We start from the raw sequence: 144179 nt of genomic DNA on the forward strand, positions 1-144179 counted from the left end.
ATGTATGTGTATATGTGTATATATTAAGAAAATTTTCTGATAACTTTAAAAGTACATTTTTATTAATATGTAAATATGTTCTTTCTGAAAATATACATTTAAGGGACAGAGAGAAATGGAAGAGTTCTTAATAGGCTTTTATGCTGACAAACTGAAAAGCCGTAAAATAAAATTTTACAAAAGCATTCAAATGGAGGTCAACTTCCCCAACTGGTATGGATTTAAAGAATTTATTTATTTTTTGTAAGTTTAGTGGGGAGAAAAAGGAACTTGTCTTCAACAAATTAACTTTCAGTGAATTTGCTCACTGTGAGTAGACGTTTCGAGACTGACCTGATAAGCTTTGCATCCAGAGTTAAAAATTCAATATTATTAATATTAGGGATCAAAACTCATAGGAATGCAAATTGGAATTTGAATCCTATATAGTCATTATGCATATTAGGAAAAGGACCAAATTTCTATGTAAAATGCTTAAGTCACATTATCATTTTTACCAGTGGATACTCTAGTGAAAGTCCTGCTGGGCAATGGATTAGCCAAAATGTAGGTGGGAAGAGGGAGGTAGGAAGTGAGTGTGGAGAAAAAAGTGGGTGGAAGATACTAAAATTGGGATGAAATTCTGTGCAAGAAGAGAATAATCAGGCCTGTTGCAGAGTTAGAGTTGTCTTCTATGTTTTTAATTTAAGTGGTTTAAATATTTCCGATTATGGAAATGTTTTCTTAGCATAAAACACAGGTGTAGTCACTGGGCAGCCAAAGAAAAGTATTAGTGAACATTTGAACCTTCTTCCAGTGGAATATCCAGGCCAAAATTTCAATCTGCCTCAGTGGTTTAAATTTTTCACCACACCAAAGATTCTGTTCTCCATATAATAAAAGGATGATAGCTAATTGATATGAGGTGTCTTAGGCAAAAGTCTTCACCCAACCCCCAAAGAAATAGATATGCTTGTTATTTAGCAGCAGGACATTTTTAAATGGAACGTGTCCTTAAGCTGTTTTTGCTGGACATTAAGTGTGATGTTCCAGCCATCTCACTTTTTTCTCTGTACACTGTAGCACTGCAGCGCTTTTCTCCCATTGTTCATTGATTTGCCCGAGCAGGCACCAGTAATGTCTCCATTGTGAGACTTGTTGTTACTGTTTTTGGCATATCGAATATACCAAGGGGAGCTTGCCAGGCTCTGCCATGCAGGCAGGATACTCTCCGTAGCTTGCTGGGCTCTCCGAGAGGGACAGAGGAATCAAATCCGGGTCGACTGCATGCAAGGCAAATGCCCTACCCACTGTGCTATTGTGCCAGCCCCTCTGTACACTAGAGTCTCCCTTTTCTGTAAAGAGGTAGTTGGCAGAGTGTCCCTCCACCCCAAAGCCCTGCTTCTCCCGGCAGAGAGGTGAGATGTTTTCTTTCCACGCTTTTCAAACCCCTGTGTGGGTACCAGATCACGACAAGAAAAGCTGGACAGAGTAAAATAGTCAAGTACTTCACTTTTGCTAGAGATAAGGATCATTTTCATCATTATTGGCTTGATAATCAATTGGGGATTTTTCCCCCTTCCTATGTTCTCTCCTGGTCAGAAATTCTTGCTATCAGATCATGAGCACTATTTTCCCTTCATCATGTGTGCACCCCTTTCTTTCAATGAGAAGCATATATTTCATGTTCAGATACCTTTCTCAGTTTTTTTTTTGTAATTTCCAAATCTTCCTATCTCTCCTTTAGAACATATGTTCCCAAGAATTAACTGCTTATAAGAATTCCTTTTTTTCTTCCTTCAGTGAGAAAACATTCTAGAACAACCAAAGTCTAGCTTGTTGACTCTTCTCTTCCAATTATATATCTTTGTTGCCCTTACTGACAAATGTATTAAAGCTTATTTTCATAAATATCTTGCCTTGTTTTATACCTTCTGTCCTCAGTTTCTGACATTTCCCCCTCAAATTTTCTTCTTGGGAATGTAATGAGGCTATCCATATACTTTAATGAGAAGGTAGGAAGAAAAAGAAAGCTCAGAATGGTTTAGAAATCAAATCAAACTCAAGTGGACTTTTTCCTAAAATAATTAAGAAAGCATGCATGTATGATTCTATGCAATATGTAATAATATTTAAACACTGATGTTTAAAGGGTAATTATGTGAAAAAAATCCACATCTAAGGTAAAGATAGTTATTTAGGGGCCATGGCAGATTCAGTTTTTTGAGTAAGAAGGTTTTATGTCAATTCTGATTCACATTTGTAGTGTATTTCCCAAGATTCCATATGTTTAATCATATGACCACTTATTAGTCCAAGTTTAAGATTTAAAAATCTTCAACATTTTTAAAGAATAACTATATTAAGTTGTTTTTATACAAAAGTCACTTTCCCGAATTAGCCAATGAAAAATGTTAAGACTGGTATGAGTTGGCCTGGTTCTCTTCAGCAAATTATGATTTCAGAGTGTAAACTGAAAAATAGCCATCTATTCTTGTCAAATTTAAAATCTGTGATGAAGTTTTACCGGAAACACATCTTGGGGGAACAAACAATTGTTGTGGACATGTAGCATGGCAAAGGAAATCAGAATTTGGCCAACTCACAAATCACACAAAGCACAAATCATCCTGTTATTCGTCGATTGCCTCGAGCAGGCCCCAGTAACGTCTCCTTCATCCTAGCCCTGAGATTACATTCAAGGCTCTTTAGGAGAATGAGACCCATCATTGTTACTGGTATTTGGCATATTGGGTACGCCACGGGGAGTTTGCCAGACTCTGCCGTGTGGGCAGGCTACATTCGGTAGCCTGCCAGTTTGTCAAAGTAGGAATGAGATAATAAGATGTCATAATAAGAAGTTTGTGGCTGCGCGGTTCCAGGAGCTGGTTTTTATAGTCTCTGAGCCTTGGCCGCTGATGGGATTACACGGCGCCAGGGGACCAGTTGGTGGGTGTGACCTCCGCCTACTGGAATTTGGAGGATCTGGTTGGAGGATGCTCGGCCCCGATCCGAGTAGGCTTGGAGATCTCGGCCCCGGAACCCGTGTGGATTTGTCCCTCTGCCAGTACCTTCATGTGTGCGGAGAGTGGTCTCAGCATGGGGGTGGCTGGTCCTGGAGGTCTTCGGCTGCCGGAGCCCTGGTCAAAGCGGGGAGGAAAGCTCAACCCGCTCCCCTCCAAGGGGCCCCGGCGAGGACAGCCAGGCGCGGGGGCACTACACTGTTCTCTTCCGGGAGCTTTGGCCAGCTCAATTACAAGAATTTTTATCTATGCATAAAATATGTTATTTTTCTCATTGCCTGCAATAAGTTATGAGTCATTCATATAACTCATTATAATCTGCTTCTAAATTTCTAAATGCATATTGTCTTGACCTCTGCCTTTATCTTCATAAATCTTTTTAATAAGAAACATGACAAGCTCTTTTATTGTTCCTAGAATTTCTTTTTCTTTTCTTTCTTCCTTCTTCTTCTTCCTCCTCCTCCTCCTTATTATTCTCCTCCTTCTCCTTCTCCTCCTCCTCCTTTTCCCTTTCCTCCTTCTCCTCCTGCTCCTCCTCTTCTTTTAATTCCTCCCCATCCTCTTCCTCCTCCTCCTCCTCTTCCTCCTTCTTTGTCTTCTTCATCTTCTTATTCTTTCTTTTCTTCCTCTTTCTCCACTTCCTCCTATTCGTCCTCCTCTCCTTCTTTCTCCTTCTTGTTCTCCTCCTTCTCTTTCAACACCTTCTCCTTCACTCCCTCCATTTCCTCCTTCTCATCCTCCTCCTCATCTCTTCTTCCTCGTTCTCTTCCTCCTCCTCCATCTCCTTCTCCACTTCCTCCTTCTATTTTTTCCTTCCGCCTCCTACATTTTGGGTCTCACCCTGTGTTTTATACCAGCTCTTGCCTCAGAGTTTGCTCCTACTCTGCTCAAAGGAACATGCAATAGTAAAAATCATTCTCCATCTTCCCACAGGGAAAGTAATTGCATGACCTTGAAATTCTTGAACTGAATAAGAGCTGATTATATTTAATCTCAAGTTTTTAATTATCTTATATTTTTCAATATTTATAATAAATTTACATTATCCTATATATGTAAATATATGAACATAACTTATGTTAATTTGGTTATATAAAGCATTGCTTTTTGATAATTTTGATTGTTTCTTTCCAATTTGTTGTCAAATGAGAACTATACTGATTTATAATATGGACTCACCCAATACTAAATATTTACCTGTGTTTGCCAAGTATTCAGAAAAATATTGGATAATCAGCTATGAGTTGAAGTAGAATAGAACTTTATTTCCTTTTTCTACTTAATCCCAAGGATTAAACTCAAGTATTCACACGTGCACAAGTATCCCATCACTAGGTCACATCCCCATTGAACAATAAAAATGCTTTGAAATAAAAATTATGCTAATTCAAAAGGTTAAAAAATAATTTTGTTTTAAAATCTCAAAATGTCTTCATAATTTGAAACATTGCATCCTTACTATACATATAACCCCATTTCAGCAGATGTCTCAGCCTTTTAATAAGAAATTCTTTGCTAAGTTTTCAAAATTATAGCAGCTCAGCTCCTTTTCTTCCAATCATGCTTAATGTAATTAATGCTAATTTTTAAATTGAGCATTTTGAAAATGAAGAACAAAGGTCAACCTGGACTTAAACTGAATTGGTAAACAATTGACATTAAGCCATTGAACTAAACAGAAAGATATAGTGCTCTATTGTTGTAAATGCAGTAAATTGTATAATGGAATAAAATAAATATTTGGAAAATGTATTTAAATTTGCATACTTTGGATACAAAGCATGGACTATCAAACTGAATTTACCGTTTTACCTGTTTTCAACTAACAATGAAGTGAAATTCAAAAAATCTGCACATATTTTATGTCTTGTCCCGTAAATACACTAGACATATGTGAAATCTCAAAATTAAAGCTTTTTTCTACACACACACACACACACACACACACACACACACACATCCCAAACAACAGGACACTGAACCCACAAATGCCTTGAAATATTGACTGTATCTCCCCACTTCCCGAAATTGTCCATCTGTCTTTGAGAGTAGTTTTGATCTGGAAGTTCAAGTTGACTTATTCACTGAGCTGCCTGCCAGCATAGATGCACTTTGTAGGTGGAAAATTGTTGGTCTTTGTCCCTCCCAGCTTGCAAGTGAAGTGAAGCTGCCAAGAGATAAACACATTCTAAGTTTATCATGCTATTCTTGGCCTCAAACTATAAGCCATAAGGCAACTATTGCTCAAGGTACCGTGTTTACAAGTGTTCAGTCCTCCGCTGTTTCAGAGACCAAACAAGATGAAATTTCTCTCTGCCAGCCTATATTTTGTTCTAAATTTTCACATTTTCAATTCCTTTTTTAAAAATGAGGAAAGGGAGTAGCTTCATTGATAATATATTGAAGATCTTAAGTCTCATCAGAAGTTTTATGATGTTTGGGGGTCTTCTCCCTCAAAATGCCATAAGTTCCTAAAAAGACAAGAAAGTAGAAACTTTTTTCTGTCATTACCAGTATATTGTAATGAATACTTTGCTTAACATTAAATAATATGTATATTATAGCATCTACATATAGCCATTTCATTTTTTGTTAACCTTTTAATTACACATATATACTTCATTGGTCTTGATTAGACACATTTACTGTTTCCTTTTTTTTTCATTTTGAAGATACAAAGACTCGAATTCTCAGTCTGACCTCTGCTGTGTCCACTCTTTTCCATTGATCCATATCCCTGATCATTGACACGTTATTAAAAATTCCAGTTTCTTTGGGTATAATTTTACCATTAAAGTTGCTATAATGAAAATAATTTAATCAGTTTGATAATGTTCTGAACGCCCAAAGAGACTGATTTATTTATTTATTTATTTTTAGATAAAGAGTACTGAGTTAACTTTCTTCTCAAATATCTTTCTGGCTGCTTTGGATAACAGGATGTATTGAGTTCATACATCTTAAATATAAAAGAGGAGTAGAGCTATATCACATCCTATATTGGCACAGTATATTGACATGTATAATGTATGATGTTACACTGTTTAAATTATTAGAAATCACATTAAAAGATATTATAATAAGATAGGGCTTTTTACCAAATCTAGAATTGTTGGCAAAGATATGATAATCAAGTTCAAGCCTTGATTTACAAATAAAACTTCAAGCTCTCACAATTTTATAACCACATTCTATATCATGAATTTTTGCATTTCATTTAAAGTAAATTAGTTTTCAGAGTTTAGATAAGTACATGTGTAATTTACCTATAGAACCAGAGCTTATTTTTTTTCTTGGATATGTTAACACACATCTCAGTAAAAAAAATGTTGAATATCCATTAATATATGATACTTCAGTGGCTTAATGTCACAAATTAAATTTATTGCATACATAACAAATAAAAAGAACATAGAAAAAAATTACTTATTCTTTTTTACATTCTGGGGACAAGAAGAAATATTTGCCACAATTAACCAAAGATTGCAAGAAAATGTATTAATTTGGACCTTTTGAAGATGATCATTTTGTCCTTACATAAATAGAACATTAAATTCTTAATCATTTTTAGGTCTTATCATGGACTATATCATATAGGCCTTTCTCCAAGATCACAACTTAGAACATGGAATACATGGATGATATTTGAAAATCAATTATGTGTTGTAACACTTTTCCTACAATAATATTCAAAACAGGTCCAGTGATCGGAATGTGTAAAATCCTTAATGACCTTTCACCTATACATAATCAGAGTGACAATTCTCATATGTATTTTGAGGACCTTTGGACAGGAGCTTTAAAATATATTAGTTTTACATATCTTTTGCTTTTGATTTATTATTCTAATTGTGTTTTTTTTAACATTTTAACACAGTAGCTAAGTAGTTGATAAAATTTGCTATTATAATATTTTAGAACACATATTGTTAAAAGGTATCAAAGACCTAGATTTAAAATGGCCTAGATTCTTAGTGAGTAAGGAAATAATTATCATTAGTGCTGATCAGCACTAACAACCACGGTCATTTGATTGGATTAATATGTACTTTTTATAGCTGGCAGAGGAGACTCAGCCAAAGAATAATAATTTTGGCATTGTAAAAGATAGGAGGTAAGTTAATAGATAAATAATACAATACGAGTCACCATGTAGAGATACTCTGAATAATATATAAATTGGGGGGCTAAATACTTATTTATTACATTTTTAAGAAATCTGGTTCTTGCTTTAAGCTAAATGTCAGTAGGTCCTAGGATTAGAGTTATAAAGTATATATAACTTTTAATATTCAGTGTTGCTAGAAAGAAATTAAGATTTTAAGTGCCAGAGCCTTATAAATAATAAATCAGTGTTTTGAAGACCTACAACCTTTGTCTGAAATATTGAGAACTTTTTGTTTTTCATTTATGAAATAGAATCTTTTTGTTATTCATTTCTGAAATACCTTTGTGTAACCTACTAAGCCAGGATAGTATCTTATTTTTATTTTATTCCTCATTATAGCTTTTATTTTTGATAAAAATTATTCCCATTTTGTTTGGTGGTTGTCCTGGGGTTATTCTGCATGTATTTATCATTAACACAGATGATACTGTGATAACAGAATATTTTAAATCTCAGTTTCAGAGACTTAAACTAAACAAGAGCTTATTTTTCTCTCATCCCGCATGTTCAAAAGTTTAAAGTAATAGACTTCAAGTTAGCTGAAGACTATGTTTGTTATAGTAACTCCCAAGCAAGGTTGATGGAGGTTTTATCTCAGCACATACTTTTATGATTATTAGGGTAGGAAAAGGGGTCATGGCTATTAAGGCTTCCGTCTGGAAGTGGTAAGTACCTCTGCTTTTCACATTTCTTTAGTAAAAGTGAATTAACCTGTCTAATCCAGAACACACTAAAGAAATGTTCTTACAAATTTTCTTGAAGGGGAAAAAGTGAAAAATCCCTTAATATGGTTCATAACCTGATTGTCACAAGGGTAATACTTGTAACTTTTAGATTTTGTTAAGTCACCAGGAATAGAAGGTATTTAATAGAGATCTGTGTTCCTATTAAATACAAATTAAACATGCGGGTTCTATTTTGATAGATTTGAGATCTGTTACCACCCAAGTCTTATTTTATTATGTCTTCCATAGTTTTGACATGAGAACTATGTTGGAAAAATTTAAATGGTTCAATGTTCTTGCTTAGGAAATCAACAAGAAAGTATAAACGATAGTTAATTAGCCATAGCAGCTTAAACCTGGTTGGAGACTAGTTGTATCCTTTGACATGCATAGCTGAAGTAGTATTTTACTAATAGTTTAAAATTATCGTTGGAGCGATAGCACAGTGGTAGGGCGTTTGCCTTGCACACAGCCAACATGGCCGACCCGAGTTCGATTCCTCTGCCCCTCTTGGAGAGCCCGGCAAGCTACCGAGAGTATCTCGCCCGCACGGCAGAGCCTGGCAAGCTCCCCGTGACGTATTCGATATGCCAAACACAGTAACAACAAAGTCTCCAATGGAGATGTTACTGGGCCCGCTCGAGCAAATCAATGATCAACGGGAGGGCCTTTACTTTACTTTTACTAGTTTAAAACAGTCACCCAAAGATAAGTAACACGTATAACCCTTTAAAAAACAAGCTTTTTAGTGTTTTCAGATCAAATTGAATTGGACTTTATGTTCATTCATGTGTAATATTCAATATTTCAGACTTAAATTCTTTAATTAAAAACATGTTGGAGACATTATTAAGTATTGAACAACAATTTGTCAGAATCCATACATTTACACACAATAAACAATCATGAAACTTAAACATTCCATGAAGGACTTTTAAGAAAATTTTGATGCTTTGTACATATTTATTGTCTTCAGTTATTTTGGTCTACCACTTTACTAGTGGTTGTCACAATTTTCCCAAATAGTTTACATTTTTTCCAACTAATATAGATACTGCATATTCAGAGACTTAGAAAATCTCCTTCAACACATGTACTTTTGCTCCTACTTATGTTTTCATACTATCTTCTAATAATTTATCCCATTAAAGACATTACTAAGTACAAAATATTGGTGTGTATGTAAGAAAAGGAGATCATTTAGATGATAAGGTACTTGCCCTGTACACAGCTGTCCAGGGTTTGATCCTGGCATGGAATACCATTTCCTGAGCATTGCAGGAAGTGTTCCCTGAGTCTAGAGACAGGAATAAAACCCAAGCACACCAGCAAATACATTCCAAAGATACAAAACAATCAAACAAAGGATACTGATATGAAAGAAGCTCTAGGTTGTTGTGCTTAGAAAATTTCATGAGAGAATCTTTAAAATAAAGAGCAAAGATAGTGAAGAAAAAGGTCTGAGTAAAAAGAGGGAGGGCAATTGACGTTCTCTAGAGATAGAACCAAGAAAGTATGAATGAGAATATACGAAAAAATGAGAGAGAAAGATGGCAAATAGGCTAAGTAGATTTCTTCTCATCACAGTCAACAGATTTATCTAGAACAGTCTTTATTTTAGATAACAGATTTTAGCTCCTTCAAAAAGACCTTTAACTTAAATTTTTTCTGGCGTCCATGCTTAGTAGCTTTAGAGATGTTTTACTCATGAGTTTTTACCATGTTGTCTTAATAGTTATTCATTTATGCTGACTTTTTTTTATATGATGAGCTTTAAAAAAGCCCTAAAGGCTTCCTAGAGTGAAGCTATACTGGTTGGTCACACAATTTAAAAAGATGTAAAATTTAAATAAACATTATGAAATATTAAAGATTTTTATTTAAAATATATGCTTTTCATGAAGTATTTCATGACAGAGTGAGGCTGCCAAAACAAAGTTTCCTTATATCTTTGTGACTAAAAAAATTTAAAAAATATTAGTATGTGGGTGCAGTTGAACTCTTCCTGTGTTTAGGGAGTTTAGACAATGATGTATCATTAAGCTTGAGAACTTTGCCCCCTATGATATTAATCATGGCAGGGTAATGTTCCAGGTAATTTGTCACTCACTTACTTCTTTGTGTCACCTTAAATGATTATGTGATTCTCTTTTTATGGACATAGAATGTTTGTCCATTTTGCCTGTTTTTGTTTTGGTACTACACTCAGGGATGGTCAGGGGTTACCTCAGGCTATGAATTTAGTAATTAGTCCTGGGCGTGCTCATGTAAGTATATGGAGTGCTGGGTATAGAATCATTGGGTCATGTGCAAGGCACGCACCCTAACCACTGTACTATCATTCCAATCCAGGAAAGATTGTCCTTCTTAAAAAACTTATGCAGAAAGAAAATATATTTCTCATAAAATACATCATTAAATCAAGAAAGCATATGGTTTTGATTTAATTATCTAAGTTGTATACCCCAATATGAGTAATGAAACTATTCATATCAGGTCAGGTCAAGATGAAGAGTACTAGAAGTTTGTTTATTCATTTGCTATATGTTTTATTTCATAAATTTGGTGAATTGTGCCAAAACCTAAACAAATAGTGCCGGTGCTAAGATTGGTATGGGAACCTTTTGATTGCATTTGTTTCCTTAAACATAATAACATAACACATGCAGCAAGTAGAAAAAGCTATGTACAGGAGTTGAAAGACCAATTCAAATCTGTCCTGTCTCTTAGGTATTTTTGCTTGGAAGATCTTATGTCTTTTGGAATATGGTTTCTGTCTCTTAAAAAAAAATAAAAATACCCTATTTCTCTAACCTGTAAGAATGTTGCAAGACTTAGGGCTGGAGCAGTAGCACAGAGGGTAGGGTGTTTGCCTTGCATGTGGCCGACCCGGGTTCCCAGCATCCCATATGGTCCCCCAAGCACTGCCAGGAGTAATTCCTCAGTGCATGAGCCAGAAGTAACCCCTGAGCATTGCTGGGTGTGATCCAAAGAGAAAAAAAGAGATTTGAATTCTAAAAAAAAATTTTTAAATGTTACAAGATTTAATTAAACCAGATGAAATGCTAGTTTATTTGGTATATGAAATATCATGTACATTGTAATATATCAAATCAATATTGTTACCAATAAGTCATTCCATTTAAATTATCCTTTTTGAAAATATATATTAATGAGTGATTAAATCAGAACTACGTCTGCAGTCAGAATGCAAGAATATTGTAAAGTTCTTTACAGGCTTTTGAGAGAAAGTGGTAGGTATTTTACCTAATAGACCTAAGGAACTGCTTCTTTTCCTAGGGAAGACATTTTGACTTCTCCTCTATTTTACAAAACAGCATTAATGATTGAAAATCGAGTTTTTTCCTTTAGAGAAATTTACCTTACATATATTTTTATATACATTTACGAATGTACTTGAATATCTCATCAAAGACAATATACCAATGATGGAATAGTGTAGTCAACATAAATTTGTTCCTTGAATTTAAAAACTCAGACAAATTTTATGAAACAGTGCATAATATGATAAACAATGAGTATCAAACAATAATCAATGTATGGTAGTGATCTAAGTAAAGTGCTATTAATTATTCAAATTTTCTGATTAACTCATTTTGTTGCTGGAAAGACACTTCAGCAGCCATGCTTGAAACTAAGCAAGAGCCCGGTGGATGCCCTGCACTGATAAGCCAGGAGATACCATAATGGAAAGAATTTGCTGGTCTTAAAGTTCCAGAAAGATCTAGAAAGGATAAATTTATGAAGAAGAATGTACCTTAATACCAGAAGGAGCTCTGGATATCTGCACAGGATTCTCCTCATATCTTCAACTGTGTACCTATTTCAAAGAAAACTCTAGGCCAATTGTCAAAGTAATCCCTGATGATCACACAGGAATGAAAACAGCTTGTGTTCCCAAAATATAGAGTCAAAACCACAATAATAAAGAAGCCACATAGTACAAAATAATAGGTATTGCCTCAAGAGGTGGTCAAAATTTATCCTAGACTAGTTATTTGCCCTAAAATTTCCCTATGAAGATTAAAGCAGACATTGAAAGAATCAAATGATTTTCAATAAACTTACTTCCTAAGTCAAAACACAAGAAAATCTAAAGAATCTCACAAGATAGGTACTCTGGCATCAAAAGAAAATTAATATTCACACTACAGAAACTATTGTAGGAAAAACTATTAATAGAATTCCAAAGAAACACGGCATAATAGAAAAACACATTAAAAATATTGATGCAATAGTCATATGCTTAAGAAAAATTAAGAATGTCATGATCATGGTGTGTATACAAATTATGAAATTAAGTCATATATTTAATATTAACATATTACCAAGGTTCTTCCAGAAAAATTGATGAAGGAAGAAATATAAAAATATTTAGCTGCTTCTTCACATCATACATAACAAGCTTATAGAACTCAGTCGTGAAAGAACTAAAACTTTTATGAGAAAAATAAGAGTAAAACTTCAAGACTTGATTCAAACAAGTATCTTTTTCATTATTTTCTTTTGTTGATTTGGACCACATCAACTGGTGTTCAGAGGTTCCTCCAAGATGGTGTTTTGGGGAGCTTCTTGTGGTGTTCAGAGAATTAGGAGGGACTGAGGATAGAGCTAAGACTCCTTCAGGAAAAGCATGCACTCCAGCCTTTGAATCATGTCATGTGACACACACCTCCACACGCATACACACATATTTATGTATCTATTGTTGTGCATTTGGTGCTGGGTATGGTGCAATCCCTTGCAAAATATATGGCACCAGGAACATTGAAGACAGGAGGTTATGGCCCCCCAAACCAAAGCACGTTATTAGAGTTGCTTGGATAAACAGTTTTAAACCTAAATTAGTTCAATATATTCTAACACTTACCCAAGAGAAAATTAAGTACAAAATTATTTGCAAAGGCATTTACATAGTATGGTTATTTGTAATAGCCAAAAACATCCCCACAATCTAGAAAATACACATGACTCTCAACAGGTGAATATATAGGAAAATTATGGCGTATACATAAATGCATAGTTATTGAGTAATATAAAGAATCATAACAAAATTAATAAATTCCAAAATATGTGAGTGAAAAATAGCAGATGATTCTATTTATATAAAATTTCATGTAATACCTCCCCTTTAAAAGATGGTGATAAAAAGCAGATAAGAGGATTGCTGGGGATGGTAGCTAGAGGGAACAAAACAGAGAGCTGAGTTATATTGGGCAAAAACAAATTCTGAGGAGAAATATGTAGAAGTTCACGTCACTATATTGATGATAATTTCAGGGGCACTTCCCAGGTCAAAACTCATAAATTTCTATGTCAATCTATATATGAAGTTTCTTGTACAACAATTTTACCTTTATAAAGCTCTTAATTCAAGGATAATATATTTGTACTAAAACAGCAAAGACAACGTGTGTCTAAATTTGCATGTTATCATTAATAAAAGCGTTTATCAGAAGTGAGAATTTACCAGAATTTAAAAAATTAAACATATATGAATTTTGGCTATCAAACTTTTTGGCACCTCACCTGCTGAGATGTGAAACTAAAGTAATATCTATATAATATAAATATTTGAAGGATGTTAAATGCTCTGCTCTTAATATAAATGAAATAATCAATTTGGCTTTGATAACTAAATATTAAAGACTGCTAAAAGTTACAAATCAGTGATGTGCATACCTTAGCTCTCTGTGCTCCACTGTGATCTTAATAACATTACTAAAAGAAAAGTGTCATTATCCAATGTGATCTTATAACTTGACACAATTGGTAGCCACCCCTGCTTATTTTCTATTTTAAAGATTAACTTTGTAGCTTCATTTAAAGAAAGTAGTCTTTTGTTTCTCCCTGAGGTTGTCATACCAACAACAATTATTTAGCTCTAATTGGTCTGTAGGAGGTCAGGATCAGAAGCCGAAAAATGCATTTTAAGGATTTCAGATTTCAGCTCAGTAGTTAAATAACAGCAATCTCTCTTTTTATAGTGATATTCTGAAAATATCTATTTTAGACCTCTTATTTGAACCCCATTTTTCCCTAGAAGTTTCCATCCATTAGTAATAAATATACTCAGGATTCCTATGGCTTTGAAATGTGATTTCCACCACCTCTCCAACCCCCCACTTCTGAAATTTATCCTGCTCTATTTCTTTGGAACTGTATATGAAACAATGCTTCTGTATTTTCAAAAATATGCCACACATCTTGAAGCATATTTAACTGCTTCTGTGACATGGGAACACAAAAAATTAAGACAACCTAAATTTGATGTTTTAATTGTATATGATTTTTATATTTTTATTATATGTTGCATTACAACAATATGTGATAGATCTATATTACAGCCACCTATTTTCTACACACTTTTCTCCATTCTCACATGAAAATGATCTTTCAGATGTCAGTATTTGATTCATAATCTTTAACAATGTATCTGTCAGAGTTAATCGTCACAATTATATATTTAGCAAGGTAAATAAGTTAATCACGCCACAATATGATCCTTTAATACCCATATCATCCATGTTAATCACCTTTTGGGTTGAATTTATTTTTATTGTCTTCTAGTTTGAATTTTGCAATTATATCACAGTTTACAAAAATCTAGTATTTTATTAAAAGCCTTAATATTTTACTATGTTGATAAGTTCTCACGAAGAATGTTTATGAGAAAAGGACTTGTTCTGACATTTCATTCACTGTCAATGGAATGAACATCTACAAATGCAGCAGTTATACGTACCTAGGTCGAGAACTCAACATGATGAACGATCTCGCACCTGAGTTGCGCAGGAGGAAGAGAGGAGCTTGGAATGCCTTCAAGAGCATGAAAGAAATACCTAAGAGGATGAAGAACCTCTTAGAACATCTCTTCGGGGGGAGGAGGGTGGCAGAGGGAAACTGGGGTCATTGGTGATGGGAAATGGACATGAGTGGAGGAATGGGTGTTGGATTATTGTGAGTAAAACCTGGTCTTGAACAAATTTTGTAACAAATGATATCTCATGATGACTCAATTAAAAAAAAACTTAATAATAACACAAAACTTTGCTTCACTTCTTTCATAGTGATTTTGGTCTCTAGCATTGTTTAATTATTTTTTTATTTCATAACGTGGTTTACAATATTTGATTAGAGTTAATATTCAAACCAGTCCCACCACCATTAAACCTTCCCACCACCAAATTTGGGATGTTTCCATGTCAAGCCTCAAACCCTGTCCCAAAGCACAACCAAAATAATACATTTTGTATTGTCTGTTATGGAAAACCATCTTATGATGTGCCTCGCAGCCTTGAATGTGGCCACACGGTTTAGAAATACGTTCATTTGTTTGTGAGTCTCTACCCGAGCCTGTGGGGAATAGCCTTGATCATGGCGGTGGTTGGATTCTAGAGGTTTTTGGCTGCCGGGGTTGGATCCCTTGGGCCAGGGAGGGCTCTCACCCACCCCACTCTGTGGCACACTTAGTGAAACAGCCTGGTACAGAGTCCAGTGGCATGGTTATGGCGGGAGTCATGTTGCTCCCTCCTGGAGAAAAAGTCATGCAATCTAGAAGGTGGCTGATGACGAGATTATCTGGACCTGGCAGGATGTGGCTTCTGGGGGTGACCCCTGAGTTGGCAGAGACTGGGGGAAAATGGGCAGAAGATCTCCAATCCCAGTCCTGTTGAGCCCAGAGTCTAGGGTCATAGAGTCACAAAGTTCTGGATTACCTGGGTTTTGTCAAACTTGTAGCACTTCTTTTGTTTCATTCTTAAATTTCCATATTTTTGTGAACATCGTTTACCTGTTCCTACAAGACACTTTATTCTTCAGTATGTAACTTTAATTGCTTACATTTTAATGCATAGTTGAAAATTCCACCATTCTAATCATATCTAAATTTGGCTTTCATATACCTTAAAATATTTTCCTAACAACTGACATTATGTGCCAGATAAAATGGGCTAATATATATTAAAAAAAAAAAGCCTTTAGCGGTTCTGAGTTGTGTGTAGAAAGAAAATGCTCCACCTAATTTTATGATTAAGTCTTGGTCACTTAGCGAGCTTATGTCTTTGATCTGTGAAATTTTTAAAGTTATTTCTCCATTTTTTCCTGTTCCTTCCTGCCATAGATAAAATGTCTTGAGTGACTAGAGTTTTGGGGGGGTTGGGGATGGGGGTTCCCTTCTGCAATGTGGTTGGTGGGAGTGGACTATAGTTATGTTTCGCACATGAAAATCGATAGCTAATTAGAAGTCAATATTTGCCTTCCCCCAGGTCTGTTGATCTCTGATAAAAACTTAGCAGGTGATATTTTGGTTATGTAGCTTTTCACAAAGACTGACATGATTAAGAAGCAAAGAATTCTATTAATTATTTCAAAATTATACTCTTTTTCCCCCTCTCCCTGCTGGATAAAACACAAAATTTTTCTCCATTATTCACTATGAGAATAAGGTTGAGATCTTGGAGGGAAAGCTCACAGAAATTCAAGCGTTTCCCATGGAGTTTTTAACTCTCCATGCTGTCTACATTGAGCTTCCATTTGTCAATTATAATTCAGATTCCTTTACTCTTTTCTCCTTTTTGCCATTCCCTGGCCACCTTAAACATTTTCAGTCTCAGAAGTTTTCTTTCTCTACATTTTCCCATTGGTTTCCCCAATTTTTAGGCAAACTCTCCCTGTGACTTCATTTCTTTAACGACTATAAGATGTTTTCTTCGGTTTTTATTTTTACTGTTTAAAAATCGAGTGGTAATTTCCAAACTTTTTCCATGTCAGATTGTGATGCATAGGCCCTATATCAGATTTGATAAGTACTTGAGATATTTCAGTACAGAGTTTAAAATAAAATGGAAATAAAACTTTTATAGGTAGTCTTCCAAATAGTTTATCACAAAGTTGATATACTATCTATAAATATGTAACTATGCCACTGATGTGTTTCTTTTTCATTAGAGCATAACAAGTGTTAAGATGAAAAAATATAGTTTAATTATTTTAAGTAAAATATATATCTTATTTTATAAATAATTTTTGTGAAATATTCCAGTGTATTATCAGGTACTGTGTTAAATATGATTTTTATGAATAGCTGTGCATGTTTCTCTTCTAGTCTCCTCTATTTTTGTTTATTTTACCTGTCTTAAAATTGGCTAAAATTTATAGAAGCATTCATGTGATTAAGTAGGTATAAAATGAGAAAATTTTGCAATCAGGACCTTGGTAAAAAAGATAATACATATGCTATTACTATAACTTAAGAGCAAAACACAATTTTCTCCATAGAATGCCATAAACACCTAATATGGTCCGTGTTGCTATCACTAAAGTATGTGTTTGAAGGAAAAATGTTTAATGTGAATCCTATAACGCTAAAGTCATATAAGATGTGAAATGTAGGGAGTATTGGTGTTTGGAGCTCATACGCATAAAAAAAAATAATGGAAGCAAGCCAAAACACTGGCACTAACACTCTGCTCTTGTTAAGAAAATGCCAAGGGATCTTTTCGCAACAGTAACTCGCAGATTGCAACACAGTTACCTTAGCTGGCTCCTGATGTGCAGTATCACACCATATTTAAATTTCCATCTGTGGTGTCTGGGACTATTGTTCTCACTGAAAACTTTTTTTTTTTCAAAGTAAATATACAGTATTGGAGCGACCACAGGACATGCTTTGGTGGGACAGCTGAATAGACTTAAAATATTTCAAAGGAAATTTGTCGTCTTCCTAATAACCCAGAAATAGTGTCCTATTTTAAAATAAGTATTGTCACTAAAATTATATTTTGGAAATTTCCCCATCTTCATTTCAAATTAGCATGTTCAAAACACTTAATAAAGTTATACATTTATAAATATTAAATATTATAACAGTATTAGTGTCGAGTCACAGACAGTGTTTAGTATTTGAGTATCAACAGGATTACTTTGATCTAGGCAGTATTTATAGAAAATCACTGAGTTTAGAGGTTGCATGCAATGCAAAGACCTTCTTCAGCCCAAGAAGCAGCATTAAAGCAAATTCTACCTCTTTGCTCAGCAATCCTGTTGCTAAGCAACTAAGTTTATGTATCCTCTCTGTTTGGGTCAGGACCGGGGGTAATGAGCTGATGTTGCAAGTCAGAGAAAGGAGTTAGTGGCTGACTATGAACTTTAAACTTCTTGGCTTTGCTTTATTTTCCCACTTAGAGACCTCCTGGGTAATTCTGAGCACATTAGTCTACTTCTTTAGGGCTGTTTCTTTTAGATCACTAAATTAATAATTATATATAGCGGCCTTTAGCACAGTGCCTACTTGATAGAAAGATAGTCTAAGTAATACTACAAAGAATTTTAGACAGATATTTTGGATATGTTAAATTTACTAAAATATTAAAAAATTGTTTCTGGTGAAATGAACTTTTTTTTTGTGATTTGTTCTTTAGTTCCTCAAGAGATGAATGGCAGAAGTGATTGACAAGGCACTATCCAAAATTCCAAAGCCAATTCCTATGACATAATTTACTGCTACAAATAAATATGTCTATAAAGATGCATAAGTTATTTCTGTAAGAATAGAAGGGATGAGTTACATGCCATTCCATTTTGATGAACTTGAATCCCATTTCTAATCAACAAGATTGCCCTATACAATAAACTACTGATTGTGACTGCTGGCGTTAACACTAATAGGACAAGATGTGTGGCACAATTTTCTCCATTCAGCTATTCATTTTCCTACTGCTCTGAAGGAGGCTTTATTTCCTTATGATCCTTCTCAAAGTTTGCTTGATCAATTGTGCTAAATGTGCCTAATAGAGCTGATGAATACAAGGACAACTCTTGTTAATTGCTGAGTAGTGTCAGTTTGGCCTCCGTTCCTCGTTCCTGATAGAGTTCTCAAAATATGAATTTAGTTGTGGGGTGCTTTTGCACCATTTTAAGATAATGTTCTTTACTCAAAGCCCACTTCACTTTACTCACACTCCTAAATGTGTTAGATAGAGAGAAGCTGATATCCTTAGACCAAATTGTCTCTATCTCTTAACTCTCTTAATTCTGAAAATTCATTTTTTTTCTTTGCCAATGTTAACTAGAGACCATATGATGTGTTGTATTCAGTTGGAACAAAAACCTCCATAAAAACAGTAATGGGATTGAAAACATCAACAAAACCTCTCCTTTTTTCAGTCTTTTAGTCTTTAGCTCTGACATTTGGACTTGGAGTTTGGAAAGAACCTACAAAACTGCAGTGAAAATTATTTATTAAGTTAAAGAGGCTTTCATTTGGAGAATCCAAGTTACCATTTTCATAGCAAGTTTATTACTCAATATAAATGTCAAGGTTTAAAGAACATTGGAACACAGCAGGGATATTTATTTTTAAAAAATTGAAAAAACTCAATAAATTTCAGAACACACTGTTTTGTTTATTTTTAAAGAAACTGTCAAACTATCTTGTTGGATTAACTAAATAATATAGTTTTCCTGTTGTAGATTGCTATATTCACCACAGTTATAATGTGCCTTTCGTCCCACTTTTATATTATATGTAGGGGCAGATGATCGTGTGACTGATGTTTGTTAAAAATTATTTTTTACTGATGTACTATTAAGAATGTATTGAGAGAGGATGCTTGGAGAACGAATGCCCTCAGACCTAATTTATTTTTCATTGCCAATTTCAAAAATTTAAGATGCTTCTCCTTGAAACTACCTCACAATTTCAGATGTTCTTTCTTCCATGGAACATAGTAGTTTGGATCAGAAGTTATCCTATTGCTAACCATCTTTCATGCCAGTTGTAGCAAAGGAAGATTATTGTCATTTGGTGTCACATAGATAACTCAATGGGCTGATTATGTATTCTGCTTGCCAGAGGCCCAGGTTTGATTTCCAGAACTACTTTTTCTTCAGAACAGATTCTGGAATGGTCCTAGACCACTAAACCAGTAGTAATATTTAGGGAGAAAAAATGCTTATTATATTTGATGTGAATTTACATTTATCCTCTAAAATTCTGCTTAAATTGAGTTATCATACATTTATCTCTCATTGTTTTCTCTAATTTCTAAGAGTGTTAAAAATTATCGAATTCTTGACCTATTAAAACTGTACCAAAAGTCTTTGGCACTTAATCTTCATAGAAATCCTACAAAGAGGATTTTTTTAATAAAGATTTCTTTTCAATGCTCAGGGGTTACTCCTGTCTCTTCATTCAGGAATTACTCCTGGCAGTGCCTGTTGAACCATATGGGATACCAGGGACAATCCTGGGTCAACTGCATGCAACACAAATGCTCCACATGCTGCTCCTGTCCCAAATAGGATTTTTTTTTAAAAAATCTGTAAATTAAAGGAAACGTTTTAACTTCAGATGTGTCAGCAGAACAAAATTGGTACAAAAAACAAACAAACAAAAAACAACTGTAAATTTTAACAGTTAAGTTTTGCAAAGTTTACTACTATGACATTTAATTAATATTAAAATATATTATTTTGGAAAAATTTTATATTCATATTTATTATAATCAGAACCAAATAATGTTAGACATCTAAATAAAATCTTTTAGTAAATTTAATCTTGTGATGACACCTTTTTCTGTTTTGCTAATTTGCGTAGCACAGTAGTTAGGAGGACAAGACATGTAGTACAGATGCATGGCTTGGAGTCCCAGTTCTTCTGTCACTCTCTCAAAGAGTTGCTAGCATTCTTTTTACCTTTGATTTATTAATAGTAATGTGGACATTAAATAGCACCACTGATTTGCTCTTCAAATTCATGTTGTCTCTTAAACACATACCTAGCTTGCTTGTCTGTATATTTCTTTGCTTGCTATTCCCACTTTGGAGAAGACCGTGTTCTCTCCTGAACAAGTGCTTCTCTCTTTATTCCCCTTCAGATTTTTCCACATTTCTAAATAAGTCTCAATAAAAACTACCTTGCTTAAAATTGGTAATTGGATGAAACACCGTGAAGCATAATTACTTTTTCTAAACTATAAATCTAGTTAGAATTAGATACTGGGTGAGGATTTAGGCTGCATTCTGACTCCCAGTATGATGGCAAATATTTTTTATTAGCACTGTAGCACTGTCCTCCCATTGTTTATTGATTTTCTCGAGCGGGCACCAGTAATGTCTCACAACAAATTGTGAGAGTTGTTGTTACTGGTTTTTTTTTTTGGCATATTGAATATCATATAAAAAAAAGTTTCTAGAAAAATTATCTTTTTTATTTTGAATACATAATTGTGCCTAATCACATTGTGTTGAACTAGTGTGTGCTATTAATATGGAACTTGGGGAGAATATGCACAAACATGCATGAACTGGTCTTTAGTTGAACTCCAGAATAATCAGCTGAAGCAGATAGATTGCAGTCATGGGTTTATGAGAAAAGATTTACTGGTAGCAAGTCTAAATAAGTAGCTACTAGCTGAAATATAATTTTGATGAGCAGAGTTTCTGTCATTGATTCATATTTGATAATACAAATGAGAGAATTTTTAAAAGACATTTTGAAGAAACTATTATGGAAAATGAGTCTGGATTTGAAAGAGTATATGGCCTATGGGCAGAATTTTTAACACTCTCAAGTAGTTCATGCTGTCATTTATCAAGAAAGTCTACTTTTAGTAGTTGGCACCAGATATGATTAAGAAAAAAGAAATAAAACTTCTCAGGTATTCACCTTGGTTTATAGGATCTTCAGATTTGAAGAAGGAGCGGGAGCAGAAAATTTGGGGGAGGGGACAAGTCACATCGCTGGCTGTATGGCAGGGTGTTACTCCCTTATCAGGACCAAACTGAGGTTGACCACATGAAAGTTAAGCATGATAATCCATGTACTAGCTCACTGGCAGCTGACTTCAGAGATTTTAAACAAACTAGTGCAATTTCCTTGAACTCGTTATCAGAGAAAAGACAGAAAATGCCTTCGCAAACTTTCCCAACACCTTCCTCTGCTAGGAAATTACAGAATACTTTTAATTGCTCTATTTATTCCTTTACTTTGTGAAAGCAGGTGATAACGTTAAAAGAACTTTTAATGTAGACTTTTATAAATTATTTTTCTCTTTTTACTAAGAGAGTTTGCATTTTATTTATCAATTATTTGGAAGAATTTTGAGAAACATTTTTATGTTTCTGTTAGCACACACTTTTCCATATGTAATTTATGTTACTCATCAATTATGTAATTTTTCCTCATAACAATGGTCAAATCAATTTATATCATTTTACAAAGAATAGGTACTATTAAATTATCGAATTTCGAGTTTTCCCATCTTGGAATATTTTTCTTCCATTTTTTTAGTTTATGTTTTTATCATACTTGTTAAGTCCTTGAATAATGCCTATCTCTTGACAATTTTTTTCCGATAAAATGGGTCAACTTTATTGAATTCTTTTCATCTAGTTGTTTTGTTTGGGGGAGGGGTGAATCAGAGCAATTTGACCACACCAATGAAATCTATATCAACCATGGAGCAGTTAGTCCTGTGGATAAAAATAGAATTGTCTGTATTGCAATGCCAATTTTAATACTCTCAACTATCATTAAAAAATTATTGTCAGAGGAATTTCACCAGCATTATTTAGAGATGTACACTAGAGGGTGGTGTTTTACCCGGACACTAGACCTACCAAAGATTGACTTGGAGGAAGAATGAAATTTGTTTTCCCAGGAAATGGTCCCCATGTTTAACGTTACATAATTCTCAGCACATATGCCCCATTAACAAAGTTGATAGACCCTAGGGAATGGAATCAGATACTTAATCACTTGGTGGCCTTGCTATCTCATTTCTTCAACACATTCCTGTAGGTGTTTGCATTTCCAGAACTCCACATGCAGGGTGTCGTTTGAAAACCAGCACTGATCACTGGGTGAGAATATATTTGACTCTTTCTAACAATATGGAGTTAGAAAGCAAGCAAGACAGTAAGTACTGTGGAATAATGTTATTTAACTCATGATTTTAATCCTTAAATTGTCTGACTTTAATGTGCGTTTCCATGACTAACAAAGAAGAAACATCAACATTTAAGGAAAAAGTTATCTCTGGTAGTAGAACTCATGTTTTCTCTCTGTGCCCAATATATATCTGGTTCTTACTCTTAAAAATATTTTCAATCTAATGCAGCCCAAGTTTCATTATATCTTTCATGGGATAATCACAATATTACTATACTTATTCCTCAATTAACATTTTAATGTTAATAACAGGCTATGGTTTCTAGCTGTTGTTTTAATTTCTGTGTTTTTTCTAAAAATGATACGATATATGTTTGAATCATGAATTCCATTGTGTTTTCTCATGATCACTTAATCACTTAACTTCCCATTAGTCGTTGATTTGCTCAAGCGGGCGCCAGTAACGTCTCCATTTGTCCCTGTCACGTGCTAGTGTAGCCCAATGGCATCTGTTCGCTCTGGGATCATGAAGAGCCTCAAACCGATCATTCATGATCTTCACTAAGAAGTCTGACCATCTGGTAAGTGGGCAGCCATGTGGTCTTTTGACATCCCGTGGAATCCACTCAGTAACAGCTCTAGTCCAGCGGTCGTCTTTAAATCTCATTAGGTGTCCAGCCCATCTGATTTTTGACACCTTGGCAAATGAAACAGCGTCCCTGATTCTTGATCATCGACGGATGTCGGAACTCCGGATTCTTTCTCTCATTTGAGTGAACCGTGATATTCCAAGCATAGCTCTTTCTATTCTTCTTTGGGAGACCTGAATGGCGTTCTCATCCTGTTTGCGTAGGGCCCAGGTCTCTGAGGCATATGTTAATGCAGGAAGAACAGTGGAATCAAAGAGATGTGCCCGGAGCCAGAAGTTCTTCGTTCTCTTAGCTATTTCTTCGACGTTCTTGAAGGCATTCCAAGCCGCTCTCTTCCTCCTGCGCAGCTCGGGTGCCAGGTCATTTGTCATGTTGACTTCTCGACCTAGGTACACATAGCTGTTGCATTCGGAGATGGTCGTTCCGTTGAGAGCGAATGGGGCGTCAGGAACGAGGCTGTTTCTCAAACATTGTCTTTGTAAGATTCAGCTGTAGTCCTACCTTTCCACACTCACGGTCAAAGTCGGCAAGCGTTTCTCATGATACACGTTCGAATTTCAATTGATTTTCATCTGGTTATATTAATAAATACATAAAAGTTGAAAAAATCATCAAATTTATTGCCTCATATTTCCATTCAAAAGAAAATTATTCTCCCTTCTGGTCTGGCCAGTGGAAGTTTCCTCATAATGCAAGCAAATCTTCATCTGATGTTGCAAATTTTCAGACCTATATTCTATTTTATTCTTTACCATTATCGATTCAGAAAGACTGCTGGAATAAAGATCTCTTGGGATACATTTTAAAAGCAAGTTCCTTTATCAAATTAAAGTTGAATTTTCAGGTTACTACTGATGTTAAGCTTTGTCCAGTGTGACCAAATTCTCTGTAGATGTTAGGTACCAGCTTTCCCTCAAGTGTTCTCTTGCATTTGACTCTTCTTTTTTTTTTTTGTATCCCTTTCTTCATTGATATGATAAAGTTTCAGTAATACTTAAATGCTGACACAACAGAATACCTTGCCAGTTTACTCTCAACCTTGGCAAGCATTTTGGTAGAGCTGCAACCCCAGCTTCCTCCTTGAGTTGCACAAAACTACTAGAACTTCTCCAAAGCACTTCTTTAAAAGGAACCTAAAAGGAAAAGTAAGAACGATACTAATTTTAGACAGAGAATAGTAAATAGGACAATAAATAAAAGCTCTGTTTTGGCACATTGGAACTTTCTTTTCTCTTTTAAATGTGTGATTCCTTTTTCCAAATGTTGCACTAGGTTTATTTTTAAAGGTGTCATCTATTTCCATTCCAGTGCTATGTCATCTATAATTTAAATTTATGAGATGAATCCGAGGTTCACCAGTGGAGCAGCTGGAGAATTCCAGCCACTTTGCCATTGAAAATGCAGATTTGCTGAAGGTTTTTGTGTCTGACAAGCCCCACTGAAAGCACCTCACTCTCTTTCCTGACAAGCATCCATCAACATGTAATATTTATTCTTCTGTTTTAGTTTCACTACAAATAATTGGCGGTCCCTCAGCAAGAAGACAGTTTCCTGCTGAGGCAGCACCACCTGTATAGCGTCACTGAGCTGAGAACAAATGCTTAGAAAAGGAAGTTTTCCTCGAACTGGTGCATAGAATGAATGAAAGAAATTTATTTACTAAAATGAGGGAAAAAACACATTTTTACTAGAGTTGTATCATAATAGTTCTCTAATATTTATTGTATAGCCATAAGAATAGCCATCAAAAATTCATAAATTTTTGACCTGCAAAAACAAGTACTTCTGTTGACTGGCCAACCATCCACTCCCTTCTTCCCCTTCCCACTATCTAGCGAAATAGACTGGTGCACAGTTTTGGAGGTGTAGTGCCACATGTAACAGTTTTCAGGATTTATTACTGACCTTGTGCTAGGGGTCATCTCCTGCAAGCTCAGGGCACTCAGGTACACTGTCATAATCAAACAGTTCGGACCCCTACAACACAGGTGACTTACAATCTGTATTATCTCTCTTGCCCTGGTATCTGCATTTTTAATTTAGGGTTTATTATCTTCTCTGAACTTAATCTCTGAACTCAATCTATGGTCATATGGTCATTGAATTTTTTTTGTAACAAAATCTATAAATAATTTGAACCAGCCATTTATGTTGTAAGCAAATGAAACTGTCAATAGTTTCCATATGTAGTGACCTTCAGATTCCATGTAAGCATAGAACTGTATCCTTCATGTTAAGAGAAGTTCTTGTTATCTTCCTCTAAATGTGCACTGTTGGGGCTGGGGCAATAGCACAGCGGGTAGGGCATTTGCCTTGCACGCGGTCGACCAGGATTCGATTCCCAGCATCCCATATGATCCCCTGAGCACCGCCAGGAGTAACTCCTGAGTGCAGAGCCAGGAGTAATCCCTGTGCATCGCCAGGTGTGACCCAAAAAGCAAAAAAAAAAATAAAAAAATAAATGTGCACTGTTTACATCCCTAGTTAAAGACAAGAAATAGGTTCATACACTGAATTAGGTATATAGGACCTCGTCAGATTTATATCTCTTTGTAATGCAAGAATTTCAAATTCTGAGCATTAAAATTGGTATATTATAGGATGCTTGTTGTGTTTCATTACCAAAATTAAGAATTACTCATTTTCTCCCAATTTTCAAGAAAACAATGAAAGTGTTCTCTAAAATCACCTCCATTTTTATGGTAAGTTCATGATAATTTTTCAACATCACTGTCAAGCATTACCAATAGTTTAGTGAGCAAAATGAATTAACAAGAGAGGATTACTAAATGAAAAGTATTAAATATGCAAACAGTCAAGTGCCTGCCATGAGTATCAGCTTTTGATGAATGGACAACAGTATATTTAGTTTTTACTTTGCACTTTATGCATTAATTTAAACTTAGTATTAATTAAATAAAATTTTAAATGCTACAGAGCAATTCTTTGTCCTAAATTGCTGTGAATCAGATGAAATATTAATATTTTCAGCACAGCAGGTAGGGCGTTCGCCTTACAAGCGGCCAACATGGCCGACCTGAGTTCAATTCCTCCGCCCCTCTCGGAGAGCCCGGCAAGCTACCGAGAGTATTCGATATGCCAGACACAGTAACAACAAAGTCTCCAATGGGGACGTTACTGGGCCCGCTCGAGCAAATCGACGATCAACGGGAGGGCCTTTACCTTTTACCATATAACAACATGATTTCCAAGGATGGTGCTGTCAGAGAAAGTTAGAACTACCATCTAGTATGCTTTTTCCATATTCAAAATAATTCTCAACCTTAGATAATAGGCTTATTTTAACAAATTTAATACAAGCCCCCAATACTGTGTATTTTAGTTTAGCATCTTGTCAGCAACTACTTCTGTCACACATTTATATAATGTGTTCCAATAAGAATTTGCTGATTATCTTAGTGACCACATAGTTGATAGTTAATTGAGATTAGAGTCTTACGTATTATGAGTTTTTAAAAATCTCAATTTACTATTAAAAGGCAACCAAGTGTTAGAAAAAGGGGTTAGGGAAAAAGTTAAAGATGCTTTGTGGAGCAAGGCAATAATAATTTACGAAGAAGATATACAATAAGATACATAATATGAAGTATACCAATTTAAATATAATGAGGTTTGTATGACGTAGAAAAGAAAAATGGTCATATTAGGCATTATATTAAAGAGAACAACTGACTCAGTCTCCATTTGCCATCACTGATGAATTCTTTCAGAATGTTATTAGAATTAGAGTCTTTGAGTTTCTGTTGGTTCACATCCTAACCCATTTTTCTAGTTTGATTTGCTGGCGTAATCTTAGCCTTAACTGCTTTACCAATCAGAAGTGACTACTATTTTTTACTTTTAATATTTTTAAGGATTAAGGGTTTAACCAAAACTTGTTATTATAAGCATGTAAAATATTTTTATAATTGTTTCTTTGCTAGGCACAGTAGGAAAGAAATCTAATTAAGGAACAATATATTGAAAATATAAAATAATTATGTTTCTTGAGGATTTTTAAAGATGGGCCACATATAGATCTCAGTTCAGTGTGTATTTGATAATTTAATAGTATCCTTGACACTTAGGAGTACATGGTCTAAAAGGATAACAACATATTGCTAAAGAGAGAGATTCAAAATAAGAACTGTCTGTCATCTATCAATGCCAAACTCAATGCTCAGAAGATGAAACTTGTAAACTTTTTAAAAATCACTACAAACTGTGAAGGTCAGGAGTACCTCCATGGAAGAAGTCTTCATGAGGGGATTTGTTTGTTTTGTACCCAATTAAAGCAAACATTTAATGGAGTCCAGAGCCAAAGGGTGTAAATAAAATTTCTTGTCTGGATGCATTTCCTGGGAAGTTTTGCTTGGTCCCTGCTATTAATTCTCTCTTTATCATTTTTAAAACATTGGCAATGGAATATATTGAAATGTATAAATAATTTGAAAAATTACAACTTCCAGAATCCAAATGCTGTTAATCTGCTGACAAACTAGTCATGCTATAAGGATATTGCTGCTATGCTCTATATTATCGAATTCACACAAAATGGCAGTCATCACAATGTCTGAATAGCATGCCCTTATAGAGTGGTTTAAAATGTTCAGTGAATATTTTTTAAAGTCATAGAGCATTTAAAATAAGAGAAACTTGGGCTGGAGTAATAGCACAGCGGGTAGGGCATTCGCCTTGCACGCGGCCGACCCGGGTTCAATTCCCAGCATCCCATATGGTCCCCTGAGCACCGCCAGGAGTAATTCTTGAGTGCAGAGCCAGGAGTAACCCCTGAGCATCGCCGGGTGTGACCCAAAAAGCAATAAAAAAAAAGAGAGAAACTTTTGTAATTTTGAATAAAGAACTAGCTTTGCTCTCAGCAAACTCTGGTTTGAATCTGCCTTATCACATGTGGTCTCCAAATACCTCCAGAAATGATCCGTGCACAAAGAGTCAGGGCTGAGCCCTGACCACCTCTGCATGTGGGCCCAAAACAAACAAGAATAAAAAAAAGAGCATCCTAATTTTTGGTTTCCTTTGGTGTCATACTCAGCAGTAATCAGGGCTTACTCCTAAGGTGAAGTATCATACTTGGGGATGCTCAGGGGACAATTTGCAGTGCAGAAGATCAAACTGGGTCCTAGATTGCAAGGAAAGTAGCCTACTTGTATTACCTCTCTGACACAAAGTATTCTAATTTAAGGGAGCAAAAATTATAGCATGCAAGAATACTATGCAGAGAAGAAAATAGCTTTCACAGTCCCCAAACTATACCTGTGCCTAGATGTATGTTACAATGTTAAGAGAAATAAGAGTAAGAAGGACAAATACCTGGTGATCTCGTTCACCTATAGTACATAGAGGAGCAATGCCAGGTAATGGATGTTACTGAATGAGAACAAATACTTGGCCTTAGATTATAAAATTATTAAGAGATCATTAATCAATGTGTTTAGGAGGTACCAGGTTTTGGTTGGGAAGGTGACGAGAAAACCTTGAAGTGACATAAGAGTAGTGGTGGATGCAGAAGACTTTCCATCCTCCCCAGCCTGAAGTCCAACCCCCCCCACAAAAAGGGAAAGTTGGATCCTCAACATTTTCCCCCAGGAAGAACATATCATGGCATCCCTTTAAAATATCTAACCCCCAAAACACGCAAAGTTACTTTATCTATATCCTCTATTAGAGGTCAGTGAACCCAGGTTTCACATTTATTTATCTCTCCATAATTCACTGTAACATACAAATACTGCCTAACTGCAGGTTCCTAACCATACAAAAACACGTAAGAAACAACTCCAAATTGCAAAGGTCACAACTGTAAAACAAAAAAACTAACCAAACTTAGTGAAGTTGTTAGCCCAGATGAACCAAAAAATGTAATAATGAACTATATAACCTATTGGATAAAGAATTTAGAATGGAGCTGTTAAGGATGTATAAGGAGCTCAAAGAATCAATAAACACGCTGCTAATAAAATCCAAGATGATAAGAAGGCAGATATGAGGACAATGAAAATGAAAATACAAGCAGATATGACAGACCTGAAAAACTTGGAGGTGAAATGAAAATCTAACTGGAAGGCCTCAACAACAGAGTAACAGCTGCTGAGGACAGAACTAGTGAACTCCAAGACAAGGTGCAGGGAATCTCAGACAACTGAAGAAGGTGGAAAAGAGCCTCAAATAAACCAATAGATATCAAGAGAAAATTGGAATGAAGCCAAGAGAATAGCATGAAAATCAGTGAAGTCCCAGAGGGACAGGAAGAAAACCCTGATGAAGAAACAACTGTCAAAGCCGTCATTACTGAGATGTACACACATGCACCCAGATTCAGAATTAAAAAATGAAAGCATGAAATTCACTTATAGATGGATGGTCATGGAGGGTATAATGCTGAATGAAATAGGACAGAAGGAGGACAGATATAGAATGTGTGCAACTCATTTCTGGGATGAAAAAAAAAACAACAAATAACATAGTATGAGACTAACACCCAAGTGCAGTTAGAAATACAGGCTAGGCCAAATGGTCCACAGTTGAAAGCCTTCCTCAAGGGCTAGGGGAGAGGGGTGTTGGGATAGAGAAGGGACCATTATGGCAATGTAATTGGAGGATCACTTTGGATGGGAGATGCATGCTCAAAGTGGGTAAAGGACCAAGCATGATGGCCTCTCTGTATCTGTATTGCAAACCATAATGCCCAAAAGGAGAAAGAGAGAGAGAGAGAGAGAGAGAGAGGAGAGAGAGAGAGAGAGAGAAAGTGCCTGTCAGAGAGGCCGTGGAGCAAGGAGGTGACAGGAGAGATACAGGGAATAATCATAGTGGGAAATGTACACCCGTGGAGGGATGGTTGTTGGAACATTGTATAACTAAAACCTATCAAAAAAGTTTTGTGACTGTGTCTCAAGGTCAATCAATTCAAAACTATAAAGAAAGAATAATGGTGGAGAGTTTTCAACACTATAATGTTGGTGATGGTGCAATAACTGTGTATATTAATATCATAAGATTTAACACCTAAACAGTGCTGGGAAATTTACACAGTCACATACAAAAAGGAGAGGAAAGAGAGAAAGAGAAAGAATGAAAGAGAGAAAGGATGAAAGAGAGGAAGAGAGAAGGGACGGAATGTGGGAGAGGCAAGGAAGGAGGTGACAAGGCATAGAAGGAGACAAGGAAAGTAGATCATTGTATAGCATCAATTAAAAATTAACATGAAATCAAAGATGTACCATAGTGAAGCTTGGACAGGATCTCGGCTTTGTCAGTTCTGCCCAGGAAACCACTGCAGTCTTTGCTTTATGATAATCATGTGCCACCAAAAGCAGGAATACAAAAGATGGTTATCTTAGAGGAATTGCAGCAGATTTGATGGACTGTGCTACTCTGTCTTGGGAGAAATAAAACATAGAAAAAGATATTGTGATTCCATTAAAGAGGAGTTTGACAAGATGTACAATGACACATGGCACTGTATTGTGGAGAGAAATTTTATAATAATTTGACACATAAAGCCACCTGGTACTACCTGGCCCCGGTGAAAATTCTGCTCAAATCTAGTTAAAAGTGTGGACTGTGCCACAGATCTAGTGATATATCCAAAAACAAGGACTATAGCCTAAGTTCCAAAAATCCAACGACTGAGATCTTCAGCTTTGCCTATGGGAAAACCTCAATCTTTGGATATTTACTTTGATGTTTATAGGTATTTTCTCTGAAATAATTAGTTGTGATTATAAAGTGATTAGTAAAACAAGGAATGATTTAAAATCAATTAAAGATTTGGTTATCAGATCTAAAACAGAAAACACATAGAAGAAAATATTGGTAATATTGTACAGAAATCACCACAAAAATTAAAAAAACAATTTTTGAGTTGGGAAAAGATATTATTGCACCCATATCCAACAGTTTATAGCTAAAATACATAAGAATTCATACCTCAACAAAAATCAGTCTCATTTTAAAATTATCAAAAGATCTTAGTAAAAGCTTTTCCAAGGAAGAGATATATATATATATATATATATATATGAGACCCAGATGCATGAAAACAATGATAGACTTCACTTCTTATTCAGCAAATTAAATTAAGGTAAAAGTAAAGGTAAAGGCCCTCCCGTTGATCATCGATTTGCTCGAGCGGGCCCAGTAACGTCTCCATTGGAGACTTTGTTGTTACTGTGTCTGGCATATCGAATACTCTCGGTAGCTTGCCGGGCTTTCCGAGAGGGGCGTAGGAATCGAACTCAAGTCAGCCATGTTGGCCACGTGCAAGTCAAACGCCCTACCCGCTGTGCTATCACTCCAGCAAATTAAATTAAGCAAATTAAATCTGAATAAAGGATTACCTCACACCAATGGAATAGCCAATATCAAAATGAATGGAGAAAACTGCTGGTGAATATATGGAGAAAAAAACAACTCTAGTACATTGTTAAAGGTAATGTAAATTTTGTACAATGTTAAGGAAAAAGAAATGGAGAGTCATTAAAGAATTATGAAAGTTCTATCTGATCCAATGTTCTAACATTAGGTATTAATACAAAGATTTGGAATTGCTAATCAGAAGGATTTGCGGCCACACGACATCTTATTATGACCTCTTATTATCTCATTCCTACTTTGGACAAACTGGCAGGATACCAAATATAACCTGCCTACACGGCAGAGTCTGGCAAACTTCCCGTGGCATATCCAATATGCCAAATACCAGTAACAATGATGGGTCTCATTCTCCTAACTCTGAAAGAGCCTTGAATATGGCACTTTTTAAAAAAAATCTCAGGGCTAGGACGAAGGAGACGTTACTGGGGCCTGTTCGAGGCAATCGACGAACAACAGGATGGTCGTGATGTCGTCATCGTCGTCGTCGTGAATCAGAAGGATAATAACACCTCTTTGTTCATGTACCATTATTTATAATAGTCCCAGCTAGCCTTGTAAAAGAAGCGATGGTGTGTGTATCCATTGGAAAATTACTCACCTTTTAGGAAAGATGAACATGTTCCTTTTGTAATAAGAAATTTTCAAAACCTTGAGGTGATTATTCTAAGAGCAATAAGTACATGAGAGAAAAATCACTGTATCATTTCAAGTAATATGTGGGATTTTTATAATTATGACAAATTAACTGGAAAAAACCCAAATTAGCTGCGCGAAAGGGGCAGGTCAATGGGAGGAATGGTTAAGGTGATCATTTTGTTAATGTTCTCTGGACTTTTGGTGTTAGACATGATGTGGTTCATACACTTAACAGAGCTATGAAACTACAGTGATATATTATTAACAAATGGCAGATCATTAAAATTTGTTGAATATACTACTTGATTGCATATTTTGCTTCAGATATTGAGCATCTCCTATTATGTTTTCTTCTCAAGTGCTCATAAATTTGAAGGTATTAATACTCCCCTTTTTGCTAATTTTATTTTTAACTACATAATTCAATTGTGACTGAGACTGGATATAATCGTGTACTCCAGTAATCTCAGTATCAGACCCCCATGGCAGGCTCTTTGGTCCTCTGAGTAGGTAGCATCAAAGCTTCTGAATTTAACCAATTCTGTGTCACAAGAAGCCTCTTTGGACCTCCATTCTAATGTTGGTTATTAATACCCACTTAGAACCATTAAACTGAAGAAATCCAATTGTGAACAACCCAGATACAGAAGAAGGTAAGAGAAAAATTCAGACTTCTTTAGACCCATACTTTTGTTCAAGAATTTAAGGAATATTCTTGAAAATTGTACGGAGTCAAATTGCCTGCTCTAAGGAAGAGAAGTGGGCGAAGACTGTAATTCTATACCTACTTCTGACCAGCCATGACCTTTTGGGCTTTTGAAAAATGACTCAACTTTTCTCAGATCTATTTTGAATCCCTGGAGCATAAACCTTCTGAATGGAACATGTCTTGTGGTTGATATCCTGCTTCAAATCTACGTGGTACTTCAGACAGCAGGGTGTCTAGAAATACTAGTCGCTGCTACTAGAGCAGAAATCTTAAAGAGCCATGCAAATTGGATCCACCCGGTCTTTAACTTGGGCCAATTCTTCCACAGTATGTGCAGACACATTCTTCGTTGACTTGACTGCATAATAGAGATAATTATAAGCACTTACTTATCTCACAGGGGTCTACTGAAGATTAATTAGTTAATGTTGGCAGACCAAAGGTGCAATATATGTGCTAAGTATTATTATTATTACTGTGCCACTTATCTTTAAAGAATGTTGTTTCTGAAGTCATAGTGCCTGTGTGCCATCTGCTCACAGCAGCCTTTACCATCTCTCTACTCAGAGAGTGAATCCGGTATCTGAATAAATAGATGTGCTCAAAAAAAAAATCTATCACACCTCCATCTGTGCTTATGGAATATGAATTCAGACATAGGCAGAAATGCAAATCAATCACAAGTGGAGAGACTTCTCCAGTGCCCAGAGTCACATTTGGAGATGTTGCTCTAATATTCTTGCTTTTCATTTTAGAATCAGCTAACTCACGATGCAATGCTTCTGTGAAATTCTCTCTTCTGCATCTGAAATAGGGTGTCACGTTAGAGCCCTGAACTGCCTTCTCTTTTGTTCCCAGTAAGTTGAAAGAGAAAATTTCCCCAGAACATGTTCACTGCTGATCTTTTGCAGAAATTAGCTCCATGATTTTAATGCTTTAGATATGAGTATAATTATCAAAAGCTAATGAGTTTTTAAAGGATCCTCAATGAAATCATGATTTCAAAACTTTGCTCCTGTCAGATTTATAACTAGGTTACAGGCAACATGACATGATCTATGACCCATTTTCACTAATGACTAAAGAGAGAAAATACAGCTTCTTATGAATAAGCACTCCTTCCTGACCATGACGGGGCACAACTATTAAAGCTCTGGAAATCAGAAAGATTAAAACCTTGAACTAAAATTATCTAAATGTTTCACAGATACCAGTATAGTAATAAAAATATCATTTCTTGACTTTGAAATAGTTACTGGTATCACAATTATAACATATATTTAATATTCTTCCACAGTAGGTGGCTCAATGGAATTATTTTTCTTCTCATCATGCTCCTAACTCTCTAATCAGCTGCAGAAAGGAAAGTTATCTTCTATCTGAAACTAATCTTACATGATCTATATATCTAGGATAATTCCAGTAATCATTTTGTATAGCCTTATTTTTTTGTATTTTTTGTTTTTTCATTTATATTTCTTGTATCTAAAATGTGTTTGCAAATTTCTTATTTAACCCAAAGATATGCTAAAACGTCTTTTATGGTGGTCATGGAATTAACCAAGTTAACAAAAAATGGCTCATTGAGGCATTTGTGACCTGTTGTATACAAATCCGATGTCAGGTAAGATGCAAGTAATATGTGATTTAAAGTCACCTACCCTAAATTATGCAGCTTCCTTATGAATTGCAAAGGTTTTAGGGTAAGATGAAGAATAAGATACTGCTCCTAGCCTCAGCCCAAGGAGATAAATCTATCATTATCTGTATTAAAGTGATCAGTTCTGAATGAGGCAATTTGAGCGAGTCTTAAGAGAACTCTGGGGAGAGAATGATTCATCTGTTGAGAGTCAGGAGAGAGAGCTTCTGAAGGCATCAGATGGATGATTTTTGAGCTAAGCTGTGAAGGATGAAAACAGCACCGGTAGATGGAAAGGGGAGAGAAGACACACATGTCTGTCCTCACTCTAAACTTTTCAGGCAGATTGATGGCTCATTGGACTATGTTGTCCTATCTTGTTAAAAATAAGCCTTGGACACCCTTCAGATGCTTGAAATGTTCTTTTTAGTCTGCTGGATTTTACCCCTTTCAAAAAATCCCAGCTCTTTTGATCATATTTCTGTTGCTCGTGCCAACATTTGAAACCAGATGTTTTTCCCAATTTTAAGCTTCCCCTTGGGACTACTTTATTTATTCTTTTAAATTTTCCAAAACTAAATAATCCAGATATTACCCACCTGATGTTCCTGCAAAGTTTACAATATCAGGAGACAATTGGGTATTTTCAGTAGAGGAAGCTGTAGGGGAAAACATAACAAAGATCAGGACACTTATGACAAAAGGCAAGCTATGTGGTGGGACAAAGCTCCTTGCTCCCTCATGCTTCAAAGTATTTGACAGACTGATGTAATGAACCCCACAATAGCACTAAAACTATGAAATGGCCAAGGTTATCCTACCCCAGCAATGCTTTAGCCCTCAGAAAATGCTAATTATAGACAGGGTATGTGCACAAATAGTCTTAACTTCATAAACAATCATGACATCATTTCTTTTTTAGAGAAGATGGTTAATCTGCCATTCTTTAAATCTGGTTCTGCATATTTAGGGGTCCAACTGGGGAATTTAACCATTTATAAATTTTCTGATTACCAAATTGTGATCCTAGAATGATCCTAAATTAATACTGTAGCTTTGATCTTGGGTATTTTAGAGTTTGGTTGTCTTTGCCAACTCATATCTGTTAGTGGTATGATAATATCCCATAGGATGAGGATTCAAAATTTCAACCTGATTTGCTGATGTTTATAATGATGCTTATATTATTGGATAGACTAAGAGTCTGAAACCGCCATGTCCCCCCAGGAATAGGATGTGATGGAACGGGGTTATCTCAGAAGGCTTGCAGCATGACAACTTATGCAATGCTTGCTTGGTGAACTAAAAAAGGGAGTCTGGACTCAAGGCTGCAAATTTGGCACTGTCCATGAGTTCTAAATTGACTTTAAAATGAGTGAGGTAATGGAATACTCAGACAGAAGGCTCATCCATTATAGAAATACACCTCAAATAGGTCCTTCTTTTGGTAAAGGCTAAGGAGCACTTCTAGTTAAAACTTGGCAAGTTATTTGCTTACCAGGTCTTGCTGGGATTTGAATTAACTGTCACAGTGATAAAATTTTCCTCGAAACTAAATGAAAAAGCCAATGTAAATAAGTGTTACAAAAAAACCTTCAAAATTTTTAGAATTAACTGTTGATCTAGCTAGCACCTCTAGTTGTGTTGGTATAGTCCATTTAAAACAGCTTTCTATAAGAGGATAAAGAGTGAAATTGAAGCAAGTCACACATATGGCATGGGTCTATCTATTTATATAATGAAAAAAGAGACAGAAAACAGACATGAAACTTGGAAGAAAAGAAATAGTGCTAGGAACAAATAAAATGCTCCTTTAGTTGATCCTAAAAATTGTCAATCAGGTCACTTAAAAACAAGTTAAATAGGATTTTAAAAAAAACCAACATTTTTTAACAGATCCAGCTGAACATAAGGAACATCTTTTTGTCTATGATGTTTCTACATGGTCAGGAGTTGTTAGTGACTTGAAATTCTATTAAATAGTTGCATAAATGGAAATTCCTTTATTTTTGTTTCTTTTCAGTTCACTCTGGATCTTCTGGTATATCTAACCATTTTCTGATCTCAAGATATATGAACAACAATGCAAAAGTATTCTCTGCATAGCTATTCCCCAAATCCTAAAATATTTATTCGAGTACGGTACTATGTCATAATTTAACCCTTACAACTATACTGCCTTACTTACCCATATTTCCATTTTGTCTTTTAGTAAACTGAGACTTTTGAAAATAGAATAATGTGCTCAAGTTATCAATACGGCTAGCTTCAAACCCAAATTATCTGAAAACCATTCTTTCACTCTCTCATCTAAATAAGCTATTTAATAATTATTCCCTGTGACATTATACCTTTTATAGATTCATTACTAAGATTTTAAAATAATATATATAGATCATGGATCATGAAATATCCCTTTACCTTACCTAATAATTAGGATTATTTTTGTCCTGAGAAAATAAGCACTTTGGTAAGAAAATATGGCACAAAGTTTCTTAATGAAACACTATTTTGATTCTAGTTGTGGAATTTATTATTCATTCTCTAATTATAAAAATAAGTTTATAAAAAGATAAAAAATACGCATTTACTTCCAAGTTTTAAATTTTACTTTTTATTTTTTTGAATTTAGGAGAGTGATATTTGTACGTGCAAAAATATTACAAGCAATAAAAGTTAATTGCAATTATGAAAACAACAGTTTCATTCTTGCTCTCCAGTAATTTTTTAGATAAAATTGTTTAGTGTGTACTTTTCCTCTAAATTGTACATACGTGCAGACAAAATATTCTCAAAGTATAATATGACATTCTTCGTTGATGACATTCTCATTATCCAATCTATAGTTTCCCTATTTTTCACCTTTACAGAATATTTAATTTTATAGTGGAATAAAATAGATATAACTTACTTGTTATATCTATTTAATATCTATATGTCTGTTTATTTTCTCCTTAACTGTTCACATTTAGAGATTTTTATATACTTTGCATATTAAATCTGTGGCAGTGACGTTTTTCATTGTTTCTATGCCTACAGAGAACAAGTAAAAATGAGTACCTCAAAGAAAGTACCTCAAAGTGAGATTAATGAATCAATCCCACAATTTTCTTTCTGCATATGCTAAAATTTCTGTTCAGTCATAATTTTTAAGATTGCATATATAACTATTTTAAGTAAATTAAGATATCTGATTCAGTAAGCCTTATGACATATTAAAAATGTTTATATTTAGAAATTTGTGTCATAGAATATATTAATTTCTCTATACTGAAATTAATCTATTGATGGTTCCCTTATTTTAAAAGGCTATTTCCATGTCAAAACTACTTTATATATAAATTTTCAATGTTTAAAGTTTTATTTTAGTATTTAAACCTTTAATAAGAATGGATTTTATTTACTGTTAAACTAGTTACCACTTTTTTATTTTTAGCTGGTTGTTGCAACATAATTTATTGATCAAGCTATTTTCCCCAGTAGTTTGAAATGATACATTTATTATGCAGTTAATTTTCGTACACATTTCTATTTATTGGCTTTTTCTTTAATTCAATGCATCAATTTATTAAGTAGCTCTCAGAAACATTGCATAATAAAAATATTTTTTACTATCTTACTGATGTGTTCTCCTAGACTACTTTTTATTTTTAAGAAACTTGAGTCAATTTTCTCTTTATTTCTACATATGCCTTTTTTGCAAACCACAGCACCAAAAAGGAGAGGGAAAACTAAAAGGAATGCCCCACCACAGAGGCGGGATGGGATGGGGGGTAGGGGGGTGGGAGGGATACTGGGATCATTGGTGGTGGAGAATGGGCACTGGTGGAGGGACGAGTACTCGATCATTGCATAACTGAAACCCAAGCACAAAAAATTCTAAGTCTACAACTGTACTTCATTGTGTTTCACTAATAAAAATTTTTTAAAAAAGAAAACAAACAAAAAATATGGGATCAGCTCAAATTCCATAAATAAGGCTGCTCATATTTTAGTTAAATAATGTAAAATCTGTAGATTAACTTAGCTTAAATTTACATTTTCACAATACTGGATCTAAGCATTTTTTCTTTTAAGCATTAAAAATATCTTCTAGTACAGTTTAGAAATTTGCTCATAGAGATCTTTAACATTTGTGATTAAAGCTATACCTCGAAATTTTTCATCTAAAAGTTAACATTTTTAGTTCTTCATATATAATTGCTGTATACTTAGGTCTAAAATAGCAATTAATTTTTCCTAGTCATGTTTAATTTTTTTTGCCTTGTCAGTACATATTTCTATTGTTAGTGATTTTAATTATTTTGAGTGTTTCAGGTATAAGATCATCTGAAAAAAATTGTTGCACTTTCAGTATTTATTACATTTATTTGAAAATTATTATGAAGTACATAATCTGATATTTCTAGAATGGTATGAATATTTCAATAGCTGTTATAATAAGAATCCTGTTTTATTTTTACTGAATTTATGTGAATGCTCATAAGTTTTCGTTATGAAGTATTTTGCTTTAAGATATAGATAAGATTATAGAGTGGTATATATATATCTTTTATCATTCATTAAGCATTACATAATTATATATGTTAAGTTTCACCAATGATTTAGTAGTCATCTAAAGTACTGATAGATTTTAATATAAAGCTGTATTTATATTCCTGCAATAAACCTTGATTTTGTCCATCCTTTTAATATTTTGAACGTATCTTCTTTTTATGTTTCTTTATGTTGAAAAATAGTTTAGATCTGTATTTCTGTCTCTTCTCCTTTATTTTTTAATCTGGAGAGATAAATTTCTAGATTTAGAACACTAATTTTATTTTGGCTTCATAAATGTATAAATTTGGAAGCTATCATTCTAGGCTTTAAACATTTTAAATAGCTTTTTAATTATCTATTCCTTGGGAGTTGATTAGGATTTAGCACTGAAACTAGTTTAGGAAGAGTTTGGCTTACTTATGAATAGGAATAAAAAATATATTTTTTAATTTTTGCTCAAGAAAATGGAAATAGTACGTGTAATTTTATTTGACTTCTGTTTTACCTGAGGAACACTTTTTTTTTTTATCATAATAAACATTTAATTTATACTTTTAAATTTTTCTTTCATGTACACTAAGTACTTTTTCATAATTACCTTCATTTTTACAGCACTAAATTTGTATTTAATAATTCTGATTTTTCCTGTTTTATTTGCTGTATGTGTCTTCTCTTTTTCTTATTTTTCTCAGATTAATTATATAAAATATATACACACATGCATATATTTAGTTTTATGCATGGATGGATATTTTATAACATGCATAATATGTAATATACAATGTACTAGTAACTTGCAGATTTAATTGTATTTTATTATTAAAATAAGATATTTATAGATATTAATACATGTCATATACATTCTGCTGCATCAACCAATTAGTAAACTTTCACTTTCACCATTTAAAAAATTTTTCTGGTTCATCATGTTTGCTTTTATTATTATCATCATAGATATGCTTTTCTTAATTTAATTCTTTTATTCTGTATAATATTTAATTGATTCCATATTTTGCTCTATTAAGTCTTATGTTTTTTATTCTGATCCTGTTCTATTTTTAAAGGTTTTGGTAACACACTTTCATTTGACCTTAACTCTTCAGTTGCTGAGTGTATAACTTCTAAACCTTTAAATAGTTAAATTTAAGTTTTATCTGTAAAACTGTTCATTTTAGAAGTTCACTGTAATTCATTGTGGAATTAGACTTTCTGTCTTATTAATTAGAGAACTGCTATTCTCTGTTAGAGAATAACAATTAGAAGATTGTGATTATGGAATATAGAATTTTTATATTGTTCTGTTTACATTCATTTACATGAAAAATATGATTGATATTAGTTCTAAAATCTTAGATTACGTGTTTGCATGTTTTCAGACAGTTACTGGAATCTATTTTACTTTTTTGTGCTTTTGTCTCTTGTGATTAGTTACACTGTCTATGACTTAAACTCTTTATTAAGTTTTAAAATAATAAAAACTATTTTGGGGGTAGCAGAGATAGTATAGGAGTTAAGATGCTTCCCTGAAACTATGTAGGGTTCCCTGAGCATCAGGAGTTTTCCCTGAGCACAGAGCCAGAAAGAAGTAAGCCCTTAGCACTGTTGGGTGTGGCCCTGAAACAAAAGAAAAATGAAAATACCCTTCCCCTCCACAAAGACAACACTTAATTTATTAACCTGAAAAAATTTGTTTGTTCCATACAAAAAGATAAAGTAGATCATTTAGAAGTTTGTCACTTTTTTCCAATATATAAAACAGTAAATTTTGTTGGTTTTATGATTGCTTTTAATTTTTCTCTCTTAATATTTATTTAATAGTGGACAGCTTCTGAATTTTCCACCTGGAAAATGGTGATCCCAATCACTGCATCACTGTCATCCTGTTGTTCATCAATTTCCTTGAGCAGGCACCAGAAGCGTCTCCTTCATCCTAGCCCTGAGATTTTAGAAAGTGCCACATTCGAGGCTCTTTCAGGATCAGGAGGATGAGACCCATCATTGTTACTGGTTTTTGGCATATTGAATATGCCACGGGGAGTGTGCCAGACTCTGCCGTGTGGGTAGGATACTTTCAGTAGCCTGCCAAGTTCCCTAGAGTAAGAACTAGATAATAAGATGTCGTGCAACAGGAGCTGGGTTTTATAGTCTCTTGGTCTTGGCCATTGATGGGATTACACAGTTCCAGGGGCAGTTGGTGGGTTTAACGCCAATAAAGCTGTTAATTGGTAATTAACTAAAATGTAATAATAATAATAATAATAATAATAAATCTAACATTTCTTCATCACTGCTTCATTTATGGGCTGGAGCAGAGCAATAGCTCAGCAGGTAGGACATTTGCCTTACACGCAGGGGACCAGGGTTTGATTTCTTGGCCCCTGTCTGAGAGCCCGGCAACCCAAGGAGAGTATCTCTCCCTCACGGCAAAACCGGGCAAGCTACCAGTGACGTATTCAATATGCCAAAAACAGTAACAACAAGTCTCACAATTTGTTGTGATACGTTACTGGTGCCCACCCGAGCAAATCAATGAACAACGGGAGGACAGTGCTACAGTGTTACAGTGCCACTTCATTTATAAAAATGGAATCAATGCCCAACATCATTCTGTTCTTCTAGGATAATATTTCTGATGTTTATGATTTACCTCAAAAGTGCTTCTTAAAAGAGCTTGTGATTGCTGGAGAGGTACCTCGGCTAGCTGAGTTCGTGCTTTATATACGGGAGGCATCGGTCCCCAGGCACCACCAGCAAAAATCCCAAGAACATAAATGGAAATAGACCCTGAGCATCTCCAGTTGTTTCTCCCTCCAATCACCACAGCCCCTTGAAAAGAAAAGAAAGGAAAGCCCCTCATGGGATTGAATAACCACGGTACTTCAAACTCTCTCTCTCTGTGACTTTTTATTTTTGTTTTGTATTTTGATTGTTTGTGGGTCACACCTGATGATGCTCAGGGCTTCCTTCGTGCTCTATATTCAGGGTTCAGGATCAGGATCACTATGTTCAGGGGGCCATATGGGGTACCGGGGATTGAACCCAGGCAGTCATCCTATCCATGACACTATCTCTCTGATGTCTAAAGTTTTAAATTCACAATTTGTTGGAAATCGTATATTTAGGCTATCTTTGGTTTTCCCCTCAGAAATATACTCTATATATTTTCTCTAAATGGTTATTTATTTTGCTTGTATGTTGTTCTAGGATCAGTTCTTTATATTAGTGTAATGTCTGTTCCATGTTAGGACCTACTATGGGTAAATGTGTAATTAATACTTTTCATGAATATTAAATTTATAATTTTAACATTGATTGTGTTTATTAGGGTATTTTGGTGGGAACGTGGAGGGTGGTGTATATCCAGCAGTGATCAGGTCTTACTCCTGGATGTAGTGTGAGAGATCCAACCCAGGTTGGTTCAGTCACAGGTATGAACCTTACCTCTCCAGCCCCAACATAATAATTCCTGTTTATTTCCGTTGCAAAGATTTTTTTAAATCCTCTTCTTCAAAAATATAAATGTATAGGTATATGCACATGTGAACATTCATACATATGTACGTGTGTGTATATATCTATGTATATATACACATACATATATATATATCTGGGGGGGAGAGAGAGAGAGAGAGAGAGAGAGAGAGAGAGAGAGAGAGAGAACCCAGAATGATGTGATATCAGTGTCATTACCCCTTTTGTGTAATTGTGGAAAAATATTGAGTCTAATTTTTTATGTTTTATTTGTCTCAGTAACTTTATTTCTTTTCTGGTTCAGTTGGAATAGTACCAAGTTGAATATCAATAGCATCCATGATATAGTTCAATTGAAATGTATCATGAATGATAGAATCTGAGGACTATTTTTTTTTTGTTTTGGGGCCACAGCCTGCTATGCTTAAGGAGCACAGCCTGGCTGTGCATTCAGCAATTACTCCTGGAAGTGCTCAGGGGATCACACGGAATGCTGGGGATCGAACCCAGGTTTGCTGCATGCAAAGCAAATGCCCTGCCTGCTGTACTATCACTCCAGCCCCAGGATTTGAAGACTTTTGAGTTGTAAAGTTCATTGTTATGTCCTACAATCAAGCCTCTAACTCAGCTATAATAGTGCTATGGATGATCTTAGTTATAGACATATACATGATCTAGGTGGTTCATAGTATTTATTGAAAACCTTAGCCTGAAGTGTGAATTTTAACTTCAAGTTTCCACTTAATTTATCTGGCTCATCTTTATTTTCTTGCAGCCATTGGTAGATCCTTGATTTAATAGAAAAAGTGACTTTCTTTTTACAAACAGCGGTCATGCTTCATTTCTTCAAAATAGACTGGCCAGTCTCTGTGCTTGATTCTTGCTTAAACAGTTTACTGCAGTTACTATTGTTATTATTATAGCCATTACTATTCACAGAGTGCTTGAGACTCATTCAATACTTTTAAATACATGAATCATATGTAGTTTTTTTTGTCCTTGATGCTCCTGTTTTTGATACGACAATAAATATGGCACAAGAAGAAGTAAGTTGTATGAGACTATAACAGACTTAAGTAATCCAAATAAGCACCATTTTATACTATATGAAATCATTAACATTACTTCTGCACACCTCTCATATCTCTTGTCTGTGTTTAATTCTTCCATGAGTTTTTTTTAACAAGAAAAGCAAAACCTTCAATGTGAAAACACTGTTTGGTTTGGAAGGTCAAAAACTATGCATGTAATATGACTAGGCAATAATTATAGTTATCCCATGTAAGTAATTAAACATGGATTGAGTCTCTAATCTTGTTATGAGAAGATAACAAAGATGCAAAAATGATTGAGACATGGTCTCTTTCACTTTATAGAACTTAAACTTTGATGAGAAGTATAATATCACTCATTACTACAACTACTCAAACTTGTTTATCACATAGTTACTATATCTAACTTTCACACATTAATTGCATAATTCTTTCTTTTTTAATGACATAATTCTTATGATAACCTAAGGAGTACAAATGATTATCACTCCTATTTTGCAGATGAAGAAACCAAGAAAGTCAAATCAAGTTGATCTAGATCTTTTGTATAGTAAAACTATATCTACATACATATATAGTATACATAGTATGTTTATAATAGATATAGGTAGAGAGACATTGAGAATGGGAAAGTTAATGAAACCAGAGTAAAGGAGAATTCTATAGGTATCTATATTTATATATTAAAGATGTTATGTAAATAAGATCTACATAATGTACATTATATCTACATAATATAGGTATTTGGAAATAGATACAGGCTGATTGAATTTGCATCAGGGACCACACATTTGTATTTGCACCTATGCTCACTAGAGTCGTACATTGAGTTTTGCAGCATTTGCTGCAGTACATTCCAGTTGTAGGTATCAATGAGTCTTGCTCTTCTGGCCACAATGCACACAGACATTTAGTTTCAGTGCTCTTACTCACATATTTTGTGGTAGTATCACATCCAGACCACAGCGTTGACATTATCACAGTTGTCACATGTGAGTAACACTAGGAATAAAACTCACTACCATACGCTTATAAGGCAATTGTTTTGTGCCATTGAGTCATGCTCAAGGTCCCTGGCTTGCTCTGTTTAGTTATCTGTGTGTCCCTAAATACAGTGTACTAGAGAGTCTATGGTTTATAAGCTTAAGGAATGAGCAGTGTTGAGGAAGGAGCAAAGATGATTAGCAGCACAGTGAGAGATCAGAAGATGACTCTAAAAGTTAAAACTTTCAGGAATATTATTGATTATGTGTTTTATAAAACCATAGTGAAGGAGGCCATCTAGACTACGTTTTCTTTCTAAGTGGCTACTTTTCTAACTCTCTACTTTGATCATCATGTGTCCAACTCTTGTTCCTTCTTTATGCTTTTGTTTAATGTTTTGAAATTGTTACAGGATAAAAATTGTTAGACGAGAAGCAAAGGTCTAAAAAAGGCTTCTGAAAAGGAAAAAGTCAAAACAGTTGGGGAAAACGTGGTAGGAAAAATAGTACAGCAACACCTTCAGACATAGGATTAGTGAAGAGCTTTGAAATTTTCAACTTGAGAGGAATAAAGCCACTGGAACAGATGGGGCAAAGTGAAAATTAGATGAAACTATAAAATATTCATTACTAAACTGAAGAGACCATTAGTGGAGCTCTTTCTTTCATTTAAACAGCATGAATAAGGCTCATTCAACAATAAATTCTTATCCTGCAAGCTGTTTGTAGAAGAAGAAACTCTCTCATGCAGGTGTTGCATGTGTGAAATGCCAAAACGAATAATAGAAACCCCAAACAGCCCATATTGCAGTTAGAGGGAATTGAAATCCAAAAACACAATAAGAGGAGCAAGGGGTTTTCAGGAAAAAAAGTATGTTTGTGCTGTAATGCTTCTTGAAAGTGATTCAGTTTGTTTTAATCAGCTACACTTATTGTATCATAAATTCCATATGTATACTAATTATACGGGAAAAGTTTGAGATTAACATTATGAGGAGAGAGGAAGCTTGTAGGTCTCGGTGAGAAGATAGATTTTTTTTTTCTAAAGCAAAGAAATGCAACTTCAGGTCATTACAAATGAAATTTACTGTAGAAATTATTTGCAGAATAGCTTACGGGCTTGATTTGGCACGCTCATGCACGCACAGCTCCTGGAGAAACTATGGAAACTTATAGCTCTATAAATGCCAGCTGTTGAAGGCAGACTGCTCAAGAGTTGAGTGGAGGAGGAAAGAAAATATAGATATAAAAGAAGAAAATTAATGTTGGCAAAGAGAAACATCCAGCTATGTACTTCGTTTATGCAAGAGATACTGCAGAGCAAAACCAGGTTGGATATTGCTTAAGAGGTATGAGAAAAGGGGAAAAAAAAGAAATTTAAACTATCACTACAGCCAGAGTGGGGCTAAAGTCACCCAAATTTTATTTGATTATACATCAAATTTTTTTCTCTGATTCTTTTGCAGACAATATTAGGTATATAGGATGAAAAATGTTTGTATTTTGATGTGCATAAAGATACACAATATATATACATGTATATGGGCATGCATATAAATACATGTGTATACATCTATGCACATATGCACACATATAAAATGGGGCATAAATTACAGAAAAAGGAAATGTAAGACGTGCTTTCTAGATACAGTTTAAATAAGACTATAAATTATGACATGCAGAGACTAGTTATACTATAGGGCTTTTAACTCTTATTTATTATCCAATTCTATTTAATTTGGGTCTTGCCTTGCCTATCATTGAAACCATTCTACCTGTGTTCACAACCAAAGATAATATACTTTTATCGTTATCTATAAAACTTTCAGCATTGCAATTCTTAACTGAACTATAACACTTGACTTCTCTCCACAACTTAAAATTTTCATTTCTCAACATTAATTTAACCAAGCTCTCTGGATTTCTTTCATCTCTCTGGACAATCTCAGATTTCTTCATGACTTTTCTCCTTGCCTGGAATATGGTAAGATGTTGCTTCCCAAAAGTCTATTCCTGTTACTTTTCTTCCTCTGTGCAATATCACCTGTACTCAACGCCATCATCATTTACCTATAGATGATTGTGAAATCTAATGAAAAGTTAATTCTTAACTCAGGTATTTTTATATGACCCCCTACAATAAATATCTATTTTTCTATCTAAAGTCACTTCCAGATCATCAGGCCCAAATTGAATGAATGATTTCCTTACAACTATTGTAAATCTTCTTCTCCTGTTTTTCCTCTCTTAGGTAAAGGTAAAGGCCCTCCTGTTGATCGTCGATTTGCTCGAGCGGGCCCAGTAACGTCTCCATTGGAGACTTTGTTGTTACTGTGTCTGGCATATCGAATACTCTCGGTAGCTTGCCGGGCTCTCCGAGAGGGGCGGAGGAATCGAACTCGGGTCGGCCATGTTGGCCGCGTGTAAGGCGAATGCCCTACCCCTGTACTATCGCTCCAGCAATTTGGAAACATTCCCATTCTCTCAGAAATCAGAAACCTGACTACTTGAATCATATCTGAACACTTATTAAGAATTCCCATGAAATACTTTCAACTGTAACTCCTAAATAACTCCAATAAAGCCACCTTTTCTTGATCAGGATCTCTTATTTTCTAGATTACTTTCTCTGATTATCTTCTCAGTGATATTACCATTTCAAAGATCTTCTCCATTGGGCCAGAGGGAAGGTAGCACAGGAGGTGACCACTGGCATGGAATCAAACCCAATTTGATCCCCAGCAACACATATAGCTCTCTCCTACCTCCCATCCCACATACCTGCACCACCAAAACTGACTCCTGAGCACAGAGTCCTAAATATCATTAAGTGTGGCCCCAAAACTGAAAATTGAAAAAAAATGTTTCTGAACAATTTCTACATGGTTGTGTTACAAAGTATGTGTGTTTCTGTTACTTCCTTGGAAAAAATCCTTCAATCCATTCTAATTGCTTCTAGAAGAAAAACAAAATGAACCAAAAAACCCCACCTAACTACCCGAACACAGCAGAAATAGCATTTTAAAATCTACACTTTACCTGGTTTTCTAACCTGAAATTGCTACATTCCCTTTTGTGACTTTTGCTATTTAATTTGGATGCCTTTAGCACTTGACTCTGTATCCTTGCCTTGAGGGCAGTTGCCTTTGAAGTTATTCAGAAAGGTTCTAAAACACTTGAATTTTGCCTCTACTTCATTGCTTAAGCCCATTGCATTTTTTTTTGCATTTTTACTCATTGTATTTTTACTCATTTCATCTTTTTTTCTTATCTTTCCCACTACACTTGAGAACTCTTGGAAGACAAATACCACATCACTTTTGTATTTTTGTATCACCAAGGACTAAATGTAACAAAGATTTGATGAGCAACAAAGGCTTTGTTAATGTCTAAGTAACTAGGTAACTAGTGTGAAATCAGTAAGAAATTGTTTTGGATAATGTACATAAAAATGTCTTTTCTTTCACTCAAGAACCCAACAATAGCCCTGTGGACTAGACTGTCACTGTCACTGTCCTCCCTTTGTTCATTGATTTGCTCAAGCGAGTCCAGGAACATTTCCATTGTGACAATTGTTACTGTGTTTGGCATATCGAATACGTCACGGGTAGCCTGCCAGGCTTTGCCTTGCGGGCAAGATACTCTTGATAGCTTGTCGAGCTCTCCGAGAGGGGCGAAGGAATCGAACTCCGGTCGGCCGTGTTGGCCACTTGCAAGGCCTTACCCGCTGTGCTATTGCTCCAGCCCATGGACTAGACTAATGAAATTTTATTTCTTTGGAATAAAAGAAGTTCATATCATTTCATTAAGTGTTGGTATGAAAGTCCACAAGATCAGATCTAGGTTCTTCATTCTTTTCTCTTCTATGATTAGTATATCGCTTTTATGCTCATCACCATTTTTTGATCTTGAATGACTAATAGATGTCCAGGCTTTCTGTCTATGTTCTTGACCAGAAGAAAATAGGAAGTAGGAGAAGGCAAAAGAGATCAGTATTCACTGAATCAAAACCTTTTGAAATATTTCCCTGGAAGTCTCACTTTATTTTTTTATTTATTCTTTTTATAATTTTATTTATTGAATCACCGTGAGGACAGTTACAAAGCTTTTGGGTCCAAGTCTCGGTCATACAATGAAACACCTGTACCTTCACCAGTGCCCATTCTCCACCAACAAAAACCCCAGTATACCCCCATCCCACACCCTCCACCTACCTGTGGGGCAGATGATTTCCACATTACTCTCTCTCTACTCTGATCACATTCAATATTTCGATACCAGACCCACCATTATTATTTGAGATTTTACCCCAACACTCAGATATGCTGAAAAGGCAACAATAGACAATTTGTGTTCTATTGCTGGTTATGAATAACCTATGATGTTGTGTAGCTGCAATAGGGCCATGTGACTTTGAAATTCTGAAATTTTAACACTTAAATCTGGAGGGATTACTGCCAAAAGCCACTGGGTTTCGAGATTTGCTCCTGAGTCTCTGGGATCATGGCTGTTGAGCTGCTTGATCAGGAATCAGAGAGGCCGTTCGTGGGCAATGACTTGTGGTCTCGTTGAGGTGTTGAGGACAGGCCTGTCTCCACCCCATCCCATGAAGCCCAACAAGTTTTGTCATTGCGGGCTCAAGCTTGACTGTCCAATGGCCTCTGGAGGATGGTGGCCACCGAGCCGTCAGGGGGAAACAGGCGGAGGGACAGCACCCTTTCTCCCCTGGGGAGGCCTGGCGACAGTAACCTACTCCAGGGTGTGGACACATTTCTGCCAAAAGCCGCTGGGTTTGGAGATTTGTTTCTGAGTCTCTGGGATCATGGCCGTTAAGCAGCTGGATCAGGAGCCAGAGAGGCCATTCGTGAGCGATGGGAAGTCTCACTTTAGACCTTATGGATCTGCAGGGCAGGTTGGGAACTATAATTTATTAATTGGATATATTTCCCCTCAGAATAACATTGGTATTGCTGGGGGCAGGAAGATGGAATGGTGTGTGTGTGTGTGTGAGTGTGGGGTGGGGAGGGTTGCTGGTTACTTAAATGGGGTGAGAGTGGCAAGAAAACGTGGTTTGAAACCTAAGCCTGCTTAAAGGCACGGAAGCTACTAAAAATAAGAAACCCTTCCCAGGACTGGAGAAAATTATTGAGGTGAAAAATTCCAGGCAGAGTACAAGGATGCTAGGTTATACCTCTGAACAAAAGCCACAAAGAGAATATCAAAGGACTATCAACTGCTTCAAGCTCTCCCCTTGGCAATACTTAACTCCTTGAAGTAGACACTGATTGTGATTTTGTGTTTATCTAGCACAATGGAAAAGCAGAAACGCTGGTGCACAGTTTTATTTTAGAATTAATGTTGTGAGTGGCTTGGATAACAAGTTTACAAAAAAATATATATTTTGCTCTTAGGGACACATTAGGCAGTGCTCAGGGGCTTCCCTCAGTAGTACTTAGTCACATAAGTCCTTTGAACTTTCTTCACAGTCCTAGAGAAAAATATTAAAACAAAATAAACTGAACTTCATTTCATATATGACTGCAGGAATTATAGAATTCTGAGCATGGCATGGAAAATACAATATTTTCAAATAATATAATGTGATGTGGAACAGGTTCATAGGGTATAGTTCAGAAGTTCAATTTGAAGAAGAGATTTCAGTGGAAAAAGGCAAAACCACAAAATGATAAGAAATGTTTTTTATTGTTTTTGGTTTTGGGGCCATGCCTGGGGTGCTCAGGTTTTACTCCTGGCTCTTCACTCATGAATCACTCCTGGCAGTGGTTGGGGTGCCATGTGTGATGCCAGATTAATACCCAGTTTGGCCACTTGTAAGAGAATCACCCTATCCTCTATGCTATTGTTCTGTCAAAATAAATGTACATTTTTTTTATCTCTGTCTATGTAATGTTTTTCCATTTCAAATAAGTAAAGTAAAGGCCCTCCCATTGATCATCAATTTGCTCGAGCGGGCCCAGTAACGTCTCCATTGGAGACTTTGTTGTTACTGTGTCTGGCATATCGAATACATCACGGGGAGCTTGCTAGGCTCTGCCGTGCGGGCGAGATACTCTCGGTAGCTTGCCAGGCTCTCCGAGAGGGGCGGAGGAATTGAACTCGGGTCAGCCATATTGGCTGCGTGCAAGGCAAACGCCCTACCGCTGTGCTATCGCTCCATTTCAAATATCAAGTTTTAATTCACTATATGATTTTTTAAATAGTAAGAATTATGTTCGTTGTATTTATATTGTCAATGCCATATCCATGTTAGAGTGATAAACCTGAGATGGAGAATTAAATTCCAAATTGCCCATAAAGCCTTAAGAATTATCAGTGTGAAATTGCATATTAAACCTAGGAGCAATTTTATGAAGAGAAAATGTGCAGTGATTAAAAGTGGAAGACCAAAAATTGTATAAAAATTTTGTTTCCAGATAAGTATGATCAAAGATATTTTAACCATGAAGCTTTTTTTTTCAGGAAGAAATGTATCCTGAGGCAAAGCCAATTATGAAATTATCTTCTCTTTTGTCTTTCAGCCAAGGGGTATAGATTTGTTTATGCTAAGAAAGAATCTAGGTCAGAGTGAGAATGGGTTGAAGATTTTATTTCTAATTTCATGATTTGGATATTAGTTCCTTTGGGGAACCAGCATAGACCACACCCAACAATAATCTTTGGGTGATTTTGTTCTAGTGGTGGAATGCTTGCTTCAGTCATGTGGCACTGATCAGGCTTACCAGAGCTTGTGAGATATATGGTGCTATGGATAGAACTTGAGCTTGAAAGCGTGATAGTAAAGCACTCACACTTATGAGCTATCTTCTCTATTCCACAAGATACATTTTATATGGAGATGCTGTATTAAGATGAACCAAAGTATAGAATGAGTATGATTCCACAAATGAGTGCAGTCAATCTATGTCTGTCCCTCTCTTTCTGACTCATTTCACTTAGCATAAAGTAACAGAATTGGAGACGAACACCCAAGGATAGTAGAGATAAGGGCCAAGAGGATCACGTCAATGCTTGGAAGTTGGCCTCACATGCTGGGGGAAAAGGCAGCTGGGATAGAGAAGGGATAACTAAGTGAATGATATTTGGAGAACTCACTTGGGATGGGAGTGCTGAAAGTAGACTATAGCCCAAACATGATGGCCATGGCAATGTAGGTGCTACCTATATTGCAAACCATAGCACCCAAAAGGAGAAACAGAATAAAAGGGAATGTGCCTGCCACAGAGGCAGGGGTTGGGAGGGGGCGGTGGAGGGTGAGGGTGGGGGAATAATGGGAACTTTGGTGGTAGAGAATGGGCACTGGTGGAGGGATAAGTACTCATTCATTGTATGATTGAAATGTTATCACGAAAGTTGTAAGTCTGTAAATGTATCTCACAGTGATTCATTAAAATATATATTTAAAATAAGTATAAGGTGATTACTTAATAGCTCTGAATGTTTATTTAAGAAATTATTTAAATGCCCCAAAGAGTAACATGTTAAAAATTTCTTAAGCTGAAATTTTCAGATTTCTGAAAAGGATCTGGTCTGAGTGAGATATTATGACTTTGTAAAGTTTGTTTCTCTTTATTTTCTCATTCCCTTATGTGATTCAGTTGATTCTATCTACCCTAAATCTTCCAACCAATTATGTCTTTATAAAGAAGGCCAATGTAAAGATTAGTTTCCTGAGCTGTTTCACTCTGGTGGAAGGTTTACATGTTGCACCTTGAATTGGTTTCTTCCATATCTAATGATTTATAAAGTAACCTAATAGTTCAATCCTCTTAACTTTTCAATTGATCAAACTGGTATTTATGTGTGTATATGAGTGTTTGTCTGTATATTGTGTATGTATATTTATTTATCTATATATGCATGCCACCTATCATGTAATTCATATTCTAAATGACAAAAAAGATGATTTTTTAAATTCAGTTGAATATTCTAGATAGGGCTGGAGCGATAGCACAGCGGGTAGGGCGTTTGCCTAACAAGCGGCCAACATGGCCGACCCAAGTTCGATTCCTCCGCCCCTCTCGGAGAGCCCGGCAAGCTACCGAGAGTATTGGATATGCCAGACACAGTAACAACAAGGTCTCCAATGGAGACGTTACTGGGCCTGCTCGAGCAAATCGACGATCAACGGGAGGGCCTTTACCTTATTCTAGATGACAGAGGTTACTAGTTCATAAACTAGTTTCAAATCTTCTAAAAGGTAAATTTATCATGTGGGTTTAATTTGCCTGAGAAAAAGATATAACAATTCTGTGGAAAGAAAGCCATTTTAGGAGGAATGAAAATCAGATGAGCACCATAGTTGTGACTATACAGGTAATGCTTCTACGATAGTAGATAATTTTTTTCCCCAAGGAAAGGGCAATTGTGAAAAGTGACCTTTTATAACTGTCTGATTGAGAGACACATTTACTAAGTATTGACATAAGGAGATAAGGAGCAAAATATAATACTTAGAAAAGATTTAAATATATGATGGATAGAACTCAACAACTTCTTTTTGAAAACTTAATTTTATTTTCATCTTGTGAGCAAAACTGACATTTCTTTAGGAGAAACTGTCATAGTAAAAGCTTTTATACAGTTTTTAGGACTGTTTTGTTAGGGTTTCTATTATCTTTAGATGATTTCCCCTTGTGAGAGAAACCAAAGTACGGAGTTGATGGTATGATGAGCTGGTAGAACATTTGTTTTTCAAAAGTAACTTTTCTAATCACTCATTGAATGTAGTCATAAATCTCATAAGGTGTGCTCATCCCCAGAATTTTATCCCATTAGTACTTTGTTTCCCAATTAAAAGGAAGCTTTAGTTAAAAATTAGAGTGTACTGGGTATCGCTATGGAAGTTTGCCTATAAACATTATTGATTTTATCTAACAGATGAAATAACTTATCATTTATAAATTATCTATACTTAATTTAAAGTAAATTTGTGAATATTTTTGGAATTAAAATTTAGTCGTGTAAAAAAATCTTTAAACAAGAATCTGTTAAGCGGGGCTTAGGAAATTATTTTACTTTAAGGTGGGTTTACTATTCAAATTTTCATGATATTTCACAAAATAGGTTTCTAAAAAGATAGAGGGAGTAATAATTACCTATGGACATTGCCATATATTCCCCTTCTATATTTATTTCATTTAACAATAATATTTAATAAAATAGCATTTGCTCGTGATTGGCCTGGCCCAGAGATTTTAAGAACAAGTTCCGGGTAAATTGACTTCCTACATCTGTTTACTTCTGGCCCCAGCTTATTTGCAGAAATTATTTATGAAGCTCTTTTTTTCCCTTTCTAACTTGTGAAGCAGCTCTTGGGTCTGTAAGTCATGGAGTAGTGTTCTCATCACGCATATATTTAGCACCCTAATCTCTGCAACCAGTTTTAGCTGCTTGTTATACTTTTCTTGACATTTTCTTGTATGCTTTTTGACATCTGCTTGCAAACTCCTGCAGCCTTTTCAATCCTGATATTCACTTGTTTCATCTGATGTTATCATTCCCCTTAGATATGCTGATGTGTAGAAATTCTTCATGTCCTGTCCTTTCAGAGTTGCTAGAGAAATTGTTGGAGACCCAGCCCACTGCATGTTTATTTGTTTCTTCTCTTGCTTACTCTTTTACTTGTTTTTACTTCAGAGTACCAGCATCATACTCTTCACTGAAAACTTAATACATTCCATCAACTTTTACATTCTAAACAATCACTTGCACACATACAGACATTGTGTAATGAACAGCATTTCCATAACATACTATCTAATATTGCTCAGTGGTTTCAGAAGTTTTCATTGCAAGAATTTATGTACCACGAGTATTAAAATCATCATGAAATGAACACTTGGCAGAAATGATTTTATGACCTTAAGTAATCAGCAACGTAAGGTGCTGTCTCATCACAGAACATCATTTTATGTCAACAAGAATCCTTTCTGATCATCAAAGCTGGAATCATAGTTTGTTTCTAATATGATGAAATAAACCTTGAGTTCATTATCTGAATGTTTGGTAATAAGCCCTGAGGATAGTGTAGTGCTTTCTTCAGATGTATTTCAAAAGTCAGGATCTTTTGTGTCCCTGGAAATATGCGCCACTCACTCACTGTAAGGCAATCTATGCATTGGAAAAGATGCTTGTAGAGATGCAAGCACAGGGTATCTATGATGACAGGGACCCATGAAAGCTTCTGTGACCCGAATAGTGACTCGACACTGGAATATTGAGATATAGTGCTGCATCTTGATTTTTGAAACACAACTTCGCTTGCATTTATGTTCCAATTATCAGAAGACATTTCGGTAGTAGTTAATTGGTGAAAAATCTGTCAGTGCTGAAGGTGAAACACTAAGGAGTTCAGTTTTCATCAGTGCTGAATGGTGTGATGTCTCACACATAATATTTAAGTCAGTAGCTTAACCTCCCTTGTATATTGAATGCAAAGTAAATTACCAACACAGCATTTTGAAGTATTTGGATAACTCTATATTTGGATAAAGTTTGAATAAGTAGCAACATATTTATTTTAGTGCCATTAATATTAAAATATTTGCTTTGTACCTACTGTTGGCCTTATGCAAGTCTCTAATAAAAACTGACACATGTGATATTTGAATTTTTATTTGAAAGCAGACAGTAGACTATGGGAGAATATAGTCTAAATTCATGAAGTATTCAAGAAATTGTAAATATTCAGCTTTAAGAAATACCTGAAATGTTGATATAGTCTTTATTAAGGAGAATTAAGACCATTTTTTATATTTATTGTATTTAGCTGATGTTCTTTAATATTCTGAAGAAACCAAGAAAACAAACAAACAAAAGCATAGTTTTCTGGGGTGGAAAAATAATGCCTCCTTTGCTCCTTAAACATTCAGCTTAAATACATGAGTTATTGAAGTGAAATAAGTCGCTTTCAACAGTTGTTAATATATCATTAATAATCATGCATGCAATAAATAACAACACATGAGTTATTTCCTAAGAGATATATGGCTGCAAATTGCAGTAACAAATCACAGCGTGTGTAAAAAATGCTCATTACTCTAGTGTGTACAGAAGCTGTTTTAACAACTGTATTCTTTATGGTGAAGCTCACCCTAATTAGCCTTGCAGATTCCTTAGGGAATGTGTGTAGACTGTTTGACATTGTGATGCTCCAGCTAAAGTGGGGGAGGAGGATATCATTTCTACATCAAGAAAGCACCAGGCCACAAGCCTAGCTCTCTCTTCAGTCATTTGTTTTAATATATGCATTGTGGTGAAAGTAAATAGCCTTTTCAAACAAGTAGATAATAAGGGTATTTGGAATTAAATGACTAATTAAATCAATATTAAACATGTAAGCTAGACGGCAATGTGGACTAACATTTCTTTCTTTATGGTGCCCATTCAATATACAAGGTGCATAAACCCACTGCATGTCTGAACAGGCTCTTACACCAAGACTTGTAGCCACAAATGCAAGAGGAACGCACTTCCTCTTCTCTATTGTATTTAAAAGCTAAGTGGACTACATTTTTTTTACATTAAAAAAAAAGGAAGAGGAAAAACAAGGTTGAAGCACACAAAAAAGCAGCATGTTTTTTTGTTCCATTCAATGAAACATTATATGCGGATTCTGCTGCTCTGTTAGCTTATAGCTTGTTACTAAATCAGACCTTTCCTGCAGTGAAAAAAATTGCATCTTTTCCTTGTAATCCTTGACAGCTTAAAGTTTAATGGAGGCAGTTTTTTTTTTAAAGGTATATAATGGGTTGACACCGTGGAAGGCTGCTGAGAGCTCACCAACTCAGAAATAGCATGGAATGCAGTCAGAACAAGCTCTTGCTGCTTTAAAATATATATATATATATATACATATATATATATATATATGATTTCCTATTCTTGATAGAGAAAGCAAGAGAAGGAAAGCAGCTTTTTGTTTTCTTGAAGTAAGTTGTTTGTCTCATCCCAGTCAAATGATTCTTGTCTGCCCAGCAAGTGTTTTAAAGTGGGGGTTTGTTCCAAAGGTAAAAGTAAGGTTATACAGACACCGATATTAAATAGATACTTGCTTGAAAGTAAAATGAATATGAATTGTTAAGATTAGAACTCAGGGAAAAGTATATTTTGCCTCTTTGGAGACAAGTAGACAAGACTAGACATCACACCCCTACAGCATCGTATTACCCTGTTTGACACCCAAAGGTTATGCTTGGCTATATCTCAATTTAAAGATTCCAGAATACCATTTTTAGATAGCAAATGTTCAGCGTGTGGCTGAGGAGAGTTCAGGTATTGTACCCGTAGAGGGCTTTAAAACACTTTGACCAAGATTTCTCTTGAGGAGAGATAATATTTGTGTTTATATGAGTTTAAGCTTCTCTTGATTTAGGACAATTCTTTGACAAAGACAGAGAATGACAAAGTGGACAATAAACCAAACTATGGAATGGTGATGTCTGAAAATCAGAATGGAAGGATAGCTATTTTATGTATTACTGACTAAAGACAGGAGGGACCCAAAAAATGAGAATGTTGTGAAAGAATAATTCAAAAATATAACATGATGGTATTTTTCATCCTAGACACACACAGTTGTCTACTACTAAATTCTAATTTATTTGGATATTGCAATATCAAGTCTGGTTCTCTACAACATTTTAGTTAAGTGCATGACACACACAAAAGACTTTGCATAGACAGTATGTTTTGGAAAATAAATAAAGAAGAATGTAATGTTCTTGTAATAACTGATATGGAGGAAAGAGAAGACAACAATCTTAGCGGTGATGGGCAGTAGTGGAGTATTCGACAAGCAAAAGCAAGAATGTAGAGAAGGAAGTAGCTCTAGAAAGAAGACCTCAGAAGGCAGAAACCCACCTAGAGATGAGGAAGAATGGACTTTGTTTCAGATATGTGAACTTTACACTTGTTTTGGCAAAAGAAATTTACTTTGAACTGTAATTCAACTTTGTCTTTTCCCTTTACTCAGAGCACTAAGTATTCTATTGATTTCAGTGCAAGTGTGACACCCATGTGTTCATAAAATTGATTATGAAAACTGATAATGCTAAATAGTTTTTATGTTCAGTTTTGAAAATGCAAAGATAGTTCCTGGATTTAGGGCTTGCTCTAAGGGTTTGCATTAAGGACTTGCAGTAAGGATTGTAGGCAAGAAATAAGATTTAAAATACTGTTTGTCATAGAATTTTAAAAACATGGACAGAAAGGGCTAGAGAGATAATACAGATATTAAAGCATGCCTTGCTTGTAGCCCAACCTGGGTCAATCCCCAAATCATGTGATGCCCTGAATATCCCCAGGTGTAGCCTAGAGATCCACTGGGTGTCGCATTGGAAGTCTATGAGCAACATCTGGGGACCCAGATAATTCCTGCACTGCAAGGCAGAGCAGCACTGCAGCCTTGAATCCTTACATTCAACCTTGGCCCAGTTGGCTGAGAGTCACCAGGGAACCCCAAGCTTTCTAAGTACTGTGTAGGAACCTATACCACCTACACACTAAATATATGTAGGCTGGAAAATGTAAATGGAAAAACTAATAGTAGCAATAGATATTAATTGTAAAAGGTAAAGGTAAAGGTAAAGGCCCTCCCGTTGATCGTTGATTTGCTCGAGCAGGCCCAGTAACGTCTCCATTGGAGACTTTGTTGTTACTGTGTTTGGCATATCGATATTAATTGTAATATAAGAAATTAATTTGGTACTGGAGACATAGTAGGTGGGTAGGTATCTGTTTTGATGTGACTAACCCACATTTGATTTCCAGCACTACATATGATACTCCCTTGAACAATTCCAGGAATCATCCCTGAGTCCACAGCCAAGAGAAACCCTGACCACAATCAGGTGTGGCCCCAAAACAACAATTAAAAGATAAATTTGTGGTCACAATCCAATATTTTGATGATTTTTGTCTTAACTTATTTTATAAGCCTTTACTGGGAACTTCCTGCGAACCAAACAGTATTTTAAATTACATAATGCTTCTAGACTTTCATTGTCCACATTAGAATTTTATAATTCAAGCCATTGTCTCCTTTTAATTACCTTTGATCAAGTTTGGTTTGTATTAAAGTTTGGATGCAAATTCCCATGTAACAGTGTAAGAAAATCAAGTACTAAGCTACATCTTTATTTGGAATTTATGTTGATCAATATTTATTGGTTTCTCTATTTAATGCTGCAGTTTTTCAGTTAAAAATATGGTACATGGTCCAGAGTGATAGTTCAGCAGGTAGGGCGCTTGCCTTGTACTCAGCTGACCTAGGTTTGATCCCAGCATTCCATATGGTCCCCTGAACATAGCCAGGAGTATTTCCTGAGCATAGAGTTAGGAGTAACCATCAGCATCACTGAATATGGTCCCCCAAATTAAAAAAAAATTACACATACGCATGTATTTATGTAAGCAATATATTTTAAAAAGATCATAGCATTGTAATACTGTCCTCCCATTGTTTATTGATTTGCTTGAGCGGACACTAGTAACGTCTCCATTCTGAGACTTGTTGTTACTGTTTTTGGCATATTGAATATTCCACAGGGAGCTTGCCAGGCTCTGCCGTGTGGGCCGGATACTCTTGGTAGCTTGCCGGGCTCTCTGAGAGGGATGGAGGAATCAAACCCAGGTTGGCCATGTGTAAGGCAAAAGCCCTACTTGCTGTGCTATTGCTCCAGCTCAAAATGATCATAACACTAAAAAACAATATATTTGAGAGAACTTCCAGTGGTTTAATTTCTGATATAAAGATTTATAAAAACAAAACACAAAAAATACTGAGTTCCTATAATATTCAAAGTACTCTTCTGGTACACAGTATGGTAGAATGTTTGACAAGAAAAATCATTATTTAAGAGAATTCATTATATGCTAAAAAAGAAAAAGTACTTTAAGAGAATCGAGAGCTATTAGACAAGAAAGATGATTTCCAAGGTCCAGTGACAGAGTAGGTGGTAGAGCATATGCCTTGCATATGTGGGGTTCTGGGCTCTCTATCATTAGCAGAACAGGTTGCCTAAATTTATTACTACTCATAGTGACTTTGGTGGCCCCTAATACCATCTCCCTTAAATGAAAGCTTATATCTAATCCCTTTAAAAGTTTCTAAGAACTGAATTAAATTTTGACTGATTCTGTGTACATATGGAGAGGTGTTATAAAGAGTTCTAAAGATGTCCAGAGCACGTGGAGGAAGGCATACAAATAGTGCATCAACAGGAAAAAGTTGATAACTGAAGTTCATAAGGATATTGAACCCTTGATGGGAAGTGATGGGCAAAAACATTAGGATGATAGGTCAATGGATGAGTATTCAGCTAATGAATTCTGACTGTATTGGGTAGGAAATAGAGAGTCCTTGCAAATTCATGAGCAGAATAATCAATGTTAAAGCTACATTTTAGAAAGATTAATTTGTCCCTATATGTAGGAAATTGAAAAGAGGTGGTTTATTTATTTATTTATGAAGGATACTTAGTAGCACAAGTAGTGCAGAAATTCTTCCCACATTCGGAATAACCCGATTTTAGATCTGATTCCATAGAGTCAATAACCAACAAAATTTCATATTTAATCAAATATTTCATAACCAATGTTTGAGAGACAGAGGATTTTTCCCTCCACTAGCATGAAAAAATAACTTGAAAGGAACTCCATCTTTGAAAATGTATCAACATCATTAAAAACATTAAAAGAAACAAATAGGCTTGATTTAACGGACACTAAATTCACCATTTTGTTAGGGTGTCTATATATCAGTGATTGAGCTAAGCTCATGTAGGTCTTATCTTATGCAATTTTCAAAACTAGTCCATGATATTTGAATGACTTCACTATTTTTCAGTCACGGTCACAGTCCTCCCGTTGTTCATCGATTTGCTCGAGTGGGCCGAGTAATGTCTCCATTGGAGACTTTGTTGTTACTGTGTCTGGCATATCGAATACATCACGGGGAGCTTGCCAGGCTCTGCAGCGCGGGCGAGATACTCTCGGTAGCTTGCCGGGCTCTCTGAGAGGGGCAGAGGAATCAAACTCGGGTCGACCATGTTGGCTGCGTGCAAGGCAAATGCCCTACTGCTGTGCTATCGCTCCAGCCCTATTTATTTTTAAAATGTCAAAATCTAAGACTTCGAAAGACAAAATATAACAGCTTATAATCTCTCTCAAATTATTATTAGAAATACATAGATATTTAATTAATAGCGAACACAAAATAGTGCAGTTGCATAGTAAGATACAGACAACAAACACTTGCAATTTATTGAGCAGCAGTGCCTCATCTGAGTTGCACTATTAACTGGACTGCTTAAGTTAAACTCAAATGCCTGTAACTTTCTACATTTGCATCGTTAGCATGAATCAATAAAACAGGGACATTTTCCAAGTGGAAATGGACAAATGGAACATAAAATACTCAATGAGTGAGCTCTAAATAGGAAAACATGCATTTGGTGCGATTTTTAGTCAGGTCTGTAGCACATTCCATTTTGAGGGCAACGAATATGCAAAACCTAAGGAAACCGGAGTTTTGAGTGTAGGAACTTAGTGATTAAGACAGCAGGCATGGTTTCTATGTTAAGTAGAAATGTTATGAATTAGAATTAATGTGTTTTGTTGGCTACATAATTTTGGAACATTAGTCTCTTTCTTCCGTCTCAGCACCTCTGAAATGAGAGTTCTATCAGAAGTCTCGTAGTACATGTGAAAGTTGATGAAAAGTGAATATTATACTAGACATAGATAAGACAGACAGTGACTTTATGCATAAGAAAAGATTGTGTGCAAAGAAATCAGATGAAAGAACCAATATAGAGCACTCAGAAAACTACAGTGTATAATTTATTACAGTAGGTGTGAATGGTGAATGTTTTGAGAAGTGAGAATAAAGAGCTGGCACTTTAGAAACTAGGAAAGATTATATGTAATAGTGGTTATAGAATTTAGCTCAGGAACCAGATCATTTAGATCCAAATTCTCCATTACTGTTTCTTTTTTTTTTATTAAATCATTTTGAGTAATTCTTACACCATTTCTTTATCTTTAAAATGGACACAAAAATGCTTCTACCTATTAATAGCACTTGTGAGGATTAAATAAAATCAGTCCCAATAAAAATTAGTATGCTGAACAATTAAATAAAGTCTGTTCCCTTTAAATTAGATATCAACACTGAATATTCAAATAAGGCAGATGAATTTATAGGTAAGCAAAGAAGAATGCTACTAATATAAAACATTGTCTCTGCAAAAGCTTTTAGGTATTTGAGACTGTGTGGTGCTCTTAGAACAACATACTTGCCCAAACTGAATCATATGACCAAGATGTTCATTGTAGTGGTTATTGCATGGGTGAATCCCAGGAACATGGTCACTGCAGTGAGCTTAGTAGTCATTACTAGGTTACTAACCACTCTAACTGCCTGATGAGGATGGGTTTGAAACTGGCTCTAGTGTCTTGTTGTACAGTTATTTAGCCTTTTCCTTCTTGACTCTAGACTATAGGATCATCCTTTTATTCTTTATACATTTTAAGAATGTGACGTCTGCATACAGGCTATGGTATTACAAAATTTCTAATTAATTTTTATTTGGTTGAATTGAAAAATCTTTTTTTTTCACATAAAGAGATTGATATAAGAAAAAAACATGTATATAAAATTGTAATTTTTTCTCAGGTTTGCGTTTGTCAAGAGTGTGGATGTCAGACTTTTAAAAATTTTTTTCTTTATTCCCAGAAGTTTTCTGGGCTTATTCCTGATACTGCACTGTGGGATCACTCCTGCTGAAAGAATCCATATTAGGGCATCAAATTTTTGTGTACTTTAGCTAACTTGCAACATTGCTTTCTGTAAAACTGCTTGGCTGCTTTGCACCTGGGGGAGAGGGGACTTGCAAAGTGAACAGGGCATAACTTCTTTCTACAAGATTCAGGTGTATTTACTGTCCCTGAAATGTATTGTCTCAGTAAAGCACCCTGCAGATTTGGGTAAAGGCTAACTCAGGATGCTGGTGGTTGGGGGAAATGGCCCTTTCCTGGAATGTATTGTCTCACTAAAGCACCCTGCAGACTTGGGTAACACAAAACGAGGATGGTCAAGGGAGATTACCTAAGGCTTAATGATTCCAGCTATAACCTTGCTTGTGCTGACAATCGATGTACCTAAATGCTGATCTTTGAATCTATAGGCTAAGGAGTGAGGTACTTTTAAATGGATTGGTTAAGAAAGTATATGTTGTTACAAATCTATTGGCTATGAAATGCGCGGGCTTTGCTGTAACGGCCAGTGAAGGCCTATATAAGATCCCCTTTGAAGAAGTTCGGGGCTCTCAGCCACTGCCCATTTTTGGGGTATGCTGCGGAGCCCCAGCATGCTGGTCTAAATAAACCCCGTTTTTACTCCTGCAGGAATTGTGTCTATCTGGTCTCTCCGCGCCTCCCAGGGCCAGGGAACTCCCGATCCCAACACTGCCAGGCTCAGGGGGCCATTTGGAGAGTGAAACCAGGTTGGTGACATGCAAAGCAAGTACCCTGCCCACTTCACTATTTCCTGATTCTCTCAAATGTGTATTCTATTGAGTCATAAGGGCAAAAATTACTAAAAGGAAAAGAAATCAAAGTTGCTTTATATAACTGTGACAAAAACACCTCTCTCATCAACTTTTACCAATAAAAATAACTCAGTTTGGAATTTCCAAGGAGTTTTCACATTTGGGGGTAAAAGAAAAATCAGCTAATGCTCTAGACTAAATTAAATGAAAATTCATTATACAAATTATTGTTGAATTTGAAACAGGTGTTCTCTTCCTACTAAAGTAAGAATTTTTTTTTAAAAAAGCAGTTACAGATTTGTAATTGATTTGCAATATTTTTAAAGTGTATACAAATTTAAATCTTACTGCTACATTTTAACCTTTCTTGGAGTAAGTTCTCTTTAATAGTAAAATTTTAAAACACCAGGAAGGAAGAAAATAAACAAGAAAAAGATATACTATTTATAATATATGTGCCTGCCAATATTTGTAGGACAAAATAATCAGAAATGTGATATGACTCGTTCCAAAAGAAAATCTTGATTTTTTTTTTATTTGGCATGCCCCAAATGATGGTAGCTCTGGTTCCAAGTGATTTTGGAGTTGCCCAGTTCCAACCGGAAACGGAATACAGTAAAGAAAAATCCAAGAGACCTGCAGGGAGTCTTCTCAGAAGACTCTCATTCTGCTGACACAGAGGAGAAAAAGCAAAAAATTGCACATTAAGTTATTGGGAGAAATCCATCTTCAAAAAATCCATCAGTTTTTCTGCAAATGGAAGAGTGCTCCATTAGTTTGGAATAGAAGGATACATACGTGTAACACTGTATATCTCTATCATCCCATTGTTCATCAATTTACTCTAGCAGATAACACCAGTAACGTCTCTATTCCTCCCAGACCTGACATTTTAGCATCTTCTCCTTACTTGTTTTTCCCAAAGATTGGTGGGTCCTTCAAGGTCAGGGAAATGAGACCTGTTATAGTTCCTGGTTTTGGCATATCAAATAGGCCATGGGTAGTTTGCCAGGCTCTGCCTGTGCAGGTCCAATGCTCTCCTATAGCTTGCTGGGCTCTCCGATATATATATATATATATATATATATATATATATATATAGTGATATATATATATCACTGTCCACTGTCACTGTCTTCCCATTGTTCATCTATTTTCTCGAGCAGGCCCAGTAACGTCTCCATTGTGAGACTTTTTTGTTACTGTGTTTGGCATATCAAACACGTCACGGGTAGCTTGCCAGGCTTTTCCATGCAGGCAAGATACTCTTGGTAGTTTGCCGGGCTCTCCGAGAGGAGTGGAGGAATCGAACTCAGGTCGGCCATGTTGGCTGCGTGCAAGGCAAAAGCCTCACCCGCTGCGCTATCGCTCCAGATATATATATATATATATATATATATATATATATATATTTCTCTCTATGATTTGTTGCCTTAAGACATCTTATTATGACATCTTATTATCTCATTCCTATTTTGGACAAACTGGCAGGCTACCGAATGTAACCTGCCCACACGGCAGAGTCTGGCAAACTCCCTGTGGCGTACCCAATATGCCAAATACCAGTAACAATGATGGGTCTCATTCTCCTAAAGAGCCTTGAATATAGCACTTTCTTAAAAATCTCAGGGCTGGGGTGAAGGAGACGTTACTGGGGCCTGCTAGAGGCAATCGACGAATAACAGGATGGTCGTGATTCGTGATTTGTTGCCTAATGGCTGAACCCAATCAAATATGGTGTGGTAATTATGGAAAACGGGTAGGAAATGCCTTATGATGTGTCAGTCTGGAAAGCGGCCTGGAGCATGGCAGTGGTTGGGTAGTGGGGGTCAGCTGCCGGGCTAGGTCCCTTGGGGTGGGGAGGGCTCTCACCCATCCCCCTCTGGGGTGCACCGAGTGAAAACATCCTGGTGGCTCGGAGTCCAGTGGTATGGTTATGGGAGCCTCATTTTATGATCCCTTCCAGGAGAAGCAGCTGTGAGTTCTGGAGGATGGCTGATGAGGAGATTATCTGGGGCCTGCAGGGAGTGACTTATGGGTGTGACCCCTGGGTCACTGGAGACTGGAGATGCAGGCAGAGTATCTCTGCTCCAGGATCCCATTGAGCCCGGAGTCTAAAGTCACAGAGTTCCTCATTATCTGGGTTCTGTGTGACTTCATTCATTGGTGAGACTCGGCACGAGTGTCTGGAAAGTGGCCCAGAGCGTGGCGGCAATTGGGTAGTGGAGGTGGGCTCCCAGGACTGGGTTAGCTTGGGGCGGGGAGGGCTCTCACCTGCATATATGTGTGTATATGTATGTATATATATGTATATACATGTATATACATATATACATACATATATGTACATATATATACATATATCTCATTCCAAAAGAAAATCTTAAATATGTATAAATATATATGTATACTGACCTCACTTAAAAGAATTTCAAGAGACCAGAATATTCTTGAATTCTAATTATTTGTTGTAACAGTTCGAGTATAATTCTTTCTAAATGGACATAATATAGAACTTTATTTTCTTGCATCATTCCACTTCTGTATGCCTGATATGGCATGGCATTTTGCATGCCTTCATGATATGATAAGGTAAGGTAAAGGTAAAGGCCCTCCCGTTGATCGTCGATTTGCTCGAGCAGGCCCAGTAACGTATCCATTGGAGACTTTGTTGTTACTGTGTCTGGCATATCGAATACTCTCAGTAGCTTGCCGGGCTCTCCTAGAGGAGCAGAGGAATCGAACTCGGGTCTGCCATGTTGGCCGCTTGTAAGGCGAACGCCCTACCCGCTGTGCTATTGCTCCAGCCAATCAGAGGAGAAACATAGCAATGGAGTGAAACATACTTAACCTCTAACTCTAGGTGAAATAGGTAAAGATACCTTTACTTATTTCAGTAAATCAGTTTTCAAAATTTAACAAATTCTGTGTTGCTGCCACATAATTTGTACTCCCCCCACCCCACAAATGAAGTTGTTTAGTCACTTGCCCATTTTAAGACTGCCCTATATATTTCCTAACAAAAGGTAATTGTAAAAAACTATGCACACAGAATGTTGTGTGTTCGCGGGCTCTCCAGACAGCTCTATTTCATCGCCAGCGTTCGGTGCCCTAGATCCGCTGTGTGTGGCCTGTACCTGAACTGCTGTTGGCGTAGGGCAGATGAAGGAAGAGATGAGAGCCAGGCTGGTTGGTCTTAGTTGCAGTTTATTCCAACCCTCTCTTCATTCACTCCTGTGCCCCCCCCCACCTCTTTCTCACTCCCCTGTTTCTCCAGGCTGACACTGCTCCCAGTCAGGTAGCCAAATCAACATAAGAAAGCCTTCCCTGAGGACCCATCAAGTTCAAAGGGAACACCACCTAAAAGGCATACCAAAGCCCTTCCTGACTGCCCAAGGGCAAAATGCTTCCTAAAGTGTTTTCCTCTTCTCCTCAGTCCAATAACTATCAACATATCAATACTAGCCATTTTGGTATGGACATAGTAAGAAATAACACTGAGATTTGTAGGGCAGCTCTCCTGGGAACATCTTGCCAGACTCAGACTACAGAACTCAGGCCAGATTAATCATTCCTAACCCTAGCAGGGTCCAAATCTAGTTATCACTTTTTGATAGCCCAGCGGTAGGGAGTATGCCTTGCACCCACCCTTGTGTGCAGCAAGCCCGGCCGAGCCTGGTTCGATTCCTCCGCCCCTCTCGCAGAGCCTGGGAAGCTACCTAGAGTATTCAATATGCCAAATACAGTAACAAGAAGTCTCACAATGGAGACGTTACTGGGCCCGCTCGAGCAAATCGATGAGCAACAGGAGGACAGTGACAGTGGACAGTGACTTTTTGGATCATGACAGCATTTGTCCATTACCAAGCTCTTAACTTATAGTCCAGAGCTATATGGCACTTTGGCCGGGACCATCTCGATGCCAGGGTCACATAATCACTTAATCACTTAACTTCCCCTTAGTCATCGATTTGCTAGAGCGGGCGCCAGTAACGTCTCCATTTGTCCCTGTTGCGTGTTAGTGTAGCCCAATGGCATCTGTTCGCTCTGGGAACATGAAGGGCCTCAAACCGATCGTTCATGATCTTCACGAAGAAGTCTGACTATCTGGTAGGTGGGCGGCCATCCCATGGAATCCAGTCAGTAACAGCTCTAGTCCAGCGGTCGTCTTTAAATCTCATTACGAGACCAGCCCATCTGATTTTCGACACCTTGGCAAATGAGACAGCATCCCTGATTCTTGATCATCGACAGATGTCGGAACTCTGGATTTTTTCTCTCATTTGAGTGAAACGTGATATTCCAAGCATAGCTCTTTCTATTTTTCTTTGGGAGACCTGAATAGCGTTCTCATCCTGTTTACATAGGGTCCAGGTCTCTGAGGTATATGTTAATGCAGGAAGAACAGTGGAATCAAAGAGATGTGCCCAAAGCCGGAGGTTCTTCGTCCTCTTAGCTATTTCTTTGACGTCCTTGAAGGCGTTCCAAGCCGCTCTCTTCCTCCTGCGCAGCTCGGGTGCCAGGTCATTTGTCATGTTGACTTCTCGACCTAGGTACATATAGCTGTTGCATTCGGAGATGGACGTTCTGTTGAGAGCAAATGGGGCATCAGGAACGAGGCTGTTTCTCATAAACACTGTCTTCGTAAGATTCAGCTGTAGTCCGACCTTTCCACACTCACGGTCAAAGTCGGCCAGCATTTGTGCCACTTGGCTGATGTTTGGTGTTATTAAAACAATGTCATCAGCAAAGCGGAGGTGGTGTAGTTGCCTATCATTTATCTTCACTCCCATTCCTTCCCATTCAGTCATCACATGATGTTCTCGAGGGTGGCACTGAAGAGTTTCGGTGAAATGGTATCACCCTGCCAAACCCCTCTCTTGACATCAACGATCGCTTCTTTGTAGAATGGTGAGATCCTAGTAGTGAATCCGCAATACAGCTCATGGAGGATCTTGATGTGTTGGGCTTGAATGCCCTGATTGACTAGGGCTTCATTGACCGCTTCCCTCTCAACAGAATCAAAGGCCTTCTTTAAATCAATGAACGTTAAACAGAGTAGCATCTTGAACTCCCAAGAAACCTCAATGAGTTTGGTTATTGTGTGGATATGGTCGATGGTGCTGAATCCATTGCGGAACGCTGCTTGCTCTCATGGTTGTCCTTCATCTAGTGTTCTGCCAATCCTATTTAGGATGACTCGAGTGAACGACTTGTAGATGATAGACAATAGGCAGATATGGCGATAGTTGCCAAGTCATGGATGTCTCCCTTCTTGAACAGTAGTACGGTCCTGCTGGTTTTCCACTGGGATGGAACCTTGCATTCAGACAGGTAGCATGTGAAGAGCCGAGCCAGTGTATTGATGAGTACTGATGGCAGGTTAATCAGGTGTTCCGGTCTGACCTTGTGTGGGCCGGGTGCTGTTTGTTTCTTTACCGACGAAATGGCGTGTCGGATTTCGGAAGGGAGAACATTGGGAACGACATATCCATCCTGTGGAATTAGGTATGTCGGCAAGTGGACATGGCTATCGAAGAGATTTGAGTAGAAGTCATGGATAATCTTCTCCATTGCCGTTCTGGAGGATGTGATGGATCCATCAGGACGTCGGAGGGCAGTCATCTTGGTCTTGTAGTTGGCGAAGGACAGACGGGCATAACGAATACTTTTCCCAGCTTCTGCCGCATCTACCAGTACTTCTGCTCTTCTCTCTTTGAAGTCTTCCTTGATCGCATCTCTTCATTGCTTTGCGAGCTCGGTTCACTTGTGGTTGCCTGAGGCATGCGCCAAACCATGCTGGTGAATTAGCTCAAGAGTTTTCGAAGACAGGCGTTTTTATGTGGCTATCTCTTTCTTGGCGTTCCTCGCACATTCATGGAGGTGCTGAACCAGTCGATCATATTCCTCGTCAATGTTGTCAACAATGGCATCTTCCCATGTTGCCTCAATAGTACCAAAGAGTTCCCAGTTGGTGTTCGTTCTGGGAGTTATTTTTTTGAACTTTGCAGCCCTTTCTCCCCGCTCTGTGAAGTAGAATTTTGCACGAAGGAGACAGTGTTCCGATCCCGTTCGAATTTTTGGGACAACAGCGACATCGGTCAGGCAAAACCGTCGATTGAATATGATGTGGTCTATTTCGTTGTGGAATCATCCACCGGGAGACTCCCATGTCCAACGTTTAGATTCTGCCTTCTGGAACTGTGAGTTACCATGGATGGTCTTGGTCAACATGATGAACTCAGACAGTCTCTCACCCTGTTTGTTCCATTCTAGGCCATGGGTCCCGATGTGAAGTTCTTCAGCCGATCTTCTTGGTCCTATCTTGGCATTAAAATCACCCACGATGATCTTGTAAAAGGTGTGGTCTTCTTCATAGAACTTCTCCAGCTCCATGTAGAATTTCTCGATTTCTCTTTCATCATAATGAGATGTTGGTGCGTAGACAACGATGATAGAAACTGCAGGCAGGGAGCCACATCTATTCAAGTGTAAACGTCCGATTCGGGTTGTTAGGCATTCGAATGAATCAATGCTCTTGGCCAAGTTTGTGTTGACAAGGACACCGATGCCTCCGACACCTCTTTTATCGCATGTTCCAAGGAACAATTCTTCTCCAGTGTCGAAAACGGCATGGTGAGATTCGTGCCTTCTTGTCTCGGTCAGACCAATATGTCGTACTTGACACTACCTCCACTACCCAGCCGCTGCCACACTCCAGGATGCTTTCCGGACACATCATAAGACACTAAATACCCATCTTCCGGAATTGTCGTACCATATTTGATAGGGTTCAAATATGGTAACACCTACAAGGGTGATTAGAGGTCGCCCCAAAAGCCTCTATCCCTCTCGGAAAGACTGGCAAGCTACCGAGAGTATTCTGCCCGCACGGAAGAGCCTGGCAAGCTATCCGTTGTGCATTCGATATATGTATTCGATATGCCAAAACCAGTAACTACAACTGGTCTCATTCACCTGACCCTGAAGGCTTCACCGACATGGCAGCACTGAGAAGGATGACAAAGGAGAGGCCGACAAAATCTCAAGGCTGAACTAGGCTGCCACAACGAAGGAAGACAAAAATGATCATCTGTACTTTCAATGCACGTACGCTAGCATCAGATACATCCATCGAGGACCTGATGGTACAAGCGCGAATGATCAAGTACGATCAAGTACGATGCCAGGGTAGCACATAGCTAATGGCTTGCCTTGGTTCTGATGTAGGCAGGTAGATAGGGAAAGGCCCTTTGCAATGAAAAAAGTTTCATGGAAGAAGAATTCTAGGAATGACCCACCTTGTGGATAAAGAAAACAAAGGCCTGATAAAATCATCTGCAGACCCTGAGGATATAGGCCTCCCCATGAAATTCCTCTTTTTTGGACCTCCCTGGTAACCTCCTTAGCAACGGACTTTTACCTGGGAAGAAGCTTCACTTCACGTGGGGGCAGGCTGGAGAAACCCTATAAAGGCCACCTTGAACAAAGGAAGGGTGCGCATATGCTGCCCGAGCCCAAAAATTGTGCCCATGTGGCCGAGCACATGTGGTGCCCGAGCACATGTGTCGCCCGCATCTCCCCTCTTGAGATGTGTACTTTCATGCTTCGTGTCTAATGCTAGGATGTGTGTAGGTTCTCTCTCTGCCCTTGGAGAAGCCTGTGTTCTCTCTTGAGTATGTTACTCTCTCTCTCTCCTCCTCCTCCTCCTCCTCCTCCTCCTCCTCCTCCTCCTCCTCCTCCTCCTCCTCTGCACCTAAAAATCCTCCAAATAAAATCTATTTGTTTCACTGCTTGTCTACGCCTGAAATTCCTTTCTGCGAGGCGAGACAAGAACCCAGTAATCCTGGGTCCCGGATGGCAGAGGCGCGTGGTGAGAAAGTGACCATCTTTCTCCTCCCCACTTCACACAAGTCACCCGTGGGGCCCACCGACATCAGTTCCATCCAGTCCCTCATTGGGGCCCTACTTTTAGGGGCGCTAGGAAGTGAGGGCAGCTGAGGCTTACATGAGAGAACAGAAGCCCAGGAGGAAAATATCTCTGAGAGTCACATTACAAAAGCATGTCTTCCATACAAAAAGGACATTGCTCTAAATAAACTATGCAAAGGACTTAGGGAGAAGAGAAAAAAAAATATTTACAAGTCAACGGAGCACAAAGAAAGAAATTACAAATAAACACAGAGGAATGGGAGCACTATGATGGGAGCAACCCAATAAACCTAACCTAACTGAGGCTATGCAGGAAGGACAGAACAGTGTTATCCTACAGGTAATCATTTTTTTTTTTACTTTTTATAGGAAAATATAGTTGAAAGTAGTGGAGCACTTATGATTTGGTCACTGTCACTGTCACTGTCCTCCCGTTGTTCATCGATTTGCTCGAGTGGGCCCAGTAACATCTCCATGGTGAGATTTGTTGTTACTGTGTTTGGCATATCAAATATGTCACAGGTAGCTTGCCAGGCTTTGCCCTGTGGGCGAGATACTCTTGGTAGCTTGCCGGGCTCTCTGAGAAGGGCGGAAGAATCGAATTCCGGTTGGCCATGTTGGCTGCATGCAAGGCAAACGCCCTACACACTATGCTATTGCTCCAGCCCAATATTGAACCATTAAAAAGTTTAGGAAATTGTGCCTTTATACAGTAGTAATTTGAATAGTGTCCTATAGGTATCTGTCAAAGAAACAAATGTTACCGAAATCAAGAAAAATTGGGCATCTAATTTTAAGTTCCTGTAACAAATACCTTTAGATGGGAACTAAAATCCAGCATATCAAAAGTTGCAGTGGAGAGGGTGAACAATTTTAACATTATTTAAAAAAATTACTTCAACATAATTTGAATCATTTAAAATCATTTTAATATATTTTTAATATGCAGCCACTATTTAAGAAATGTCACAAAAGTGTGGTAACAATTATAGGCAAAATATCAAGTTAAAATACCCCTAGGGCTGACCCCAATTATCTTTCAAGATTCATTAATCTCCCACATTCACTGTCACTGTCCTCCCATTGTTCATCGATTTGCTCAAGCAGGGCAGTAATGTCTCCTTTGTGAGATTTTTTGTTATTGTGTTTCGCATATCGAATACGTCACATTCGAAGTTTAGAATTCCACACATTTTCAGGTAGCATCACTTTGAAATACTTTCCCTTTTCCCCCCAATTACCTTCTAGCCTTCTAATTTTAATAACATTGAATAATTGCTCAGATACTTTCCCATTTGCTTACTTAAGTTTGATGTCTTTTTTGTAGATTGTAGCTACTTAGTATTTCCTTATAAAGTTTATTGAAGTTAGTAATTTCTGCACTATGTAACTAAATCCATAACATATATGTGTATGAATATGCTTATCATTATATATATATTATTTACATGGTTATTCAAATAATTTGAAGAACAGAAACATTAACTGTCTCATTCACCATTTAATCCAAGGTCTACAGTATGTACTCTAAATATTACTTGTTGAATAAAGCCTTATATGTGAAGCATATGTAAGTTGTTCAAGGGTATGATAAATATGGTATTACTAAATAAGTATCATAACATCATCATGTATATAAGTCACTTAAGTTTCATTTGATTTCTAGTGTCAGTTTTATTTGAATACCTAATTAGTTTATTTCAGAATATCTTAAGGCAGTTTGTGGTATGTTTACTGTAATGGTGGTGACCCCATGAGCAGTCAAACTTCATTATAATATGATTAATCATTATAACGATAGATGCTTCTATGTATCTGGGCAAACCATGTTCCCCAAAACTGTAAGTGCAAACAAATGAGGCAGTTCTTGAAGCCATAGTAAGAGAAAAGTGTTATTATCTACAGTAATATATTATTATAATGAAACTTGCATAAAGAAATAATTTAACAAGTCTCCAAATGTAATATAAATTAGAAAAAACACTGGTTTTCTAATGACAGCCAGTTAAATTTATTGACTTATGTCATGAAAACTGTCAGTCAATAATCTCTCTGTATCTGGATAAAGTTTAAAACCAGAGTTTGAGACAAAAACTTCCACTTTATTTTGATTTTGAGGAAATATGACCTTGTCTGGAAATACATAATTTTCAAGAGTGAAAATATGGAAATGCTTTATTCCGACTTTTTGGAAGGAATAACGAGTTTTTAAAACATTTTTTAAAGTAGATGATAATGAATGTAAATCATTCTACAAAACAATGTGAGCTTATTTTCACATTTGTTTGGGATTAAACTGCATCCATAAACTGCTTCCACATGTATGCTAATTAGCTCTGCAGCAGAACCAACTACCCTACTTTGAGTATTATAGACAAAAGCTTTATGAAACCTTCAGTTCAACATCTATCTCCATATTTCTGGGTATCAGGGATCAGTTATAATTAAATGTATTCTGGAGTCCCTTTTGGCTGAGGGCATTGGTAGTATAATATAGAATCTTTTCCTTATAGAAAAAATATTGAAAAAAGACAGCCTGATATAAACCCATTGTTATTATACTTGTTATTATACCATAGATGTCAGTAGTGAATAGAAAACAAATTAATGCATTTTTAAGCAAATGAAACAGGATAAAAAGCTGCCCCTACAATGGTATTAATGGCATCGTTTTCAGAAGCTCCAAAAGTCCAAGAGTTGAGTGAATATTTAGTAAAATTCACACCTTGGGGACAAGAAATTTCAGATAACTCATTAGTATTAATATCTTCAGGTCCGCGGGAGACTATAATGTGCCTAAGCCCTTTTTTGGAAGGGCTTGTTTGCAGTCGCAGTTAGCTACAGAAGAGTTTAGTAAAAAACAAATAAAAGTGTTTCATGGTGTGTTTATTTTTTGCATGTGAGAGAGGTAGCATTTAAATATGTTTGATTTATTATAAACTAGCAGAAATTAAATTTTAATCTTACTGTAAATAAACTTTATTATAAATATTCCTTTGCTTATTGTATGGATTACTTTTGTGCTATTTTATATTGCTTGGAATAAGTATGTAAATAAAAGCATAAAGAATTTTCTGAGTATTTAGTTCTGCTTCGGAGTAAAGTTCAGGTGCCTGCCTCCAAAAAAGCAGTTTCTTTCATAATTTTATCAAAGTTGTATTATATTTGTAATCAATTAGTACATTAGTATTGCTATAGAAACTTGAGTGGGTCCTTGGGAAATGTTGTGGAAAAATAGCACGTAGAACCCCAGGTGCTAATAAAATCTTTGATATTTTAGTTTCTTTACTTTACATAGAAATATGGTTCTGTTGTTGGTTATAGACTCTGGTCTCAAAGTTGTTCTTTGCACAAGTTCCCAGTTCCTCTTTCCTGCCTCTGAGGTTCATCTGAAGTCTGCTTCTTGGCCAACTGGGGCTCCACAGCCTGCCTCTCAATGTCTAATGCCCCTTTGCTCTTTGTCCCTTTGGTCATTTCTTTGTTCACCTGCCATGCATATGTGTCTGAGAACTGCAGCTTTCCTGTCATCCACCTGGTGCCAAACAGGAAGTTACTCATCCCATAACACCTTCTATTTATTACTCATTCCTATCCTTAGTTATTTCAATTATCCTATAGTTCAACCTCATGTAGGATATTTAAAATGACCAATTTAATTAACTACTTGGTGAGCCTCCTCTTCCTCCATAACATTATGAGAAAATGATGGCCAATGAGAAACTAATCAATGAAGTTTAACATCCCAGAATTCACATGAGTTTTTCATCCTTTTGTTCATGCATTCATTCAACAACGATTGCTAATTGGCACTAGTACCAGAAATCTGACTAGGTTCTATTTACACTCATGCTTACATAAAAGGTTATAGGCTGTTGCATTTTGTAGCATTGTGTACGTGTATATGGAAGGGTGTGCAAATAATTTTAAAACTTGAAAAATCAGCATGACCTAAAGTTAAAACGTTCATAAAAAGAATTAAGAAGAATTTAGATTACTCATATTGAAGGCCTGGCAAGGCCTCTGGACATACACACCAGGGAAATTGCTACTCTTACCACGAAAATGATATGTACTTGCTTAAGAGATACTTAATTAGTAAAAAGAAAGAATGTGTTTTTCTTGAATATGCGCATTCAAAGTGGATTTAAGGTATTTTTTCTGTAATGTAATGGCCACTGCTTTCTCAAACAAGCTAATCAGAATATTGGAAGAGTAGGAAAAAATGAGAAATGAACTGAAATAACAAAATATGTGTTGCCTTGCTTCCCACCTCAAATATTCTCTGTATAATAGGGCTTATGGTTCCTGTCTTAAATGCAGCTGACTCTGATTCAGTTCCTGACACTACATGATCATCTGAGCACTAAAGATAGAATCCCTTTCTCCAAGCACAGAGCCTGGAGTAGCCCAGTAGCCCCATGCATCAAGAGATGGGGACAAAACCTCACCATTTTCCAAAAAAAGTATTTCCCATATACTATAATTTTGCTCTTATTTGCCTCATATTCAGTAGAGATGTGGAAATACTGCATAAACCCCATCAACATTGAACAGTGAATAATTTAAAAATAGAACAATTCATTGCAGCACTGTTTACAATAGCCAGGATCTGGAAAAAACCTGAGTGCTGGAGAAGAGATGACTGGTTAAAGAAACTTTGGTACATCTACACAATGGAGTACTATGTAGCTGTTAGAAAAGATGAAGTCATGAAATTTATAAACAAGTGGTACTACATGGAAAGTATCATGCTAAGCGAAATGAGTCAGAAAGAGAGGGACAGACATAGAAAGATTGCATTCATCTGGGGAACATAAAGTAACAAAATAGGAGACTAACACCCAAGAATAGTCAAGATAAGCACCAGGAGGTTTACTTCATGTCTTGGAGACCAGCCACACATGCTAGGGGAAAAGGCAGTTCAGATGGAGAAGGGAGCACCAAATAAAGGGTGATGGGAGGATCCTCCCAGGATGGGAAATGCATGCTGAAAGTAGACTAAAGACCGAACATGATTTCCACTCAATGCCTTTTTTGCAAACCACAGTACCCAAAGGGAGAGAGAGAACAAAAGGGAATGCCCTGCCACAGAGGCAGGGTGGGATGGGGGATGGGGGATGGGAGGGATATTGGGACCCGTGGTGGTGGAAAATGGGCACTGGTGGAGGGATGGGTACTTGATCATTGTATAACTGAAAGCTAAACACAAAAATTTGTAAGTCTACAACTGTACCTCATGGTGTTTCACTAATAAAAATTTTTAAAAATTAAAATAAAATAAAAATAGAACAATTATTGAGGCTAAGAGGTAGTACAAATGGCATGACACATATCTAGCACATATGGGACCCTTAGTTCATTGCAAGCATCACATGAACCCCAGGGAGTGCTGAGTATAGCCATGAGATGCTTGCTCTAAGCATTGAATCATCAGACCAACTGATGGGTCAGTTAAGAATTTCCCTAAGTGATCCCTTGTCGCCTTTTTCTTATCACTGCTGGTGTGGTCCCTATACATAATTAAATAAGTACAAGAGTCAAGTATTTACTTTAGGATATTTTTTTGTTTTGCCAAATTGATGTTACTATATTTATTGGGTTTGCTAATATTCTATTCCAATACACAATTCCTTCTATAATTAGTTTTCTGCCTACAGAAATACTACTTGTACATTAAAATGCTGCATGGTGTTAATCACATATTTGATAGCCAAAAAATAAATTTGAGGATTAAACATTTATAGATTGCAATAACTAAAATAAAATTAATCTTATTTTATCTCAATTTTTTTTATTTTAAGCAAAATGTCTCTGTAGGATAAAAATAATCATCAGGATTGCCACTCTTCTTTATGCTATTTAAGACTGAAAAGTGAATAAATGCCTATCATTTTGTGTTTTATGGAAATATTGGGTTGAGATAGAGGGCTAGTGAGCCATAGTTAGACCTTATGAATTCCTTTACAAAATTATGTACACCTATAGAGCTAATATGAATTATTGGCGGGGGGGTTGAGGAATCTGGGTCATACTGCTATCATCTGTGCCATGCAAAAAAAGAAATTTATCTTATCATACCATAAGGATCCACCGCAATAGGTCTGAAAGGGTCTGAAGCTGCTGACAAAACCACAACACTGGGCCCAATTAACAATACCCAATTTTAATTAGCAGTTGCTGACTCTTTGCCATTGAAATATTCACGCTCTAAGTGTGAAATGGCAACCCCCATTTGTCATATCTGTCAAAATTAATTTTGAAATCCCATGGTCTTCCTTCTACAGGATAAAAGTGAATAGCTAGAGCATCCTTCCTACCTGCCAAAGTTCATTTCCAGGACAAAGACTAGGAAAATAGAACATACAAAATTGATTGGGTCAGCTATAAAGGTACAATTCATATAAATTATTTCTATAGCTTATTTCTTAGAAATTCTGACAATATATATTTCATACTTTGAGGTAATGTAAAAGTGGAATTTTGAAGTTCTTAATTATACTCAATTTTTATTCAAAAATATATTATGAACCTTGTATGTATTAGACAGTAATCTAAACACATCTTTTAATTCAGAGGCCACATCATAAATAAGACAATGTGCTGTGGTGGATAACACAGTATAATAAAGGAGGAATATGTGGCCATTTTCTGTATGCATAAACTTACAGAATGAGAAAATAATCTTTGTACAGAAGTGTAAAAGTTTACCACCATTAGTGATGGTGAGAGAATGGGGGCTAGATTAGGCTCTTTAACAAAATCAAAATTATGGCCTGTAATTTCCTCCAAGCCTATTAAAAACTTTCTTAACGTGGTGCCACGAGGCCTAATACTAGAAAGAATACAAAACCTTCAGGATAAACCCACAACTTTGGTTAACAAGCTCTCTGCACCCCTACCCTTGCAAGGCCAAAAGAGTATGTAATTTGGGTGCTGTGCAGTGTTAATCAACCTGTCCACGATCTGATATTCGAAGAAATGACAAAGACACCAACTTAGTGCGCCCGTGTGCTGCTCATCTCCCCTAGACTTTCCCACGTGCCAAACTTTGGGAAAAGGCAGGAAAACCCCAATTAGCAGCTCTCAGATCCCGGAGCTATTTGTATTATTTCATGACAGTAGAGAAAGAAGTTGGCACAGATGGTTTGGAACTACAGACACAAGAGCTTAAAATCCCTGAGAAACTTCTTTTGGGATTCAGTTAATCGTATTACCCAGTGCTGTTTTCCTTGTTGTCAATTGCAAGCCTCCTTCCACTCCCCTTTTCAAGCTACCCTTACCCCGGCAGTTTTTTTAAAATATTGGTTGTCTACAGAAACGAATTCTGACCTTTCACAAATTTCGGCTATGTGGGAAAAAAGAAACTGGATTTCTGTAACAGTATCAACATCGAGAAGTTTTAAAGAAGGGTAAAGAACAAGCTAGCGAGCTGCCTAGCTCTGGAAGACATTAGCAAATGAGGTCTCTTACACTTAACAAATTAGTCTGGATTCAGTGAAAAACCTAGAATTATAACCAGTACTGAGTGTTTATTGAACATTTAACATAATATTATTTTGGAAACAAATAATGAAGTAGTTCTTCTCTTATCTCAATCAATCCTTCTGATAAAATTTGAAGTAGGTAGCAGTTTCATAACATAAAAAATTTAGTACAAAGATCTAGTTGATCACCCTAAAGTTTCAGAATTAATGATAGTAAATGTGAGAATGATTGATTGACCCATTGTTTCATGAATGCATTCATTAAATGATCACTATATACTCTGAAGTATTGGAATTTAAAGTGTAAAAGAATATAAAACAAAAGCCCTAACCTCTGGCAGAGATGAGAGCTTTGCATAAAAGAAATTATGGTAAAGAGGGAAAGATAGATTATGCCTCTTATTATGTACCAGGGGAGTACAGATAAGAGTGAATTCTAGATTTCCTCTGTGGAAATAGGAAATTGTACCCAGATAAAATGACTTTTTCTAATCCATTTCATGTTCACTCCCAGCCTGTCTGCCTACTTTGTCCATTTTGTGTAAAACACAGTTATCATTAGAAAAGAAAATGGGTCTAAAAACACTGCATTGTTCTAGTGCTCAAGAAGCTTATATTCTAATTAAAGAACAAAATACCACCCTTGAAGCAACAGCAGAGCAGTAGAGTTTTCAAGGTTGTAATCATTGCCTATTTCTCCAGCTAAACAAAAGGGCGAATAAACAGTGGAGCATGAGGAACTGTCTCAAGTCTCTACCACTGTGAAATAAATTTACTATTACTAAGGAGAGAATTGAGTTGAAAGTATCAGGGGTAAAAGCAAATTGAAAGGATAAATTCAACAAAAGATATCTGGAAATCCACTGAGTTGCTTAGAACAGTGTTTTTTGGCTTCTTTTATACCTGCGATGAGAACTCTTGTCTATGAGTACTCATTGCAGTTAAAAACCACTGTGTTCCTGCCACTGCCTTTTTCAAGGGCTGGCAGGAAATTTCTGCAGACGGGTATAGATCCTTGGACCTGTGGTTGAAATCACTGGTTTAGAGTACTGTGCTAAGATTTTTTTTCTGCTCTTTACAAATAGAGTTTAAAGTGTCATACATATTTATATACTTGCTACACAGTCTACACATAAAGGCATATTTCTGTTTGCTTATATTTTTAAAATTTATTTTATTTTTATAAATATGTTCACAATAATTCATAACATTTAATATTCGAACACTAAACCCACAATCACTGCACCTTCCCACCACCATATCTTGAATGTTTCCACCCCAAATCCCAACTGTGCCTCCCCCAAGCAGAACCAAAATAATTAATTTTGTGTTGCTTGTTATGAATAATTCACTGAAAATGGTTCAATAAAGTTTCCTTAGAGGAAAGCATGTGAAGATTGTTGTATTTCATCCTGGAGCCATTACCCCCTTATTTAAGAGATTACTAACATGTTTGTTAAAGGTTGAGCCTTGTGTACTTATATGTGTATATATATATATTTTTTTTCCCCCATGAGATTGGTTACCTTCTACTTTAAACCCCATCAAATGTGGTGTGCTAATCTTGGTACATCCGTGGTATAGAGCAGGAGATGTTGTGCAGCTGCAAATACTAAGTTTTGAGTGAAGATGAATAAGACAAACTCTTCCCAAGATTTAAATTAAGTATAATGTTATTTCACTTTCTTTCTTTCTTTCTTTCTTTCTTTCTTTCTTTCTTTCTTTCTTTCTTTCTTTCTTTCTTCCTTCCTTCCTTCCTTTCTTTTTTTCTTTCTTTTATTGAATCTCCATAAGAAGCACAGTTACAAAGTTGTTCATGATTAGGCTTAAGTCATACAATGCTCTACATCTGTCCCTTCACCAGTTACTTCATTCTTCTTGAGAATCACAGACACATTGAAACACCATTGATTTAGATGTATGTAAATAATTCATTTGGCGGTAACTTTATTTCACCTAATATATACTAATAATTGAAAATCTTATTCAACATAGGATCCAAGCAAGAGTATAAGACTTCAGGTATTTGCTTTGCAGGCCTCTGACACCAGTTTGGTCACTGGCACTCCCTCTGAGCAGTGCTGGGAGAGTGATCCCAAACAAAGAGCAAGAAAGTCCTTGAATTTTAAGAGATACAAGTGGGTAAAGGAGAAAAAGGTCACTTCCCACTGTCAATTGGACACCCACACATTTTTACATACAATGAAGGTTGAATTTGGTCAGTCACCCCAATCAAGAAGCACAGTAGCACTGTACCACTGTCCTCCCATTGTTCAGTGGGCCCAGTAATGTCTCCATTGTGAGACTTGTTACTGTGTTTTGGCATATCAAATACATCACGGGGATTTTGCCAGGCTTTGCCCTGCAGGCAAGATACTCTCCGTAGCTTGCTAGGCTCTCTGAGAGGGGCAGAGGAATAGAACCCGTTCAGCCGGGCTGGCTGAGCACAAGGCAAATGCCCTACCGCTGTGCTATCACTCCAGCCCCAATCAAGAAGCACATCCTTTAAATTTATCATAAAACTTTCTTCAAAGCAATTTATCACCCAACAAACAAATCACAACAGGGCAAACTGCTCTAGGCTGTTGAATAGAAACTTCCTTCCCTGAATAGTGGGTGTCAGCTGTGGTACTTGCACTGAATAAGCAACCTGCCCACCACCCAGCCTTTGGTGGGTGGAAGTAGTGAGCAACTTACCAACTCGGGGCATCTTCACGAAACCTGTGCTGACTGCAGTAAGAAGTGCTGTCTCAGGCTCAGTTACCCATACACAGACCTGTGGTCATGCCATTTCTGGTGGCAGTGGACCAGGCTGTTGTCAGTTCAGTAAATGCTTTCAAATATACATGCCAGAGCTTAAAATGTCTACCAGTCTTCTTTGGGGACAAAAGATAAGTTATCCTTCACTTTCAACCTTGTTTGCAGACACAATTTCCCACTTCCATCCGTCCACAGTGAATGTTGTAAAGGGATTTCTGAGTCCTACATTTCTATTTCTTTGGAACTGGTGTCTATAACAACTTATATAGGATGATATTATACATTTTAACATTATTTTTTATATTACATGTTTTTAAATGCTGTATTATATATGTTCATTACACATTGTTTCATCATCAGTACCTTTTAAGTTCCAATTTTTTTGCTATTGTATTCTCATAGTGAAACTTTTTATCTTTTCGTGATTGTTTCTTTATGATAGATTTTTAGAAATATAGCAATTAGATCAAAAGGTAGTAATTATTTTAACATGATTGATATGTGATCAGTTTTCCCTCTAAAAAATCTACTGATTTACATCTCTTTCGATAGTGTGAAAAATTTATTTTCTCCAAATTCTGAACCTCATTAAATGTCATTTCTATCTTGAAAGGCAAAAATATTTTTCTAATTTTTATTTGCATTTCTCAATTATTGGTGATGCAGATGTCTTTCTTTGTATTTCCTCTTTTGTTAATCTTGGTTTTTCTACATTGTTCATATATTCACTGATTACTCTTTCTTCACTTGTTAGAATTTACATTTTAATTATGCTGACTCGTGGTTCTCAAAAATGTTACAATCATTACGGGTTTTTTTCCTTTGTACTATTGTATAGCAGAGTTCAAACATCTTCAAAAATTTTTCTTTCATATTTTAAAATTTGGTAGTACATATTAAGTTCTTTCCATTCCAAATTATATAGTTAATATCTATACTTACTCTACTATTTATATAGACATATTTAATCCATTTCAATTTTTACATATACCTTTATACAAGAATCCTCATTTTGTCTTTAGATGTTAAAGTTTTTAGCAATGCTTCTAAATAATTTTGTCATAGATTTATTATATTTTTAGTTCTTAAATATTTTTATGTTTCTTGTTGCCATTGTTCAATTTATTGGCTTTAAGTGACATAATATTATTTTTCAAGCATTCTACAAGTAGTGTCTCACTTCTAGAATAGTTCAGAAAATCCTTTAAAGAAGTTTTTTAGGAATATAAAACAAACTTAATTATATTTCCACCCCTCTCGGAGAGTCAGACAAACTATTGAGAGTATCTTGCCCTTATGGCAAAGCCTAGCAAGCTACCCATGACGTATTTGATATGCCAAACACAGTACGAACAAGTCTCACAATATTACTGGGCCTGCTCGAGCAAATTGATGAACAACAGGAAGACAGTGACAGTGACAGTAACATTTTCACTAAAATTGTATATTAAATTGGAAGCAGAGTGCATCTTCATGCTATTTAATATTTTTTACCTAGGCACTTAGTTTATCTTGCCATTCACTAAGATTTCTTTTTATGTTTGGGGGAAAAGTTAACAACTCTTGGTCCCAGAAGGACTTGTACTAAAGGAATTCTAGAGAAGGATAATGAACAACTGTAAAAGTTACTCTGATACCAGCGCATGCATTATACAAAGGCTAGTTCAGTCTTGGAAATCTTAAATCCTTTTATTAGAAGAGAAAAAAATTGGCTGTCATGATATTGCCAAGTAAAACATTATATAGAGACATAACGTTTTCAGTAACTAAATAAACTTTACCACTTCTCTTTTATTGTCAATCATCTACACCTTTTTGTCCAAATACAGTTTGTTGAAAAATATGCTGTGAAATTTTAAACTAAAAAAAAAAAATTAGAAAAAGGACAGTGTTGGAAGTGAATGCAACATTTGATATATTGAAAGACAAAATACCTTAGGATACAAACATGATGAAATTAGATGAGTTTATGATTATTGCTAGAGATCAACACTAATATCAAGTATGGTAAGCAAATTAAATACTCCTTGTGCAGCAAATAAAATAAAAAATATGTAATATTTTGAATAAGACACTTTAAAGTCATTATGACACTATTTGTGAAAGCTTGTAAGAAAGGAATTTAGTCACCCTACAGTGAAGACATATTTATTCTTCATTCTAGGAATATTATTTCATGAAATTCTCCTCAAAGACGTATTCCAAAGCTAATTTTTGAAAACATTTTTTCATTCTACACAAAGAAATTTATGGCCTTCAAAATAATAGTTGTTTTTTTCTCTTTATGTGTCTGAACAGCAATAATTATTTTTTGGTTTTAGTTATCACCATATGAAATTTTGACTTTTTTTTTTGCAGTGCTCTGTTTCTCTGGCTCTGCACTCAGGGATCACACCTGGGGTGCTCTGGGAGAACCATATATGATGCCAGAGATTGAGCCGGAAATCAAGTCTTGGTTGGCAGTGCACAAAACACTCAAAGTACTGTAATATTTTTCTGGCCCTTGACTTGTTTTTTCATGGAAATGAATTTTTATGAGCCACATAAAACTCTTAACAGTATGATATGGCCAAGGACATAATTATCTTTGTTAGATAAATAGAGTTACATTCAAAGTGTAAAACCAGAAAATGCAATCTGTAAAAAGGTACAGAGAAGGAGGCAATAGGAACCATGTTTAAGAGGTTCCATCTGGACTTTGCAGATGTCAAAGGCATTCAAGGACCTAATAGAAATAGTTAAAGTTTAATAGCGATTATTTAAAATTTTTAAAGTATTATGATAATTTTTTTGAAATTTTGAAACTTGTATAAATATAGAAATTATTCTAAAATAAAAACATGGTATTAAAATATATGAATTGAATTAAAATTTATCAAAGGAGTTAAGCAATATGTTTTAATGAACTTAAAGTTATATCTGTTCAGACTCTGCAAAATGAAGTCAGAGAAAATAAATATTTAAGGAACATGAAGTTTTCATCATAGGCAGTGAGAGTGCCAGAGTAAAGCAGAAAGAAAAACATTTTGAATATTAGGTATTTTAAATTTTTTTCAACTAACTCTGCTATAAACGTCAAAGAAGGTAGTGAATTTCAAGTAATCTAAAGTTACTCTTGAAAAGAACATCAGTCAAATATTAATAGCAAAGGAAACACACTCTTGAAAGACATAAGAAAATTTGCAGTAGTGTTAATATCTGATATATCACCAGGATCAATAGAGGCAAATAGAGAGCAAAAGGAAATACTCAGAAGGAGAACAAAGATGAACAAGAATTAGCAGGATAAAATGATCTTTCCAAAAGAAGAGGAAAAGCTAACTTATTTCTAAATGAACAAAATCTTAGAAATTTCTGGTTAGCAGATTCAACCTTTGAAGAAGAAATATTGAAAGTTCATTATGCTGAATTAAAGTGATATCAGATAGAAAATTAAGAAAAACATAATCAGTTGACAGTACAATGAAATGAATGGGTTAAAAATAATCAATGCTTGCACCAACTCTGCTTTCCATAAGAACATAATTCGTAAGAACAAGATGCAAATAAGCTGAAAGTAAAGGGATGAAGAGGAGTTGTATATGAAAACAGAAGCTAAGAAATGCCAGATTGCTATACAAAATATCAGACAAATCAATTTTAAATAGCTATTTTTAATAGACATTTTAAAGCGAAAACTTCAATCCATCGGAAAGGTGTATGACCGTTAGATGGCTGGATCAAACAACAAAGCCCTATAATGCAGTTAGGGACTTCATAATGCCACTTCAGTGAGAAATGTGTTTGTAGGTGATTTTGTGATTATGTAAGCATCGTGAACAAATGTAGACGACACAGCTCCTAATTTTTCACAATCACAATCACAAATCATCCTGTTAATCGTCGATTGCCTCGAGCAGGCCCCAGTAACGTCTCCTTCATCCTAGCCCTGAGATTATATTCAAGGCTCTTTAGGAGAATGAGACCCATCATTGTTACTGGTATTTGGCATATTGGGTACGCCACAGGGAGTTTGATCATGAAAAATTTGTAAACAAAGTTTTCTGAATCCATCATGATCATGTAAAGAATCTAAGTTGTTTCTGGCAAAGTGCACCCATGATGACCATCTTGAGTAAAACAAGTGAAAGGTGTGCTGATATTGCCCACTATGTACCTTGGGGATATAGAATAGCCTGTTTGTATAACAATTGTAGAGTGTATATACAATCCATCACTGACTAAAATGTTAAAAGATGTGTAAGGTAAAGGTAAAGATAAAGGCCCTCCCGTTGATCGTCGATTTGCTCGAGCGGGCCCAGTAACGTGTCCATTGGAGACTTTGTTGTTACTGTGTCTGGCATATCGAATACTCTCGGTAGCTTGCCGGGCTCTCCGAGAGGGGCGGAGGAATCGAACTTGGGTCGGTCATGTTGGCTGCGTGCAAGGCAGATGCCCTACCCGCTGTGCTATCGCATGTGAAGATGTGTGAAGAGGTATAATTAAAGAGAGAAATCAGTGATTCAACAATAATAGCACACACAAACACACACACATACACACACACTGCAAATACACCCCCCAATATTTTCTTTGCCCAATCTTCTATCTGTGGGTCTTTAGATTGTTTCTAATTCTAATTGTTTCTAATTGTTTCAATTGCAATCATTGCAACAGTGAACATAGGGACTCATACATTTCTTCAAATTTGTGTTTTCATTCTCACCTTTTTGTGGGGAGGGGGGTGAAAGGGGTTTAGGCCACACTCAGCAATGATACATTGTTGTATCAATGTATCAATGAGCTACACTTGGTTCTGTACTCAGGGATCACTACTGGGGATGCTTTGGAAAGCCTGTGTGGTGTCAGAGGTCAAACCATGTTGACAACATGCAAGGAAAGCTGCTTAGTATTTGATTTTAGATCCCAAAAAATGATCACGAAGACTGTTTTCAGTGTACTTCCCATCTATGTTTTCTTTCAGGAGTATCATTTCAGGTGTTAAAGTACTTTATTTTGAGTGGATTATTTTTATGTGTCATTTAATGTTCCTCTTCATTATTTTGCATATGACTTCATTTTACCAGTTATTGCAGAGATAATTCTTTCTCACAGTGTATTATTTATTCCAATTTCATAAATTGATAATATATATGTAGATTTACTTCTGGGCTGTATTTTATAAAGAGCGCTGGAGCGATACCACAGCGGACAGGGCATTTGCCTTGCACGGGACTGACCCAGGTTTGATTCCTCCGCCCCTCTCAGAGAGCCCACAAGCTACTGAGAGTATCGCACTCACACTGTAAAGCCTGGCAAGCTCCCCACGAAGTATTTGGTATGCTAAAAATAGTAACAACAAGTCTGACAATGGAGACGTTAGTGGTGCCTGCTCAAGCAAATTGATGAATAACTAAGGACAATGCTACAGTGCTACATTTTATCCAGGGTATTCTGTCCTATCTGTATCACTGTTCTCCGTTGTTCATCGATTTGCTCAAGCGGGCACCAGTAACGTCTCCATTGTGAGACTTATTGTTACTATATTTGGCATATGGAGTACTCCACGGGGAGCTTCCCAGGCTCTGCTGTGTGGGATACTCTATGTAGCTCACCAGGCTCTCTGAGAAGGACGGAAGGATCGAACCCAGGTCTGCTTTGTCAGCTGCATGCAAGGCAAACGCCCTACTTGCTATGCTATCACTCCAGCCCTCAGAGTGTTATGTTCTTTAAACATTTGATATAAAGAAAAGTATATCTTGGGGGCTGGAGTGATGTACAGTGAGTAGCGTGTTTACCTTGCGCACAGCCAATACAGGTTTAATCCCTGGCACCCTACATGATCCCTGAGCACTTCAAGAATAAGTCCTGAGTGCAGAGCCAGGAATAAGTCCTGAACACTGCAAGGTATGCCACCCCATAACCCTTCCCCCTCTCAAAATAAAGGGACAAAAGTTCATCTTGTTTTGTCTTTGTTTATATTCATTACATGTCTTTTGTGTAGCTGGAGTGATAGCACAGTGAGTAGGGCATTTACCTTGCATGTGGCCGAACTGGCCCACCCAGGTTCGATTCCTCCGGATTCCTCCGCTGTTTTCGGAGAGCCAGCAAGCTACCCAGAGTATCCCTCCCGCAAGGCAGAGCCTGGCAAGCTCTCTCTGTGGAGTATTTGATATGCCAAAATCAGTAACAACATGTCTCACAATGAAGACATTACTGGTGCCCACTCTAGGGAATCAATAAACAATAGGAGGACAGTGCTACAGTGCTACATGTCTCTTGTCACTGTTTTATTTGTTGTTGCTGATGGCTTGTTTAGGACTGTACCCAGCTGTGCTCAGGGTTTACCCCTGGCTCTTTAAAACTAGTGGCCCACTCTCATTTTCACCATCACTTCTATGTAAATATCTTTATTTTGTCTCCATTGTTGAAATGGACAGAAGTCTAGGTTTAGGTTAATGACTCTTACCCTTTTTCTTATGTACAGTTGATTTTATTTTTAAAAAAATGTAAAAACCATTTTTTCTCTAATATTTGAATGAGTGAATTAAGAATCCAGTGTCTCTGCACCACATGAGTCGTCAGTGTCAGTGTTCCTCCCCCATTAAATCTAGATACTTTTCCATTCCAATACCCACTTGCACAAGCAAACGCAAACACACACACAGACTCACACATGCACACTCACACACACATACACACACAGACACTTGGACTCAGTTCTAACGGCTATTTTTCATTCCTTTATTTTGTTTATTTATAGTTTATAGGAGTAAGAACATTTGATGTATGTCCTTTTCTCTCCGACTATTTTGCCTGGTGGCAAAATATTAGCCTCTCTAGTTTGCAGCAAAAAGAATTCACTTTTTCTTTTGGACCACACTCTAAAGTGCTTAGGGCTACTCCTCTGCACTCAGTGATCACTCCAAGCATGTAGAAGGGGGAATTAGAAGACCAAATAGGTTGCTGGGAGTTAAATCAGTCTGCAGTTTTAAAAGCAAGTGCATAACCACTCGGCTATCTCTCAGCTCCAAGATTTTATTGTTTCCCTTCTAGCTAACTTTTGTGCTATGCCATATTTACCATAGTTTTTTTTTTAAACCATTTATCTGTTGTTGAACACTGGCATTATCTTTTAGTGTCTTAAAAAGGATATTTCTATGATATACTGGTATACTTCTTTTTCTTTGGTTTGGTTTTTGTTACTAATTTGCCTCTTCAGTTTCGTATACCTATCTATCTCTATCTCTATCTCTATATTTCTATACACATATATAGATAATCTTATCACATATAATAATATAATAAACTTAACAATAAGGCATAGTTTTATAGTGCTATTTAGCTCCAATAACTATTTTTTAGATATTTGGATTTATTTGAGAACAAAGATTCATTTTATATAATCATAAGCAGAGATGAGTTTAAACAAAACTCTGTGCTTTATGACGTATAACTTATTTCCAGTTTATTCCTGGATGATGACTTTTGCCACCCCAAGCAAATACTGACTTTTATTTGGAACATCTTGTTGACTTTGGATATCAGTTACTATCCCCTTTCCGTACCCCTGTCTTGAGATTGTGTATTTAGTGCTTAATATCTTAGTCTCTTAAGCATCTATTATCAGAATAGCAGGTACCCATAGAGGGAACGTGTTCCTAGGTAGGTTTCTTTACTCCTGTGTTATAATTCGTAATAACATACTGCATATATAGAGGATTACACACTACACACACACACACACACACTCACGCACACACATATACACACAGACACAGATAAAGATACAGGCATACACAGGTGATTTTGAGTTTTTCTTAGTGAGAGATTGTTTTTAATCCTTTTCATATTTTTCTTGAGGGCATTTAGGCATTGAAAATAACAGAGAGGTTGAAAATGAAATTTCAAATGGTTATGATTAGTTCAAATGTTGACCCACCTCAGTATCTTGGAAGATATTTCTGGCTTGTCACCATGTAACAGAAGAATATAAACTCAACCATCAGGCGAAAAGTTGGAAGTAAATCTCTCCTATAATAATTTGACTTGAAACTACTACTCACTAAGTTCAGTTTTTTAAAAACTATCCATAGAATTCAAAGCATGGCTGAGTTAATGATGAAGCAGGTGCATTTGTACTGGCATTCTTCTACCTTGTTAGTAAGTCAGATTTTATTTAACTAAAAATACAGCTAAATGGCCTAAGGTCACCTAATTTAAAGTTCTGGATCTCTTGAGCTTATGCCTAATCAGGTTTCTGTATCCTCTTAATTTGTTGAGCATAACTTCTATTTCTTATTTACAGAATATTTCAATTTTTTCTTTAGAATTTAATTCAATTTTCACCTAATTTTGAGACTTTCACTGCTTAGAATTAAGTAAGCCCTTACATATTATTTACTTGAACTATAGACATTACATATATTTTATTTTAATGTGTATGTTTTATATATGTATATTTTATAGTATTAATGTACGAAAGGTACTTGAATGGATGAACTGATGTTTATCCATATCTTTTGATACAATAGTGATGCTTGATATTGAAGTCACTGCACATACAATTACCAAATTGACTTCAACCCTTTTCTGTTCCTAATATTGATTTTTCAATAGGAATTTTAAAGGTTAGAAGTCCGTGGTGTATTGGACTTACCTTGTTCTAAAAGTTAAAACTTAATAGGTCTCAAAATAAATGTTGTCATACATCTTAGAAGATCATCTTGACTAAAGTTAAAATAGCAAAAAGAAAAACATGGCTATTTAAAACTATGAAGTTACTCACTTTAATTTTATCTGTTTTTAATAGCTAAAGACAAAATTCAAGTCTCTTATTTGAAATTAAACTACTATTCATTCTTAACTAATAATACCTTTATGTACCTGACACTTCAGGTGGAATGATTAAATTATGCACCTGTATAAAGATCTCAGATGCAATGACAGGTATTAAAAACCTACTACGCTCCTAGATACATAAAAATGCAGTACATTAAAATTGAAGGCATTGATTTTAATTCATTGTTTCTCTTGTAAATGACACTCTTCCTTTTGATTAACATATGGTGTGTAAAATTTGGTTTCCTTCACTTTGCTTTGCTTTTCATTGTATTTATACCATGGAACATTGTGCTGTTAAGCTTTGATAGTCATCTTAAGCAAAGAAATGAAAATGTAGAATTATTTCTCTTTTTCAAATGGAAGGGAATTTGAAAGAACATTTTCTTTAAAAAATAAACTCAGTAGTGGACTGCGTGCCTAGGCTGAATCAGACCACAGAGTCTTTAAAACCATCTTTTTCTTTTTTGCATATAGAAAATATCTAACATCATGGAATGAGCTAAATATATTTTTCAACACTGCTTACAAAGTTAAAATCCTTGGACAGAAATTTGGGATTAACAATTCCAACTAATTTTTTTATTACATGCATGCAAAATTTGCTATGCTCACAAACCCCTTGTATTCTTTATCAAGTCAAACTGTTAACCTCTCAGAGCACTGTTTCCAAAATGAAACAAACAGAAGGGCTACTTTAGACTTCTTGAAGTCTAATGTGTGGTTTAGTGATAGATATCCACATTGTTCACTGAAGTGACGTTTACCCTCTTCTTATTCTAGATTCTTCGTTTTTTGCTTAACACTTATAAAGGAAGAGCATTATTTCAAAAGCGGATATAAATATTGCCTTCAAAAATGCTAGAAGTGCTTGTTTTATGGTATGAAGAGAAGATGAGGAAGAAAGATCAGGAAAATATTTCCTCGGACATAGTTGTACAAGATTCGGAGAAATAGTTTTGCAAAAGATTTGGGCAATACTCCTGATCACAATCATAGTATTTTTTGCTAGAACAATTATTTCGTCTCCTTAAAGGAGTTATTGCTTTAGTGAGACTCAGTCTTTTGACTTGTATTTTAATGTAACAGGAAACATTTCATCTAATAATCCACTTTCCGTATCTGTCTTCTTTCTATAGGCAGCAAGTACACCACTTCTGGCGTACATGGCGGGGGGAGGGTATTTTGGAGGTCACATCCAGTAGTGCTCAGGAATTACTCCTGGTTCTCACTCAGGGATCATGGAGTGTTTTGGAGGATCATATGGGATGCTGGGAATTGAATTCAGGTAGGTCACATGCAAGACAAGCTCCATTTGCTTCTTCACACTCCTGGTTGTTTATTTTTGAATTTTAATTTAGAACTCTCCTGCCCTCAAACTCATATCTGAATTTAACATGCCATAAATGCCATGACTGACTCTTCTCTTTACCTAGAGAATTTATGAATATAATAGGAGGCAAAGATATTTTTTCTTCTCTTTCACAAATAGATTATAAATGTGTGTGGCTTTCACCCTTTTATACTTCCGGAGACAAAATTAGGATAATCAGGGAATATGACCCATTAGCACAATTCAAGAAAAGTGAAATATTATATTATTCCTTCTTATCATTAATATGAGTAACGTGGCATGAAAGAAAACCAAGAACTTTTAGATGGTTATAAAATAATGAGAAACCAAAAAAATACAAAAAAAAATAGCAAGGATACATAGAATGCTTAATCAAAGATTTAAAAAAAAAGGGGGGGGCTGAAGTGATAGTACAGTGGGTAGGGCATCTGCCTTGCATGTGGTCAACCTGGGTTCGATTCCCAGAATCCCATATGATCCCCCGAGCACCGCCAGTAGTAATTCCTGGGTGCATGAGCTAGGAGTAACCTCTGTACATCACCGGGTGTGACCCAAAAGTAAAAAAAATGTTGAATATTTGAAATAAAATTAAAAAAATAGCAATATTACATTCTTTTTAAAGAAAGAAAATGAATTCTCAGATGAAATAGTCTTAGTATAGCTTCCTAGTTTTTCCTTTCTTAATTTTATGATAGTAATATAAAAAGAAAAAAAGATGGAAAAAAATCATATTTTTGTTCTCTATTTGCTTGCGATTTTTTCAAGGTAGGGAAGCTGAGGGAGAGAAAAAGGTACAAATTTCTGGTGGTGAAATATTCACTAGTGTTAGGCCAGTAGGTAGATCTGGAGAACCTGCATCTTTCATACCACCAGCAGTCTCTGACTTTCCTTGTGTTCTTCCTATACATTCAGGGAAACTACACAAATTAAATGTAAATAAATATTTATATTACAATCTCCCTAGTAGTCTGTCTTGTACACATATTCATCTAACTTCTCTGGTTTCCTCTGATGCTGGCTTTCATTTTAGGTTCAATTTTAGGAAGCTGGATGCTTAATAAGATTCCTTAAATGGTTTCTGTATTTAGCCAATCTTGCAGTTCTTAACAGTATATGGAAGAGCTAATAATAAGGAGATTAAGTGGGAAAATTTGCTTCTTTAGTATCTTTTAGATGAAACTGAAATTTGGGTTCTCTGACTTCTAAAATTTTGATGCACTGTTGACTGGCAATCTAAATTCATCAATAACCTAACAGCACTCATCTAAAAGGGTGTCTTTATCCCTATTTTCATAGCCGTGCTGTTTCCAAGAGTGGTCTCTTTCTTCAAAAGTGTTTTTAGCTTCACAGTTCTTTTCTGGAGAACCTTAATTTTGTTGTTGTTGTTGTATACCACTGACATTTCTTTAAAATGACAAATCTGATTTATCTTTTAAAAGTGTGTGAAGTTTGGTTGTATTGTTTATGTATAATGAGCAATAAAATATCCCTTGTTTAATTCTAATGAACAGTTAAGCAAAAATTATCATAACTAAGCATTATGTCTTCTTTAGATTGTTCCTTTCAGTGAGTGTGTTACAATTTAGTGCCATAGCTCCTGAGAATGTGGAGAGGAAGGTATGCAGAGTGATGGAGGGAAATTTTCATGAAAACTTTTACCTTTACTTTATAATGTTAACTCTTATCATCATCTGGTGGGCCTCAGGCATAATCTATACACATTATCTGTCTAAAATATTTTTATAGATTGCCTGGGTATCATTGTAGTGTTTTTTTCATAATAACAATCTCTGAATCATTATTAAAATTCTAGTGTTTCACTAATAAAAATTAAAAAATAAATAAATAAACAATATTCTAGTGTTGTGAGACATTAAAACAACAGGGGAGTTTTGATACACTCAAAGAGCACAGCTTTTCTTAGAAAAATTTTAGTCAGATTAAGAAACATATACCTCAAACTAGGTGTATTGTAAAATATTGTCAGCACATAGTCTGGAGAAACAGTACAGGGCTTAAGGCACTTACCACATACTTGGCTGGCCCTGGTTCTATCTGTGACACTAGTTAGGATTAACCAAGACCTGTCAGGAGTGATCCCTGAATACAGAGCTAGGAGTAAGCCCAGAGTATCTCTGGGCCGAAACCTTACCTTTATACTACAAAAATATTCCTGCAAGAGACCATAGAGAAGACAGGTGGATAACACTGAAATATACTTCTTCCAATAAGGTAATGCCATTTATAGAGCAAGAGCAATAAACCTGCTGAGGTGAACAATCTAGTTGAGAGACATGCTACCATAGGGCTTGCTGAGGAAGTTCCAATGGAGTGAGTGTTGAAGTGCTAAGGAATTTTCTCACTAAGTTTCCTCAAAGCACAAAGTCAGCAGCACAGGATTTTCCATAGAATATATTTAGTAAAATATTAGTAGCAAAATGGCAACATAGCAATCACTGTAGGTATAAATCGTCTTTCATTCAGTAAGATATGAACACTCACTGATAAAATAAAACCTTCATAAAATTCAGGAAATAGAAGGCTGAAAGTCACACATTTCATCCCAAAACTAAATACCAACTCTCCCACTGTTTTAAATCATCTTGCAGTCAATTAAAAGTTTTTTAAAGGGTTAATTAATTTTTGGTATGTGTGTTTAAAGGTTCAGATATGGAAGAGGCTTGCTACTGAAAACTCGCAGGAGGAAATAAGAGTCACCACAAAGAGTATCTCAGAAGTTAGCTGGTGCAGCAACGTACCTGTTAATCACATCGCTCTTTAGCCACTAGTCTTGACCTGACTGAGTGACACTAAAACTGCTTTTTTTTAAAACTTGAGAAGCCTAGATCACATTCTTTAATAAGTCAGGAGCTTTAATTTCATAATGAAATACTAAAATATAAAACAAAAGTATGATTTGGGATAGGAAAGTTTCAATATGTTTTCAAATTCCTATGTAAATTTTATTTAGTATGTTGAGTATACAGAGGATGCTGGTCACCACCATTATTTATCTAACACAGAGGCTTGAGAAAAGACAGTCTTAGAATTAAACAGTAGTATATATTGAAAACACCAAATATCTAGTGTTCCATAAATTGTTAATTAATTGGGAAGAAATTCTGACTACTAAAATAAAGGTAAGTGGAATGTTGCACTTTTGGATAAGGAGAAAAATCTTGGAGGAAGTATATTATGTCTCTAATTTTGTTCTCTTCTCTGTTAAAATAAAAGGAAAACAGATTATGGAAGAGTAGTCATGATTCCAATGACCAGTTCCTTAGAGAAAAAATAAAATTTGAAATATGATGCTTCACTAACTTAATACAAGTTGGGCATTTACACAGTATATATGTTATAATAGCAAAAGAAAATTACTAGTGTATAAATTAAGCTCTCAGGGAAGTCTTTACTTTTGAAATATTCATAGTATTTTTTTCCAAAGTAACTGAGATCCAAGGGGACAGATAACACTTAATTAGAAGGGAAATTGGCCAGAGCAATAGTACAGTGAGTAGGGCGTTTGTCTTCCATATGGGCGACCTGTGTTCGATTCCTAGCATCCCTTATGGTCCAGTGAACATCTTCAGGAGTAATTCCTGAATGTAGAGACAGGAGTAACCCCTGAGCATTGCCAGTTGTGATTCAAAAAGCTGAGAGAGAGAGAGAGTAAGGAGAGAGAACTTTGTATGTTTACAATGGTGAGGGCATTTATGTCTTGCTGTATATCTCACCTCATTTGACTCTTTATGTATCCTCATATCCTCATTCAGAACAGAGGACTTCTAGCATCTAGATAGATATCTGTATTTCAAGAGTACAAAACACCTAGACACAATTTACACAAACTGAATCAAAAGAAAACTTTATGAACCTTAAAATATAAGTGTTTGTGAAAAGTCATCAATAGTCACAATTACTGCAGCATATTAGTGTTGGTACACAAGGGAAGGGTGGGGGCGGAAGGAAGCAGAGAAAAGAAACACATATTGGATAGACCTGAAAATGAAAACTTTAACAGAACCTTAAAATTCATCCTCAAGTATTCAGCTACAAGTGGGAAAGCAGTTAATACAAGTAAAGCAATGTAAACAGAAAATCTGTGTATCATTTAGTTTCAAAATCAAAAACTCATAGGACATAAAAAATTGTAGTTAATAACACTCAACATTGCCCTAACAGATTTTTTTAAAGATATGTTGAAAAGAAACTTCTGGGGAAAGATTGAAAATAAAAGAACCCGAAATACAGAGAAAAATATTTTTTTTAAAAATATGGGAAAAACAGGTAATCTTAAATAGCAATTATTACTTTTTTTAAATATTTCAAAGAAAAAGAAAAAATATTATAATGAGTTGGAAACTGCAAAACATTTCTGAAAACTTAGAAATATCAATTTTTACATAAAACAATTCATGTAAAGTTGAGATCAAATTCTGTTCAAAGTGATTATAACAAAACAGAATACACAAATTAGAAATACTCTATACAGGTAATAAAACATCCCCAAAAATGATCACAAAAGATATAAAAACTGAAGCATATTCCCTTAAATTGAGCTGAGATACATGAAGAAAATGATAGAAAACATGAGAGAATGGCATAGACCAAAGTAAAAAGAAGAAAGGACTCTGAGTACTAGACAGGAAATAATTGGATATAAGAGGGAAAATAATTTCAGAGAAAATAAGTAAATTAGAAGGAATGAAAAAAGCAAAGCAAATACAACTATGATACTACATTTTATGAGAAATAAAATGTAATAAGAAATATTGCTTAAAATTAGAAGCAAATTGGACGAAGAAAAAAATAACTTGAGAGAAAATAATGTCAAAAGTAGAAAAAAGAATCCAACAAGTGTACTATAGAAATTCTTCAAGAGGACAATCTAGATAAAGAAACCATAGGAAGCACTTAGAGGCTTTCCATAGACTAAGCTTGATTGCAACCAAGTTTTTGTATTGGCTCCAATTTACAAGAACAGAGATTAAAGGAACTATTCAACTATACCCAAAGTAATCAACAAGATTCAAACTTTAGAAATAAACATATTATAAAGAAATATATGTAGCACTGTAGCACTGCCCTCCAGTTGTTCGTTGATTTGCTTGAGCGGGACCAGTAACGTCTCCATTGTGAGACTTCTTGTTACTGTGTTTGGCATATCGAATACACCATGGGGAGCTTGCCAGGCTCTGCTGTGCAGGCAGGATACTCTCAGTAGCTTGCGAGGCTCTCCGAGAGAGAAAAGAAATATATGTGGGAGCAAAGAAAAGATCAAAAATACTTGAAAATAACAAAAGTTTTAATAATGGTATAGATTAAAAGAATTAGTGTTTCTGAACTAGTATCCAATATTTGCATATATATCTTGAATGTTAACCCAGCAAATATTTAAGCTTTTCTATTGTCAAATCTCAACAAATAAAAAAATCTACCATGAGTATCAAAAATGTGGAGAGGAGATTAATAGACACTTATCTATAGAGTACATATAATGGCTAGTATCACTGTATCACTGTCATCCCGTTATCCATCAATTTGCTTGAGCAGGCTCCAGTAACGTCTCCATTCGTCCCAACCCTGAGATTTTAGAGCCTCTCCTTACTCATCCTTCCCAACGGTGCCGTATTGGAGGCTCTTTCAGGGTAAGTTGAATGAGACCCGTTATTGTTACTGTGTTTGGTATATCTACTACAGCACGGGGAGCTTACTTGGCTCTGCCATGCGGGCGGGATATTCCTGGTAGCTTGTGGGGCTCTACGAGGGACGGGAATGTATATAAGAGAATACAAGCAAGTATATTAAAACCAAACACATGTGCTGATTTAGGTACATCAGTGGGCTAGACTATAAGAGGTCGCTTCTGGGAGCTTTGTTTTAAAGTCTCTGGATCTTGGCCATTGATAGAATTACATAGCACTGGGGGCAGTTTGTGGGTGCGACTGCCAATCTATGGAAAATGGGGAATCTGGGTGGAGGAGGCCCAGTCCCCATCTGAGCAGGCTTGGAGATCTCAGCCCTGAGTCCCGCATACCTGAGTTCCTCTGCTGTTTCCTTCATGCATGAGTCTTGTCTGAGTGTGTGGAGAGTGGTCTTGAGCATGGCTGTGGCTGGGTTCTGGAGGTTTTCAACTGCCAGGGTTCTGCTTGGGGCAGGAAGGGATACTCAGCCCACCTCCCTCCAAGGGGCCCCGTGAAGACAGCCGGTGCAGTGGCAGGAGAGTCTGTGCCATTTCTCTCTTCTGGAAGTTATGTTTTATAGCCATTTTTATAATGGCCAGTAGGCATATAAAAAGTGTCCATCACTTACTACTAGAAAAATAAATTCAAAACAAGAAATGTATAATTATCTCATTGTTCATTGCAGCACTTAATTCAACACCCAGAATATGAGAAACCCAAATATCTAACAACAGTAATTGAAGAAAGACATTGTAGTATATTTACGCAGTGCAATAGAATGTAAAGGTAAAGGTAAAGGTAAAGGCCCTCCCGTTGATCGTCGATTTGCTCGAGCGGGCCCAGTAACGTCTCCATTGGAGACTTTTGTTGTTACTGTGTCTGGCATATCGAATACTCTCGGTAGCTTGCCGGGCTCTCCAAGAGGGGCAGAGGAATCGAACTCGGGTCAGCCATGTTGGCCGCTTGTAAGGCAAACGCCCTACCACTGTGCTATCGCTTCTGTATAAAAAGGTAAACCCATACAGTTAGCAGCAACATGAATGGATCTGTAGAAGAAGAACAAATACTTGATGGTCTCATCTATAGTACATAGAGACAAAACAAGGAAATAGTATCAAACAATGAAAAACCCTTGGCCACTCTGTTGATACAAATTTATCCATGCACAAGATCAGAGAGGGAATGAAAAGATCACACTACAAGTGAAAAAAGGAACATTGGTGGAAGCTCATGGGCATATTGGTAGTAGTGGGATACAGCACATTCATACATCAATGCTGTAAACTGAACATTATTATAATAATATAAATACACAAAAATACTGCACTGCACTGTCCTCCTGTTGTTCATCGATTTGCTCGAGTGGGCCCAGTAATGTCTCCATTGTGAGATTTGTTGTTACTATGTTTGGCATATCGAATATGTCACAGGTAACTTGCCAGGATTTGCCATGTGGGTGAGATACTCTTGGTAGCTTGCCGGGCTCTTCGAGAGGGGCAAAGGAATCAAACGGGTGGGCCAAGTCGGCCACGTGCAAGACAAAATAAAATATTAAAATATTAGTATTTCTAGGGAATTGCTTTTGTAATTTTATAAATAATTGTCATGTATGTTGATGTTGGAAACTGTGGAAATAGATACTGGCAGACGAGTTGGATGGAAAGTCAGATATTAAATACCAGAAGTTTCTTGGCACTAGGAAGTTATAGACAGGGAAGAAAGAAGAGTGAGAGGTATGCTGGAGCAGTTCAGTAGGAACTAGGTCATCGGACCATGAGAATTTAATAGAATTGGGGGATTAACCACTACCTTTGAGAAAGCTAAAGAAATTATTAAAATTCTGCCCAGCTAAACAGCCAGAGGTGGTTTGATGCCAAACTATAGAAGACTGGAAAAAACATAGGACTTTGATGTAAATTACTTCAGAATGGCATTACATATTTTACAAACTAGATATTAGTAGTAAAATTACAAAATTTTATTTTAATATTTCTTTTAATATTTCTTTCTTTTTAAAATTCCTTTATTAGGCAGAAGATAAGTAGTAAGATGTTGAGTAAGGATTTTAACAGATGAATTTGAGTTTAAGCTCTGGTGTTACTGTTTATTAATTTTGTAACTTGAAAGGCTCAGCTTTTTTAAACCTCAATTTTATGTTATGCAAAATGGACTTAATAAAACCAATTCATAGAGCACATGAAAGAAAAGTATTATTATTATAAAAACAGTTAAACTGTATTTACATTTATGTAAGTTTTAAACCTAATTCAATATGGATTATTTATAGCTTTTAAAAGAATAAAAATGTCATAAAAGTTATTTATAATTTACATTTATTTAATTTACATTTAATAAACATTAGCCTTAAAAGTGACACCGGTTGGGGCTGGAGTGATAGCACAGCGGGTAGGATGTTTGCCTTGCACGCGGCCCAACCCGGGTTCAATTCCCAGCATCCCATATGGTCCCCTGAGCACAATCAGGAGTAATTCCTGAGTGCATGAACCAGGAGTAATCCCTGTGCATTGCTGGGTGTGACCCAAAAGACAAAAAAAAAAGTGACACCAGTAAATAAAAGTTTCTAACTATAAAGTTGAAAATATTTTTTTAAAATTTTAAGCATCATTATTTACAAGATACTTAATGATAGATTTCCATGCATACAGTGTTCCAAAACAAACCCTTCTACCTCAGTGTCTCCCAGCTGTTGCTTGTACCCCTGTTTGCTAGTGAATCTTAGTTCTATAGATCAGTTCTCACATCCTATTTCTTTGGTTACTTGTTATTGCCTTATTATGTTTTTTCATTTTCCACATATGAGAAAGATCTTTCTGAATCTGTCTTTTAGGGGTCTGAGTTCATTTTTTTCCATGGAAGTTACCTATTTTCCCAATCCCAATTCCACTACTACTATCATTTCTAGGCATTTAGTTAATTTACATCATTCACTATTACTAATAATATAGTTATTAATGTATGTGAGTAGGCTTGTGTTGGATATATGATTATACTTTTCTTGTGCATAATTTGGTATAAAATACCCTGCTTAATACTTTGAATTAATATATATATATCAAAATTGCTGCACCATTTTTCTTTCACATCTGCAATGTATAAGCATTCCATTTCTCCACATCCTGATTTATCTATCTCTTTATTTGTTGATAGACACATTATCTTAATCATTGAGTTACAAATGTTTCTATGTTTTGAATATGAGTGACAAACATATGCATATTTTTAGTAAAATTCTGTTTTTATTCTCATGAATTATAAATTGACATTGCACAAACACACAATTAAGAACGATGCACTAATTTACAGATATCTTAATATTTGCACATATGCAATATAATCATTTTATCATTGATACTTTTTTCACTTGTTTGTTTTTGGGACACACCCAGTCATGCTTAAGTTTACTCCTGACTCTGCTCTCAGGAATCACTCCTTGTGGTGCTTGGGCCATCATATAGGATGCTGGGTCAGGCACATGCAAGGCATATGGGATCCTGGGTCAGTCGCATGCAAGGCTAGTGCCCGACAAATTGTAATATCTCTCCAGCCCCCTTTTATTTTTTTTAATTTTTGTTAGTGAAACACCATGAGGTACAGTTGTAGACTTACAAGTTTTTGTGCTTGATTTATACAATGTTCGAGTACCCATCCCTCCACCAGTGCCCATTCTCCACAACCACGGGTCCCAGTATCCCTCCCACCCCTTATCTCCCCCCCCCCTGCCCCCGGTCCCACCCTGCCTCTTTTGTTCTCTCTCTCCTTTTGGGTGCTGTGGTTTGCAAAAGAGGCATTGAGTGGAAATCATGTTCAGTCTATAGTCTACTTTCAGCATGCATCTCCCATCCTGGGAGGATCCTCCCAACACCCTTTATTTGGTGCTCCCTTCTCTATCTGAGCTGCCTTTTCCCCTAGCATGTGCGGCTGGCCTCCAAGCCATGGAGTAAACCTCCTGGTATTATCTTGACTATTCTTGGGTGTCAGTCTCCTATTTTGTTATTTTATGTTCCCGGATGAATGCAGTCTTTCTATGCCTGTCCCTCTCTTTCTGACTCATTTCGGTAAGCATGTACTTTCCATATAGTACCACTTTTATATAAATTTCATGACTTCATCTTTTCTAACAGCTACATAGTACTCCATTGTGTAGATGTACCAAAGTTTCTTTAACCAGTTATCTGTTCTCGGGCACTCAGGTTTTTTCCAGTTTCTAGCTATTGTAAACAGTGCTGCAATGAACACACAAGTGCAGATGTCACTTCGACTATGCTTTTTTTGCCTCTCTGCAATATATTCCCAGGCGTGGTATTGTCCAGCCCCTTTTTAACTGATAATTTTTGGGGGGTTCAATTAACATTATAGATATTAATATATCTCCTAACAACTATCTATAGTCTATTTTCTTTTCCAGTTAATTCACAGAAAATTCTGACAAAAAGTCAGAGAGATAGTGCATGGAGTAAGACACACTTGCCTTACAAGTGACTGATCCCAGTTCAATAACCAGCATGTCATAAAGACCTCCAAGCACTGCCAGGAGTAATCCCTGAGAAAAGAGACAGAAGTAATTCTGAGCACAGCTGGTGTGGCCCAAAACCAAAAAACCAAAAACAACAAAAAAGAATATGCTAACTAGCATTCTATTCAACAAATCAAACATATTTAAAGTATTATGTTTTCTTATTCTGTATACTGCCTCCCAGTTAAATGTATTTAATAGGATGTTAAATAAATGTCCTGAACACGTTGTTTGTTCTTTTGCTCTTTAAGAATCATTAGGTTTATTCTTAAGTATTTTCAGGTAAAAGCTCCTCCCCAAACATAGGATTTTATAATGTTGACATACTATTCAGTACAGTAAAAACTTGCCTTTAGTACTAATCATTTATATTTTAATGCTTTGCCTCTGTGTACAGTAATTATTTTCATTCTATAGGTTGGCGAGAGTAATTAAGTTTCCTAATCACATGATTTTGATATTATAAATGTAGAAAGAGGAAGAAAGATGCTTGAAATTAAAAACTGAGGATAATTCATATTAGTAAAATCCAGTCAGAAGAAGACAGCTAAGAGTCAACTGACAAAATCCAAATTCTCTGGAAAGAAAATCTTGGAAAATACACTGCCAAGAGTTTGCACAAAGCATGATGCATACCGTGTCAGAGATCTTAACAGTATTCTGCTGGACACTGCTTTTAAAAGGCCATATGGCACTCCAACCAAATTTTGTTGGAAAGTTTCTTTCTGTTAAATGATCTTAAGGACAGCAAACACAGTATTCACAGAGAATATTCTCACTTCAGGAGTCTTAACTTTTGCATTGAAAAGTGGGATAGAAGCAGAGTTCTAATATATGACTTTTAGATTTTAATATTACTATCATCATTTTTTTCTTTCTAAATTACTTCCATCTTTATGAAAATTTGTTATTAGTAAACTTATTTTTCATGGATGAATTCATTGACTCACAGTTAGCACATAACCACAAATAGTATATGTTAATCTATGCTTCAGCTTTGAATACTTGTTTACTCCAAGACAAAGATTCTTATACTTGTTACTCTTTGGCTTACATTCTAATTTTTATTATTCCTGCCAGATCACTAATTTTTAAAAAAGTACAACTTCCTGTATGCCCTCCTCAGAAATATTCAGTTCCATTTCTTCCTATAGCACCATGGCCCAGTGAAGTGAACTGCCTCTGAAGTCAGATGTCTGGGAGACACTCTAAAGCAGTTGGGCTTGGAAACAGGTATAGTTACCAATATGTAATAAATATATATTTGGGTTATTATTCTAGTCTTCTATTTAAAGAAAATATATCACAATTTTTTCATAACAAAAATTAAAGATAAATAAGTTGATCCTTTTAGTTTAAGTAGATGGAATTTGTTGCTATTGTTGTTGTTTGTATTTGGGGTAGCACCCATCAGTCTCAGGACTTACTCTGGGCTGTGTTCAGGAATCACAGGAACTAAATGCTCCAGGAAGCAAATGCAGTGCTAGGGAAGGAACCCAGGTGGGTCTTGTACAGGCAAGTACCTTAACCTCTTTACTGTCTCACTTGTCCAAACTAAGTTATTTTTTAACTGCATTGCAAGAGATCATCAACATGGGCCATATCGATTAAATTTTTAAATGATATATAGAAGTTTTTAATTTACTTAGTGTTGTGGGCAGTTTATATTTTCAACAATTGAAAGTATTTCTAACACCAAAAATGTCCTAAAGACAAAGAATAAATTATTTTACATAGATATGTATCTATATATTTAAGACCATTATTTACCCTGTTAAATAAACTCTATGAGTAATATACAATATTCCCCTTACTAGCTGAACTCATATTTATATTCATCAGTTTTGTACTAAATCTATTACACAGAAGCTGCAATAGTACCATAGGTAGTTTTTCTTTCTTTCCTTTCTTTCTTTCTTTCTTTCTTTCTTTCTTTCTTTCTTTCTTTCTTTCTTTCTTTCTTTCTTTCCTCTTTCTTTCCTTCCTTCCTTCCTTCCTTCCTTCCTTCCTTCCTTCCTTCCTTCTTTCCTTCCTCCCTCCCTCCCTTTCTTTCTCCCTCCCTTTCTCCCAACCTTTCTTTCTCCCAACCTTTCTTTCTTTCTTTCTTTCTTTCTTTCTTTCTTTCTTTCTTTCTTTCTTTCTTTCTTTCTTTTCTTTCTCCTTTCGTTTTTTTCTTTCTCTTTCATTTTCATTATTTCTCTTTTTCTCTCTTTCCTTCTCCTTTTCTACTCTTTCTTTCTTTCTTTCTTTCTTTCTTTCTTTCTTTCTTTCTTTCTTTCTTTCTTTCTTTCTTTCTTTCACCAGATTTTATTTGAAGGGTCTTTGAGAAAGGCGAAGGAGGGAGAGCAAAGGGAGAGTAGCATGTTCAAGGGAGAACACAGGCTTCTCCAAAGGCAGAAAGAACCTCAGTACCCATCTCAGCATTAGATAGAAAAGAATAAAAGAACCATCTCAAGAGGGGAGATGTGTGCAACACATGCTCAGATGCCACATGTGCTTCCCCATGTGGGCACAGGCAGCACAAGGGCTCAGGCAGCATGTGTGTGCCCTTCCTTTTTTCAAGGTGACTTTACAGGGTTTTTCCCAAGGTGCCCCACGTGAGACTTTCGAACTAGGTAAGAGTCCTTACTAAGGTGGTTGCCAAGGGGGTTGATTGGGAGTGGTCAGGGACCTTCTTTGAAATTCCTTTGCTGGCTTTGTTTCTGCTGGAGCTTCAGTAGTTTACTTTCTAAGTAAATGATTGTAGATAACTTTTAAGTTTATTATTTATTGCCCCTTTTTATTGCAAATCATTTCATAATAGACCATATATTAACCATAAATATATGTTTACCATAGCACTGTAGCACTGTCCTCCCGTTGTTCATCGATTTGCTCAAACAGGCCCAGTAACATTGTGACACTTGTTGTTATTGTTTGGCATATCAAATACATCACGGGGAGCTTGCCAGGGTTTGCCGTGCGGGTGAGGTACTCTCGGTAGCTTGCCAGGCTATCTGAGAGGGGCGGAGGAATTGAACTCGGTTCAGCCCCGTCGGCTACGTGCAGGGCAAATGTCCTACCGATTATGCTATCTCGCCAGCCCATATTTACCATATAATTTTGTATTTGTAGTCAAGTGTCCACCATAATTTGACTAAAAAGATAAATTTCCCAGGAAACCAGGTGAATAAGTCACCTGCCCAGTTCAGTTTGTAGCATAGTCTCTTGAGACTTTCAGACGTGATCCCTGAGCAACGAACCTGGAGTAAACCCTGAGAACTTCTAAGTGTGGCCCCACAGTAATTCCCTAAAGTTATGAATATGTAGTTATGTGTATTCAAAACTGAGAAACTACAGAAGTGTACATAAAGACAGAAATAGTTTAAAATTAAATCAGGAGTGTACTATAAATGCTATTATTGAAAGAACCAAGGATCATTCCTATTTAACTCTTTATGTAAAGGTAACTTTGATTTATAAAACTCTACGTGTTAGGAATCCAATGTTGCTACATCATGCCCACCCCTAAAGTGTCAAAATTCCTCTACTACTTTCCATGGAGGAGCCAGAATTTTTTCTCTAGATTCCATCTTCACATGTTCAACCTGCTCCCGTATCCAACTTTTATAACTTGTATGTTTTCCTATTTTGTTTTGTTATGTCCCAAAATGAGTGCTATCATCAAGTATTTGCTATTCTCCTTCTGACTGACTTGAGTTTGCATCACTACTTTGAATTTTGGTGTCTTGTAGCAAAGGGCAAGATTTAATCATTTCTTATGCCTAGTTGTATTGGATTGTGTACATATACCACATCTTTTTCCACTAACCTGACATTGAGTATTTGAATTGTTTCCAAATATTGACGATTTTAAACAGCTACAATAAATATAGGTGTTGATTTTTTGGATTTGTGTTTTTGTGTTCTTTGGACAGATGGCTAAGTATGGAATTTCTTGTCCTGTACTTTTAGTATTTTTACAAAGAAGAATACCTCTCTTACAAGAAAAAATAATTAAAACATTTTCAAAGTTACATATTTTATTTGTAAACTTTTATATGTAATTTTACATCAGTTGAGTTATTATCATTCTGTTCCAGCAAATGTGCAGCTGAATGCTATGTGAATATTAAAGTCATTATGAAAGTTCATATGATTATTAAATAAAGAAACAGGGATTTAAAATTCTGGATTAATGGGACAGAGATATAGTAAAGGGTTTAAGGCACATCTGTTAAGTGCAAGCATCTCTGGTTCAATTCTTGTCCCTCATGCACCAACAAATTTTTGAGAACTTCTGTTATGGCCCTGTAAATCCCTGGGAACCACTTGACTGGCTGGGTAATCTCTGGTAATTGGACTTGTGTAGCTGGACCTGTGCATTTAAATTTGCTCTTTCCTATTAGATGCAGATTGAATCCAGGGAGCTGGGGCATTTGGTCAACAGAGAATAGCAATAACATACATGTCACTTGCACTATGTAGGGATCACATAAGACTCTCTATTCTTCTCTCTACCATTATTCTAGGTGTCTCTCTCCAGGATATCAAACCTCTGATTTTTCGGGATTCTTCACTGAACTGGGGCATGAAATGAGAGGTTGGATTCTTTCCTGATGTACCATGTCTAGTCCTTGAGATTTTATTATAAAATGGAATAAGAAGTAGTTGTGAGGGTATGAAAGAAGAGTCAGATTAGAACTAACAGGATAGGGGAAGGTTTGGGCACATTGGTAGTGGTGAAAATGCAGTAATTTTGTATGTCAAAACTCATAACATTTAATACTGTTGATACAGTATTGTAACTAATTATAGTAAGTAAACACAATAGCTCTTAAGAGTACTGATATCAAATGGTCTATCCTGTTGTAAAATTACTGAACTCTACAGAAATATTTTAAAATGTATTCATATATTTTCATAACAAAGAAATTCAAGTATCAAGAATTTAAACAATGAAATCAAGAACGGGAGACATAATACAGGGATAACTTGTATGTGGCCAAAGTATGGATTGGTTTCCTCAGCATCACATATTGTCCGGTGTCCACTGCCATGGGTCACTCCTGAGCACAGAGCCATGAGTTGATTTCATTTTCTAAAGATCCTGGGTAATTTGCAGTCTATGGTATCTAATTTGCAGCCTATGGTATCTATCTCATTGTTCACGATCATCCTGTTGTTCGTCGATTGCCTTGAGCAGGCACCAGTAACATCTCCTTCTTCCTAGCCCTGAGATTTTAAAAGAGGCATATCCAATGCTCTTTCAGGGTTAGGAGAATGAGAACCATCATTGTTACTGGTAATTGGTATATTGAGTAAGACACGGAAAGTTTGTCAGACTCTGCTGTGCGGGCAGGATACTTTCGGTAGCCTGCCGGTTCTCCAAAGTAAGAATGAGATAATAAGATGTCGCTTCTGGGAGGTGGGTTTTATAGTCTCTGGGTCTTGGCTGTTGATGGGACCACCTGGCACCGGCGGAAGCTGGTGGATATGACGCCTACCTACTAGAAGATGGGGGATCTAGGTGGAGAAGGCCCAATCCCAATCTGAGCAGGCCTGGAGATCTCAACCCTGGGACCCACATGCCTGGGTTTCTCTGCTGGTTCCTTCATGCATGAGGCTTGTCCGGACGTGTGGAGAGTAGTCTCAGCATGTCTGTGGCTGGTTCTGGAGGTCTTCGGTTTCTGGGGCTCTGCTCAGGGCGGGGAGGGAAACTCAATCCACTCCCATCCAAGGGTCCCCGGTGAGGACAGCCAGGTGCTGGGGCAGGAGACTCTCATTGTTAAGATTGCAAAAATCAATAGCTGATGTTTATATACTAAATATAATTAAATTAACCACAGTAGAATTGTGCATTTTGGAAAAGTATTGAGGACATAAAGTTGCACATAGTGTACTGTGAAGGAACAGGTACATAATTACTATAGGCGCTCAGCTGTTATAAAATAGAAACAAGAGGAACTGAGTAATAGCACAGTGGGTAGGGCATGCATGTGGCCAACCCAGGTTTGATTCCAAGCATCACATATGGTCCCCTGAGCACCGCCGGGAGTAATTTCTGAGTGCAGAGCCAGGAGTAACCCCTATGCATTGCTAGATGTGACCCCAAAAGCAAAAAACAAAACACAAAAAAAGAAAGAGAGAAATAAGAGCAAATCAGGAATCTTAGAGAAAAGCTATAGATAAGTTTTTTTTTTTTTTGGTGTGTGTGGCAGGGGCATGGCACACACCTGTTGCAGTGCTCAGGTGAACAGGGACCACTCATGGGTGGGGAGGGCGCACTCATATAGGGTGCTGAGGATGGAATTAGAGTTGGTCATATGTAAAACAAGTGCCCTAAGCTGTATTATTGTATTATAAAACCCTGTAATAAGTGGGTTTGAAGAGAAGCAAAGGAAATTAGGATTTCTGTAATTATTTTCTGAACCAAAGTTTATTATTAGAAGCTACACATGAGAATGAGAAAAATATTACCACTGAAACTCTTTTTTAGTTTGATATTTAATATCATGTTTTGATTTTGAGACCGCACTCAGTGGTACTCAGATGTTGGATAACATGGGTTGTCTTTGCTGCTCTCTCAGGGAGCTTAAGGTTTATTCAGCCACTCCTACAACAGTGCAACTGAGGCACAACTATTAATCCTGAATTGCTTTTCTCTTTCCTTTATGTCATTTTTATGGTTTATTTAGCAATGTCCTTTTTGTATAGACACAGGAAGACAATTGGTGCTATGCTATATCACATGGGAGTTAATTGACTCCAAAATAGTATTTTCTCCTGGGCATCCATATTTACTTGACTTAAGACTCAATCCCGATGAGAGATTGATGCAACCAGGGCAAGATGTGACCTACCCTGGCATTGAAATGGCCAGACCAAGCACCATAATATTTAACGATAAGTTAAGAGCATGACCATGGGCAAATTCTGCCTTGACCCAAAAAGAGGTAACTATATAAAGACCCTGCTTGGGTTAGGAAGACTAGCCTGGCCTGAGGACTGTGGTCTGGAGTATATAGTGAGATTTCCCCAGGAAGAACCCAACTTTAAGCTTGATATATCTCTAACTGTGCTCATACAAAATGACACTGCTAGAAATATTAGAAGTAAATTTACTACAGCTATTTAAGTGAATTACTAGCAGAGGAAAGAAGAAACCAACACACCCTGGAGAGAATCCTGCCCTTGAAGGATCTCCTAATAATCTGGAGTAATCTCTTTAGATGAGATTTTGTCCTTGAGTTAATCTTTGGGAGGAGTGACCTTACCTCTCTTTGTTGATTGGCTAATGTTCAACCCCACCTTTGTATCCCCACACCACATGATTTCTATCTAAACTATGCTGTAAGGGTCTGGGGTGGGGAGATGGTCAGAAGCTTGGTCAGGTGCTTACAAGGTCAGAAGAAGAAGAGACCAGAGACTGAAGAAGAAGACAACGGCAGTAGACTAGTACCAGGAGACAGAGAGAGACACAGATAGAGAAGAACACAATGCTAAGGTTAGAAGTCTTCAGAAAAATGACAGAAAATAGCTGCAGAGGAGACTACAGAGACTACAGAGATGAGAGCCAGAGACTACAGATAGAGACTAGAGAGAGAGAGATAGAAAAGAGCACAATGGCACACACAGAAGCAGAGCACAAAGGATGAAGATAGAGAGCACAGCAATGAAGAGAAGAAACAAGGAGACGAGGAGGAAAAGAAGACAACAAGGATACTTTGAAGACCCTGAAGTCCACGAGGAGACTAGGATGATGGAACTCTGATGACAGAAACTACAGCCATAACAAATGACTATGACTGAGCTGTAAAGGGAGAGATCGGAAGGTGCTGGGAAGCCGGTCGTTTGTCCATCCTTCACCAGTTGTCCTGGAAGAGCCTGGGGAGGCTGCTCCTGGTCCAGCGAACTCTACCTTCACATCCTGCCTGTGCTCAGCCTACAAAGCCCTGCCTTAGCAACAGTCCACTGTCACTATTTCTTATTTCTTATGTATCCTTTCATGGCCGCGCGACATCTTAACAGAACCTTTTTTTTTTTTTTATGACATCTTATTGTCTTATTCCTACTTTGGACAAACTTGCAGGCTATCGAATGTAGCCTGCCCACAGGGCAGAGTCTGGCAAACTCCCCGTGGCGCACCAAATATGCCAAATACCAGTAACAATGATGGGTCTCATTCTCCTAAAGAGCCTTGAATATAATCCCAGGGCTAGGATGAAAGAGACGTTACTGGGGCCTGCTCGAGGCAATAGACGAATAACAGGATGATGAAATGAAATGAAATGAATCCTTTCATGTGGTGAGTGTGGAAACTCACATAGAGACTATTTCCAGCTCAGTGCTCAGGGATCGCTTGTAGAGGTGAGAAAGCTATTATGAGCATGTGGCATTGAGTATAAAACGTACACAAAGAATCCACTCAGTTCACTAAACTATACCTCCAGCCATGGTAGTCCTCTTCTTAAACACACTTCTAAGTTTTGGCATCAGAAGTATGTGCTGCAACAATTAAATCAACAAAATTAAGGTTAGCCCAGTACCTCATATTATCTTCAGTTTTGCTAGGGGAAATAAGTGGCTGTGTCTAATGAAATTAGTTTTCATTGTTGAGCTGACAATATTTTTCAGGAAAAAAAAAGACCCAAAACTTCATTTTGCTTGTTGTTTTAAAGCTTATTTGCCTATTTATTCTTAAATAATAGTTACTCAAATGTTCCTTCTTTGGCAAGCGATACTGATAATGTGACAAGTTCAAAAAGTGATTCTTTATTTTACAGCCTTTCTTTAAAAATGGCCCATCATAAGAAACTGATAAAACAAGCTTCACTTGAACTCTTGACATCCCGTTACTCATTGATTTGCTTGAGCGGGAGTCAGTAACATCTCCATTCATCCCTGTCTTATGCTAGTGTAGCCCAATGACAGCTGCTTACTCCAGAAACACAAATAGCCTCAAACCTATCATTCAGGGTCTTGATGAAGATGTCTGACCATCTCATAGATTGGCGACCATGTGATCTTTTGATGTTCCGTGGAATCCAGTTGGTAACAGCTCTAGTTCAGCAGTCATCTCCAAATTTCATTACATGTCCAGTTCATCTGATTTTCGATGCCTAGGCAAATAAGACAAGGTCCCTGATTCTTGATCACCCTGATTCTTGAAATCTGAGTTCTCTCTCTCACTTGAGTCAAGTGTGATACTCCAAGCATAGCTCTTTTGATTCCTCTTTGGGAGACCTGAATAGTATTCTCATCTAGTTTTTGTAGGGCCTGGGTCTCTGAGGCGTATGTTAATGCAGGAAGAGCTGTGGAATCAAAGATATGTCCCCAGAGTCAGAGGTTCTTTATCCTCTTAGCTATTTCTTCCATGCTCTTGAAGGCATTCCAAGCCACTCTCTTCCTCCAGCACAACTCAGGTGCCAGGTCATTTGTCATGTTGACTTCTCAACCTAGGTACACATAAATGATGCATTGGAGATGTTCAATCTGTTGAGAGCGAATGGAACCTCAGGAACGAAACTGTTTCTCATAAACATTGTCTTTGTGAGATTCAGCTGGAGTCTGACATTTTCACACTCACGATCGAAGTTGGCCAGCATTTGTGCCACTTGGCTAATGTTTGGTGTTATTAGAACAATGTCATCAGTGAAGTGGAGGTGGTGTAGTTGCCGACTGTCTATCTTAACTCTCATTCCTTCTCATTCCAGTCATCGCATGACGTTCTCGAGGGTGGAACTGAAGAGTTTTGGAGAAATGGTATCACCCTGCAGAACCCCTCTCTTGATATGGATGATCATTTCCTTGTAGAATAGTGAGATCCTCGTGGTGAATACATAATACAGCTCATGGAGGATCCTGATGTATTATTGAGTTTGAACACCCTGTTTGGCTAGAACTTCTATGACTGCTTCAGTCTAAATGGAATCAAAGGCATTCTTTAAATCAATGAACATTAGACAGAGTGGCATCTTGAACTTCCGAGAAACCTCAATAAGCTTGGTTATCGTGTGGATATGGTCAATTGTGCTGGATCCTTTTTGGAACCTGGCTTGCTCGCATGGTTGTCCTTCATCTAGTGTTCTGTCAATCCTATTCAGGATGACTTGAGTGAACAGCTTGTAGACGACAGACAACAGGCAGATTGGGTGATAGTTGCCAATGTCATGGATGTCTCCCTTTTTGTACAGTAGTACAGTCCTGCTGGTTTTCCATTGGGATGGAAGCTTGCATTCAGACAGGTAGCGTTTGAAGATCTGAGCCAGTGTATTGATGAATACTGACAGCAGGGTCTTCAGGTGTTCGGGTCTGACCTTGTCTGGGCCGGGTGCTGTTTGCTTCTTTACCAACAAAATGGTGTGTCAGATTTCATAAGGGAGAACGTTGGGAATGACATATCCATCCTGTGGAATTTGGTATGTGGGCAGGTAGACATGGCTAAAGAGATAGGAGTAGAAGTCATGGATAATCTTCTCCATTGCACTTCTGGAAGATGTGATAGAGGTCGAAGGGTAGTCATCTTAGTCTTGTAGTTGGTGAAGGAAAGGTGGGCATTGCGAATACTTTTCCCGGCTTCTGCCACATCTGCCAGCACTGCTGCTCTTCTCTCTTTGAAGTCTTCCTTTGCCCCTTCTGTGCACTGCTTTGCGAGTTTGGACGTTCACTTGTGGTTGCCTGCGGCTTGCACCAAGCCTTGTTGTTGAATGAGCTCAAGAGTTTTCAAAGACAGGCATCTTTTTGTGGCTATCTCTCTCTCGGCATTCCTCGCACAATCATGAAAGTGCTGAACTAGTCGATTGTATTCTTTGTCAATGGTGTCAATGAGGCATCTTCCCATGTTGCCGCAATAGTACCAAAGAACTCCCAGTTGGTGGTCATTCTAGGAGTTCTCTTCTTAAACTTTGTAGCCCTTTCTCCACGCTCCATGAAGTAGAATTTTTCACGAAGGAGACGGTGGTCCAAACCCATTTGGAATTTTGGGACAATAGCGACATCAGTCAGGCAATACCATCTATTGAATATGATGTGGTCATTTTCAATTTTGAACCATCCAACCAGTGTCCCATATCCAATGTTTAGATTCGGCCTTCTGGAAGTGTGAGTTACCATGGATGGTCTTGGTCGACATGATGAACTCAGATAATCTCTCATATGTTTGTTCCATTCTAGGGCATGGGTCTTGATGTGGAGTTCTTTGGCTGATCTTCTTGGTCCTATTTTGGCATTAAAATCACCGACAATGATCTTGTGGAAGGTATGGTCTTTATAGAACTTCTCCAGTTCCATGTAGATCTTCTCAATTGCTTCTTCATCATAATTGGATGTTGGTGCATAGACAATGAAAATAGAAACTGCCGGCTGTGAGCCACATCTATTCAAGTGTAATCGTCTAATTTGGGTTGTTAGGTATTCAAATGAATCAATGCTCACATCCAAGTTTGTGTTGACAAGGACACTGACACCACCGATGCCTCTTTTGTCACGTGTTCTGAGGAACAGTTCTTCTCCAGTGTCAAAAATGGCTTGATGTGGTTGATGCCTTCTTGTCTCGGTCAGGCCAATGATGTCATACTTGATCTTTCGCTCTTGCATCATTAGGTTCTTGATGGATGCATCCGATGCCAGCGTACATGCATTGAAAGTACAAACAGTCATTTTTTTCCTTCTTTGTTTTCGTATCCTAGTTTGGACTTGAGATTTTATCAGCCTCTCCGTCCTCATCCTTCTTAACACTGCAGTATTGGTGGCTCTTTCAGGGTCAGGGAAATGAGACCCATTGTATTTACCGGTTTTGGCACATTGAATACTCCACGGATAGCTTGCCAGGCTCTGCTGTGAAGGCAGGATACTTTCAGTAGCTTGCCAGGCTCTCCGAGAGGGATAGAGGCTTTTGGGGTGGCCTCTATTCGCCCTTGCAGGTGTTCCCGTGGTTCTAACCATATTTGAACCCCATCAAATAAGCTAGTTTAAAGTAAAGTTTATATGTTTTATATTAAGTAAAAATAACATCCTTTTTTGTTGTTGCTGCTGCTGCCATGTTTAAAATTCACACCGTTAATCTTTATTTGAAATCTGGGGAAATGTGACTTTACATCAACCCAAAACATCTTTTGGACTTATGGTTTATCAAATTTTACTTTTAACTTTCCAAATAATAGAATAGAAAATAAGATATTTATATTTTTAATTAAATGACAAAATATACTGAAATCAGATCTCTTTGAGAAGCTGGATTATTAACAAGAGCTTATAAATGTCTGGTTCTTTGCAGTTTACAATAAATTTTAGAGTAATGTAAAAAATAGCTATATTATTGATGTCCTTAATTCTCAAACCTGCTGAATATCAGTCAAAATACACCTGTCAAACACTAATTAAAGGAAGATTCTTTTTTATTCGATGAACATGTCAAAATGCCATTTTCTTTTATTTGGGAGTAAACAAACATATTCTCCATCTTCCATTTTCAGATTATATATCACTAGGTTCTACAAATTGCGATGAAGCAACAGTAGCAGTATTATTGAGTCTAATGTTTTATCTTGTTCCATATATTTTTGCTATTTTTTTGTATCATTCAATTTTTTTTTTAGCTTTGGAGTCATATCCAGCCATGCTTAGGGCTTACTCCTGCCTCTGCACTCAGGGATCACTCCCAGGAGGGACTCGAAAGACTATTTGGAATGCCATAGATAAAGTGGGCCTTGTGCATGGAAAATGCTTTACCGGTGCTTCTCAATCTCTGGCCAGGTTCTTGTCATTTTTCTCATTCAGTTATATCTTCTGAAGGATTGTGTGCATACACATAAATATTTTTTATGGGGAAAATGGTGTTTTCTTCATGAACTTGAAGATACAGATTAGGGTGGGCTTTTTCAGAGAATGGGCATAATTGATTGACCCTCTTCTCTAGGTGAAGTCTGATGTCATCTATAGAGAACATTTTAATTCCGAATGAGCTCTAGCATGTTGTATGGCACTACAGATCTACAAACATTTTTGAAACATACTGTAAAGGACTAGGAAATTTTAGTGTTTCCAGAACTCAGCCAGGAAATGCATGCTAGCTTCTGAGGATTTCTGTAAGTCTTTTCATCTTGCCCTTGGCTGATTCAATTTTGTTGGGGAGGTGTAGGACAGGTATTTGAACTGAGAGCCCTTGGAGAGTACTCACCATTAAAATAGTCTCTACTGACTTAACCTGTGAATAAACTCACACATTCCTAAAGCAAAGAGGCAAAGAGGCAAAGAGGAACATATAAACATTTCCCCTATGCTGGGTTATAATAAGGTCTATTGTTAGTAAGAGGAATTTTTGAATTTTTTTCCTTTTGAAATGGAATAGAATAAATAGAACATTGTTGCACCTGGGAATTAATGTTCTCTGAATATATTTTAACTGTGCTTTGCATATGCTTAAGACTAGTATGTTAGATTTTGCTAAGCAGAAATGCATTCTGCTATGCCCTTTCTAGCCTGGTTAGTCTAGTAACTCATTAATTTATATCACCATGTAATAGTCAATCAAAATTTTTTATAACCCTATAGTTAGACTAGAGGGTTTGAAATACAGCACTATGCAATTCAAGGGTATGAATTCTTTTTCATGATGCTCAATTTCCTACCACTTAGTGATGCAAGGAGAAACAGAGAAAAAGTGTTTTCAAACATTGCACTCTTAGTTCAACAATGACAGAATGGTAAACAGTCTACTTTGGACCACATGTGTGATTCACATTCAAAATATTTACTTGGTCCCAAATATTATGGACAGATATTTTTCATGAGATTAGATCTTCAAAAATGTATATTTTTAGTCCTGCATTTTATTTGTCTGATCTATATTTTTTCCTGTGAATAAAGCTGATAAATATTCTAGCCAGGGTATTTTTTTATTATTGTTAATTCCTTTTGCTCTTCTTTTGTAGCTTTTGACTGACATACAGTCACTTCAAGGGTGATTTTTCTGTTGGCAAGAGGCAAAAGAGACACACCAAGCATTACCTTCAGAAACAAGCAATTTAAGTACTATAATGAGATGGGTCTTTTCAGAGTCTGTAATTGGTGACAAGGTATGGCATCTTCATATCAGACAAAGATGTATAACACAGAGCTTATTAATGAGGATGGGGCGTCATACTCAAGAAAGCTTCCTGTGACTATGAAACAAAAAAATATAACAGATAGTGTAGGTTGTTACTAAGTCCAATATCTCAAATTTGCATCATAAAACCTTTTTGTAAGCCAATTCAAGCTAATCCAGGATGAGATATTTTTCCCCTTTAGAATTCACTAGGGTAGCCAGCAATCCATCACTTTGGATCTCAGCCCTCACATACAACAGCAATAATCATCTAAACTTGCAGATACACTCAATTTAATTGGGTTAGTTTAGTAACCTTCCTTGTATTAGAGCCAACTTGCAAAGAGATGTAATATTTTCACAGTTATGAAGACATAGCAGCTGGCCATAGTAAGATTTGATTGTGGATCAAGAAATCAGATTTTCATCAAGTTAAGAACTCTTCATGGAAATATATATGGAATAAATAATATAGTAAAATGATTAACAAGGAGACCTACAAAGATATTGGCAAGGCATATAAAAACTGCCTCCCTGACAATGCTGAAATCTGTTACTAGGTTTACTTTGATGGCATCTACCTATAATTTGGGGGAAATACATTGATTTTAAACTAAAACAAATGATTAAAAGTAGTAATACATTATTTTAGTGTTTGGAGGCTTCAAGATGCTCAATTACTTTATAGCTATAAATTCATTAAGATTTATGTAATTTTTAAGAGAAATGCCAGCGTCATCTGGTTAACATTCTTAATACTTAAAATGTAAATAACTTTTATAAAGTGAAATACCATTACAAGGGGAGTAAAGAAAGAGAATCCAGTCCTGGGGTTTCTGGTATTTTCTTTGTGTTATTTGTATTTATAAAAAGACATTTTTTTCTTTAGTAAACAACAGAAAAGTAGTTAGAAAGCAAATGCCTCTTCTTAAATATAGCCTAGGACATATTTTAAAGAGGTTAGTGACCAACATAGAGAATCAAACACTGTATAATCCCCTAATCATAGCAGCATATGAAATAATTAAGCTGATGAACAAAATGTGGTGTAATTACAAAGAAAAACAAGGTTAAAATAAAACAACAAAGGGTGAAGGATTGTCTAACATAAAATGTCTCTTTGCTGGTTATCAAGCATTAATTTTTCAGAGAAAACTGACTTCATATTAGCATGTACAACTTAAAGGAGTGGGTCTGTCTGTTTATAATTATGAGCGCTTTATTCTATTAAGTTAAAAGATTCTCCCTTGGATTGTCACTTTGTAGTAATGTTTCTAGGGAGTTCATGAATTTTCCAAGTAATAGAAATATTTCTTGATGTCCTAATGTGGCTTCTTTGATTATATGCTGAAAATTGTAGCTCAATAAAACTTTTAGAAATATTTAAAATTATAATTGTATATTGATGAAAATGATGAGGACCACATTTTAAACTTATAGTTGTTACATGGCTATTATTACTAAGTAATCACATATGCCAAGTTATGAGAAGCATGAGGACTATGAAGGATGTGTTGAGGTCTGAGGCTGGTTATTATTTGATCACCTGAAAGGGGCAGGTCAGGCCTAATAAATATATGCTTGTGTATCTAGCAACAATGAAAAGGCCTGCCTTGTTTTATTCCCTCCAACCAAAATTTATGCTTCCCCTCAAGAAAATGTGATTTGATTCTAACCAAGGAACATATATTAAAAGAAAATCACAACAACTAGAATAGTCTACTTCTTCCTTAATTCAATATTTATAAAGGAAGGAAGTTAAAAGGGAGAGAATTAAAGTGGTGCAGCAAGACTATTCAATATCACAGGGAATATATTTAAATTTAGTGCTAGATTATTTGTCATAGAAATTTCAAGTTTTCTGAGTCTACTCTACTTCTGAGTCTATATTCCATACATCAATTACAACACTTTTCTTGCCCCCCCCCCCCCCCCCGGGGTTGATAATTATAGAACAGTTTTTAAAGATTCAGGTTTAAATCCTTGAGTCCCTAGTTTTAATCCTCACTCGCCAGAACAACTAAGTATGCAACCAAAGATAAGTGGCAAAGAATGTTGAATAGAGTGTGGACTTATTAGTTCATCTACCTCTTGGCATTAATATTGTGGTAAAGGAGTGACAATCCTTTACTCATTGGTAAGCAAAGTAATAATGACCATTTTGTAGATTAGTTTAGACACCATGCATTTTAAATGAGTTCTTTAGAAGCTAACATTTAACATCTCCATATTGAATATTAACTATTGTCTTTATACTATTACTTTGGGCCGGAGTGATGGCACAGTGGGTAGGGTGTTTGTCATGCACGCAGCCAACCTGGGTTTGATTTCTCTGCTGCTCTCGGAGAGCCCGGCAAGCTACGGAGAGTATCCCACCCTGATGGCAAAGCCTGGCAATCTCCCCATGACGTATTTGATTTGCCAAAAACAGTAACAACAAGTCTCACAATGGAGACGTTACTGTTGCCCGCTCGAGAACAATGAACAATGAACAATGGGAGGACAGTGCTACTATTACTTTATCAGAAAAAGGTGTGTGATGAGAGGACATTTCTGAGTGAGGATCTGTGTGAGATCACATGATGGATACCTACTTCCTTCAAATATTTTGTTCTTATAATAAACTATTTGTTTTTATTCTCCAAGAGATTTATCCATGTCTTTCCTGATCATCTGCTTGCAATCACTCTTTCACTTTCACTTAGTGATTGGTCAGTAATAAAAAAAAAGATAAGGTTGCCACTTTCAGGTGTGGTGACTTACCCAGTGTTGTCTGTAAATCACTTTTCCTCATTTTATGAATATATCACTGGATGTAAGAACATTGGTGATTAAAATAACTTCTTTCCCCTCATTGTTAAACTCAAAGTGATTTTTTTGTATTTTATCTTCTTGTAAAACAATGCTTTCTTTACAAAAATAAATAAATAAAATTAATTATATAGAAAGCTGCAATTCATTTTAATACCAAAATCAAGTCTATTTTTGCACAATATTAATGCAAGTATCTACCTATTTAGGATTATTATTGGTGAAAATTCTGTAACAATGATAATAATCAAAATTACTTAAATAGGTAAGTTTAATTGAAATGTAATTAATTTGAACATTTTTTTTAAAAATCTTGGACTCAGTGAAGAAGAAACCAAGAAAATAATAAAAAAATATTGTTTTCAGTTAGGTGAAAATCACTTGTAAAATATGTCCTTTAAAATGGTTGAAGACATATTTTATCCTCTTAATTTTTGACAGGCATCATTTTATCCAGGGCAAATATTTGAATATCTTTGTTACTTTCTAGAAAATAATAGTCTCCAGTAATGTCAGGAGTTTGAAACCTGGGACTTTAATTCTTTCTGTTGCTCTAAGTAGGAAATTTTGTAGGGAGCAGAACATCACAATAAAACTGGTAAGGTAAGGTAAAGGCCCTCCCGTTGATCGTCGATTTGCTCGAGCGGGCCCAGTAACGTCTCCATTGGAGACTTTGTTGTTACTGTGTCTGGCATATCGAATACTCTCGGTAGCTTGCCGGGCTCTCCGAGAGGGGCGGAGGAATCGAACTCGGGTCGGCCATGTTGGCCGCTTGTAAGGCGAACGCCCTACCCGCTGTGCTATCGCTCCAGCCATTAAAAATGAAATATATATTACATTTATTTAAAACCTACCTGCTTAGTATATACCTTACTCAAATCACAAATTGTCATTAAGTATTTTAACCTTAACTCTTGCTATTTTGTTCTGTTTTTTTCCCTAGATAGATTATTTTCTCTAATAATTCTGCAATTTACTCCTATACTCATGAGGAAATGTTTTGATAGTCCTATCTGATATATCTTCTTTCAGGACCTCCTAGGAATTCCTGGGATTTTGTTTCCATGTATCTGAAATATGATCCTTTCATCCATGAGAAGTTAAAAACAAATAAATTGCTCACTTTACTCCCCTGGTTCTTACTTCTTCAAGTTAATGCTGCCTTTTCTGAACTGTTTCTGAACTCTGCTGGGATATATGATAAGTAGGAGAGAAGTGAGCTGGTGTCTGCTCCTTTCTCTGATGGTTTCAGTATTGCTGACCACAGAGAAGGTGGCAAGGTATGCTCTCAGAGAAAGAGAGTAGCTGACAGATTTTTGGTGGCAAGAGCAAGCAAATGTGTTGTCTTGATTTGTAAAGGGGTTTAATGTCATCAATAGTAATTCAGCAAAGAGAGAGTTGTAGAATGCAGCTCAAAATGTAGCAAATTGCATCATTGTTAGTGCTTTAGAATTTTAAAATATCTGCAGCAGATGGTAGAATGCTAGGAGCAATGTCTTGCTTCAGTGTCTAGGAAAAGTTTATGTCATCATAAACCCTAGCATGATTGTGGCTTCTTTGGCCTGCTCAGAAGTTATTTATTTTCCTTCAAATAATAATTTTTTTTCAAATTTCTAACAGGCAATACAGAAGTTAGGAGGTCTCAGAAATATTGTTCACTTTCTGAACATATTATGTAATTTCCTTTGTCATGGGAACACGTTTTCTAAAAGTTAAAAGTTTCACTTTTATTTATTTCTTTTTCTTTTACATTTATTTTTTTTTTCTGAAGAGAAAAATTCTCTTAGACACTGATAAGTACAGTTTCAGTGTACTAAGTAAGGAAGCTGTTCCTGCTTAAGAGCCTTCAACAATGTATATATCATCAAGTTTTAGTTATGGAAAAGTGTTTGAATATTAAGTATTCTAATCCCATTCTACCATAATTTGTAAACAATATTTACAAATGGGAGACCAAAAATTTTAGCATTGATCTCAGAACTGCATTAGGATTAGTCCTCCATAGAAGACTTCGTCATCGTTTTTCCAATGATCTGAGTTATGTAAATAAATAAATTTAAAGCAACTCATTAAAAGCATAAAACTTTCTAATTTTTTGTTAATTTCTATGCTGTAATTCTAGCTATCAAACTTGTGGAATCTAGAAGAAACTAAAAAATGGACTGCTTTATTTTTTGAAAGTGATACAAAACTCAAATCAACACGAGGACAAAATAGTACCTATTTACAAGGAGCAAAGATGACAAGAACATTTCAAGACAGAAAACGATTTACTAGAAAAATTTATATTAATGTACTCGGGTATCTATCATGGTGGTTAATGGCACAGAGGATGGGAATTGGGTCGAGAAATGAGACCTACAAAGCAGTGCTCAGTAGGACGGGGTAGAGGGAAGGTCTGGCAATTTTTCGCCAACTAGGTCTGTTATTCAATGCAGAGCCTGAGGATGCAGAACTTCGTGGGTCCTGTGATGCCAGGGGTTAGTAAGGTGGTGGTAGCTAGGGTCATTCATAGCCCTATCCACCAGTATTCTGGGGACCATGTGTTGCAGTGGATCAAATCGGGATCACCCACATGTATGGTATGTGTTTTAGACAGGCTGCTGTCTGTCCCATTAACATAGACTTTGAAGTAACTCTGCTTTGGTTAGCATCTTAGCTCAGCCACTTAGTGTTGTGTCATTTAAGGATTTTGCTTAACCTCTTTGTGTCATGATTGTCTCTTTTGTAAAACACAACCACTCTTTCCAGTTTGTTGTAAGACCGAATGGCTAATAATGAAAATGCTCTAAATAGTCGCTGAAAAACGGAGATGATGATAAATTCAACTGCATTCACTGTTCTTTGTGTAAAGCTACATGCGTATATAGGTTTTTAAAAGTTTTTTTTTTTCTCTTCCTTTCTGGGTTTTTTTTTCTTTTCTTTCAGATAGACAACACGGCATTAACTGAGATAAATAGAAATGCACAGAAAATTGTGGGATACTCTAACTAGTGTCAGAAATCAGGGATAAACATGTTCCAAAACAGTTGAATTGAGAGGTGATGCAAAAAATATTTTCTACTTTGTCCTATAGAAATAGGTTTATAGCAGAGAGAATTAACTATCCTCAGTTTCTTTCTCAATTAGCGTTTTAACAGTTTCCTCCATCCGTTTTAAATCTCAGTTTCATTCTTTCTAAGAAGGGAGATACATATATTCCTTTGAAATTAGGTTTGCTCGGGAGACTATGATTCTAATTGAGACTTCTGAGAAAAGGGTCTGACAAGCAGATAAGGATATCCACCTCTCTAGCTTTTCCAATTTGTGCTCAGTCCTTCTGGGGAATAGTCAAAAGAGAAAACATAATCTTGTAGGAGACGATCGAGGATAATCTCCCTCATTGCATCACTGAAGTTGAAGATAGATTCAGCGTTCGTGGTTTCTCATGCATCAGCCTGACTTCTGCTATCACAGGAGCAAGTCAGCATTTCTGCTTAAGCTTTGTTCCATCCCATCCCGTCTCCCAGCCATCTTTTCCTGGAGGCCCAAGCCTTGTGCTGTTTTTTTTTAATTTTTTTTTTTTTGAAAGGTAAGGGAGGAAACAAAGAGCGAGTCAAAACAAAAGCTGAACATGTTGCTAAGTGTGCGAGGGGAATATTTTCAGAGATCTTTTATTTTGGATCACTGTATTTGTTGCCTTAGTCACCATTCTGTGAAGACTCTTCTCTTTTGCTGTTGCATGCTGACCTTTATCTCACACTCACTAGTTCTATGCAAAGCTGTTGTCCGTCTCCAGCATCCTCTAGTCCTTATCCAGTGTTAGTTATTTTATGATCAAGGACAAGTGCATTGATGCTGCTGGCTGATGTCTCTGCTGTGAACTGACAGTCACCCTAAGGATCATTACCCTTGAAAACACAATCTATCATTTTTGAGGGTCATCACCTTGGACACATTCAGTCCTAAATGTATGTGAGAAAGAGGCTAGTGGTTCTTTCCTGTGTTTGTCTCTCAAATCAGCACAGTTCTCTAACCACAAGGTACAAAAGAAACTTACCATTATTCTCACTCTTACCACTTGCTGCACATAAAATTATATATAGATTAGGAAAAGAGATGACAAAGTCACCCGATTAACAGATATAGCACAGGTTCTCCATGAACAATGCTTAAGTTTGTCACCCCATATCATTATATAGGCCATTCCTATATCTGAGAAAAACATCATAGTTAGAGATGGGCATTGAGCCAGCCAGAGTGAGACCTCTACTACTCCCGCATAGAGTGATCATTCTCAGAGAACACCTGTGGATTTTCTCTTTGGTATCTCTAATTCCTCTACCAGGATGTGTAGGAATGAGGGAGCACTTAACAGGAGTCCTCCTTTTGATCACTATTCGGGCACTAAATATCAGCAAAACTCCAATCCAGGTAAGTTTACTATATATAAATTGATATTGGATAGAATCACTCAGTCTTCTGGCTAAGACTCTTAGTAATTCTGATTGTTGTGCATTAGAGGATAAAAAGAATGAAATAAACGTAGTTAATGTTTCTAGTAAATTTTCAAAGAATGTTGAATTGGTACTGTGTGTGCAGTAGGCATGGAGGCAGATTGTTGTTGGGTTAGAAACAAGAAAATTCTGAGATTCTTCAGTACCATGTTGTTATTTATAGGTACTTTTGCGCTTACTTTAACACACACACACACAAAAAAACCAGACATTTTTTAACCTTCAACAGCCAGCTTCAAAATACTATACATATTTCCAATATAAACTAAACATCGTGGGCATGACTAAAAAAAGGAGAATATAATGAAGTCGACCTGTTCCTACACTGATTTTCTCTTTTTTACCTAATTTTCTCTGGAAATTTTCACTGAAGAGATAACACAGCAGTAGGGCGTTTGCCGGCCTCGATTTCTCTGCCTCTCGGAGAGTCAAGCAAGCTACCGAGAGTATCTTGCCTGCATGGCAAACCCTGGCAAGCTATCCGTGATGTATTTGATATGCCAAACACAGTAACAAGTCTCACAATGGAGACATATTGGGCCTGCTAGAGCAAATCTATGAACAACGGGAGGACAATGTTACAGAAAGTGCTACCTAAGTTTCTCAGACTTACTCTTTTCATTTGGTCTTATTTTGCACAGTAGATTCTTATCAAATATATGATCTTCAGAATTTCACAAAGTAAATAATTAGTAAGGGACTAGGGAGACAGCTGAAGGTGTGGAGAATCACGGTATCACGGTCCTCCCGTTGTTCATCAATTTGCTTGAACGGGCCCAGTAACGTCTCCGTCATGAGACTTGTTGTTACTGTGTTTGGCATATTGAATACATCGCAGGTAGTTTGACAGGCTCTGCCGTGCGGGCGAGATACTCTCGGTAGCTTGCCGGGCTCTCTGAGAGGGGTGGAGGAATGGAACTCGGGTTGGCCATATTGGCCGCTTGTAAGGCAAACGCCCTACCGCTGTGCCATCGCTCCAGCCCAGGGGTGGAGAATATTCCTAGTATACTAAAGATCTTCAGTTCAATACCCAAGATTATATACCACCCTTTTCACTCCCAGAACTGAGTCGAGTATAACCCTAGTAACCATCCAGCACTCCTGGCCTGAACAGCATCATATGACAGGGCTTGAACACCAAACTTAGTCCCACATCAGTGAGTTGAGCATTGTTGAGAGAGGTTCTGGGCTTCTGACACTCTGTGAGGATGATCCCTATTAAAAACTTTGATGACAATCTTTTCAGTACATGCCAATGAGAAATTATGTGAAATTTCCAGAGAAATAAAATAAATCCAACTTGCTAACATTTTTGAGAAATGGATTAATATAGTTAGGTTACAATTTCAGAAACATTGTTTATTGAGGAAACTTGTGGCCATATACGCAATATGGCATGTATTGCATTTTTTTACAGTGGGTCTGTTTTTATGTATGATTTTATATAATTTTCATTTTTCATTTCATCATCCTGTTATTCGTCGATTGCCTCGAGCAGGCCCCAGTAACGTCTCTTTCATCCTAGCCCTGAGATTATATTCAAGGCTCTTTAGGAGAATTAGACCCATCATTGTTACTGGTATTTGGCATATTTGGTACGCCACGGGGAGTTTGCCAGACTCTGCCCTGTGGGCAGGCTACATTCCATAGCCTGCAAGTTTGTCCAAAGTAGGAAAGAGACAATAAGATGTCATAAAAAAAAGTTTTGATAAGATGTCGCGCGGCCGGGATCTGGATTTTATAGTCTCTGAGTCTTGGCCGCTGATGGGATTACACGGCGCCAGGGGGCCAGGTGGTGGGTGTGACCCCCGCCTACTGGAATTTGGAGGATCTGGGTGGAAGATGCTCGACTCCAATTCAAGTAGGCTTGGAGGTCTCGGCCCCGGAACCCGCGTGGCTTTGTCCCTCTGCCAGTACCTTCATGTGTGTGGAGAGTGGTCTCAGCATGGTGGTGGCTGGTCCTGGAGGTCTTCGGCTGCTGGAGCCCTGGTCGGGGCGGGGAGGAAAGCTCAACCCGCTCCCCTCCAAGGGGCCCCGGGAAGGAACACCCAGGCACGGGGGCAGAAGACTGAATACTGGCAACAAAGATCTGAAGTAGATATTATTTGTGCCTAAGAGACTAAAGACCTGAGATTTAGGGAATTATTTGCCAAAGGTCATGTAACTACTAATTCAGAGGTTTTTTTTTTCTACTGATGTTACCTTATAAAGGGCTTCCTGACTTTGAAGGATAAATTAAAATGAAAAATGAAAAATATTCTGAAAAATGAAAAATATTCTGAAATGCTTTTTTAAAAAAATCTATCATAACAATTTTGCAAATAGATATAAAAGTTTGAACGATTCGGGTTGAATTATGTCTCTCATAAAATATGTCCTGAAGCCAAACTTCCACTACCTCAGAATTGACCTTAGTTAGAAATAAGGTCCTAAGTAATGTCACTGTAGATGTAAATAAATATGGTAAGATCATACTGAAGTGCAGAGTCCCTGTAATCCAATCAGAGTAATGTTTTTAGAAGGAATTCATTTTAACAAGAAAACAGTTGGAGAAAAACATCTACAAGAACGTGGAGATGTGTAGAACCATGACAAAGATCCCCAAAGATTGTCAGCAAAGCACCAGTTAGGAAGAGCTGAGGAAAATTTCAGAAAGTTTATAGCCTTTCAGATAACTTCACTTCTCACTGCCAGTCTCTGAAATGTGGGACAACAAATTATTTAAGTCACACTGTTGGCAGTATTTTGTTTTAGGACCTAACATACATGACAATAAAAATGGGCAGAGAGAACAGCATACAAACTACATTTTGAAAAAATAATCAGGACCAGAGAGATAGAAAAGGAGGAAGGGTTTTTGCCTTACTTGCAACAAATCTGGATTTTATCTCCCTCACCCCAAAGACTCCCCCATAGCCTACCAGAAATAATCCCTGAGCATGAACCATGAGTGAGCCCTTAGAATGGCCCTGTGTGGCCCCAAACCAAAAACAAATAAATAAAAAAAAATTAAATTTATATAGGGAGTCAATAACTGTAGAAATATGAGTTCCAAAATAATTCAGAAGTTCAAAATAAGGCTTAAGATATTTTTAGAAGTAGAATATTAATTTAGTGGAAAAGAGGTCTTGGATAATTATATATCACATATTAAAGAAAGAGTAGGTTATAAAACAAATGTAGGGATTGAACCTCGGTTCACCAAGTAGAAAGCAAGCACCCTACTCAGTACTCTCTCTTCAGCCCAATAACCAGATTTTTTTTTAACTTGACTTCATTATTATATTCTATATCTTCTGTCATTTTGTGTGGTCTAGCACCACTAATTAATTCCATTTGGTGGGATCCACAAGTTTGTTTTGTTTTTTGATCTTAAAATGTCCTCCTTTTTTATATTCTTTTCCATGAGATCAATTTGGGGGTAAATTGAGAGAAAAGATAATAGTTGCCAACAGAACTTATTTTCTGAGAATATTTAATTAGAACTCGTTACTATGTTTGGCAAATTGAATACGTCACAGGTAGCTTTCCAGGCTCTGCCGAGCAGGCGAGATACTCTCGGTAGCTTGCCGGGCTCTCCGAGAGGGATGGAGGAATCGAACCCAGCTCAGCTAATAACAACGAGTATCAAAAAAATGGAGACGTTACTGGGACTGTTCGAGCAAATCGATGAATGACGGGAGGATAGTGCCACAATTTAATTAGAAACTATAAAATATCAAAGTGAATATTCTGAATTTTACTCACTTGTCTCAATCAAGAATGGAAAGAAATATAATTTCCAACTAAGTCTTCCAAACATATAAATCACATACTATTTCTTCACAGAAATCCTTATAAAACAATATCAATTTTAACAAAGAAAATAATAAGGCTATCAATAGAGTAAATTTTTTAGAGTTTTTACTCTAGTTCATTTTAAACAAAAATCAAAAAATTTAAATACATATACACACATGCAAAAGGAAAATTCTAAGTACTGTTTTATTTAGCACCCAGCACTCCTTACAATAGTGATGGGAAATAAAAATAATAAAACCAAAGATTCAATGTTTGGTGCTTAGAGTAGCTATCACTGTGAAACTGTCATCATTGCTTTCAATGCTTTCTGTTGTAGTGGTGTTTGTTTTTATGTTCACACCAGAATATAATTGGATACTTGAACATATTTGTGTTGTTATTGAGGCTGTTATGTGCAATGAGTGATATAATGTCATATAATTGTTAGATTTTAAAAATAGGGTTAGGGTTGTCTATCAACTTCAAATCAGTATCTATCATTAAGATTTCATCAGCTGATACCGATAATTATGATAAATAAGAGGGAGGAGAGAGGAGTTTCTCAAAAATCAGGTATTAAATGACAGAAAATTTCACATCAGAATGTGTTGAAAATTTAAGCATAAAATCATGTCTTTAACCATGGTTTTCTTTTAAAAGATCTAATTGATCACAGTTATATTTATATTAAAAGTATGAAAATTTCAATGCTTTAAATTTGTCTCTTCTTTCTGCTATGTTTCTTCTTTTTATTACTAGTATACTTTTATTTATTAATAATGCAGACTTATATCTGCCTATCTTGTGTTTATTGGATCAAAAATTTAATAGTCTTAGTGAATTAGTGCAGAACCCTTACCAATATTTTAAAAATAACTGTTAAGATGTTTCTGATTTAAAAAAATAGTAAGATTTTAAACACTTATTATCTTTAATCTCCCTAGATTAAATCTGAAATCTGGGAGCATTTGTCATCTAATATATATTATGAAATTTTTTTGTTCTCATTCCAGTAGAGTCTCAATATGCTTTTATGTAGAAATTGTATTTTATGGCTCTTTTATAAATATTTTTAAGTCTATTGTTCTCGGATTTTTGGAGACTGTTAAATCAAAAGGCATTGAAATTTTGATAATTAGTTGCTACTAAAGCTATTGGCATGATTTACCTTTAGCTATCTATCAATCCCATAGAAAATAGTCACTCTTAATTTCCTTGGACAACAAGAAGATAATCAAAGGCATAGTCCTAAATTGACTTTTACAGTGCAAGAAATTTACTGATCTAAAAATTTACTAAGAGGGAGACCAGCACATCTGCCCCTATAGGAAATGATTTTTGCATAGTAAGTGTTGATCTGCATAACCATATGATCATCGCAAGTGCTGATTACCAAATCTGAATCATCATTACTTAGCAAACTTCTATAAATACACATGGCACCATATAATATATTCAGCTGTGCTAAATTAATGACAAAGTCCTTACCCCAAGGAGCTCAGGGGTCTAAAACAAAGAACGACAGAAAAGACAAAAAATGTACAACACATACTGAGTTAGGGAAAGTTTTCAGTGAAATTAATTCAGAGAAGAATTTTTATAATCTGTGGCAAAGAGAAAATTAAGAACAATAGTTTGCCTTACAGACTGCTCTTATTCCAAGTTTTGGCCTGTAAAGACTTCCAATATTTTAGTCTGTTGACTCTTAACAATTTCAAGCATATATTTCTAATTGAATATTTTAAAACCTTCACATGTTCCTATGTAAATACCATAAAACCAAAGTATCCCAAACTGAACTCATCATCTTTTTCTCACCATTGTTCATTACTTTCTGTCTCAGCTAAGGCACACGATCCCCAGTCTTAAGAAATGTTGGAAGGTTTCATCATTTACCCTTACATGTCATCAAATGATTTAGCTTACCAAATTTATGTTATATACCCCAGCAACCTTATTTCCACACAAGATCATATTTTGAAGTAGAGATTGTTAAGACTTTAGTATACCTCTTTTAGTAGGCAGTGTAGTGAGAACATAATTCAGGTTATAAGAAATGAAAACTGTTAATACTTTCTAGGAGGAAGCTTTATCATGGCTCCTTGCTCTATAGAAAGTAATAGGATAATTAAGACTTAGGGAAAAATCAAAGTGATTTAGGAGAACCAATGAAAGTATTGGTATTGCTCATAAATAGAACTGTTACCAGGTAACCAATGACCATCTTTTTAATAGATAATTTTGCCTCTGTAATTGACACCTGAATGTAAAGAAAATATAACCGTTTTAGATTCTATCTACCATCAACAAGTAAAAAATGATTCATGTTAGCAATGCAACCTTACTGGGGAGGAGGCACTTTTATTCATTTTTGCTCATGAATAAATTAGCTCTTTAAAAAATTCATAGGAGAAAAATACTGTATAAAGTTGTTTTCACTTTTATAGAGGTTATCTGTTTTTCGAGATGAGGGTATTATGTAATTTTAATGAATTAAATGTAACAATATATTCTTTGATTTCGTAACAAGATTAAAATTGATTCTGAACATAATACAGTTCTTCCCCTTTGAAAGGCAAACCCCGAAGCTTTTTTATCTTCACGAAGGTGTTGCCCCAGTCCTAGTACACTTGTAACAGATACTTAGAATCAAGCATATCTTGGTTTAAATTCTGTCTCCACCTATTTAATCATTTGTCCTTGGGCAAGTTGCACAACTTCAACAAGCCTTAAATTCCTATAATCTCAAAAGGTTGCTGTGATGATTAAGAAAATCTTGTGGGATCATTTTCTGACATGAAGCAGTAGTAAAATGCCATCATCGTCATTATTATCATTCCTCATGAGAGAAAGGGATCACCCTCTTATTTCTCTGTAATCTGCTTTTTTGTTCCCCCTACATCAATACTCTTACTACACAAAGTTAAATATGGAATTATTTGCAAAACTCAACTCAAAGACATAGAATTAATTAATCAAAGACAAATAACATGCTTTTGTTCCTTAGCAACTTTTATTGACTCGCTCTGATTGGCCAGCCAGCAAATAATGAATGACCAGCCTGTCATGCATCCAAAGTTCTCTTCTGTTAGTCTATTTTCCCTGATTATTTTATTAATTTTATTTATTTATTTATTTATTTGTTTTCTTAGGAGCCATAGCTGGCAATGCATAGGGATAACTTCTGGCTCTGCACTCAGGAATCACTCCAGGCTGTGCTCAGGGAATCATATGGGATAGTGGGAACGGAATCTGAATTAGACATGTGCAAGGCGAGCACCTTACCCACTGTACTATCTCTCCAACCCAAATTTCCTTCTTTTGTTGTTTTGTTTTTGTTTGGGGAACACAAGCAGTGATGTTCAGGGTTTACTCCTAGCTTTGCACTCAGGATTTACTCCAGGTGGTGCTCAGGGGCCATATGGGATGCTGGAGAGCCAACCCAGTCAGCCACAAGCAAGTCAAGTGCCTAACCAGTTGTACTATTGCTCCACCTCTACCCCAATTTTCTTTTCATGTGTTATGTCCATGAAAATTCTTTTTACCTCTTTTCTGTTTTTGCTTAAGAGTTAATCTTAAGTATAGTATGGGCTGGAGTGATAGCATAGCAGGTAGGGCGTTTGCCTTACAAGCGGCCAACATGGCTGACCCGAGTTCGATTCCTCCGCCCCTCTCGGAGAGCCCAGCAAGCTACCAAGAGTATCTCGCCTGGATTGTAAAGCCTGGCAAACTACCTGTGATGTATTCGATATGCCAAACACAGTAACAATTGTCACAATGGAGACGTTACTAGGCCCGCTAGAGCAAATCGATGAACAATGGGAGGACAGTGCAGTGACAGTGACAGGTATAGTATAGCCTCTTTCATGGTCTCAGCTATAGTCCATGCAAGAATTATCACCAATTTTCTGTGAGACCCTTACCTCTTGGATCTTTCTATCTACTTATAGAAATCAGTAGAATGGAAGCTATAGCATGTATTTATGGTCTTTCAACATTACATCCATTGTTTGTTATAATATCAAGCAATGAGCCAAGTTTAAGTAAGTATAATGAAAGACTGTTGTTTCTGCACCACTTTATTTTTTCAAATTTTTCTTTTTTTTATTATTATTATTTTTTTTTGTGAAACACCATGAGGTACAGTTATAGATTTACAGTTTCTTGTGCTTGGGTTTCGATTATACAATGATCAAATACCCATCCCTCCACCAGTGCCCATTTTCTACCACCATGGATAATATCCCTCCCACCCCCATCCCCCCATCCCCCCTGTCTCTGTGGCAGGGCAATCCCCTGTGTTCTCTCTCTCCTTTTGGGTGTTGTGGTCTGCAAAAGAGGCATTGAGTGGCAAACATGTTCAGTCCATAGTCCACTTTCGACATGCATCTCCCCTCCTGGGAGGATCCTCCAAACACCCTTTATTTGGTTCTGCACCACTTTTTAACTCCATCCTGCTCTCTGCTCTCACTGACGTCATGGTTAGTAAATTCCTTGATCCATAAAGTATTGGGAAATATATTCAGTTATTTTTCTCCTTCACACTCCACATCCAATCACCAGTTCTCTCAATATTAAGTCACATTTTAGTACTCTCTTTAAAACATGTTATATTGGTCCACTTCATGTTTTTGTTTAAATTACTCTGATCAAATGCCTATATAAATGCTTCAGCTCCTGTCTGCTTGTCCTAATAAATTCATTTTTTTTGCATATGATCCCCATTGTGAATTGGAATAAAATTAAAAAATCTCCATAATATTCACATCCTCTGGAGAACTTTTCAGCTTTATCACTCAACTGTTTTACACTCTTCTTTCTAATTACATGAAATAGCTTGGCTAACATTCACCTTCAGTTCACTGAACATATATATAGTCTTTTCTCTCAAAAGGTTTTTCCTGCCAAGGCCATGTTTATGCTAACTCTTCCCTGGCCCTTGTTCTGAGGATGAACATCACCTTCTGTATGAAACTTACCCTGATTTCCCTCAGCCAATACAAAGCCTAGAGATATTTCCCTCTTTTCCTGAACCCGAAGTCTCTAGCTCTGTGTCACTTCACATTTAACACCATGATTAATGGCTATTGCTTTTCTCCCCAGGGGACGCTATGGGAAGATTGCATGCTGGGACTGTGTTTCATTCATTGATATATTCCCAAGAACCTAGGATAGCACTTGGCAATTAATCAACACTTAATAAATATTTGTTGAATGAGTGTTATGTAGAGATAGTGCAAAGTAGCCTTTGGCCAAAGCAATGATTACAGTATTAGAAAATCTGTGCTATTTTTTTTCTCTTCAGAACAGTTCACTTTGATTTATCTTGAACTGTTATGCAAGCTGTAACTAAAAATTACTGTGCTTGACACTGACTACAAAAATACCACTGTGCAGACTGTGTTTTTAAAAACCAATATTGAAGCGCAAATCATTTATAGTGGTGTCCATATTAAATGTTCTCTACCTACGTTCACTAAGTGTTGAAAGATTTTTTTATTTTTTTACATCTTTCTACAGATTTCTCCTCCAGCTGCTACCATAATAGCTTTCTTTACTTGGTCCATACTGTTGTTAAATGCAAATAAATCAGACTGTGTCACCGAATCTTGATTCTAGGAGTAAGCTGTAGTCCTGTGAGTCATCCATTGACTCATTCAGTGTAAGTAGTTATTAATCTAACCTGGCATTTATAGGTACACATAGAGTTTGATTTGACCCAACAGTCCTGCCTACACATTAGAAAGGTTTATACTTGGAAGTATCAGGGAATTCTAGAGCCTGCCACATCACAGAAGTATGTATAAAATGATATTAAACTGCTGATACTGGTGCCAGAGGGACAGTATAGCAGGTAGGGTACTGCCTTGCATGTAGTCAACTCACGTTTGTTCCACAGCATCTCCACCTCGTCCCTCAAATAGAGCCAGGAATAATCCCTTATCAGGCAAAGAATACTGGCAGTAGTAAGCCCTGAGCATTGCCTAATATGGACCAAAAAGGAAGAGAAAGAAATATATATAAATAATTTTCTGATACTTCTCCACATTTCAGGTATGCCAGCTAGAACGAGATTTTCCTATCATATATTCCATTGTTGTACTTATTCAAGACCTTATTTTACTATTAGAATTAATGAAAACATATATCCATGTATAAGATAGTAATTTTTGAAAATCTTTATGCTTATTGAAAGATGTTATTAATATTTATAAACATATCCCATGACACATATTACAGATTTCTTTCACCATAAAAAATTTAAAACTGAAATGTTATTTTAGGGGTTCCCTTGATCTTGGACTGTTAACTTACAGAATCATAAGAAAATAGATTTGTGTTGTTTAAACATATAGATTTATAGTATTTGTAAAAGTAAAGTAAAGTAAAGGCCCTCCCGTTGATCGTCGATTTGCTCGAGCGGGCCCAGTAACGTCTCCATTGGAGACTTTGTTGTTACTGTGTCTGGCATATCGAATACTCTCGGTAGCTTGCCGGGCTCTCCGAGAGGGGCGGAGGAATCGAACTCGGGTCAGCCATGTTGGCCGCATGCAAGGCAGACGCCCTACCCGCTGTGCTATCGCTCCAGCCCTGGAGCGATAGTATTTGTAGTATTTTGTTAATGCCATTAGTAACTTTGATTTAGAAACATACCTGAGTTTTAGTCTTGACATTAATACAACTACATGCTGATTGTTGAAACTTTCTAGCTTGTGAATTTTACTGCCTATTTGTAAAAGAGTAACTAGAAATATTTGACACCTGTAGGGAATTGTGATGGGATATTCCATAAATTATGCTATTGGTAATTTTTTATTATTTTGAGTGCTAGGATTTATAGTTAGAATTTATTTTTTTTCTTTTTATTATTATTATTATTAGTGAAACACCATGAGGTACAGTTATAGATTTACAATTTTTTGTGCTTGGGTTTTGATCATACAATGATCAAATACCCATCCCTCCATCAGTGCCCATTTTCCACCACCATGGATAATATCTCTCCCACCCCCATCCCTCCCATCCCACCCTGCCTCTGTGGCAGGACGATAGTTATCATTTATTATTATAATAAAAATTTATATTTAAAACTTTTAAAAATTTATTATTATTATAATAAAATTTTCATATTTAAAACTTTTTAAAAAGTTTTTAAAGTAGTTTCTCAAACTTTATTAACAAATTTTAATTTAATTTTTGGTCAAAATAAAAGAAAGTTTTTGTGTTGATGTGCTATAATACAGACCCTAGCTTTACCATTTGCTACCCTCTGTCTTATAGTAATTTACATAACTTCTAATCCTTTCAGTTTATTTCTTTGTAAATTGGTTCTGGGAACTAATAGAGGACTTAGAATAGTAGGTCAGAATGAGGACATATAGTTCCTAACATGAGGTCGAATATAATATTCTTCTTCCACAATACCTAGGTCTCTGTTGCCCAGTGTGTAGTTAACTCTTTCCAGACATTCTTAGGCTGCTTTAATTCTTAGAGTAAAATAACAGAAGCTTAATAGCTAAAACAGTTTAAACTCACCACATGCCTGACAGCATAATAAATAGTTCAATTGTATGAATTTATTTAATCTTCACAATCCTCCCATTATGATACTCATTGTGCATTGGAGAAACACACTGAGGCCGAAGGAGTGTCGCCTAATTCTGGATCACTGTCACTGTATCACTGTCCTCCCATTGTTCATCGATTTGCTCGAGCGGGCCCAGTAACGTCTCCATTGGAGACTTTGTTGTTACTGTGTTTGGCATATCGAATACATCACGGGTAGCTTGCCAGGCTCTGCCGTATGGGCGAGATATAATGCAACATATAGTGTGTTACTTAAATATTCATTGCTTATTTTACATTCACATTTAACTGCCCATCCTATATTTTCTCTAGTTATGACAGATGAGATATGTTACATAACTTACCTAAAGTAAAACAGGACTCAGGCTTCAAATCCTATGCCTCAAATCGTGTCTTCCATTCTGTACCAATAAGATATGATTTCAAAGAGAGACAAAAAGGGTAGGAAAGAATAAACCAAGTTGGAAGTTATCCTAGTCAATAATTGGAATATCTGCATGAATTGGGCTCATTGTAAACAAGGTCAAGACAAAAGCTTGGGGAAAGCTTAAGGTTCTAAACTGCAAAATTAGCGACCTAATTAGTTGGGCAATCTGCTTTGACATCAGAAACAGAATAAAATTGAAAGCAAGGTTTTTTTCTTTTTTGCTTTTTGGGTCACACCTGGCATCAGACAGGGTTTATTCCTAGCTCATGCACTCAGGAATTACTCCTGGCCGTGCTCGGGGGACCATATGGGACGCTGGGAAACACCCGGGTCAGCCGCTTACAAGGCAAATGCCCTACCCGCTGTGCTCTCGCTCCTGCGGCTCAGGGTTTCCTTTTGCAGATTAGTTAAAAATATCTCAGCCCAACCTCCTGTCCCCACCCCCACTCCCACCAGCCCCTACTGAATTGGAAAACAATTCCTGAATTGGACATAGGACCTAATGCTACAACCGAAATAAATTCTAGTAAGTTGGGAGATGGCTATTGAAAGTGCTTCATATGGGAAACGATGCTTAACATTTGCTTTGCACTGAATAGAAGCCAGAGCTCTGCCCATGTGTGGACAGGTCATTAAGAATCTAGTCTGATTTCTGCATCTAGTACAGTGAAACAGAGAGCTTCTGCTTCATCATAACCTTGAGATCTGTTAATTACACCAATTACAAGGTGTGCATGTCATTTACACCTCCCTACTCCTCTCCTAGGTACCAAAGAATAGAGCCAAAATCTAGGCAAGCAAAAAGAAAATCTCTAAAAAATCTTTTATAGGTGGAAAATATTGAATTGAATTAGTTTGTACAATTGTTTCTGTCTCATAAGAGTTCTTTCCTTCTTTATTTTTAGAAAATCAGGGAGGCTTAACAAATATAAATGCCTGCCTGCTGAGCACATTGGTATTCAAACCAATGAAAGTAAACAAGGAAAGAACTAAATAAAACTTAAAGTAATATATAAGTGAAAAGCAATACATGGCTGAGTTGTCCAAGCCAAAAGTGAATTATTACTCATTGATTCTGAAGAAATCAATAGAAAAGAAAATGTAATAGAAAATATTTGGTTTAAAAACCTAATAAGAACATTTGAAGAAATGTTTAACTTCAGTGGTGAATAAACTGATATATAGTGAGTTAATATTAAATATATTTAAAAGTGCTCAGATGGGGGTTATGTTGCTGCCAATAGGTCAATCTGTACCTGTGAGGAGAGTGCATCAGCAGCCTAATGGCACTGTCAGGCATTCAAATACCCCAAAATTGCTGCTGTGCCTTTGGCCAGACCCCAAAAACTTGGGGCAAAGTTTACCAAGAAAGTAAACGGCCAAAAGTTAGGTATGTGGGAGACATCCACAAATCACCTCCAGCTCAGCTATATAATTGGAGGCATGGCCTCTCTGGTTCCTGATTGAACTGCTTAACGGCCATTATCCCAGAAACTCAGAAACAAATCTCGGAAAACCAAAGGTTTTTGGCAGAAATGCGTCCTATTCTTGCAGTAGGTTACTGGCGCTGGGCCACTTCAGATTGGAATAGGTTATGTGCCTTGGCCTGTTCCCCCTGGCAGTGCAGTGACTGCCATCCTCCAGAGGCCACTGGACAGTCAGATTTGGTCCTGCAGTGACAAGACGTGCGGAGCCTCACCATATGGGAGTGGAACTGGCCCTTTCCTCCCCATCCCAACAGGACCCCGAGTCATCACCTACAAATGGCATCTCTGACTCCTGATCAAGCTGCTTAATGGCCATGACCTCAGAGACTCAGAAACAAATCTCGAAACCCAGCAGCTTTTGGCAGAAATGTAACTGGATCACATACAAGGTGGCTGCTGCCTCAGAGCTTATTGGAAAGCCAGGTATGAGCCAGTGGTGATGGGGCAACTGCAGTCTCATGGGAAGGGGGATGGTATTGGCTCGTCCTTCATGCCCTACTGAGGTCACGAGTTGCCCCCACGAGCGGCTATCCTGCACGGCCATGGCTCCAGAGGCAAAAGGACTTAATCCAGAGTCCGTCAGCTTGCAGCAGAAAAGTGAATGGACCATGCATTAAACTATGGCGTCATGCCTCCCCGGGAGAGAAAGGGTGTTGATCCCTTCTGCCTCTCCCCATGCCCCCCGGCAGCAAGGTGGCTGCTGCCTCAGAGCTTATAGGAAAGCCAGGTACGAGCCGGCAGTGATGGGGCAACTGCAGTCTCATAGGAAGGGGGGCAGTACCGGCTCATCCTTCACGCCCTACTGAGGTCACGAGTTGCCCCCCACGAGCGACTATCTGGCACAGCCATAACACCAGAAGCACAGAAACCAATCTCGTAATTATTTGGCTCTTTGCAGAAATCCAAAATCGCTCAGCCACTATTGCAGCCATGCAACATTATATGATTCTCATGACCAGCTATAGAAAATAAAGTATTTTACAATACCTTTTCAGGAATTGCGATTGTTGGGGGGGGGGGGAATCTAAACGATAATGGTGCATCTTTTGTCAAAAATAATGAATGTAATCAATGTAGAGAAGAGTTAAAGAAATCATCTGCCTCACAGGCATTGGGAGGGGTGGGAGGGGGGTATATTGGGGTTCTTGGTGTTGAAAAATGAGTACCAGTAAAGGGAAAGGTGTTTGATCATTGTATGACCTAGACTTAAACGTGAAAGCTTTGTAACTTTTCCCACAGTGATTCAATAAATAAATATAAGAAGAAAAAAAATAAACAAAATTATGGGAAAAAAAAGTAAGGTGGAGTTCATGCCCAATTCAATCAGTTACTCAGTGGCTGAATAAATAGCAGTACTCCCACATAAAAAATAAATAAATAAATAAAATTGCTCAGATGGTCCTTAATTATGAATTGACTTTCTAAATATTTTTTCTTAATTATTTAGAATTTGGAATATGCTTTTCTATAGGAAAAAAAATGAGAATCTCTGATAGCTTTTTCCAAATTAGACCCCCAAATATCCTTGATTCTTAGTATGTATGAATTGATATTTTAAGAGAATAAAATGATGGTTTCTGATCTCTGGCATAAGATTTTAATGAAGCCATCCAGACCCATACTTGGCCATTATGTTCATCTGTGGTGGAGAGCAGCTACTTAGTTTTACCTGTTGCCTTTAGAATGAAATGCAAACTGCTTAACTGATCTGGCTCTTCCATATTTTTCGGGTTTTTTTGTCCTCTCTAACTCCTTGCTTTCTCTTCCTGCTAGTTTTACTGAACTGTTAGCAGTTGATCATTAATGTTAGGTTTCATCTGCTTGAGGCAATATCTTACTTAACTATAACTGTTATCTTGGTGATCCGATTTAGATAGCCTCTTCTTCTGAGGCCTTTACTTATTGTACTATATTAAGACATATGTCTATTATTCTTTATAATATAGATGGCTTCTTCTCTTCAGAGTAATTATCTCATATTGATGATTATTTCCATTGATCGCAGTGTTCTGGAGCTGGAGCAATGGTACAGTGGGTAGGGCGTTTGCCTTGCATGCGGCCACCCAGGTGACCCGGGTTCAATTCCTTTGCCCCTCTGGAAGAGTCTGGCAAGCTACCGAGAGTATCTCACCACATGGCAAAAGCCTGGCAACTACCTGTGATGTATTCAAAATGCCAAACACAATAACAAGTCTCACAATGGATACATTACCTGGCCCGCTCGAGCAAATCAATGAACAACAGGAGGATAGGGACAGTGACAGTAACAGTGACAGTGTTCTGGGGTTGGGGTGATTAGCACAGTGGGTAGGGCGTTTGCCTTGCACACAGCCAACCCAGTTTCGATTCCTCTGTCCCTCTCGAAGAGCCCTGCAAGCTACCGAGAATATCCCTCCCGCACAGCAGAGCCTGGCAAGCTCCCTGTGGCGTATTTGATATGCCAAAAACAGTAATAACAAGTCTAACAATGGAGACATTACTCATGGCCAATAGAGCAAATTGATGAACAATAGGAGGACAGTGCTACAGTGCTACAGTGCTACAATGTACTGAAGATTCATTAATATCTTCTCCAATTAATCCAGAAAATTAGTGTGATCTCATAAGTCTTTACCTCTGAACTCCCAGGACTTATCATCATTCGGTTCTATTGAAGTAAGTGGTAAACAGGTATGTATTGCATATAGATTTATAGGTGTGCACCCTGCTGAACTATAGCAACTGAAATGGGATTCTAAATCTTGGGCAGATTTTGATTTTTTTCTTTAATAGTAAGGACAGCATTTCTCATGGATCTTCCCATATGTCACATGTCAGAAGGTGGACCATATAATCCATAAAAACAGAAATAGCCAAGATAATTTTCTTTGTGAAAAAATATAATGTACTGGAAGGATTGCTGCTACCTGGAGATATTAGATCAGAGTCTACGAAATACTTCTGGGTCAGGATTGTGTCTTTTTAACTAAGTTGGTACTAGTAGTGTTTGAGAAAAAGTATAAAATTTCAGAGTTGTTTAAATGGTTGAATTAGAGTTTGAATGTTTAGAATAAAACAGAGTTTACTAGATATTTAAATCAGTGTTATTATCATTTGTATTTTTTTGTTTTGTTTTGGGGACACACGCTCAGTGCCCAGGGATTACTCCTTGCTCATGCCTCTCAAGTTTTCTAAACAACAAAAAAAGGATTTAGAACTCAGTCTAAGAAACTCCAGCAGTAAGTATCTACATTACATAAGAGAATAAGTCTGAAAAGAAAACTGTAGAAGTCATTGCCTGCAAATTTTTTAAAAAGTCAAGAATATTTAGGCAGTCTGTAACCCAAGGGTGTGATAGTTCATAACAATAAACACTTAGATATTTATATTTTTATGTATGTAATATTCAATATCAAGGTGATATTGGACAATAGCAAGAGAAAGTGTGGTCTCCAGGTAGATGTGGTTTGCCGTTAAGAATTAATATGTATTGTACTTTTTAAACATTCCTTATTTCTCTCTACAGATCATGTCTTCTACACATATATGCATACACAAAAACACTATCTTGTTCCAAATTACACTTCAAAAACACCTCCAATAGTACATTTTATTCCGGTTTCAATACAACTCAGCCTAAATTAATAATTTCCATTCATATGTATGTGTGATATAATATACTTAGATCTTAAGACCTCCACTACCCACTACCTCCACTACCCAGCCACCGCCATGCTCCAGGATGCTTTCTGGACGCTCAGGCCGAGGCTCATGTACAAGTGAAGCCCCACAGAACCAGATAAGTGGAACTCTGAGACCTTGAACTCTGGGCTCAACAGACCCAGGGACAGAGGTCCTCTGCCTGCCCCCACCAACCACAGGTGACCAAGGGATTAAAACCAGGAGCCCCTCTACCCTGCCCTGTCTGCTTCCACCAACCTTCTGCAACCCAAGGATTATGCACAGAAGACCCATCCTACCAGTACCAGATAAATATGTCACCATCAGACATCCACTACCTCCACTACCTCCACTACCCAGCTGCCGCCACACTCCAGAATGCTTTCTGGACTGCACGGCTGCAAAGCGACTGTGTGACACATCATAAGACATTTAATACCCATCTTCCAGGATTGCTGCACCATATTCGGTAGGGTTCAAATATGGTTTGAACCATGGGAACACCTTCAAGGGCTATTACAGGCTGCCCTAAAGGCCTCTATCCCTATCAGAGAGCCTGGTAAGCTACCGAGAGTATCCCACCCACACAGCAGAGTCTTGCAAACTATCTGTGACATATTCAATATGCCAAAACCAGTAAATACAATAGGTCTCATTCCCCTGACCCTGAAAGAGCCACCAATACAGCAGTGTTAAGAAGGATGAGGAAGGAGAGGCTGATAAAATCTCAAGGCCGATCTAGGCTGCAAAAACAAAAAGGACAAAAATGACTGCCTGTACTTTCAATGCACATATGCTGGCATCACATGCATCCATCGAGGACCTGATGGTACAAGCATGAAAGATCAAGTACGACATCATTGGTCTGACAGAGATGAGAAGGCATTGTTCACATCACTCTATTTTCGACATTGGAGAACTATTCCTTGGAATATGTGACAAAAAAGATATCGGAGGTGTCAGTGTCCTTGTCAACACAAAATTGACCATGAGGATTGATTCATTCAAATGCCTAACAACCTGAATTAGATGACTACACTTGCTTGAATAGATTTGGCTCACTGGTGGCTCTGCATTGTCTAGGTACCAACATCCAATTATGATGAAGGAGAAATTAAGAAGTTCTACATGGAGCTAGAGAATTTCTATAAAGAAGACCACACCTTCTACAAGATCATTGTTGTTGATTTTAATGCCAAGATAGGACCAAGAAGATCAGCTGAAGAACTCCCAGTTGGGACCCATGGCTTAGGATGGAATGAAAAGGGTGAGAAACTATCTGAGTTCATCATGTTGAGCAAGACCATCCATGGTAACTCACAGTTCCAGAAGGCCGAATCTAAACGTTGGACATGGGAGTCTCCCGGTGGATGGTTCCACAAGGAAATTGACCACATCATATATTCAATTGATGGTCTTACCTGATTGATGTCACTGTTGTCCCAATCTTCCAAACAGGATCTGACCACCATCTCCTTCATGCAAAATTCTACTTCACAGAGTGGGGAGAAAGGGCTTCAAAGTTTAAGAAGAGAACTCCCAGAATGACCACAAACTGGGAGCTCTTTGGCACTATTGCAGAAACATGGAAAGATGCTGTTGTTGACAATATTGACGAGGAATACAATCGACTGTTTTAGCACTCCATTATTGTACAAGGAACGCCGAGAGAGAGATAGCAACAAAAAAAACGCCTGTCTTTGAAAACTCTTGAGCTTACACGCCAACATGGCTTGGCACATGCCTCAGGCAACCACAAGCCAACGAACATCCAAGCTCTCAAAGCAGTGCAGAGAAGCGATAAAGGAAGACCTCAAAGAGAGAAGAGCAGCAGTGCTGGTAGATGCGACAGAAGCCGGGAAAAGCATTCGCAATGCCTGCCTGTCCTTTGCCAACTAAATGACCAAGAAGACTGCCCTCCGAAGTCCTGATGGGTCTATCACATCTTCCAGAAGGGCAAAGAGAAGATTATTCATGACTGCTACTTGGATCTCTTCATTAGCCACATCCACCTGCCCATATATCAAATTCAGCAGGATGGATATGTTGTTCCCAATGTTCTCCCTTCTAAGATCCAACACGCCATTTTGTCAGTAAAGAAACGAACAGCACCTTCCCAGTCAAGATAAGACCTGAACACCTGAAGAACCTGCCATCAGTACTCATCAATACAATGGCTCATCTCTTCACTCGCTACCTGTCTGAATGCAAGGTTCCTTCCCAATGGAAAACCAGCAGGACTGTTCTACTGTACAAGAAGGGAGATATCCACGACATTGGCAACTATTGCTCGATCTGCCTATTGTCTGTCATCTACAACCTGCTCACTCGGGTCATCCTGAATAGGATTGGCAGAACACTAGATGAAGGACAACCATGCGAGCATGCCAGGTTCTGAAAAGGATTCAGCACGATTGACCATATCCACTCGATAACCAAGCTCATTGAGGTATCTCAAGAGTTCAAGATGCCACTCTGTCTAACGTTTATTCATTTAAAGAAGGCCTTGGATTCTGGTGAGATGGAAGCAGTCATTGAAGCTCTAGCCAATTAGGGCATTCAAACTCAATATATCAGGATCCTCCATGAGCTGTATTATGGATTCACTACCAGGATCTCACCATTCTACAAAGAAATGATAATCCATGTCAAAAGAGGCATTCGGCAGGGTGACACCATTTCACTGAAACTCTTCAGTGCCACCCTCGAGAACGTCATGCAAAGACTGGAATAGGAAGGAATGGGAGTGAAGATAGACGGTCGGCAACTACACCACCTCTGCTTTGCTGATGACATCATTCTAATAACACCAAACATTAGCCAAGCGGTACAAATGCTGGCTGACTTTGACTGTGAGTGTGGAAAGTTTGAACTCCAGCTAAATCTCACAAAGACAATGTTTATAAAAACATTCTCATTCCTGACGTTCCATTTGCTCTCAACTGAAAGACCATCTCCAAATGCAACAGTTATGTGTACCTAGGTCGAGAAGTCAACATCATGAATGACCTGGCACCTGAGTTGCGCAGAAGGAAGAGAGCAGCTTGGAACACCTTCAAGAGCATCAAAGAAATAGGTAAGAGGATGAAGAACCTCCGGTTCTGGGCACATTTCTTCAATTGCACTGTTTTTCGTGCATTAACATACGCCTCAAAACCTGAGCCCTATGAAAACAGGGTGAGAATTCTATTTGGGTCTCCCAAAGAGGAAACAAAAGAGCTATGCTTGGAGTATCACGATTCATTCAATTGAGAGAAAGAATCCGGAGTTCTGACCTCCACCGATGGTCAAGAATCAGGGATGCTGTCTCATTTTCCAAGGCAACAAAAATCAGATAGGGTGGACACGTAATGAGATTTGGAGGCAACCCCTGACTAGAGCTGTTACAGACTGGATTCCATGGTACATCAAAAGACCGCATGGCATCCCACCTATGAGTTGGTCAGATTTCTTTGTCAAGACCCTGAATGATTGGTTTGAGGCTCTTCGTGTTCCTAGAATGAGCATATGCCATTGTTTTACACTAGCATGTGACAGGGATGAATGGAGACATTACTGGCGCCTGCTCGAGCAAATTGATGAGTAATGGGATGTCAAGTGATCAAGATCTTAAGTTAAAATCCAAATCTTTCCTGATCATTCTTGGTTTCTGTTTAGGAAAAGGTCAATTGAATCCTGGGCCTCAATCTTATCCCCTTTGACCCTCTGAATATCTTTGTCTCTGGAGGTTTGTCTTCTGTCTTCATATCCATGTCTCTATGCCTCTGTGTTTCTGTGTGTGTGGGGGGCAGGATAGTAGGTGGATAGATAGGTAGGTAGGTAGATAGATAGATAGATACAT

This window comes from Sorex fumeus, unplaced genomic scaffold, assembly GCF_029834395.1.
Source record: "Sorex fumeus unplaced genomic scaffold, SorFum_2.1 ptg000018l, whole genome shotgun sequence".
NCBI lineage: Eukaryota > Metazoa > Chordata > Mammalia > Eulipotyphla > Soricidae > Sorex > Sorex fumeus.